This window comes from Nesoenas mayeri, assembly GCF_963082525.1.
Source record: "Nesoenas mayeri genome assembly, chromosome: 14".
Taxonomy (NCBI): Eukaryota; Metazoa; Chordata; class Aves; order Columbiformes; family Columbidae; genus Nesoenas; species Nesoenas mayeri.
This window is the reverse complement of record NC_137556.1, coordinates 17886348-18002208: the sequence shown is the minus strand read 5'-3', so window position 1 is coordinate 18002208 and position 115861 is coordinate 17886348. Positions and strand designations below refer to the sequence as shown.

Genomic DNA, 115861 nt, shown 5'->3' with positions numbered 1-115861 from the left:
CCAACATCTGCTCCCATCCTGCATCCAGGATCGTCCCCTCCATTTCAAGGTCAAGTTGCCCTTCCCAAGTGCGATCCCTCAAATTCCTCAATGGCCACTCAACCCAAGCAGCTGCGGGGGGCTCTGTCTTGTCACCCTCTTTGTGTCCCTTTTGTGACTCGGGCTCAGTTTCTATTGATCTCCCTTTTCTCATCACCCGGGCTCAGGAAACCCTCCATCAGCCAGCCTTGCTGCAATGAACATGTTTGCAATCCCACGTGTCCATGGTAATTAGCACAGCTGACCGAGTTCCCTTCATCAGCGCTAATTGGCCAGGTTTGTGTCTCTGTGCATCTCCCTTCCTGGTTTTTTGTGGTGCCCTTGGGTGATTTTAGTGCTACTGAGAGGAGAAGTAAAATGAAACTAAGTGTGCATCCTCACACAGCACACATCCTGACACTGACACCAGCAGCTGGGGACACAGGGACACAGCGGGGTGGCTGTGGGCTCCTGAAGCCAGACCCACACCCGCAGCTCTGCAAAGCCTCTTTGCTCCCCACCAGTGGTGGCTGTCACCCCACCACAGACCCACTGGTCTGACCAGCCCCTCTGCCTCCACCACTGGTGGCACCAGCAGTGCCCAGCACTCCGGGACGATGTCACCCTGGCCAGGACGGGTGCTGGGGACAGCCTGAGGGTGGCAGCTGGGTGTGCTCAGCCCTGGTCCCCATTGGCAGTGAGTTGATCCCCATCATCGTCCCACCAGAGCTGTCCCCCCAGGTGCTCCAATATGCAACGGATGATGGCACCAGGGCTCTGGGCAGAGGGTCCCTGCCCTGTCACCCCCCTGTGCCTTCCCATGTGGTCTGGGTCCACCTGCCCCCAAGGAGGGTGCTCTGGTTGGGACTCCTGTCCTCCTGTGGGTGCATGTGGGTGCACAGATGAGCAGGGCTGGCCCTCATGTGCCAAGGGAGGGGGTGGCTCTGTGGAGTGCATGGGAATCTGGGGTGGAGGGGTGTCCCTATGAGGGGTGCATGGAGATTTCCAGGGGTCTCTGTGGGATGCAGGAGAGTCTGGGGAGTGTCTGCTGGTCTGCAAGGGGGCTTTGGGGTGGTCTCTGTGTGCAAGGGCAATCGCGGGGGGTACAAGGGGGCCTGACAGAGGCACTGGGGGGGTGGGATGGAACTGGGGGAGAGGGGCCTGTGCCCTGTGCTCCTGGAGCCTCCTGTGTGCTGCTAATAGGGGGGACCAGCCACAACCCCCTCCCCCTGAGCTGTCTGTCTGTCTCCCAGGGCTGTCCTGCCCCACCCTCTCCACTCTTCCCCCCACATCTGCGCAACAGCAGCTTATTTTTTTCTCCACGGTCACAACACCTCAAGTCGCGTCCTGTGTCAGACCCCCCCCATGGGGAAAGAACGGGGGGGAGCTGGTCCTGGCCAGGGGGGACCTGGGTACAGGCCCTGACCCCCCTCCCATTCACCCACAAATGCAAAGAGGGGAGTCTGGGCACCGTAAAAAGCGAATTGCCCTGGGGTTGGATAAGGGAGAGTGGATCCCTGCAGTGATGGGGAAGGGTGACCGGATCCCTCTGGGGCTGGGGAAGGGGCTGTAGCAGCATACACCACAATCTCCTCCCTTCCTTGCCCTTCCCCCAAAACACCAGCCAGGAACACGCCAGTGTCCCCCACAGCTGTGTCACCCTCCACCCAAAGGCCTGGGCGACCCAAGGCTGGGGGAACCTCAAGAGCATCCCGGCTATGAGGGCCAGGTTGGGACTGAACCATCCCCTCCGCCAGCAGCCTCTGCACAGGCCCCATCTGTGTCCCCTCTTCCCACTGGAATAAATACTATTTATTCAGAAGAAACCATTTTATTATTTTTTTTTTCCCAAAGAAAAAAAGCAATATAAATATTAGAGTATAAAACTTGCGTGTAACACATCGACGTTGGTCTATATGGGTATAAGAAGGATATAAGCATATATATAATATATAAGTATAATTCAATATTAGACACATTGAAAGGGCAAACGTGTTTCATTTCACGTACACTCGGAGCACAGACCACATGGAAAGAAGATACAGAGAAAATTGAAAATACTGGTGTCCACAAGTTAGTTACCAAGATTAAAAATAACACGCCACTAAATACACGACACTCACTACGCTACCGCAAAATGCAGATTAAAAAGAAATATAAAGACTACGATTCAGCTACAGCATCTCTAGGGAGGGCAAGGGAGGGGGTGGGAACCGGAGCTGGATGGAACGCAGCGGATGCTCCTGCTGCCTTGGGTTTGGGGAGGGGCGGTGGGGGGGTGACCGCTGGAAAAGAGGGTTGGATGTGCTCGGGTGAGTCATGTGTTAGTGATTAAAAAGGGGGAAAAAAAAACCACCACGCACCCCTTGGGACACCCAGTGCAGCCCCTTCCTGGCCACCCCGCAGCCCCTCTGCTCCCTCCAACTGCACAGATTTCCCCTTGGGTTCCCTGGGGTGGTCAGAGCTGCTTTGATATGCGCAGCTGGCCCGGTGCAAGGGTGATGGGCACATGGAGAAACTCTATTCCTCATCCTTCGATTCCCTCCTTGGGGTGGAAAACCCAAAGCTGGTGGGAGCGTCACCTCCTCTGGGCTGGTGCGATGTGGTCCTATGCAACCCCACCCTTGCCACCCCCCTCGCTGGCTTTGCAGCATCACCCTACAATCATCCCCAGCTCCCGGGTTCCTCCACCGGGTCTGGTCCCCAAGTGCCACCAAACCAACTGTCACTTACTCGGTCACCAACTCTGCACTGAAGCCACACGCTGGCAGCTCCACAGATCCCACCCCTTCAGCTGAGACCCCGAACAACCCCTTTATTTGAGGTCCACATCCCAAATAAGAAGCCATGAGTCTCCCCAACCCACTTGACTGATCCCACCCTCCCTCCCAAGGCAGCCCCAGCTTGGGCGGCTGCCGGTGTGTTCGCACCGCGCTGTGCGGGCATGCGGGGACGTTTGGGGACCGTGGAGCTGCCTGCGCGGGTGCAGGCAGGAGGTGAAGGATGTGCATGCAGACACAGTGTGCAGGAACGTGAAGCATCGTCCCCTGGTCCCCTTGGTGGGGACTTGGCCAGGTGGCCACCTGGCCTCAGGGGAGTGAGACTCTCTTAGCTTTAATTCCAGAAGAACATTGACTGTACATATAAATATTTACTGCAAAGAAGGGATGAGATGTGTCTGCTCTTCGGAGACCCCTAGAACCACCGGGGCAGCTGCCGCACACCTCGGCACGCTCCTCATGGAATTCCCTGCCTCTCAGACATCAAGGAAGGGTTTTTTTGTCTCATGTTTCAGGCCATCGTTGGTTGCACTTTTTAAGAAAAAATAATCAATGTTTAGGATGCAGCTTTGCCATATTCCCTTTGACTCATGCAATAGAAACACTTACTTATTTTTTCCCGGGTAACAGGTAAGCAGGAACTGAAGCACTCCCTACCAACTTCTCAGCAACAAATCCATCACTATCATTAACTGGGGGTGAATTTTACAATGGAAAGTTTAAAAGCAAAGATCTGGAGCATGGGCTCTAAACTAGGAACTTTCTTTCCGTTCCAAACAATGATTGAAGGTTTATAAATTAAAAGATCCACGTTAAAGTTATTTACACTGGACAAAGCTGAGCACAAGCCTTGTGCCTTTCTCGGGCTATCTGGGAGCAAACTGGATCCAAAGATATGGCAGAAAACCTTCCGCCTTTACATATTCGAATACCCAAGGGATCGTATAAAACATTAGCAAGTATTCACAGGGCACTTGTTTGCATTCGGTTTAGCTTCCGGATTGGTTTTCATCATGAGATCTAACAGCAGCGAGCCCCTGCTGCTTAGCTCTGATGATGATGAGATACATTCGCAGCGTTTCCTACTTTTTGCATCACAAAAATTCACATTCGTCCTCTGGCCTGGGCTGTGGTTTGCGGGAGTGCTGGAGCTGGCTGCCCTGTTGCTCTGAGGTCTCCTTCTTCTTCTCTACTTTTTCTCCTTCTTCCCAGATTTCTTCTTGTTGCCTCCCGAGGAGGCAGCGCTCTTGGCGTCGCGCTTGCTGGCGGCGTTGGTGAGGGTGGCGGTGCTGCCGGGGATGTAGACATTCTGCCGGTAATCGGGGACGTGCTGCAGGGTGAACTGGGGGCCGTAGCGGGCGCTCAGCCCCATGGTGCCTGTCCCACCACCCAGGGTAGAGTTGGCATCAGCAGCTTCTGTGGGGTGGGAGGAAAGAGAAGGGCAGGTTGTTAATGCCAGCCAGAGCCCCCCACCAAGTTCCAGCAGCCCTGAAAGGCTCTCAGGGGTGTCAAACGAAGACCTCGATGCCACCAATATTCACCCCCCACCCATCATTGCTCTTCAGCACTATCATAGACTCATAGCATCATTTTGGTTGGAAGAGACCCGCAAGATGAAGTCCAACTGTTAACCCAACCCTGGCACTGCCCCATGTCCCTGAGAACCTCATGTCCATCTCCAGGGATGCCCAGGCCCTGGGCAGCCTGTTCCAATGCCCCACAGCCCTTTGGGGAAGAAATTGTTCCCAGATCCAACCTCAACTTCTCCTGGTGCAACTTGAGGCCGTTTCCTCTGCTCCTGGCACTTGTTCCTGGGGAGCAGAGCCCGACCCCCCTGGCTCCAAGCTCCTTTCAGGCAGTTCAGAGATCAGAAGGTCTCCCCTCAGCTCCTGTTCTCCAGCTGAACCCCCCAGGTCCCTCAGCCGCTTCATCACACTTGTGCTCCAGCCCCTCACCAGCTCCGTTCCCTTCTCTCAACTCACTCCAGCACCTCAAGGCCTTTCTTGGCATGAAGGGCCCTGTTTGCCAGCTGTGCACCGCGATGAGGTGGCGTGAGGAGCACAAAACTGACCCCAGGATTCGAAGTTTGGCCTCACCAGTGCCCAACACAGGGATGGTCACTACCCTGGTCCTGCTGGCCACACCAGTGCTGGTACAAGCCAGGATGCTGGTGGCTTTTTTGGCCACCTGGGCACATGCTGGCTCACATTCAGACCCTGTCAACCCCCAGGTCCTCTTCCTCAAGCCTGTAGCGTTCATGGGATTGTTGCAACCCAAGAGAAGGACCCAGCACTTGACCATCATACACATCACTCCATGGGATGGCTGCAACACACATACTGGGGAGTGTGGCACAGCCAGCACCAAAATCCCTTGTTTTCATCTCACATTGTTGCTAAAGGTTTGGGATTCGGGGCTGCAGCTGACCAGGGTAGGACAACCTGCCCTCGCAGCAATGGGGCTGCTTGTCCCTCCCTGCCTGACGCTGCCTGCTCTGCCCCTCCCCGGTTGCTGCCTCTGCAGAAAACCGCCCCCCCATCCGCCCCCAAAGCAACCCGTTACAAACGCCTTGTACAGCCACAACCATTAATATTGCATTAAGGGAAGTCCAATATTTTTTTTCCGCTGCAGTTAAAACCCTGCCCCCAGCATTTCTCCAGCCAGGTTTATTCAGAGAGCAGAGCACATGAGATAAGAAAGAAAATCCCTCCCCTGCAGTACCACAAAATGGCTCTAGGAAGCCGAGCACAAAGCAAATCGGTGCTGAAGCCATCCAATGGTCCAGATCTGGGAGCAGGGGGAGGGGAAGGCAAATTCATTCCTGTCACTCTGCAAAGCCCCAGCATGGAGAGAGCAAGCGCAGAGAGGGGGGAAGGGCTCCGGGCCCCCCCGGGATGCTGGGAGGTAGAGACCAGATGGAGATGGGGGATGCTGAGAGAAAGGAGGAGAAACAAGCACAGGGGACGGCAAAGCACAAGTGATGCTGTTGCCATGGGCTGCAGTGTGAACTGCTCCGGTGCAAGTGCCAGTGCGTGGCTCGGGGTGGGATCCCTGCTCAGAAATGGTTTGCTAAAACCCTGTCTCTGCGCTGGGTACTGTGGATCTCAGCTCAGCTTTGAACTGCTCCATGGCCGTGGCTGCGGATGAGCCCCCCCTGGGAGACTAGAGAGACCCAGCGAGGGCAGCTGAAGGGCCCAAGGCTGAGTCTGGGGAAGCTGCTCCTTCATTTCACAGGCAGAGAGAGACTGTGGGAATAAAGAAAAAAAAACGAGCAGAGAACGTGGGCTGGTCCCCTCATGTTTTTCCTCGCTCCAGAGCAGATCTGTGCACGCCTCTGTGTTGCTTCTGCTTTCCCCTGAGCAGATGGAGGTGGCTAAGCCAGCCAGAAAGCTGGAAAAAGAGCTGGGCCACATCCTATCAGCCCCCAAAACATCCCCCGGAGAGGTCAGGACTATGAAGCAACCGCAGTTTGAAAAGTTACAGCTGCTCTGCTGAAGCAGGAGGAGGAAAACACACAGCGAGTCTGAAAACAGGGGCGATATTGTGCACCGAGGAGCGGGTACGAACACAGCAAACCAGTGTGGGAAATGCTATTTTGCTTTCTGCTGTGAAAGCATTCACCGGCAGGAGTATTTTCCTCCAGTGCCCATTAAGTGGGTCCCAGATCTGGTGGGGCTTTGAGGACCTTGGTCTGGAAGAGGGCTGGAGGAGATGTGCATATACAGTTAGTGATATTAACCACTAATCTGCACTCACCTCATCAGCAGCTTGTCTCATTAACAACCATCTCAACTCCACACTCATCAGGGTGTTCCAAATGGGGATGGGATGGCTGGAAATGTGCTGTCAGGCCAGGATGTAGCCAGGCACCAGCTCGCTGGTGGACTCTGGTCTCTGGCAGGGGGGAGACTTTTTATTCTCTGGGCTTTTCCAGCTGGGTACAGCCCGTTTGGGGGCTTGGTGGGCTTGGGTACCTTCTCCTGGGCCATCCCCACTGCACCAGGGCAGCGAGGAGGCTGAGGGATGCCAGCAGCATCCAGGACAACTGGTCCCCATGAACTAGTTTGCAGGCACAGCACAGCTTTCACGAGAGAGAAAAAGCTGCCTGTGAGGTTCCCAGACTGCCAGTTGGTCCTAGGTAAGAGCAAAGGGCTGTTTCTAGGTAACATTGACATTAAGGCTGAAAAGAATTGAGAACGGGGACAATAAAGGCTTATAAATGGGCACTGAGTCGCTCATGCCAAGCGGGGCACTTCAGCTCTTGTTGCTGGGAAGGTTACGCTCAGCCTTTACCAGCAGCCAGCCATTATCCCAAACAGTCCTGGGGAGGAAAACAAGAATCTGGGCTTTGGCAAAAATAACCAGCTAGTGGCTCCACAGCCCTCGTAAACAGAGGGGAGGAGAGGCTGGACGGAGGTGGCCCCGGAGCAGATGCTGCTGCAGCTGCTGGTGGGGCTTTCAGGAGAACCCAATATAGCACATCAGGGCCGCGGGGCTGGGGACAAGGACCTCGGGCTGCCTTTCTGTCTGCTCCCCCATCATCTCACGGCACCCCTATAAATCCTCACTGGAAGCCAGAGTATTTTAAGGATGGGATGTCTGCTCTTTCGAGTCTGGTGTCCTGGAGCATCTGTGCTGCTTGGTCTGGCTTAGCAGCTGCCTCTGCCCCATCAGATGGCTCAAAACACTGACTTGTCAGTTATTCCCAGCTCCAAGAGAGGAAGATCCAGAGGAAGGGAGCCCAGGAATGGAGACAGAAGCCCTACAGCAGGGTCACAGCCCTGAGGAGGAAACCAGCTCCCTGGACACTCTGCCTTGGGAGGGTGGTTTAGGCTTTGGGCAAGGGATTTAATCCTCAGATTGCACAGGCTTGGCAGGAGCAGCTCTGCCTCTTGCTGTGAGGAGGGATAACCCCAGCATGGGGTAGGGATGCAGGCAGAGCATCACCAGCCCCTTCCAGATGCTTGTGGAGCAGAGCAGCATCAAAGGAGCTTCTGCCTCCCTGGGCAGTCTCTGCTTGGCACAGACTCAAGTGTGGTGCAAGTCAGCATCGTCCACTCTGTGCAGGACCAGCTCGCACTCGGAACGAATGGCACACAGTGCCATCATCTGTGTCACTGTGTCCCACCTGCCAGCCCACAGCTCAACCAGAGCTCAGCAGGTGACAGGAAGAGATAAGGATCATTTCAACAGCCAGGAACCATTATCCAGTGATAGAATCATAGAATCCTTTGGTTGGAAGAGACCCTCAAGATCATCAAGTCCAACCATAACCTAAACATAGCACTAAGACATGTCCCTATCTATTCAACCCCTCTAGGGATGGTGACTCCACCACTCCCCTGGGCAGCCTGTTCCAATGCCCAACAGCCCTTTCCAGGAAGAAATGTTTCCTAACATCCAATCCAAAGCTCCCCTGTCATAACCTGAGGCCATTTCCTCTTGTCCTAATGGGCAGCACAAAGCTTAACAGACAATTAGCACTGCCTCTAATCAAAGCCTGCTCCAATCAACACTGCTAGCTTAATGAGTGAGAGGAGAAAAGCTGGGGACAAAGAGCAGGGGAGACAAGAAAACACAGTGCTAATGGAAAAAGCTTGTGCTATGTCCTCATCCATCCATCCAGCACAGCAAGGGACCCGCATGGGCGAGAGAAGGATGGGGCACCCAGAGCATCCTCTCCCTGGGGCCCCAGCAGGGAAAGCCCTTATCTAGTGGATGGATCTGATTTAAATTAACTCCCTGAGCCATGGGAGAGGTTAGGACCGTTTGAGACTTGTGAACTGGGGGAGATTTGCTGCAACAGGGCCTGGGGCTCCCTGGAAGGGGGTGTTTAACCTGGAAGGGACCTGCTCAGCTCTCAGATCCCAGGGACCGCTGGAGCCGCAGTCAGGAAAACATCTTTATTTCTGAGCAAGGAAACCGGATCCGGAGCCACTGGGTGACAATAACCACATGCAGCTCCAGAGGCTATTTTTCCATAGTCTTTTTTCAGAGTGGAGACACATTTTCGCATTGTTTCTTTCCCTTGAGTGTAAACAAGTCCTTTGCCCAAGACCTTCGTCCTGCTCCCCGGCCACAGCAGCTGTGTCTCCAGGCTGCCTGGTGTCTGCACAACGGCAAAGTTCAGCCGCAGCAGCTTTCCAAGAAAGCAACACCAAAGCCATCCCTCCTCCCCCAGATTCCTTCTCTCCCAACAGCTCAAAGGAAACATCCAAAGCATTTTGCATGGGGTTTTAATGGCTGTGCTGTTGCTTCTATTTTTAAATCAAGGGGGAAAAGACTTGGAGGTATTTATAAATAAAGGCTGTAGGAAAACCAGCCCTCTTTATCCATAGTGCTACACAGAGTGATAATTGCATGTCTTTTATATGAAGCCATGGAGACGGTGGGTTCATGGGAAGACCCCTCCCAGCCCGGCGCTTCCACATGGCACAGCCATAAACCAGAACAAACCAACACAAAACCAAACCCTTGTGACTACAACTGCAAAAAAGTGGCAGCAGCCAGTGTGGGAAACCTTGGTGAGGCCACGGCTTGACAACAGACTTGGTGCAAGCAGGGAGCACATGCCGGCGTGTCTGGACATGAGGTTTGCAGGGGATACTGAGTCAGGCGGTTACTGGATTCCTGGCCCAGCCTCTAGGCACAAGCAAATATTCCAGGTTTCCAACCTCCTCACCATACAGCAAGTTGTAACACAGTACAGGTTTCATCTACTGAGACCTTCTGGAACCAAGCAGTTTATAAAATCTCAGCTCAAGACTGGCTCTTTCACATAACACAACTGCATCATGAGCCAGATAACATTCGGTACAGTAAATAGATCATCTAGTTTGGGCAGAAGAGGTACCCTGTCTACAGCATGCCTGATGCTGATGACTGCCTGCTGTCTCCTCTGCCTGAATCCTTCCTGACCCCTCTTCTCTGCAGGGTAACACAGAAACCAATGCTTTTCCACGAGTGAAGAAGGACTTTTGAAACCACCCCAGCTAACCCAGATACATCTCACTAGCATCTTATCTACTAGTACGCATCTGAGATGTCCACACAAGAGCAAGCACCATGGTTTTCCAACATGTAATGGAGACCAACCATTTGCTGAGGCCAGGATCATGGCTTGGAGCATCTCCGTATCAAACTGGTTGTTTGGCCAGGCTCCACCTTCCTCTCCATTCTGGGAGCTACGGGAAAAGAAAAGAAACAGCAAGTTACTAGAGCTCAGTCCGGAGGAGCAAGCTTGTCAGAGAAAAGGAAAAGCTGTGGGCTCACCTCCTGGAGGAGAGGTGTTTGCAGGCTTTAAATCCTTTCATTAAATAACACTCAAGAGTCAAGACACTTTCAGTGGTCTACATCCCTCACCAGGCTTTCAAAAAATGACCACAAATACCAAAAGCACTTGGAGGCTAAGTGGTGTTTCCAGCAACACCTGTCTAGCTCCTGCTGACTTCAGAGACAACCAGCACCTCATTGCCTCAAAATCCCACCATACATAGTGCAATACCACAAAAAATTCTGGTCCTAAAGCCTCAGGGGTGAGTGCACCCTTGTACAACCAGGTACTCTGTTCCTTTTGAAGGCCATGTGAGTGGATGCACCTTTCAAGCTATTTCAGGCTACAATTCCATTGTGCATTTATAAGACGGAAGGTGAGAAAACCCTGTGGCATGGTGGGCTTTGAGATCAGCATGGAGCCATCTGCCCGGCACCCTAAAACTTGCTCTGAAGGGAGTCCAAGAGCAGCTGGCAGCTCCACAGAGCTGGCAGCAAACAGTGCTGGGGAGGCTGAAGCAACAGGAGGGGAAAGAAAGGAGATGGGCACCTGGCATGTCTCCTGGGACTGGGGGGGCTGAGCACCACAGATCTGCCTGGGAAACCTCTGAGGATGCTACCAGACCTGGACTAAGGAGGTTTTGTGACCCGAGGGTACAATCGGCAGTCTGTGCGCACTCTAACAAGCCCCGCTTTCATGTTTTCCAGGTGCCAGCTGTGCTCGGCCACTGCTCACTAGTGGTGACACTTCCCCTGCCGGAGATGTCAGGGCTCTGCTCTCAGAGCCCCTCCGGAGTCTCCCCGCTTCCAGCAGAGACCTGAACATCTTGCCAGCTTCCTGGGTCCTCCCCTACTCTGACCCTAAGTGGCCAAAGCACCCAGAGCATCTGTCTCCCCTCTCCCAGATGGGTGCTCTGAGCTCCTGCAGCTCTTGCCGCCCGCTGGGCACCAGCATCTCCCCTGGGCTGTGCACTGGCTCGCCTGGAACGAGGTCTGCCCCACTCTTGCAGCAGGGAGCTCTACAAAAGTGAGATGGGGGAGTTTGAAAGCCCTAGGAGAGAGATGAGCCCATTTCCCAGGCAAGTGTTCAAACCACCAGACTGCAAGGCACGGAGGTGGCCTCCTCCTCTTCCTTCACCGCTGCAGTCTCAGCCCTTACACTCAGGAGCTGCCAGACCCCAAAGCCTTGCTCAGACCCTGAAGCCCCACTCAGATCTCAAAGCCCCACTCAGAGCCCAAAGGTCCACTCTGATCCCAAAGCCCCACTTAGACCCCAAAACCCCACTCAGACCCCAAAGCCCTCCTCAGATGCCAGAGCCCCACTCAGACTCCAAAGCCTCGCTCTGATCCCAAAGCCCCGCTCAGACCCCAAAGCCTTGCTTGGACATCAAAGCCCTACTCAGATCCCAAAGCCCCACTCAGATCTCAATCACAGAATCCCAGAATATCAGGGGTTGGAAGGGACCTGGAAAGCTCATCCAGTGCAATCCGCCCATGGAGCAGGAACACCCAGATGAGGTTACACAGGAAGGTGTCCAGGTGGGTTTGAATGTCTGCAGAGAAGGAGACTCCACAACATCCCTGGGCAGCCTAGTCCAGTGTTGTGTAACCGGTTTTCTGTTGCTCATATCCGAAAGCCCCGCTTAGACCCCAAAGCCCCAATCAGAGCCTGAACCCCCTCTCAGACCCCAAAGCCCTGCTCAGAACCTGAAGCCCCACTCAGACAAGCTCAAGCAGCCGAGATTGCCCCCAGTTCTGGGGTCCCCCACTAGTAGCTCCACGCTTGAGCACTCAGCACCCCACACGTTGCAAATGCCAGCGCAGGCACTGCCGGCACCAACACAGCACTGCATGCTGGGCAGCAGATGGGCTCTTCAGCACCGTGCTGAGCATCCTGCTGCCCGAGTGCCCCCGCCAGCTGCACCCACTGCAGCCCCCGCACATAGGACAGGCTCTATATGGCCATTTCAGAAATGGAACAGACCACAGGCACGTCCTTGAAAGTTTTATCTGCCATGGTGACCTTCTAGCATGGGCAGCTACTGTCCCAGCTGCACCAGAGCTCTGCAAGGAAGAAGCCCTGAGCACACAAGAGCTTTCCCCATCCTACTGGTGCAAATGTTCTCACACAAGAACTGCAGGTGCACAGGGTGGATAAGAGTGCCCATGAGCTCTGATCGGGCCCCACATGGCCCTACTTGATCACACCACTTGGTATGGACCCGGTGAGGGGTACATATGGGCAAACGCCCTTGTCACCTCTCCCTTTTGTACCTGTGGAACACAAGGGAGAGCTGAGAATCACTTATTCCTTTCAAATTGTACAATTAATTAGCTGAACAAAGTTGCATGTAGCATGTTTTCAGATAGTCTTGGAGCCTGACTTCTCTTTCAGATCCGCAGATGAGGTTCGCTGTTCAACAGCTTGTTTCCCTTTGCTCCATAAGCTATTATCAGTCGTCTGAGCTTCATTTAGAGGTTAGCAGTGCTGAGAAGGTGGCCCCATTCCCTTGGCTCAGAGCCATACAGTGCTGTATGCTTCTTTTTATGCATTGGTATTCAGTGTCTTCTCGATGAGCTGACTCAACTCTAACCCTGGCTTAGTTAGCTCTTGGTTGGTTTGGCACCAAAGTTGTTTCAAGGGAAATGGCAAGTGCACATGCTTGAGAGGTAGCACTATTGCACCATTGCATCAGTTCAAGCCTCTTGTGAAATGTTTTTGTGATTGTGCCAGTTGACCTAAGAAAAGTCATGACCTCCTGTTAGAAGCTTACTCTGACAGCACCTTGCTTATATCTTTAGGCTACCATGGCTGTTACTGAAACACAAGCGCGAGCCCTCAGGAGACACGAGTTTGTCAAATGTCTACACACATGTAAATGTAACAAACTTAATACTACTCCTCTTGAAGTCACATCTCTGTGCTGCATTGAAGCTGTATAAAGCCACTCCTGTTAAGCCTTTCTTTAGGGACAAAGATATGACATTTAATGTGTAAAGTACTTCGGCTAAACTAGATTTCCCAAAATTTGCAGGATCATTTGTGCCCATAATCACCTAAAATAAAAGCTATTAGTGCTTTTACTTAAGTGCTTCTTAATCCTTGTTTCTGTTTTGCACTACTAGCAAAGGAGAAATTTTTATTTTCCATAGTTTGAAAGGAACCTTCTTTTTACATTTTTTTTCCATGCCTTCATCATTTTTTGCGTTTTGGTACTGGAGGTATTGCTGTTTGTACATGCTTTTTGAATTGGCTACAGACAGGCGGTGTGTGTGATAATCCATAAAGATGTAGCCTCTGTTATATAAATGCTTGAGAACTTAGAATCATAGAATAGTTTGTGTTGGAAGGGACCTTCAAACTCATCTGGTCCAACCAGGGACATCTTCAGCCAGATCAGGTTGGTCAGAGCCCCATCCAACTTCTAAGAAAGCATTTCTTAATTGTATTTGTATTATTTGTCCTATTATTTACATACTTGTGTTGCTATACATCAGGGTGGAAGTACCAAATACAATGACTACATAGGAGCTGTTAATAAAACTTCTAAAGCCTGAAATTTAAGAAGCAAATGGTTTTGAACCTTGAGATTCTGAGTGTAAGGGTGTGTGTACGGACAGTCACAGGGACTCTATGGAAAATCTGGTCTTAAGTAACTTTGCCAAAGACACACAGGACCTGTGCCAGGACCACACGACCCCCCGTCCCTTCCCCTCCTGTGCCACCTGCCTGATCCATCCGCACCAGGCACAGGGCATTGCTCTCACAATCGTGTATCTGCAGAGGATGCAAACAATCCCTAAAGTGGCAGAGGCTGCCCCGGCACGACCCTGCCAACAGCACCGCTTCCAAAATACCTGCCGTCTGCTGCAACCCAGGGCGTCCCAAAATCTATTTATATCCATCCTCCGCAACATGTGCGGTGGCACAATTTCAAGAAAGCCAGAAGCAAGATTTGCTCTTCTTGCAAATTGATTTCAGTGCTTGTATGATGGTTGTGATGAGACTCCTCAGACGTGGGTACAACTGTCCAGGCAGTGGGGACAAGGCGGGGACAGCCCTGGGGCTGTAGAGACCTGTTAATGTCACAAGCAGGGCTGGGAATAGAGCCCCAGGCTAGATCCAATAAAGGACTTAGGAACCTAAACCCCATTGCAAATCACAACCCATCCAGCACTGGTTAACCCCAGCAGCTCCTGCCCCATCAACTGCCCATCCTGAGGTTCCCAGGTTCTCCAGCACTGCAGGAAAAGTGCCCAGAAACACCCCAACGCCTCCCAGCTGCTGCTCCTGGCTCTGGACACTGCCCCACCACACTGGTGGGATCTGGGGATGGGGAAAGAGAAAGCACAAGGAAGTGACAAATCCTTTTTTTTTTTTTTTTTAATTGTAATATTCTGGTGGTTTGAACTCTGTTTTGAAATTGGAGGCCCAGGTTCAACTCCCTGTTTGACATGGCAATGTCAGCGTCACATTTTCCACCTCCCAAAACACTCTTTCCTCCCCTCCTACCACTCCAAGCAATGGGCTGCACTGGACAGCAGCTCCTCCTGTCCGAGCCGTGTCTCCGTGCCTCAGATGGCAGGAACACGTGTAAGGAACAGCTCACCCTGACAATCATCCCCAGAGGATGGGGAGATAGTTTCAGAGCCTCTTCCTTTCTTCTGGTGTTAGAGAGGGAGTGAACAGACATGAACTCACGTGGTGGACTTCACTGGCCCCTGTGTTACAGCTACACCTCGGTGACAGGGGGAAAACCAAAGCCCTACATCCCCTTAATGCCCTGTGGGATCACAAAATCACAGAGTGTTTCAGATGGAGAGGGACACAAAGTACTCAGCCTGACAAAGGTGGGAAGGTCCAACACGCCTCTCAAACAGGGCCAAGCTTCCAGCTGGCTCCAGCTTTGTATTAGATCCTCAGGGCTCTGAGCAGCCACAGTTTGGGTAGGAGATTTCTCCATCTCTCTGGCCTCCTGTCCCAGTGTTTCACAACCATCGGGTGAAAAATGTTTCCTAATATCTACTTTGAATTTTTCTTGTTGCAACACATGCCCGTTGACCCTCATCCTTTCACTGTGCAGCTCTGAAGACAGCAATGAGACCCTTCTAACTCTCACACCTCCAAGCAGAAGGAGCTCTCAGCCCCTTGTCCCCTGCCACAGGCTCCAGACCTCTGATCATTTTGGTGGCTCCCATTTGGCCGTGTCTTTGTTGCAGTGGGGAGCCCAAAAACTGGGCACAGTGCTCCAGATATGGTCCAATAAATGCCAAATTGAGGGCAACCATCTCTTCTCCTGACCTGCTGGCTACAATCTTACCAGTAAAACCCAGTATGCACTGAGTTTCCATCACTGCAGGGGCACACTGGTGACTCGGTTCAACCTGCTGGCACCCAGGTCCTTTTCTGCAAATCTACAGCCCCCAGCGTTCCTGAATTTTACACAAACAGCCCCAAAGCCGTGTGCCTGCTCCCCATGATGCCATGCAGAAAAGCTATTTTAGAAATGCCTTAGCATTGCAAAAAATGGTATTGAGCTCACTTCTCTAAGCAGGAAATTCAAGTGCCTCAATTACTTGCAGTGCAATCATCCAGAATTCAAAGGCATGGGAAAAAAACACCCAAAAATAACTTATTGCATTGGAAAAAGCACACAGCTGATGAGCAGATCTGGCTGTCTTCCACAGCTATAGAACAGAGTTGTGAATCAGAGCTGTGAATCACCGGTTCAATAGCGAGCAGCCTGTCCTGCCCTGCTCCCCCTGCCCGGGGTGGGCAGACCAGGACCCCCCCTTTCAGCCCTGCTCCCTGTTCAGCGCAGCCTTAACCACTGCCCGGAATGGGAGGGCTGGTTCCTATGGAAATGACTGCAAGGACTCACTGTTTTTAATACAAATGCCATTGACTGAATAATTTGCTTTTTTTTTTTTCCTAAAAACCCATCCCCCACACAATGGATTTTTTCTTCCCCTGTTCAAATCTACTCCACACTTCAAAGCTCAGCAAAGAGCTGGCTTGCATTTTCGGGAACGCTTCCAGCTAGGAACAGAGGGAAGGAAGCAAACCCACGCTTGAGATAAACCTGGGGATACAGCAGCTTAGGGGGCTTAGGACATGGTGGGGAGAACAGTGCAGGGGCTGTAAGGGCTTCCTGAGCAGCACAGGGTGGACCCAGGTGCTCTGCTGACTGACTATTTTATGACATCCCCAGCCACCACATCCCTTTTAACCTCCATTTCGAGCACAGAATTATTCATTTCCTTGCGGGGTTGCTATGGAGCTCGTCACTATGGCAGCCGAAGACCTTGCAAACATTTATTTGCACAACTGCCCGGTGGATTCCTGAAAAATTGTTTTCCTTGCTCTGCAGCTGGAAACATGAGCCATAGCAGCACCACAACAAATTGAAGAAATGTATTGGTGCCAGAGTGGTGCTGGCAGAGCCCCAGGGGCTGAAGGGGACAGCCCAGCACCCCATGGGCAAGACCCGGGCACCTCGTGGGTGCCTGGCAGGGCTGCGGGCAGCACTTGGCCTGAGGATGTTCCCTCATCATCCTCCCTCCGCTCTCATTTGGGGCTTTCTGGCTCCTCCAACAGCAGCCCTCCAGCCAGCACCGCTGCCACCCCACAGTCCTGGCTGCTCTCAGGCTTTGAGGACGTGGCTGGGATTTGTTTCTCCTCCCAGCATCTTCTCCTTTCTCTCCCATTGTCTCCCCAGCTCCGGCTGCTGCTCCCACTCTCCCATCACCTCCCCCAGAAGCTCCTTACCCTGCCCTCCCCTTCCCACCAAGCTCCCAGGGCTGGGATGTATCTTACAGCCCATTCCTCCAGCCCCATTCCTGGGCATCCTCCAGTCCCCTCAGGCTGCCCCCAAAGCCTGACCCCCACTGAACTGCTATTTCTTCTGCCAGCTTCCTCCAAGCCCTCCCTGCCACCTCCTACACACAGCCCCAGCCAGCGGCAGCAGCAGACATAAAATCTCAGCCTGCGCCCTTCCAGGCTGGCAAAGTGACAGGCAATAGGGGATGGATCCATCCCTGCTGATGCTGAGCCTCCTCCACGCTTGGGGTGGGCTGGGGACACAGCACCACGTCTGGGGGGACAGCTCCAGGGCCAGCATCTCTCTGTCCTGCCACCCGCGCCAGCCTCCCACAGCCACAGCCCATCACCCTCCCGCCTCCTCCAGCCTCAAAAAAAAAAAAGAACCAGCTCCAAAACTGCCACAATTTCCTGCTTTCTTTCTCCCTTCCTTCACAGAGGATGCTGCCGGCCCTTCCCCCACACTCCTCGCATTCTCTGCCGCTTCTGTAATGCAATTACAGGGGCTGGAGAGGGGCTGGACGAGGCTCAGCTTTCAGATCATGACTTTGCAAAGATGGGATTGAAAAATGTTAGCAGGCAAGCGGGGGGGAAGATTTGAAGGCTCCCAAAGCACCAGCGAGTCATTACTCCCAGCCAGTGGAGTCGCTGGGATGCTGCTTGGCCAGGCAGAGGCAGAACAAAAGGCCACCGTGTCTCTAAAAGTGGGACCAGTGGTAGTGTCCCCCTCCTCGAGGACTTTTCTAGTCGTCCTGGATGAGTCAGAGCTGAGACTAGTGATTATTTCACCCAGCCCATCCTGCCGCCACCCAGGCCCCAAATACGCCGGGAAGGGTATTTTGAGAAATTCTTTGGAAAGTTGTTGTGTATTTGTCAGACCCTGCACCCCCACAGCCGGCCATGGCATGTGCTCAGCTGCACAGGAAGCAGGTGGAGAGAGAAACGTAAACTAATACACATAGCACCTGCTAAATTACCTAAAATAGCATTTCTATACATAATGCTGTGATGACGAAGCTCCTGGTATTCTGGGGGCTTTCCAGAATGAGAAACATGTTGCATCACAGGGATATTTCCCTTTCTCCACAAAAGACTCTCCAGCTTTTGTCCCACCTGGCAGGATCCGGATGGCTCAGACTTCAAGGGCCGTGACAAATGCAGATAAAAGGATTATTGGCCCAAGATGGTCAATAAGGGAAGAAAACATTCAGTTGAAGAAGGCCACGTGATCTAAAAAGATGCTAAAATGCTGGGTTTGCTGAAATGTGGGCTGTCAATAGACAAAAGGGGGAACTCTGCAAGCAGGAGTGCTCGCAGGCACCGTGCACAGCACAGGTGACCAACTTTGTGGTCTCCAGGCTATGAAAGGGCAAGTGGGGTGGGACCAGGATGTACCGTGACAAAACCTTCAGCTTCCAGCCCCAGTATCAGCTCCACAGGATGAGGGGAAAGGAGAGCAGTTATCCAGAGACAGCTCCTGCTCCCAGTGTCAAAACAGCTCCTGCCTGTCTTGGCACCCCAAATCCTCTCCAAAATTGCACCATGGGGCCACAGCGCATGCTCAGAGCAAAGTCAGGCTCTGAGCAGCCTCATAATGCTTTAAAGAAGCATTTTCTCTGCAGCATTTAATAGGAAAACACAATCATAGAATCATTTAGCTTGAAAAAGACCATAAGATCGAGTCCAGCTGTAAACCCAACGCTGCCAAGACTATCTCTAAATCACGTCCTTAAGAACCTCATCTGCACATCTTTTAAACCCCTCCAGGGATGGTGACTCCACCACTGCCCTGAGCAGCCTGTTCCAATGCCCCACAGCCCTTTCCATTAAGAAATTTTTACTAATATCCAATTGGAACCTCCCCTGGTGCAACTTGAGGCCGTTTCCTCTGCTCCTGGTGCTTGTTCCTGGGGAGAAGAGCCCGACCCCCCTGGCTCCAAGCTCCTTTCAGGCAGTTCAGAGAAGGTCTCCCCTCAGCTCCTGTTCTCCAGCTGAACCCCCTAGCTCTCTCAACCGCTCCCATCACACTTGTGCTCCAGCCCCTCACCAGCTTTGCTGCTCTTCTTTCGACATGCTCTGCAGCCGAGAAAGTCAATAGTGTCCTGGGCTGCATCACCAGCAGCATGGCCAGCAGGTTGAGGGAGGTGATTCTGTCCCTCTACTCAGCTCTCATGACACAGCCCAGGGCACAGCATCCAGCTCTGGGTCCTCAGCACAGGACACACATGGCCCTGCTGGAGAGGGGCCAGAGGAGCCACAGAAATGATCTGAGGCTGGAACTGCTCTGCTGGGAGGACAGGCTGAGAGAGCTGGGGTGTTCAGCTGGAGAAGAGAAGCTCCGGGGAGACCTTATTGCACCTTTTAGTAAATAAAGAGGCTTATAAGAAAGAGAAAGACTTTCTACCAGGGCCTGTCATGACAGGACAAGGGGCAACAGTCTTAAACTGAAAGACGGGAGGGTAACATTGGACATAAGGAAGAAACGTTTTACAATGAGGATGGTGAAGCACTGGGACAGGCTGCCCAGATTAGCTACGGAAGCCCCATCGCCAGAAATGTCCAAGGCCAGGCTGGACGGGGCTCTGAGCAACCTGATCTGGGTGAATAAGTCCCTGCCCATGGTAGGGCATTAGACTGGATGAGCTTTGAAGGTCCTTGCCAACCCAAACAGTTCTGTGAATCTGTGATGCTATGAAAAGAGGCCAGAAGAGCCACGGTGGAGCTTGAGAGGGATGGAAGTATCACAGCCCCAGGGACCTGGCTCTGCAACCCAGCCCTGAAGGGCAGGGACAGGACTGCTGCAGCTTGATCAGCATCTCTGTGTGCCCCTTTTCACATGTTTTCTATGAAAGAGTGAACAGAAGCTAAATCTGTCAGTGTTTACCTTTACATCCCCACTGGTGCATCTGTGCTTGTGCCTTGTGGCACTTGCTACTATGTCCACTATAACATTACACAAACCTGCAATGTAAATTCCTACGGGGTTACAACACCCGCAGACACCCCTGTGTCTGCTGGGTTAGCAAGTATTTTTTTTTTTTTTAGGAAGGACATGCTCAAGCCTGTGTCTGTGGCCAGTTGTCTTCTTGCCGTGTATACACCCCCGTGCCGTGTAAGCCCATGAATGTCTGCGTCTCCCTCTGCCTTTGTCCTCTGGTTCCAGCTGCTGCGTCCTCCAGGATGGCCGCCCAGATACACACATATGGTGTCCCCTTGGCAAAGACATGTCCTGGTACGCCAAGGTGCTGCTGTCACGCTGGCCAGAGGAGGGTCAGATTGGACATTAGGAAACATTTCTTCCCCAAAGGGCTGTTGGGCATTGGAACAAGCTGCCCAGGGCAGTGGTGGAGTCACCATCCCTGAAGGGGTTGAACAGACACAGAGATGAAGTCCTCAGGGACATGGGTTAGTGCCAGTGTTGGCTTAACAGTTGGACTCGATGATCTCGAGGGTCTCTTCCAACCTAAATGATTTTATGATTCTACAACCACCCGAAACACACAGCAGAAGCCCCTCAAGCTGCAGTCACCCTTCAGCAGTGTGTCTGCACACTCTGAACCCCAAGAACACACCTGAGAGCATTTAAGGACTACTCTTGGGACCACTCCTCATCCCACACCACACACAGGCAGGCTGCTACTAGCCCTGTGTGTCCAATTCTTAGAGCTCAGGTGTGAAAATGAAACAAAGAATGAAAAAAAACCCCACTCCTTTCCTTCATAGGTCTCCTATGGGCACTGCTGCAAACCCTTTCTACTGCACTCCCCTTCCTCCCTTTGCACAGCTGGGGTAGTACAGTCAGATGGGGCAGCTGGGATGCTGTTTAATGGGCGAGTGAAGCGAACATCATTACTGGCTGTGTTCGCCCTGGGAGAGGGAGTCTGGCTGGCAACAGCGCTAGAAAGTATTAACACAGGGAGATACAGGATTGGAGAAAATAAATGGAGGGGGGATGCGAAATGGCAATCTATATCTTCTTCGCATGTTTTGCTCCTCCCTCCACTCCCAACTGGGGATTTCCACATTGCTTCCCACTTCATTGTGAGTCCCCTGACACCGTCTCTTGGCTGACTTCTGCCTGCGATCCTCTTCCAGCCTATCCTCATGGCTGAGATTGTCCCCACTCCTCCCACGAGCTGCCCAGGACATACCAGCTCTTCCCATCCCAGGTTGTCTCACCCTCCCGTGCCCACCTGTGAGCAACACAGAGCCCTCCCCACCCCTCCAGGAAGGAAATCCTGACTTGAGCCCAGTGTTTTCCTGAATAAACCATCCCACAGAGATCAGAACAAAGGGCTACCAGGATCAGGCAAGTACCAGGAGTGTGCAGGGTACAGGCCCAGGCTCTGTTCCTTTGGCAATTAGTTAAACAGCAACAAGATGGGTCCCTCGTACGAGCCCCGGTCCCTGTATTGTCCTCCATACACACCCCCCAGGGAAACCCCACGCTGATCCCACAGGGATGTCCTGCAGCGCTGCTGGACTTTGTGTCTGGGACAATTCATCACTGTAATCTCCAAAACAGCCACTGATCTGATTAGTCTGGGAATGACATCTGCTGCTCCGTATCATTCTGTAGTAATTTACATTTGCCCAGAGACAGCGAGGATGCTTTATTTTTTTTAGAAAACACAAACATCATTTAATTCATTAATCTATCCTCCTGTTTCTACCAAACAAGACTGAGAATCGTTCTACTCAGGTCTGACTCCCCACCACATTTTCAGAGGATATTGTCTGAGCTCTTATTTCCTGAGCATGTGCACCAGAGCTCTTCTGTGTTTCAGAACAAAGAAAAATTCTCTTTGTTGTCCTGTAACTGTGCTGTGAATGCAGCGACGTGCAAGACTGAGAGGCAGTCCCAGGTTATTGAGCTCACCCTGGGTTTGCCTGGTTCCAGGTGCTCAGAAACGTGTGGGATTTGTTTCAGTGGGCAGGGCTACACTAAGAAAAGACAAGATTGTTCCCTTCTCCAGCTCCCATGAAGACAGCAAAGGAGGAATCACAATGTGGTTTAAGCATGCTTCCTGGCTCAGGATCCATGCCGAACTCCCTCCGGGATCAATTCAAACCACCAGTCAAAGCTGCCTTGTCTTTATTGCTATTTAATTTGCGTCAGGCAAATGCAGTTAAGAGCACATCCCTTCTTTTCTTCTCAGTTAAGAGGCAGCCTGTGCTCCCCAAGCAGAGCCCTGCAGTTCAGGGAGCTCATGGTGCTGGAGAGTTTCTGCCCTTGCACCCTCCGGTATCACCAACCAGTGCCCGGGGAATTCACACACCAGACACTGAAACGCGGGGAAGAGCACAACAGAGAGCAGCTTGCTTTCCAGGATTTGCCTGTTTGATCAGCAGTGACATGGCAGGGCTGGGCACTGAACATATGATAGTACTTTCTATTTCTACCCTTTGGCATCATAACACATGTTTAGAATAAAGACATTTAATTTAAAACAGGATAAAAGAAACCAAAAAATGAAAATAAAGAAGAGCTGTTTCATTGCAAATGTGGAATTTGCACACAGGTAGGTGGGGAAAACCAGCACGAATGAAAATCCATTGAGTTAGTTCAGTACCAGCCTGTGCTTGGGCAAAACCCCTCTCCAAACCAGGGGGCCAGCCCATCCTGTGGGAACCCCTGCCACGAGAGGCACTGACATGAACTGCTGGTGGCTGTTTCAGGGACAACCATGGGCACCAAGGTCACACATGTACCTCATGTACCAGAACCAACATGTCACGCCAGTTCAGCTCCCCATGGACAGTCTGAGGTTGCCTTTCCCCTTGCCCTCTTCCCACCCCACACACTGCTGCTCCCACTCAGGCACTGGGAAGGGGCTGGAGCTTGTAAAAAGCATCAGACAGGAGCTGGAGTGGTCCCTGTCACTGAGTTAAGTTGCTCTGCAGTGCATCAGCTCTGTGCCTTGAAGAGCTCTGGCACAATGCGAGAAGAGGGAGCAATAGCGCTTGCTCCATTTACTCACTTCTCGTAATAAAACTGTTATAGCAGCTTTGGTGCACTTCTGTATTAACAGGGCTTTGTTAATCGTCATTTGAACTAGAGCATAAATGGTTAGAAAGATTTTTCTTGATTAAAACATTGTCAGTGACAGAGAATTCAACAGAGTTCTGAGAAAACTTCCAGCAATGGTCTTGTTGTTAAAGTCCATGGCTGGTGTCTAGTGGGAACACTTTATATGCTTTAAATCTAACCCTCACTTCATTTTGCCTTTGTCAGCCAGAAGAGCCTAGTAACAAAGTTAAATTGCTGCAACAAATTAACTATAGGAGATGCTTAATTTTCTGTTAAGCTATTGAGTCAGTCCTAAGGAAAGACTGAGACACAACCAGATGGTGCAGACATTTAACTGCAACCTCCAACACCAAAATCCAGGACCCGATGAGCCCTGTGGCATCATATAAACCTCCACCGAAGCCTCCTGAGTGGCCACCAGCAATGACAAAGCACAGAAGAGTGAGCTCCTCTCTTTTACACGGAGACGTAGCACCTTATCCCACCAGCCAAGGAAGCACAGCATCCAAATTTACTCCCGATTGCTTCAAGAACACAATCCTTGGGTATGCCCCCCAAAATACACGTATAAATTATCCTGGAGCCAGTCTCCTCATATACAATAATCTCTGGTTGAAGTATCTAAAGAGGAAGGTGGACTCCCAGTTTAAGTCCTTTCTTAACCTGATGGTACTCAAGGGAGTTCACCCCCTGAAGAGGATCCTTGTGCCTGTATGAACCAGGTGAAGGGTGCCTGCTCAACATCTTCTTGTCAATGCTTCCTCACTGTGTACCAAGAAAACCAAATTTCATTGGGCCAGAGGCAAGAGAGTGCAGAGTCTCCCTCGGGAGGCAGGTCTCTGCTCTGCTGCCAGGGCTTCTCATCTTTTTGGCATCACATGAAAACTGGAAAAAATTCAGCCATGGTTTTGAGAGCAAGAGCAGACCTTAGGAGACCTCCTTCCTATGAGTCTCCTCACTCATTAGGTTTAATTTCTTCTGTAGCCTCAAGTGGAAGCACACAGGGCACTCCTCACCTGGACAATCTAATGAATCACCCTGTGCTGGAGATGGCACTTCCCAAGGAATTCAAGAAAGGTTCCGAACTCCCCAACAAATGAAGTTAGATCCAGGGTTCCTAACCCTGATTCAGCCAGATTAGTCCATAGGGGAAAGCACATAGAGTGGCATTTCACAGAATCATAGAATCATTTAGGTTGGAAAACACCCTCAAGATCACCAAGTCCAACCATAACCTAACTCTAGCACTAAACCATGTTCCTAAGAACCCCATCTCCATGTCTTTTAAACACCTCCAGGGATGGTGACTCAACCACTTCCCTGGTCACACTGTTTCAATGCTTCACAACTCTTTCCATAAAGAAATTTTTCCTAATATCCAATCTGAACCTTCCCTGGTGCAACTTGAAGCCATTTCCTCTTATCCTAAAGGGACCTTGTCCCATGGGTGACCTGCTCCTGCTGAGTTAGATGTGGCTGGGACATGTTTCTTCAAACGGGCCTTTGGGGACCTGAGGCTCATCTACCCAGCTTCTGGCTGCCATGGGGGCTTATGTAGTGGTTTGGTACTAGGTGCTCCTGCCAAGGCAAGAAATGCACTTCAACAGCGCAGAGCTCGAGGCTCCACGACTGGTGAAGGGGCTCACACAGTGATTCCCAGTGGCCACCACACAAGGGGAAGAATCAAGTTTTTGGACTCAGAATCTAGTCTAAATGCTCAAAATATGCTTTAAAGAAGCAGCCTTTCTCTATGAAGCATATTTTACAGTCCTTTAACGATCTCACAACTTCACTTGGAGCTCCCCCCAGTTCCTGGCTGTCCCCCTGGAGCTGTAGACACCAAAGGCAGACACACTATTGCAAACAACAGCTGTCACACCAGCATCAAACAGAGCTGACACAGCAGCAGCCCTATTTCTGACTCTTTGGTTGGACAATTCTACGAATGACAGGGAACACCCATCCTCAGAGCTGCCAGCCAAGGACTTTCCAGCTCTGAAAGTGGCACACAAAGGAGAGACACCTTCACCAGACACATATATGGAGAAAGAGGCACTTACCCACTTGTTCCAGGTCTCTGAGTCTGAGAGAAGCGCCAGTCTGTGTTAGGCTGAGCTTGCTGCAGAGAAAACAGAAGAGTTTTAATACCTCCATTCTTGCCTTTGAAAATGAAAGTGAACTGATCCTGGATTATTTCAGTCTGGAATATCAGTGTGTTCTTTCCAAGTAAAGAAAATCAATTAGAACAAAAAAAAGCTTCCCCTCACCACCCCCCCCCCCCCCCCCCCCGCCCCTTTCCTGCATATTTCTGAACCAGCATGAATACTAAAAAGCATGACAAAAACCATTCAGTGAATAATCTTCCAAAGCAGCTCAGGAAACCAGGCTGTGAAAGAAATGAAGCATGAAATAAATTGATAAGGGCATCAATTCAGCAGGAGCACTGGTAGCAAAGGAAGGAGTGTGGAGGAGGGAGAGGGTGGGGGTGGCAGATTTAATTGATACTAAGAAAGATGCTTTTAATGCCAGAAGGTAAAACGATAACAGATCTTCCTAATCTGTCCTTCTTCTGTCCTGAAAAAGCCCTGCCTGAGATCACACATCGTATTTGAATGACTTTTCCTAGATGTTGAGGCCTCAGAGCATTACAATATTTTTCTGTCGACAGAGGAAAGAACAAACTTCCGACAGCAAAAGAAAAATGCATTATTTGTCTAGGATACACAATAAACTTCAGACACAGCAGCACACTTTGTAACTTCATTAGTAAGCCCCCATATCGCTTTCTGCCCGTGTTATTTTACCATCAGACAATGGACATTTTGTAAATAAGGAAGGACATGAAGCAGGCTTGTATATTCCTGTTTGAATCACGCTTTTGTGAAGAGCACTAACTAGCAGAACTGTTTGCTGCCTGGAAGACACATACTTCCGAAAATCTTAATCTTCTTAATTAACTCCAGAATAATAACATACTACCTGGAAAGGACAACATTTCTCTCTGCTACCTTAGGAATGAGCAGTTCACAGTCCATACAGTGGAACAGCAATTTTATAGGATTATTCTGCTTGTACATGCAATTACTAAGGAAAAGTGAAGACGGGTAAAGCTGACCTAGATTTTTATTTAGTAGATGTGATTTCACTAATTTATCCACAGCTTTGATGATTCTCATGAAAGAATATATTAGAATAAATTAATCCCCTAAAACAGAGGCCCCACTGGTACCCATGCTGCACACAAATTAAGCTGTTTAAATACTTGCCCTCCAGATTTCAGATACACATTTTTGCACACGCTGACACACAATCCGGCACTAGATAAGCCCTTCCCAATCTATTTTTTGAATTCCTGTTGTAATTATCACTTTCCAATTTAGGGCAGGCATTTATGACACAAAATTACTTGACTTTTTATATCCCAGTTACAAAAGCTACAGCTAAATACAGTCACCTACATCCGTATTTAGATGTCTGAATACAAGTGGCTAAAGTTTTCAAAGCACGCCGCTGCCTACGTCTCTGCAAGCCCAAGGGCACGTAAGGTCACCAGATCTTTCTGAAAAATGTCACAATGTTCAGTGCTGAATGGTGCGTTCGGTCCCTTGCTCGAAAGGGCTAAGCTGGAAAATTATCCCTTTTAACACTTAGAGAGTCGAGAAATGAGGAATTTCTACCACACACCTCTAAAACAGAGCAAAAGAAATACCGAAAATTTTGATTTCAGATAACCTCCTACTGCCTCCCGGTTTGTATGCCACGCAGAATAAAGGGGTTAAACAGAATCAAGAAGTTAAACACCCAAGACCCATGTTCATGACCGTGCTAAGAATTACTTTAAAAATAAAAGAGTACAAACGGGGCCAAGGGAAAACTTTCCACTTCTATGAACACTTTGATTTCATATCGCCGCCTTCCCCCACCTCCAGCAAGCCGAGCCAAAACTTTCACCTGCCACCTTCCAGGAGGTGACAGTGACACACATCCCCTGAAGCCACCTTCTTAGGCAGAAGGACAGCCAAAGAACAGCCAGTTGGCCTGGATATTACAGACCATTGCGCTTAAGGGACAGGACAGTAAGAAAGACCCATCTCTTACCCCATCACAGGGACTCGCTAAGGTGCTGGTCACCTGCTCATAGGCAGCCATGGTCTCCGCAGTGCTCGAATGGCTGAAAGGTTTTACAAAGAGGAAATCGCTTTGGTCGGACATGGGCGAGAAACACGAGGTGTAATTCTGTGCCTGGGAGGTCAAGCCCGCTCCTCCCACGTCCAGGTACTTGATGAAGCCATCTGGCTTCATCTGCCCGCGGAAATGGGAGGCCGGCTTGCGGCCAGTCCCTCGGCAGCAATCGGTGAAGGTCCAGCTGGCAGTGCCAGCTTTGAGACATCGGGCAGCCGCCAGAGCAAACATCACACAGGACACGAGGGAAATGGACACCAAGGAGATGATAAGGTAAAGCGTTAGGTTAGTATCCTTGGGAGAAGATTTAGGGAGGTCCAAGGACTTGGCGAAGTCCTGCACACTGTTTTCCTCTGGAGAAATGACTATTACCACTGAGGCCGAGAGAGACGGTGTGCCATTGTCCCTCACTTCGACCACCAGCCTGTGGGGATCTTCTGACTCCTTGAGAGCCTGTGCAACCCTTATCTCTCCAGAGCGGCGTTCCACTTGGAAAGGCAAAGCCTCAGTGGTCTCCTGCAGCTGGTAGGACAGCCAGGCATTATGGCCACTATCAGCATCAACAGCTACAATTTTGGTGACCAGATAGCCAGGTTCTACCAAGGCTGGGATGGTTTGGTGGAAGGCAGAGCCCTTGGGGACAGACGGGTAGACAATGGTGGGGGCATTGTCATTCTCATCCAGGATGAACACATGGACCACAGCAGTGCTACTCAGTGCAGGAGACCCAGCATCCTTCACCTCCACAGGCACCTGGAACACCTTATCCTGCTCATAATCCAAAGCCCGCACAGTGTAGATGGTGCCATTGTCCTGGTCTATCCGGAAGTAGGTTGAGATGGGTACATCCTGCATCCCGTTGTCCAGGATGGAGTAAGACAGCTTGGCGTTGCTACCCTCATCAGGATCAGATGCTGACACTGAAAAGACAGAAGTTCCAGGAAGGGCATTTTCCTGAATGTGAGCTGTATCAAAAGGGCTGGAGAAATTTGGCGCATTGTCATTCACATCAGCAATTCGGAGGTAAAAGGTTTTTTGTGTGGCCCTCTGTGGGGACCCTGAATCCACAGCCCTCACCGTGATATTGTATCCACTGGCCTTCTCTCGATCAAGGGGACCATTTGTAACCAGCGAGAAATGCTCTTTAAAAGATGACACCAGCTTAAATGGGAGCTCTTTTGCTATCTGCAGACGGACCTGCCCATTGTCACCAGAATCGCTGTCCTTCACACCAATGAGGGCAATCACTGTTCCTGGGGTTGCGTCTTCCTGCACCGGGCTGGAGAGAGAGGTCAGCACGATCTCCGGGCTGTTATCATTGATATCGATTAATTCCACCCGCAGGTGACAGTGTCCTTCCATGGCTGGGGATCCCTTGTCCCTGGCTCGAACCGCAATCTCGTAAGCACTGGATTCCTCATAATCCAGTGGAGCTTTGGTTCTGATCTCCCCTGTCCGGGGATCTAAGGAGAACAGCTTGGTGAATTTACCAGGTGAGTTATTGCTAATTTTGAAAGAATATTCCACATCCCCATTGGGACCTTCATCCAGGTCAGTGACATTCAACTTGGTGACCAGAGTGCCCACTGGCACGTTCTCCTCCAGATGTACCTTGGATATGGGTGGGTCGCAGACAGGAGGGTTGTCATTTGCATCCAGGACATGGATGGTAACCTTGGCAGTGCCAGATTTCACTGGATTCCCCCCATCCAGGGCTGTCAGTGTTAGGTGATGAACAGCCACTTTCTCTCTATCCAGTGCTTTTTCAAGTACAATCTCAGGCATTTTAACACCATCTCCTCTCACGTTGATACTCAGGGCAAAATGCTCGCTGAGGCTGAGCTCATAGGTGGAGATGGAGTTGGAGCCCATATCCGGGTCTTCTGCTACCTCCAGAGGTAGCCGAGTCCCAGGGTTGGCTACCTCAGTGATCTCCAAGACCACCTCCGGCTTGGGAAACTGAGGCGCATTGTCGTTGACATCCAGGACATCCACCTCGACGCGGTGGAGCTGGAGGGGATTCTCCATGACGAGTTGGAGGTGCAGGGCGCACGTGGGGTTCTGCCCGCACAGCGCCTCACGGTCCAGCCTGCTGTCGAGGAGCAGCACACCTGCTGCTAGGTTCACCTGGAAGTGCCGCTGCCCACCCTCGCTCACCAGGCGCAGGTTACGGGTGACCAAGCTCCGCACCTCCACCCCCAGGTCCTTGGCCAGGTCGCCCACCGGGGAGCCCGGCTCTCGGTCCTCGGGCACGGAGTAGCGGAGCTGGGCGCTGCTGAGAGCCGGCAGGCAGGAGAGGGCTGCGAGCAGCAGCGGGAGGTGCCATGGCCAACTCCGGCCCCCAAGCATCCCGCGCCGGGTGTGCGAGCGGAGCAGCGCGGAGCGGAGCGGCGGCAGCTCCGCGCAGCCTCCCCCGCCTCCCCTGCCCCGCTGCCGGTCCCGGGAGCCGCCGCCGCGCCGGAGCCCCCGCGCCCCGGGGGGTGGGGGGGCAGGTCCGAAAGGGTTGCGCAGAGAGGAAACCGCCGCCGGAGCCGGACAGAGAGGGATGGAGGGGGCGGGGGAGGGCGATCGCAAACCGGCCGGCTGAGCCGCTCCTCGGCACGCAAAGGCACACAAAGTCGGCGAGCAGAGGGGATGGACCGAGTGACAGTTCTACGTCTCTCCACAGCCCCCTCCTCCTCCTCCTCCTCCTTTTTCTCTCTCTCCCTCCTCCTCCTCCTCTCCCTCCTCCGCCGCCTTCCCCAAAATACGCACGGCGTAGCGCCCCCGCCCCGCCGCCGCCACTCCGCCCCCTCAGCGCCGGGAGGGCGCCAGGGACTCCCGGCAGCGGGAACCCCCGCCCCGCCCGGCTGCTGGGAGCGGGGACCGGCGAGCACCCCCTCCCCAAAGCCGGCTTGGGGGGGCCACAGCCCGAGCCGGTTGGGTGCCGGGGCTGCGGTCAGGCGAGGGGACACGCTCCCGAGCTCACCTCGCTGCACAGGGTGGCATCCGGCGGGTTGGCACCAGCTGGACCCACCGAGGGTTTCACAAACATGAACTCGCTGATGTCCGACACCGGCGAAAAGCAGGAGCGGTAACGCGGGGCAGGGGGTGCCGTGGCTGTCACCTGGACGCCCATCACCATGTCCCCTTGCTTAGGTTCGTAGTGCAAGTGCCCAAAAATGTGACTGGGAGGGGGCTGAAGCGTGTTCACGCTTTCCACGCAGCAGCCCTGGTTGGCAGGCGCAGAGCCCCGCCGGAGGCACCTCACACCCAGTGCTGCCAGTCCCACCAGCGAGACAGTGGAGATGAGCACTAGGGACACAATCAGACAAAGCGTAATTGTGGGCAAGCCCCCACCATCGGTGGCCCGAGTCTCAGAACCCAGTAAGGCCTCTGGGCCCTTCTCCTCCACCAGCACCACCAGCGTGATGGCTGTGGAGAGCGGGGGCTCCCCAGCATCCCGGACCACCACGAGCAGTTCATGCGCAGAAGCATCCGACTCCTGCAGGGCTCGCATGATCCGGATCTCCCCAGAGCGCAGGGCCACACTGAAAAGCCCTGGATCTGTGGCTTCCACAAGGTGGTAGGAAAGCCAAGCATTACGCCCCGAGTCCGCGTCTATCGCCACCACCTTAGTGATGAGAGCAAGAGGGGTGGTAGAGGGAGAGATTCGGAACTGGGCAGCAGAGTCCTCCCCGGCCCTGGGGAAATGCACCCGTGGGGCATTGTCATTCTGGTCCACTATAAAAATATGAACCAGGGTCCTGTTCCTCAGGGCCGGGGAGCCACCATCAGAGACCTCCACGTGGAACTGGAGATAGGTGGTTTGCTCATAGTCAAAGGGGAGTTTGGCAGAGACCTGCCCACTTGTGGGATGTATGGAGAGGTAGCGCGTTGGATCCAGGCCGGGATCTGTCCCACCAGCTCGCAGGATAGAATAAGAGAGGCGGGAGTTCTGCTCCGAGTCAGGGTCAGCAGCAGAGACTGTAACCAGCACGCTGCCCACCGGGTTGTTTTCTGCCACCAGCACTTCATAGGACGCCTGCTCAAATTGGGGTGCGTTGTCATTGACATCTGCCACGGTGATTGGCAAGATGGTGTGGCGGGAGAGCGGAGGACTGCCCAGGTCCGAAGCAGAGATGGTGACGTTGTAGTAGGCAACATGCTCCCGGTCCAAATGGGTGCTGGTTAGCAGTGAGTACTGGTGTTCATAGTCCTTACGCAGCTGGAAGGGAAGATCTGGAGACACGTGACACTGGACCTTGCCCTGGTCACCGGAGTCCCTGTCTCTGACGTGTACCACAGCCACCACTGTGCCTGGGGGTGCATCCTCGCTCAGGGAGCTGGAGAAGGAGGTGAGAATGACCTCAGGGGCATTGTCGTTCACATCAGTGATTTCCACCACCACACTGCAGTGTTCCTCCATTGTGGGTGACCCCATATCCTTGGCCTCCACTTCGATCTCGTACACTGTTGCCTCCTCGAAGTCAAGGTTGCCCTGGACACGGATCTCTCCACTTTGCTCATCGATGGCAAAGATCTGGCGTAAGGCAGCTGAGTTGTGGCTGCTGAGGGAGTAGCGGATGTCTCCGTTGGGCCCTTCATCCACATCGGTGGCATTTAACTTCACCACGAGGGTGCCCAGCGGCGAGTTCTCCACCAAGCGGGCTCCATACGATGGTCTGTCAAAGACCGGGTGGTTGTCGTTGGCATCCAGGACCTGAATAGTGATATGTGTCTTGCTGGACTGGGGAGGAGAGCCACCATCTTCAGCAGTCAGGACCAGGTGGTGGAAAGCTCTGAGTTCCCGGTCCAGGGCCCTCTCCAGCACCAGTTCAGGGAACTTCCCTCCATCTGTACGTGCCTTCACGTTGAGGTTGAAGTTGTCATTGGCGCTCAGGTGATAGGTCTGCAGGGTGTTGGTGCCCACGTCAGGGTCCTGAGCAGGCTGGATGGGGAAGCGGGCACCCAGTGATGCCAGCTCGTAGATGCGCAAGGATACCTCATCACTGGGGAACTCCGGAGGGTTGTCATTGATATCCAGGATCTCCACCTCGATACGGTAAAACTCTACTGGGTTCTCAATTGCAAGCTTCAGGTGGAGGAAGCAGCGGGGGTTCTGCCCACAGAGCTGCTCCCTGTCTATCCGCTCACTGACCATTATAATGCCGGTGTTCACATTGACTGAGAAGTACTGGGAATCCGAATCCGATAGTACCTGTAGATTAGCTGCCGCCAGTTTCGTCACATCAGTGCCCAGGTCCTTCGCGATATTGCCCACGAAGGCGCCCCGGGTGAGCTCCTCTGGGATGCTGTACCGGATCTGAGCAGAGGAGCTGTGCAAGAACAAACAGAAAGAGAAGACACGCGGCAGTCCCAGGGACCGGCCCGCCGTCCCTGCCCTCGGCATCCTTGCCGGGTGGGCGGCCGGGGAGCGATGCCCTCCGCGCTCCGGGGCCGCGCTCAGCGCTCGCCGCTCCCATTCATTGTTTGGGGCGGACGCGGTTCGACAGGGGCGGGGGACGCCGGGGCTCCGCGCAGCCGCCTCACTATTGGCTCCGAGCCCCGCCCCGTTCCTCCAATCGCCGCGCTCCTTTCCCAGGACAGCAACACCGGCGCCAATGGCAACCCGTCGGCGGTTGCCGCGCGGCGCGAACCTGCGGCGCTTTCCCGAGCGACGGCGGCGGCTCCGCGCCCCCCGCGCCCCCCGCGCCGCGGCGGGAGAGCAGGAGCGGCCTCGGGGGGAAGGCGCGGTCCGGCCGCCCAGCCAGCCCCCGCAACGGCACCGCCTTCCCTGCCCTTAGGCGCTCACCTGGCCGGGGTGCCGCAGCGTACCGGTAGCAGGGAGGAAAGCCCCAGTTTCCCTCGGGAGGGTGGCGGGGCGCGGGCAGGGCCGGAGGAAGGTGAAGTCGCTCGGGTCGGAACCGGGGGAGAAACAAGTGCTGTAGCACTGGGACTGGGAGTCGGTGGGTCGCAAGGTGACCTCCATGTACTTAAGGGTGCCGTCGGAGCTGAGCTGGAGCTTAGGGCTGGAGTGCTTGAAGAAGTCCCGGGAGGGCGACTCACTGAGCCAGCAACAGCAGCAGGGTGAGGTGGCAGCACGGCCTCTGCGCCGGAGGCACCGGGCGGCCAGGAGGGTGACGGTGGCAAGTGCCACGGTGCTGACAGCTGCCAGCGCGATGATCAGGTAGAGGGTCAGGTCTGGCTTCTCCTTGGCACCAGCCAAGAAATCCCGAGGCTTGTAGCTCTCCTCCAGGGCTGCCTCTTCCAGGGCCACAGTGATGGTGACAGTGGTGGAGAGCGGTGGGTCGCCATTGTCCGTCACCTGGACAATGAGCTGCTGCGTTCCCATGTCAGTGTCCTGGAGGGCACGAGCCGTCCGCACCTCCCCAGTGTACAGTGACATGTGGAACAAGGAGGGGTCAGTGGACTGTGGCAGCAGCTGGTACGAGAGCCAGGCGTTGTACCCAGCATCCTCATCCACTGCTGTCACCTTGGTAACCAGGTAGCCCGGTGGGGCAGACAGTGGGACCCTCTGGGGTGCCAGGTTGTCACTGTCACTAGCAGGGTGCAGGATAGTGGGGGGGTGGTCATTCTGGTCCAGCACGAAGATGTAGACAGTAACATTGGCATGGAGTGGGGGGGACCCCGAGTCCCGCACAGCTACAGAGACTGGTAGAACCTGCAGCAGCTCAAAGTCAAAGGTGCGCTGAGCATAAAGGTTGCCATTTTCAGGGTTGATGTGGACAAAGGAAGAGGTGGGGGCACTCTGCACTTGGCCACTTTCTATGGAGTAAACAAGTCGGGAATTATCCCCATCATCTGGGTCTAAGGCAGAGACAGTGCACAGCAGGGTGCCAGGTGGGCTGTTCTCTGGGAGGAAGGCATCATAGGAGGGCTGCAAGAAGCACGGGGGATTGTCGTTCACATCAGATACATTGAGGAGCAGTGTGAGTGTCGTGGTGAGGGTGGGAGACCCACCATCCTGGGCAATCAGCTCCACTACATACTGTGAGGTGGTCTCTCGGTCCAGGCTCTTCTGGGTGACCAGGGAGAAGTGGTTCTGAAGGGACCTGACAGTGAAAGGCACATCAGGGGAGATTTTCAAGCTCACATCCCCGTTGACCCCTGAGTCTCGGTCCCGTACATTCAAGAGCCCCACGACAGTCTCTGGTGGGGTGTCTTCCGGCACTGGGTTCAGCAGGGAGGTGAGAAGCACCTCTGGGGGGTTGTCATTGGCATCCTGTACTTCCACTTGTAGCACGCAGTGGCCCTCCATCTCTGGGACCCCACCATCGTGGGCTCGCACGTAGATCTCATAGAAAGGAGACTCCTCAAAGTCCAGGACCCCACTCACCCGGACCTCACCATTGTGGGGATCCAGGGTAAAGAGCTTTCGGACCGAGTCAGAAGTGTGAACCCCGAAGGAGTACTGTGTCTCCCCATTTGGGCCCTCATCAGGGTCAGACGCGTTAAGCCGGAGAAGCAGGGCCCCCACAGGTGTGTTTTCTGGGATCTGCACCTTGTACGTGGCACGGCCAAAAGTGGGTGCATTGTCATTGACATCCAGGACCAGGACTGTTATCTGTCCTGTGCCCGAGCGGGCTGGGCTTCCCCCATCCATGGCTGTCAGCACCAGCTGCATTTCTGGCTGCTCTTCCCGGTCCAGGGAACGCTCTAGCACCAGCTCCGGGAAGAGTTTGCCATCCTGCTGCTGCTTGACATCCAGGGAGAAATGGGAGTTGGGGCTTAGTCGGTAGGAGCCCACAGCATTGGTGCCCACATCAGGGTCCTGGGCACTCTCCAGGGGAAAGCGCGCAGCCACTGTGGCAGACTCAGCGATGCGCAGGGTGCGGTGAGCAGTGGGGAAGCTCGGGGGGTTGTCGTTCAGGTCCAGGATCTCAACTTCCAGGCGGAAGAGCTGCAGGGGGTTCTCTGTCACCACCTGCACCGACAGCACGCAGCTGGCAGCCGCTCCGCACAGACGCTCCCGGTCCAGCTGCTGGCTCACCACCAGTGTGCCGCTGTCCAGGTGCACAGCAAAGTAGCGCAGGCTCTCCTCCGAGCCCAGGCGCAGCCTGCGACCCGGCAGCTCCTCCACCTTCAAGCCCAGGTCCCGGGCCACGTTCCCCACCACAGTTCCCACCTCCGACTCCTCAACCACTGAGTAGCGGATCTGCCCGGCGACCCAGCCCCAGCCACAGAGCGAAAACAAACTCAGTACTTGCCATTTCCAGGCAGGTCGCTGGAGGCTGACACTCTCCATGTCCACGCGCGTCTGGCCTGGGACACGGCAGGAGCTGGGAAGCCGCGAAAAAATCCCTGTGTCTCTCTTGCACGGCTTGGAAAACAGCTCTGGGGCTCCGGCAGGCTGCAGCTCCGGCTGTCAGCCTCTGAGCAGAGGGGGTGGGTTGGGGGAGGGGAACTGAATCACAGCCCCAGCGCGGAGGTGGAAGTGGAGGGGAGAAGCAGATTTCCCCCTCCCCGTGCTTCAGATCAGCATGCAATTGGCCGAGAGCTCCAGCCCCTCTCGGCCAGCAGTGGCTCCCAGGCGGTGGGGGAAGCGGGGCCTGAGCCGGCATCAGCGGGGCTGCCACCCCCGGCCTCCCCTCCGCCAGCCTGAATCACTTGCTCTGACAGCTCGCTTCCCGTTCGCAGGGAAACTGCACGTCCTGGCAGCCTGGAAGTTAGGTACAAACCCTCCCTGTGCGCTCCCCCTTCCACAATGGTGGCTTCACATCGTGCCCATAGACAAAGGGCAGCTGTCATGAATGCAGGCCAAAGGACTTTTCATGCCTGATGAAAAGGTGCTTGTTAGAGCCCTGAGGTGCCAGGGGCTCTTCTCCCACCCCTTTCTCCTCCCCAGCTAATGCTTTGGCCACTGCCTGCACTCCATAAGTGCCTCTCTAAGTGAGGCATCACTACCACCAGTGCTGCCATCAGCCAAGAGAGCTCGCACTAAGACGGGGATGCCCACCCCTGCCGGCCCCCCACGGCTGTTAAACCAGAAGGTGTGAAGGCAGAGATGAGTGAGCCATTCAAAGCTGGAATGCAATTGCTGTCCATGCACACCCCTTTTCGACCCCAGGACAACCTTCATGGTACACAAGTCACTGCAGATGCACGGAGCCAAAGAACAAGCCCACTATACCACCACCAGAATGCAACATCAGGTCAGGACATCAGACTAAGAAGGAGGTCCAAGCCTTCCACCTGGCAGACACACATACTGAATTTCTATAGCAGACACAGCTTTGCAGTGGAGCGATCTCCTGGAGGACAAAAGCAGGGATCTCAGTCTCCCCAGGGAGAAGCAGAACCATAATTTACCCCTCTCCCTGCCCCAGAGGGTGCAGGCAAGCTGTAAGGTGTTAGCTCAGTTCACATCCCTGCACAAGCTTCACACAATCATGTCCTGGAGTCCTGTCCTAAGCACACTCAAGGCCACCCTGACCTCCCTTGGGTACATACAGACACTGTGGGGCTAATGTGGTGTGGCAGGCAGGGGAGCCAGCTCCTATTGGGGACCCTGCCTGTCCCCACCACTCAGACACCAAGGGGACCTGACGGAACAGCCGGGAAAAGCTGGGGGCACCCATGGCTGGCAGGGTGGACAGCGACAGGGACACAGTCCTTCTGGGCGAGAACAGAATCGGTGCAGTTGCTGCAATCAAGATGCCATCCTCCCCTCTGCAGCCCCCCCCCCCCCCCCCCCCCCCCCCCCATTCCACAAGCCATCGGTCGGGTCCATGGTGTTACCAGTCAGGGTGAGACAGAGCAAGGAACCTCACGATTGGCACAGAACACCCCCTGGGTCCCACCTACTCCCTGCTCCAGAGGAGGGGAGAACACATTCTTAAAGGGCCAACCCAGAAAAATGCTGAACAAGTGGATTCCCCAGCATCCAGACACGGACACCTGTTTGTACATACTCATTCCCTGAGGGTATCTGACGGTGCCACCAGCAGGAAACTGTTACAGTAACCCTGACTCTGGGATGTGCCCTGTCCTCGTCTCAGGCAGGGCCCCGGACAGCACAGCTGGGTGACAGACATTGTCACTGGGAACGTGGGGTGCTGCACCCCTGGGAACAGGTTTGGTGCTGCTGCAGTGCCTCAGCAGAAGCTTCCTGTGAAGCCCACCTGACCTAGAGAACCTGCTGAGTATCCCAAGGTAGCTCAGTCACCAAGGGGCTGGAGCAAGGAACAGGCTTCACACGGGGGATCCTGCTGTTGCTTGGATCTGCCAGAGCCTGGGATGGAGACAGTGGCAAGGCAGGAAGGGTATGGGGTGTCTAGAATGGAGAAGGAGACGTCCCTGTTCCAGAGGGCCAGAGCACACTCTGAGGACAAGCTCCAACCCAAACAACCCAGGGAGCTGAGGGATCACTGGAGATCCTGTCCTCATGGCAGGACACACCACCTGCCATATATTGGGCCAGCACCACCCCCACTGCACTGGTTTACGGGTCTGGCTGTTGCCCTGCAGAGCAAAGAAGTGTCAATCCTTTGCAGGTCTGACATGGTCTGTGGCACTGGGCTGGATCTTCTTTCATCACAAAGACTGAAAATCCTGGGCTCAGTGCCTGTTTTTTCACTGCCAGTACCTTTCCAGCATAGTGCTGGGGAGCAGGAGAGAGCCATGGCTAGAGCTGGGGCTTACCCATTATCATCTCCTTCCATCCTCACACTCAAACCATTCACAACCCCCACCCCCAGAGGCATCTTGCCAAGATCATTTGGTGGGGGGGACATCATTGTCCCCAGCTGTAGCACAACCAGCATAATGCAGAGGAACACTTGCTCCTGCAGCTGCTGCAGCCATTCCCACCTGCCACAGATCAGAAGTGCTGAGTCTGAGCAGCGACGCAAGAGAGAGAAGAGAAAAAAAAAAAAAAAAAGGCATAAAATAATTCTGGGCGGTTTCTGCCTCCGCTTGTGATTTGGTCAGAGCAAGCAGGCGGCACACGCAGCCCCACACCCATCCACAGCTTCCGCTGCACCTCACTTCCTCCTGCTCTGAGAAACCGGTCACTCCTATCTATGCCCACCCGGGAAGGGACACTTTACCAGCACCAACTGCCTTGGAAACCGATCAGATCCTCCCCCCCACCTACTCTGCTGGATCTGCTACACAGTGTCACCTCTGAGGATCGACGCGTTCCTGTAATTGAAAGCTCTAAAATTAAGCTGCACGATTCTCACCGGGGAAGACGCAGAGGAGCTGCCTGCCATGCGCAAACGCTTTCCTCACTGCAGTTTGCTCAGTCAGGACATTAGACATCACCCAGAGATGGCATATTACAGATCATGCAGGGCTTGTAATAGGATTGTTAAAACAACACCTGGGTGGAGGACTTACCATCCTGCTCAGAGCCACAGACCAGCTCGGTGGATGCTGCAAGCAGCTGGGGTAGCCTGCAACCTTACCCCCCACACACCCTGAAGTGAACATCACTGCAAAACTTCCACAGAAACAAACCAGGAACCATCAGGAATCAAACATGAAATAAGACATGGACAGGAGTGACTGCTCTCTGTCAAACGGAGGAACCAGCATCATCCTGCAGCTTTGCATATTACACCATGGGAAGCAATGCCCTCGTCCCTCATTGGCAGCTGGTGGCTCCCAGCCCCATGTGCACCACCACCTCCTCAGCCCACACTGGGGCACGATGCAGAGGGACTGTGATCCCCTCACATCACTTGACCCCATGTACGCTCCTCTCAACACTCATTTTGCGAAGGTAAGGAAATACAATAAGTAGCAAACTTTCTGCCAAGGATTTGCAAGTGGCTGCAAGGTGACCTCAGCCTCTGCTGGTTACTCACACAAGGCATACCCAAAACTGCATCCAAAAGACATATGTTTGTTAACCTGAGCAAACTGGCTCACTTCATCCTGCTCATCACAGTGGAAATACCATCAACACTCAGGACGGCACAATTGACTCCAAAAAAGACCTGTTCAGCTATTAGCCAACCACTCTTTCGAAGCATGGTGGGACTGGATATTCCCCCCAACCCAAATGCACTACCATCTGCTTATGGCACAAATGAACCGTGGCTCTGCCTGGCACTGGGACATGCCAAGGAAGGAGCTACATTACCTCGGCAGGTGTGGGGAGCCGGGTGGTGGTGCCCACGATCTGGTGGTACAGCCCTGGCTCACCATTCCTCATGGTGCTCTGGCGGCTCCCCAAGGGGCTGGAAGTGAAGGGCTTTTTACACAGATCACTCTGGTGAGAATCCGTAGTGAGATAGACCTGGTGGTAGAAGTTGGGTGGCGTGAAGCCACCCCGCACGGCGTCAATGTGGTGGAAGGGCCCTGGTGTCCTGTACAAGGTGCTCCTGGAGCTGTTGAACAGCTCCTTCGACTGCCTCCACTTGTAGCACTTGAAGATGCCCACTGACAACATGGTGATGAAGAAAGCTGCAGACACCAAAATCACAGCCAGGATGAGATAGAAGGTCACATGCTTCCTTGGATCGTTGGTGGGTGCCATGTCAGTGAGGTCAGTGAGCACCTCCTTGGCCAGCTCAGCCACAGAGATGGAGACAGTGGCACTGGTGGACAGCACAGGCTCCCCATGGTCTTTCAGCAGGATGACTAGAGTGTGCTGGGGAACATCATCCTCCTGGAGCTGGCGGGCTGTGAAGATCTCCCCACTGTGCAGCCCAACTGAGAAGAGGCTGGGGTCAGTGGCCTGCAATAAGGTATAGGAGATCCAGGCATTGTACCCTGCATCCGCGTCCACCGCCACCACCTTGGTGACCATGTGCCCAGCAGGAGTGCCTGGTGCCACCACATCGGTATAGGTGGCGGTGGTGTTGGGTTGAGGGTACAGCACAGTTGGGGCATTGTCATTGAGGTCAGTGACAAACACACTGACTGAGACATTAGTGGCCAGAGGCGGAGAGCCGCCATCCTGGACCTGCACCATCATGCTGAACTCCACCTGGTCCTCATGGTCCAGGGAGGTGAGCAGGTAGAGGGTGCCATTCTCCCGGTTAATGGAGAAGATGTGACCAGCCTGCAAGAGGCTATAGGAAAGATGGGCATTGCGCCCAAGGTCTGGGTCTGTGGCACTGATGTTAAGAATGGAGATCCCAGGCACGTTGTTCTCCAGCACATAGACATCATAGGAGTCCTGGGAAGTCTTGGGCGCATTGTCATTGACATCTGAGACCTGCACCAGGATCTGTTTTACCGCAGACAACGGTGGTGAGCCTGAGTCCCTGGCTGTGATAGTGATGTTATACTCTGATGCCTTTTCCCGGTCTAAGGCTGCTTTTGTTTTCAATGTGTAGTAATTTTTGAGGGAGGAGCTGAGCATGAATGGGATCCCAGGAGAAATGAAGCAGTTCACCACACCATTATCATGGGAGTCCAAGTCTGTTACACTCAGCAGAGCTACAACAGTCCCTGGGGCTGCATCTTCAGGCACAGGGCTGTACACAGAAGTCACTGTCACCTCTGGACTGTTGTCATTCACATCCACAACTTCCACCAGCACTTTGCAATGAGCCACACCAGGAACAGCACCCTTGTCTTTAGCCTGTAAGTAAATCTCGTACAGCTTTGTTTCTTCATAGTCCAGCTGCCCCTTGACCCTCAACTCCCCCGTGGCTGAGTCCAGAGCAAAGAGCTCTCGTACCTTGGCGGGAGTGTGGCTACTGAAGGAATAGATGATATCTCCATTGGGCCCATCATCCAGATCGTATGCACTGATCCTGGCAACTAGGGTACCACTGGGTGTATTCTCCCTCATGCTCGCTTTATAGGTGGACTGGTTGAAGACCGGGGCATTATCATTGGCATCCACAACTTCAATGTGGATCTGCACGTGGGCCGACCGTGGTGGGCTGCCTCCATCCAGTGCGGTCAAGACCAAGTGCAACTCCCGTTGCTCCTCCCTGTCCAGCTCCTTCTCTAGCACCAGTTCCGCATACTTGCTGCCATCCACCCTCGTCTGCACGTCGAGTGCAAAGTGCGGGTTGGCGCTCAGCTGGTAGGTCTGCAAAGAGTTAATCCCCACATCGGGATCTTGGGCGCTCTCTAGCGGGAAGCGCGCTCCGGCCGCCACCGACTCACTGATTTCCAGCCTCGCCTGGCTGCTGGGAAAAACCGGGTCGTTGTCATTGATGTCCTGGATCTCCACGGCGCCGCTGAACAGCTCTAGCGGGTTTTCCACCACGATCTCAAAGCTGAGAGAGCAGGGAGAGAGCGCACCGCAGAGCTCCTCCCGGTCTATCCGCTCGCTCACCAGCAGCGCGCCGCTCGTCAGATCCACCCCGAAGTACTTTTTGTTGCCGCCGGACACCACCCGCAACCGGCGTCCCGGCAGCCGCCCGAGGTCCAGCGCCAAGTCGGCTACAACGTTCCCCACCGCGGAGCCTCTCCGCGCCTCCTCGGGAATCGCATAGCGAATAGCGGCGGAAACCCAGTCGGAAACGCCGAACAAAAGCAAGAGGCTCAGTACCTGCCCCGTCGTCACCCCGCGGCTCCTTACAGCAACGCCGTTCATCGCACAGGACGGCCGCGCTCCCCGCTTCGCCCCTCCCCGCCCCGGCTAGAAATCCTCAGCTCGCCCCGTCATGCCGCCCCGGGAAGTGGCGTCCGGCGGGGAGACGGGCATCGCTCTGCGGGCTCCGCCGTGACTCAATCCCAGGCTCTCTCTGAGACCGTTTGCGCCTCATCCCGGCTCCCGAGCGGGGCCGGGCCGCCAGATCCCCCCCGCTCCATCATTGGCCGACAGCGGCACACAGAGTCCCGGCCAATAACTGCACGGAGCGCAGGGTTGGCGGAGTCCCGCGGCGGGGCAGCAGCCCGCCGAGCACCCTCGGAAGGGAGCGCGGCAGTCCCGACCCGAGGGGGCTCAAAACGGCTGACCTCGAAGGGAGAGCAAAACCCTGCGCGGAACCCAGTTAATAAGGATAGCCGGGCTGGGAGAGCGCGGGCAGAGGCAGCGCAGATCGGGCACGGAGACTGCGTGTGAGGGCAGGAAGGTGTAAGAGTTGGCGGAGACGATAACGCCAAAAGGGAACATGAAAACACGGGGGCTGTTCCCCGGGAAAACCTCGTTAGAAAAAGACAGTGGGAGCAAGAAGGGGAGCTGAAGCGGGCGGGATGAGGGGTGGAGAGGGTCGTCAGGAGCAAGCAGACCTCCGCGGGTCGGGGGGCAGTCCCGGCAGGACGGGCAAGCTCCGAGTGTCCCTCAAGACCTTCGGGATGCCGCTCCTCCCACCCAAGCGCTTGGTCAGCCCCTTCCTGACATCCCACGGCGCCGCAAAGTCGCGCCTCGCTATGCCACCAAAGCAACGTTGTCGGCAAAACGACAAGGATTTCGTGCTGCCGAGTTACGAGGAGTTCCTCCGACCGCTTCACAGGCACCCTGCAGGGCAGCTCCTGTCATAGAGCTCCCAGGAGCATCGCCCCCTGTCCCAGCAGGCATCTCCCCTGACAAATCTCGTTTTGAACCTCCTCCTGTTCCTGACACCTCCCAGCTTGTTCCCTAATACCTGTTTCCGCCAGTCAGACGCAGGGAAATCACGGTCTGCGACGTGCTGGTTCACCGGAGGCGGGACTGGTTCCTATTCCTCCTCATCAACAGCCCGACAGGACCACGGCACCGGAGCACCTAGGTGCAAACCAGCCAATTCCGAGCTGCCTGTCTGTGTTTGGGGTTGTTGCTGTTAACAACTCGTGATACATCGGGATTTCTGACGTTTCGAGCGCCCACACGGATAAAACTGCCGCAACTTTGACATTCGTTGTCTGTCGCCTGTTCATATCTCTATGTGAAATGGGAAGGGGCCAAGGAAGATTGATAAGGGAGTGCCAGAAGCCCTGTCAAAACCCGGCTGTGGCCAAGAAACAGCGTCCGAGTCATTCCACAGCCGAGCCTGGTAAGGAAGGGATGGCAATGTTTGGAAAAGAAAAGAAATCAGCGCCCCGGCCTTTCTTTGCTTATAGGGAGAAACGACAAGGCTCTCCATGCCCTGCAGAACAGGCTCGGAAATGTTCGCGGCTGGTTATGTGTTACTCCGCTGCTTGTCATGGCGGAGCGCGTTGTGGAAGGGTTGCAAATCACCTGCACCAACATGGGAGACCAAACACGGGGACCTCGACTTTGGCTACATGTCCTCGTTCCTCACAGTCCTGTCAGCTGCCGTGAGCAAACGGGATCCACCCAGACATACAGTATTTCTGTGCTTATACGAAGAAGCAACAATATAAAACAGTCGGCACTGTCTTTCTTCTCTACACGCTCAGTTATTTCCTTTCCTATCGAATAATCATTGCCGAAACATCAACCGTGTCACTGCTACTTACCATTCTTATCACCAGTCCACAAAATGTCATAAAAGTATAGGCTTCAAACCGGTAAAATCCAACGCTAGTCATCTGTTTGTATTTTCACATAATTAAATTCTGGAGCAAATTAAAGACTGAAGAAAAACGATATGCTTTACCCACAGCAGCTGCATCATGCAGGTAAGTACAGTTATGCCTCTCTGTCCGTATCTGCAAGCTCCCAGTGCTGCGAGCAGATTTCTCGTAGGCCCTTATGCAACCAAATCCCAATTACCTTGCTTTCTTACATATAATTCAAAAAGAAGAAAATCCACAGCTCTCTTGGAGATAAATCTTGAAACAGTCTTCAGCCACTTTTTAAAATCTGAAATAAGCTCTGAATCCTTTTTCTAAACACTGCCAATTTCCTGTCTTTTCTAAACTCTTTTTACTGAGCAATTTCTCTAATGTGCATATCGCAGTTCTTAAGGAGTTTCTCTTCATATAAATGCAAACATGACCCATATTCACAGTACCTTGTCCATTTAATCCCAGCAGTAGACAGACGGGCAAGCAGTGGAGAGGTGAGTACAGCAAAGAGATCTCAGGAAAGGCATGGAAGGCTGAATATTTATACCTTACGTATTTCGACTGATCTGGAGACTTACATCTCCCTCACTTTGATGGGAAACCCGCATATTGATGGTGACACTTCGGAGCTCCTGCACCCACCATTTGGAGGAAAAGGAGTGAAAACAGCTACAGCAAAAGATGCCTTTCCCCTGCACCAGGAATTCCTTTGGGGACAAGTTAAAATCAAAGCCCAGCCAGAGCTGCTCACTCCGGCGTTATTCCTGGATCCGCAGGCGGAGCCGGTGGCAGCAGCGGACCCAAAGCATTTTCTACTCGACTCCGGGCTCAGAGCTACAGTGAAACACCAGTCCTGGCTCCCCAGACGGAGGGAAAAGGTTTAGTCACGGGTTTACACACCACCTGCCTTCTGAGCGGTTCAGAGTAGGAAAAGAACCGAGCTGGAAGGCAAAAAAAAAGAGGAATAACAGAGCCGCTGTCCTGACTGAGAGAACAAGCCAGTATGGATCACACATCGTTACCATAGGAAAGCACTCAAATCTAGCAGAGACAATAAATGAAGCAGTCACTAGACCAAGACGAAAGTTTGTCACAACTTCGGAACCCACAACATTTTTGGCCCCGCTCCAACCCACCACTTTGGCTCGTTGAAACTCGCACCCGGAGTAGGACAGACAGCACTACTGACCACATAGCGTCGCTCATTGGGGCAAAACCAAGAATTCACAGATAAGACTGGGCAGGTAAAAAGGAAGAATTAAGATCACACACCCACACCCACTCCTCCCCGCAGCTGCACATCTGAGCTATTGAGCAGTGGGCCGGGAAGCAACGCTGAGCTCTGTCAGTTGCTCACCGGTCCCAAACAGCAGAACAGAAGAAAAAGATTGACTTAAGTTGGCAGAGAGGGACGTCAAGGCAGAAGCTCACCTGTGCCAAGCTCTCTGGGATGGGAGGGTCCTTCCTGGAGTGAGTACCTGAGCCGTGTTCCACGTCCAGGAGACAGTCAGACAGCGCTGTCGTCCCTGGTTTCAAAAATGTGAAGTCCTTCTGCCCCGAGTCAGAGGCTAAACACACCTCGTAGGAATAGGGCAAGGGCAGCGTGCTGCTGCAGTAATTGTACGGTACTTTTGAGCCCAAGCTGGAATACAATTCCTTATCAGAAGTTATAAAAATGGGAGGGCTCCTTGACCGTCGGCATTTAAAGAATATCAAAATGACTGTCAAAACAAATACCAACGACACAACAGCAAGGGCCACTACAAGAATGAGGTTTAAATCAGACGTCAGCTCAGACACAGTGTCGTTGTCACTCAGCTCCGGCAGCGCCTCCTGCAAGCTCTCGGCCAGCACCACGTGCAGCGTGGCCGTGGCCGACAGCGCCGGCTGCCCGTGGTCCTTCACCACGGCCACCAGCCGCTGCTTGGCCGCGTCCCTCTCCGACACGGCCCGCGCCGTGCGCACCTCGCCGCTGTGCAGCCCCACGCGGAACAGCGCCGGCTCCTCCGCCGGCACCAGCTCGTACGACAGCCACGCGTTCTGCCCCGCGTCCGCGTCCACCGCCACCACCTTGGCCACCAGGTACCCGGCCTCGGCCGAACGCGGCACCACCTCGAACGGCTCCAACGCCGGCGCCGACCCCGGCACTCTGTCTCCCTCTTCCGTCGCCGGCCAGAGCACCCGCGGCGCGTTGTCGTTTCGGTCCAGCACGAAGACGCGCACCGTTGCCGTCGAGCTCCGCGCCGGCTCCCCGCCGTCCTGCGCCCGCACGACCACGGCGAACTCGCGGCACTGCTCGTAGTCGAAGGAGCGCTGCGCGTACAGCGCGCCGCTCCGCGCCTCCACCGACACGTATGCCGCCGCGTCCGCGCATCCGCCCGCCAGCCAGTAGCTCACGCGACCGTTGGCGCCGGCGTCCACGTCCCGCGCGAGCACGCGCAGCACCGGCGCGCCCGCCGCATTGTTCTCCACCACGTAGGCGCTGTAGGCGGCCTCCTCGAACACCGGCGCGTTGTCGTTCACGTCCGACACCTCCAGCACCAGTGTCGTGCCGCTCGACAGCGACGGCCGGCCCCGGTCCCTGGCCACCACCGTCACCCGGTGCTCGGCCGCCTGCTCCCGGTCCAGTGCGCTCGCCGTCACCACCTTGTACAAGCCACCCGACGACGCCACGAGTGACAGCGGCGTCTCGCCCAACAGTTCGCACGACACCTCCCCGTTCTCCCCGGAGTCTCGGTCTCTCATTTTCAGCAGGGCCACAACCGTACCGGCTGGCGCATCCTCGGACACCGGGCTCGACACCGACGTCAGTGTCACCTCGGGCGCGTTGTCGTTCACGTCCAGTACCTCCACCTCCACTTTGCAGTGAGCCACCAGACCGCCCCCGTCCCTCGCCTCCACGGCCAGGCTGAACGACCGTGTGTCTTCGAAGTCCAGCGCCTCCTGCAGCGAGATCATCCCGCTCTCGGGGTCCACCGCGAACTTCTGGAGCACCTTGGAAGGCGTTTCACCGAAGCCGTATGTGATGCAGGCGTTGGTCCCGGCATCCGCATCAGAGGCAGAGACGTTCAATACCGTCGACCCCGGCGGCGCGTCCTCCCGCAGGCTCGCTCGGTACCGGTCCTGCGCGAACACGGGCGCGTTGTCGTTGGCGTCCGTGACGTTGATGCAGAGCTGGGCGGTGCCGCTCCGGGGCGGGTCGCCGCCGTCCAGCGCCGTCAGCACCAGACGCAGGCTCGGCTCGCGCTCCCGATCCAGCGCGCGGCGCAGCACCAGCTCCGCGAACTTGCTGCCGTCCGGACTCTCCTTCACTTCCACCTCGAAGTACCCGTTGGCCTCCAGCTCGTAGCCTTGCAGAGAATTGCTGCCCACGTCTGCGTCTTCCGCCATGCCAAGGTAAAAACGAGCGCCGGGAATGGTAGATTCAATTATTTCGAATTGCATGTTCTTCTTAAGAAAACGCGGCGCGTTGTCGTTGACGTCCTGAATGGCCACCTCGACGTGGAAAACGTTGAGTGGGTTCTGCACCAGCGCCTCGAAGGTGACGGAGCAGGACGCTGCCTCGCCACACATCTCCTCCCGGTCCAGCCTCTCGCTCACGTACAGGTTCCCGTTCTCCCCGCTCACCGTGAAGTATTGCTCTTCCGCGCTGAGCCGCAGCTTGCGTGCCGGCAGGTCCGCCGGGCTCAGCCTCAGGTCCCGCGCCAGCGGCCCCACCAGCGACCCTCTGCCCAGCTCCTCGGGGATGGTGTAGCGGAGCCGCTCCGCCGCCGCCCGCCAGCACAAGCCCAGCAGCAAAGCGGGCAGCAGCACTCGCCCGCCTGCTTGCCTCTGGCTCTGCTCGCCCACCATTCTCGGCAGCGCTCGCCGCTCTCCTCCCTCCTGCTGCTGCTCTGCCTCCTTCCAGCCCCTCTCCGCAAACAGCGCAGGAGCTGCAGATGGGCAGCGAGCGATGTGGGCGCCGGCTCGGACTCTGCTGCTCCCCAATCCGCGCAGCCTCTCGCGGCTACCGCCCGTGCCGCTGCCGCTCTGGCCGGCGCCGGGCAAGCGAGCAGCCTGCGGGGGCAGGACGCTGCGGTGGCTCCGGCTGCGGCTCCGGCTCCAGCGCCGATCCACCTCGGCCAACAGCGGCACCCGGAGGCGCCGCGACGCCACCGCAGCCGCCTGATGCCGCCCGGGCCTTCGGTCCCTGCGCTCCGAGCCGCGCTCTCAGCAGCTGCCGCGAGTCGGTGCCATCGCCTACGGAAGAGCGAGATTCGGCTATCAGTTTGGCCGCTTTGATCATATCCTCTGCAAGGCGAACCAGGCAGCTCTGTTCATCGTGGAAGTGAAGAGTCTGGCTGGGGAACGTGCTCCCGAGCGGTGGAGGAGCGAATAGACTTCGTACAGCATAGAACAGGGGAGTACAGGTAAGTACAAGCCCGTGCACTGTACAGCAAATGTCTGACATGTTCCAACGCCTATTCTTGCTTCGGGTCGTCTTTCCCCAGCTCTTTTATCTTATTTTTATGAGCTCTGTGGAGCAGCAGGTGCGGCGTACTTCGGAGGAGAAGCTCTTGTAGAAAGGAAGCACCTGAGCCATCTCTTAAAGCATTTCTTCAAAAATGCCTCTTTTAGTTAATGCATAAGTATGCACATGTAAGAACATGGACATCGAGCTGAAAGTTTCTCACATGCTCAACACGCTTCAATTACCAGTCAGGAGGGCAGCACTAGAGAAGACAGTTTGCCTACGACACCAAGACAATGATGTGTATTTTGCACCCACAATACAAATATTCCCAGCATGTGATCGACTGAAAATGTCAAGGATAAAACCTCTGAGGGCAATACCTATGAAAATACTTGATCCTTCTCAGTGTCTGTTAGTACAACATCACCTCTCAGCTACAATCAAAGGAAAACACAGAATGCAAGACCTTCTGCAAACGAGCAAATCTTGGTTCATGGCCATGGAGACAGCAGGGCACATTATGACCAGCTGGATAATTTCAAGTGCTACACAGACCACAGATTTGGAAACTACAGGTACAGCAGGCTTCCTTAAACTCTGGTTGCTCCAAACAAGAGATGACTCCATGGATGACTGCTGTGCTTATTCATAGTTCACTGGTGATTAACTCAGTTCCTGGTTATGCCACTCTTGCTGCTCCCTCAAAAGATACAAAGACATTGACTACAGGACTTCCACTGTAGCAGTTATTATCAAAGGGTCACTCAGCCACGTTTCTGTGAACACCGGCTCTGTCTCACCAAGGCCATTCTCACAAAGAAGTAGTCACACTTCACTTCAGATGGAGAGACAAAGACAAGAAGGCCACTTATCAATACTGAGCAGGTATTTATGCAGGACCTTGCCCTTCCTCCTCATTTGTGATTGCATTACTAAGGTACTGGTTATATGCATTTCAATTAATTTACATTAATACAAAACATGTGTTGTAAGACAATAGTGATAAATAAAGCAACAAATGACAGTTTTAGAAAAACATTGAATTAATAAGCCATTCACAAAGAAAATACTACCAAATGCTACCAAGCAAGAAATGAACATCAAATCGGAGTTAGGACATACTGTTGCTACACACTCCGCTACATTGCTCCCTCTAGGTACACCTCTCTGTCAAAGACATGATGACGAATGATAAAGCAGGTGAAAAGTGCCCACAGGACAATAACAATCCCTTGGACATTAAGCCTCCTTTGACAGAAGAGGCCACAAGGTTGCTTTGTGTTTGTCACAAAATCATCCCAAGTACTGTAAGACTCTGAATGTGCTCACCGGCTGGTAAGGAGCACAGAAGGAAAAAAACCCCAACCTTTCTAACCAGTAACACTGTTAAGAATGCTTGCTACTCCCTTCTTGACTTGCCGTTTACATCAATTTTAAACACTTAGCATAAAAATATCAAGCGCTGCTACATGACAGATAACAATACAAAACAAGCTGTAAGCTGACATAAAAAGCACAAATTAATAACCCTTCACAGCAAGAATATCTTGACATTTCTTGAAGTGCCATGTTCCTTGTAAGGCACCCCAGCAGAAACCGTGACAGTACTCCCTTCTTTGTAACACTTCACCCATGTTTTGATGGCGAAAGTAGAGGTTTATAGAGTCTGTAAGCACACGATTCAGTCTGGACACATCCAGTTCTTTAACTCCACACCATATTTAGAAGAGCACAGTGGTGGATCACAACCAAGGTGACCAACTCATGGTGTATGCTCATGGGCATACATATATTTCAGAATGTAACGATTATGAACAAGTAATTTCACTCCTCTTCCACCTTCTTCCTCAGTACAATGCTTGGAGCTCACTTGGATTCAACCAAGGAAATTCCCACAAGCAACAGGGAATTTGCAGCAACACCTGGGAATGGCCTCCCAGTTGAGAAAGAAGTACCTCCAATGTGGAAAACACACACTGCATTCTGGTACACAAAGTTGTCACTGCTGTCACTGCTGGCTGAGGAACAGGCTATGTGAGCAACTCTGACACATTAGACAAGTACAAGACCTGACCCAAAGCAGGCACAGGTGACTCTACCTTCATTTCCAATACTGGCTTAAATTCATCCTAAATAATAAGTGTTTAATGAAAAAAACTGTTTTACAAGGGAAAAGTGATAAATAAGTGAACCAAAGACAGACTTGAGAAAAACATTTCAACTAACAAGCCATTCAACAACAACAACAACAACAAAAAATATGTACTTGTAAAAGTCTCATTCTATAAATATTACTGCTCACTGGCTGGTAAGGAACACAAAAAACCAATAAAAACTTCCTACAGTGTATCCCTATTAAGAATTCTTAGTACTCTGTTTCTCACACAGTACTTTCAAAGATAATAGATAATAAACAATATAAGATCAAGTGCTACTAGGCATGCGAGCAGGTAATGAAATCAAACAAGCAATAAGACCTGATAAAAAGTACAAAATATAAACCCATCACTGCAAGTTGCACATGGGGATATAATTATTCAATTTCAAGAGAATCTCACCCTATTCAAGCACTCGTACCATCAGAAAGACATCTGACCATGCTAAAAGTGCAGCCTTCCATTTGCTAATAATGCAACACGTGTTCAGAAGAGCTAACACTGACAGGAGAAACAGTATTATACATGTCTGAGGACAAATTGAGAAACAACCTGGCATGTGATAAAGAAATAAAGCTCTGCTGCAGTGAAACTCAAGCCAGCAGCAGCCTCTCTTCCCCTGCCTCCCACACTGACTGTGACATTGAGCAATGAGCCCCTGTTCACCTTCATGAAGGAAGAGCCACCAGCACACAGCGCATTGCTGAATGAAGGTTTGCATTCCCTGTAACCAAAACTCCTTACAGACGACACAGAACATGGTACAGGAACTGCACCTGCAATCAGACAACTAGAACAGATGTCACCTTCTCCATCTGATCAGACACCCTGAGAGCAAGCTGTAGCTCATGACAAGAAGCAAGGGAAGAGAAATATATATAAATGAATGGATCAGATGTAGTAACTCAAATTGCATGATACCACAATAGGCACATGCTTGTGTTAACCATGATAAGCAAGCAAATGACCATCTGTTCTTCTATAGCCACCCCCTTGAGCTCCCATCTTCTCTCCAACCCCACACAACTTGCAGGTTTGCTTCTGACCTTCTCAGAACTGGCAAAAACATATCATGAGAGGATAACACACTACAATCACACCAAGAAGGGAGGTGCATTTCTCTGCTCACCACCATTCTAATGAAAAACAGAAGGATTCTAAAGCACAAGGATGATAAATGGCCAAAGTAAAAGAGGAGTGGTCATCCAACAGAGACTAGGTCATCAAACTAATGGTTTAGGGGGAATCTCCTCCTCTCTTTTGTCATACATGTGCAGTTCTACAGAGATGTGACTTCTGCTAAGTCACGTTTACCTGTATTGCCCACACACAATAACAGACAAGAAAGGTACCCTCAAGTCTCCTGCCTTTCACATTCACCATAGCATGAGCAAGAGGCACAAACACACGACACATTGCTAGATGAAGCTATGTTGGTAATTATACGTAAACCTCCATACACAGACCATGTAAAGAAAAACAAAATCATAAATCAGACAAGCGAGGCAACTCAGCATTAGAAGAGAAAGTATTGTCAGATAAACTCACTGAGAGGACACCTAAGACTTCACTACAGCCATTGCAATTGATTCCTGAGAGCACTTGGACATCATTGAGGCCTTGAGCTGCAAATGTAGCACTGAAGTCTTGCTCTGGACTACATTGTAGGGGCTTTCATTTTGAGAAATAGTCATCAGCTCTATCAGTTCATCTAATATGTGGTCTGCTCATCTCCCACAGATAGGACACCATATGTGTAAAGATCTTACAGATGTTGTTCCCAAGCCAAGTCTTCTGAGAAAGTATAAGACATTTTCCTTTAACTTCTACTTTATTTTCCTCACAATTAAAGCTCTGTCTCAGGTGGCTGAAAGAAGAATTTGCTGCAAAATAACACTCACACATTCGAATTTTTTTAAAAAACTGTCCAGAAATGGGGAAAATGAATGACAACTTCCAGGAAATAAATGCCTAAAAGGAAGTCTAATTACAACTATGAACTAACTCTACATCACAATGTTCCAGGGAGACAGAAATGCGTAAAGGAGACTTCACACAGAAATGATAAGCATTTCTACACATGCACTATCATTCTGCATGTACAGTTATTGTGCAAATTTTTTATTATTAGAAAGCTACCATTACCTTTCAGGACAAGGAATCCAGTATCACAGCAAACATGGCACGGGCCTTGGCACCAGCCATGATATCAAAGCATTGCTCAGGTAAGTCACAGTGACCCACCCTCCTTGATCTGCATTTATGGTCTTTAGTTGCACCATGGACAATATCCAGTATTTTGTCCATGTGTCAGCTACAGGCTAAAACCCATGTCATTTAGTCACAGTTTAGGAAAACATAAGTATATAGAAGTCTTTGTCTTTGCAGCTGAACTCCTTCAAGGTATGGATGGAAACTGCTCCCCCAGCTCAACAGTTAAAGAGATCTCATTTTGGGGGGGCTACCAGCCACAATAGGCCCAGCTCTAGACCTGGACAACAAACAAGGCAAGAATGGGAAACTTGCAGAAGTGAAAGAATCATAGCTTAACATTCCAGATTATGTCAGCTGTAGTAGGTGTAGTAGAAAGGCATCTTGTTGGTAGAAAGCCCACAGGAGTCTCACACAGGATCTCACAGCACAGACCATAGCAACAGTTCCTCAAAGTAATTATTCTGCTCATCACACTAATTCAAATAAACATTAAATGATCTCACATGCATAAGTGACATGCAGCTCCAATAAAGACCCAGTCGTCCAAGTATCAGCTCAAAGACACCATCATCCCTATTCACCACATGAGTAACTGGAAAGTTCACGATGTTCAAATTTTTACATACAGTGCAATAACTGCCATTCACAGCAAATGAACCCACAACTTGGCCAGCTGGAATCTGATAAAACGACCAAACTAATACACATTCTTCTCGATACTTATATCATTTATACTTCCGACTTTGGTTAGCACTTCCCCACGTTTCCGCTTTCTTTCCAGCATTGGTTAGAAATTCACAGATGGTTACACAAACATTTTCTTGTACTACGCTGCTCATGGGTTAGGATCTCCTCTTGGGAAGGGGTCTTTGCACCTATGGGCGTGATCTTTAGTACTAGAATGAGCTTATAGTGAGCAAATCTCATCTAAAGGACACGCTACCTGACAGTCCTAAGATATGTTAAAGAAACTCAACTTATTATGAGTGTTTGAGAATGTTCAGACTACAAGGGAATGAACTCCCTCAGATCACTCTCATCTTAGCTTAAGAATCAGATTGACCCGGTACCGGTCCACGGGTTGCATATTCTTAAGCTAGTAACTGCTGACAGGAGACATCTCTTTAACTGGTAACGACTACAATGTATTTTCAAGCGCAGGCACATCCAGCTCCGTTTGAAATAAGCCAACTTTGAAAGACGGGGAATATGTAAAATCATCTCCCATCTCCTCCAATACCCCTTCACACGCAGCCACCCAGAGACTTTCTCAAATAATCACAACGTGTAGGATTCTCTTCTTCATAGCAGGCAGGCAGACATCGATGAGTAACCACTTTTCGCCAGCCTATTCCCGCACCCGCTGAAAAACATGGCGATATGGTTCAATACAGAGACATTTGGTTTCTCATCCACGTTATCAAGGAGTAACAGAAAGGCTGAGAAGAGTAGAAACGATGAGCAGCTCAGTTCTATACGGAAGTCTTGATGTTACCTATTAAGACATTCTGATCCTACTCAAGCACATGTGCTGTCGGGACGACATCTGAACCTGCTAATAACGCAAAATTCCACTTGCTAATAACGCAATACAACAGTTAGGAAAAGCTAATACTAACAGGAAAAACAATATTACACATCTAAGGGGGCAAAATGACAAATGACCTGATGCCTAATACTGGCACAAAACCCCGCTTTAACGAAATTCAAGATAACAGCTGTCCCAATTCTCCTGCCTCAAACAGTAGCTGTAATGCTGATCAACAATTCAACGTTCACATCCCAGGAGTGTGAAAAAGAAACAAGGCCTTGCGCCAGCTGTCCTCCAGGAGAAGATTGGGTCACTCGGCAACATATAATAAAGTAATGACCTAATAAAAACACAGAGACCTGCGCTCAAGAAATTCAAGCTAACAGCAGCCCCAATTCTCCTGCCTCCCACACAAGCAGTAATGTTGAGGGACGATCCCACGCTCATCTCCCCAGAACAAGAGCCACCACCTCATAACGCATTGACGAACGAAGTTTTGCCTTCCATTTAATCAAACATCCCTAGGCGGAACGCAGCAGAACACGGCGGGGAAAGGGCAGAGCAACAGCAGAAGGAAGCGCCACGGAGAAAGGGCGGTCATGGAACTCACCGGGGGAACGGCGGGGTCCTCCCCGAGCAGCGGCGCGGGCTCGTCGGGGGGCGGGCGGGCCGGGAGGGTGTCACAGCAGCTGGCGCCCGAGAAGCGGAGCTGGCTCTTGCGCGAGTCGGCCGTGAGCGACACCTCATGCGAGTAGGAGTGCAGGAAGGCGCGGATGCCGTCGATGCCCACGAAGTGCGAGGCCGGCACGCCGCGCAAGGCGCCGCTGCCCGCCGCCAGCAGCTGCGAGCGGCGCCAGCGCCGCAGGCGCAGCGCCAGCAGCAGCAGCAGGAAGGCGAGGAAGAGGCAGGACACGACCGCCACGGCCAGCACCAGCCAGCGCATCAGGCTGCCGGCCGGCTCGCCCGGCGCCGCCGCCGATGCCGCGCTGCCCAGCTCGGCCAGCAGCTCGGCCACGCTCTCGGCCAGCACCACCGTCAGCGTGGCCGTGGCCGACAGCGCCGGCCGCCCGTGGTCCTTCACCACCACCACCAGGCTGTGCCGCGCCGCGTCGCGGGCCAGCGGGAAGCGCGCCGTGCGCACCTCGCCGCTGTGCAGCCCCACGCGGAACAGCCCCGGCTCCGTCGCCTTGGCCAGCTCGTACGACAGCCACGCGTTCTGCCCCGCGTCCGCGTCCACCGCCACCACCTTGGCCACCAGCGCCCCGGGCTCCGCCGAGCGCGGCGCCAGCTCCACGCCCGCCCAGCCCGCGCCCGCCGCAAGCGCCGCCGCCGGCGGGTACAGCACCTGCGGCGCGTTGTCGTTCTCGTCCACGATCACCAGACGCACCGACACGTTGCTGCTCAGCGACGGCGCGCCGCCGTCCTCCGCCCGCACCCACAGCCCCACCTCGCGCACCTCCTCGTAGTCGAACGACCGCAGTGCGTACAGCGCGCCCGTCTCTGCCTCCACCGACACGTACGACGACAGCGGCGCGCCCCGCACACGCCCCTCGCCCAGCCGGTACCGCACGCGCGCGTTCTGCCCCCAGTCCGCATCCCACGCCCGCACTCTCAGCACCAGCGCGCCCGCCACGTTGTTCTCGGCTACGCGGGCGCTGTAGCGCGCCTCCGCGAACACAGGCGCGTTGTCGTTCACGTCCAGCACCCGCAACCACAGCACCGCGCTGCTCCACAGCGCCGGCGACCCGCCGTCCGCCGCCCGCACCGTCACGTTGTACTCCGACACCTGCTCCCGGTCCAGCTCCCGAGCCGTCACTACGCGATAATAATTATCAAAAGACTTCTCCAGCCGGAATGGGAGGGTCTCGGCGATGCTGCACCGCACCTCGCCGTTCACTCCCGAATCCCTGTCCTGCACGTGCAGCAGGGCCACCACGGTCTCCGATGGAGCATCCTCAGAGATCGTACTCAATACCGATTGTACCGAAATCTCTGGTGCGTTGTCGTTGACGTCTGTTATGGTGATCGTGATCTTCGCCGTGTTAGAAAGGTCTCCTCCGTCTCGTACCTGTACCTCTAGGTCAAGGGAAGAGAATTCTTCGAAGTCCAAATACTCCTTAAGTGATATTTCTCCTGTCTCCGAGTTCAGTTGGAAAATTTCGGATGCTCGGTCTGAAATTTTATGGAAACTGTACTCCACGTGCCCGTTGAGCCCCTCGTCGGCATCGGTGGCCGTGACGGTAACGAGGGTGGAACCCACGGGCACGTCCTCCGGCACACGCACCGTATACTCCGCCTGGCTGAACACGGGCGCGTTGTCGTTGGCGTCCAGCACCGCCACGCGGATCCGCGCCGTGCCCGTCCGCGCCGGCTCGCCGCCGTCGCTCGCCCTCAGCACCAGCTCGTGAAACGACGCCTCCTCCCGGTCCAGCGCCTTCGCCAGCACCAGCTCGGGACGCTGGTCCCCGCCGGGGCCCGTCTGCACGGCCAGCGAGAAGTGCTCGTCGCCGCTTAGCTCGTAGCTCTGCACAGAATTCAGTCCCGAGTCCGGGTCGTGAGCCTCGGCCAGGGGAAACCGCGAGCCCGGGGCTGTCGTCTCGCTCATTCTCAGTTCTTTTTCTGCCTCTCGGAAGCTGGGTGCGTTGTCATTAATGTCCGTAATTTCCACTTCGATTCCGTAAATGTTCATTTCCCCCTCCACTATCACCCCACAGCGTAGCACGCATTTCTCCACCAGTCGGCACAGCTGCTCTCTGTCTATTCTCTCCGCCGTCACCAAATGTCCAGTCTTCCCGTGCAGGGCGAAATACTGCGTCCTACCTTCGGCAACAACGCGGACGCCGTGGTCGCGGAGTGTCGGCAGCTGCAGCCCCAGGTCCTTGGCAACATCGCCCACGAACGAGCCCTTTGGCAGCTCCTCGGGAACCGAGTAGCGCAGCTGCCCCCACGCCATCTCCCACGCCGCCACCAGCACGCCCCACAGGAGGGCTCGCTCCCTCTGGCCCCAGCGCCTCCCCGCCGCCCACATCTCCGCCGCGGCACCGCCAGCACCGCACTAACAACGGAAGCTCCCTGCAGACGGCTGTCGAGACGACTCCTTCTCCGGCCCTTGCTTGCCGCTCCCCTTCGCTGCTGCCGGTCCCTCCCCCTGCTGCAGCACGGCTCCACACCGCGGGGACACTCGCAGGCCGCCCGGCCTCCGAGCCAGCCAGCGAGAGAGCGAGCCAGCCCGGCCACAGCGGGCGGGGCTGCCTGCAGCGCTCCGGCCTTCCTCTCGCTCCTCCTCGGTCAACAGCGGCGCCCGCAGCCTCCTCCCGGCACTGCAGACACCGAGAGCTGCCCAGCTCTGCCCGCCCGGCTTGTCCCACCCACAGCTCGCGGGCACGGGATAGTGGCCACGGAGACATCGCTTCCCTCCAGCGGTGAGTGATCTCCTGCTTCGGGTTTTCTCCAGCCGAGATCGTCTCTTATCATCGAGGCGATTAAGACCAGGGAGAAGAAAGAAGTCTCCCGTGGTAGTATTATTTTTACCGCACGGCAAAATGTATCCCTAATGGCGATATATGTAAAGTAAAAGACGAAGTGTAGAATATTACCCTCTGACGCCACCTATCCAAAAGCAAAACCTGCATTACCTATTTTCACAGCTTTTTCTAGCAGTCGTGCTCGAATTTCTTTTCCCTCACCATTTCTGCACATCATAATTGCGTCATACGGCCCCATCAATTCACCATATCCCGACCTACAGAACAAAGCAGCAAGGAAGATACTCCCACAAATGGATACTCGTGATGTCCTGCACTGGCTTTTCTCTAAGGCGTACTTTCCTTTAACGATGCGTGATACTTCTACTGCACGGGAATAATTACTTGCTAATGCCTACGTATGTGTTAGATATTTTTTCTTATTTTAAAGTGCCGAATATTACGAGTCTTTACCCATTTGTCCAAAACTACAATTCCCACCATTATTTTTTATACCTGCTTGAAAGACTGGTACAAGGATAGCAAAAGAAAACAGGCTCTGAAATTCAAAACGTGATATTCATAAAACTGAGGGACCAGATATATCAGGCTCATTAACCCAAGCAGCAGGAACTCTTCTTTAAATACTGACCCATACTGGAATGCCACCACATAGACGAATTTCCCAAACACCAGCAATAGCACCAGCCGGCAACGAAGATCCTCCCTTAAAAGGCATCCACCTCATAGATGACCCTTCACTCTTGACCTGTCACTTTTCAGCTGCACATCGGGGGCTGCTCTGAATCAACGCGATTTTCTCCCCCCATTCAAGAACACTTTGGAATTTTTGATTATGAGCTATGCTTGCGGTTAAGACTTACTGCTCCATTTTAGAGTAACAAAGTAGCAGACAGCGATGGGCATAAACATAACAAAAACTCAAAGAAATAAAAAAGGAAGTATAAGGCAAACTCTTCACGTTAAACGAAGTACAACAAGAACCACCACCCCCCGTTCTCCCTGCCAAGATTGTGCCGAACAGGCAGGCCAGGAAAAGGCCCTGGTCCCGAAAAGCCGGTTGCAGAGAGACCAAAAACACAAAAGGCCAAAAATGCAAAAGGAAAAAACAAACAACCCAAAACCAACAACACAACAAAACAAACAAAAAACCACACACACACAGCAGACAGAAAAAAACCGAACAAAATAACAAATAGCAGTAACAACAAAAATCCATAAATGAAGGGAAAAATGCACTAGCGAACTAAACAAGCCAGTAAGGCTGGCTTCAGCTATATGCCGAGCACGACGGTAATGTTCGGGAATAACTCTTTGACCAGCCTGGATGTTAATCTAGTTGCTGTCCTGTATTGGTTCCCTCCCAGCTGAAAAAGTCCATGGTCTCCATGACAAAAAACCAAAACATCAGTGAACTCTAATATTCTTTACATACCAGCTCCCAAACACGGTCTAGCTAGTGGCAAGGAAATTTTTCTTCTGTCCAAGGACAGATGACTGTGTGATAAAGTTATTCTCATACTACATCCAAAACAGAAGACCATGCAGACTGGTAAGAAGAAAATATTCTAGCTTCTAGGAAGAAAACTACATGGATCACAACAGAACCAGCAGTGGCAAGAACCTCCCCATTAAGCCTTATAGACGAGCAGTTGATGAGGCAATAAGTGCTAGTTCGCACAACCTGTTCCCAAAAGAGCGGCGGCACAACATTATTCCTCAATGAAAACACAAACCGTCTCAGCAGACAAGCCAAGATCCAACAGCCCACTAACCCCAGCACGAGGTCAGGGAAGGCTCAGAGACAAAGACCATGCTGGCTTACAGACCTGCGGTGCGTCGGGGTCGGCGGGCGGCTCTCCTGCGCCGGCGATGCTGTTCGGGCTTCTCTTCCCGCTGGGCTCCCCACCCAGAAGCTCCTCCGCGGGCAGGCTGGGCAGCGGCGGCGGCAGCCAAGCGACCTCGGCCACGGCGCGGCCCGGCGCCACGCACAGGTTGTAGGAGTAGGGCAATGTGCCCTCGCAGAAGTCGGCGGGGAAGGCGGCGCCGGCCACGGACAAGCGTTGAGCGCCCAGGCAGCGCAGGACGGCGGGCGGCCCGGCCCGGCGCAGCCGCGCCAGCACGGCCAGCGCCACGCTCAGCAGGAACAGCGCGGACAGCAGCGCCAGCGCCAGCACCAGGTAGAACTGCAGCTCCGCCGCCGAGTCGGCGTCCGCCGCCCGCTCGCTCAGCTCCGGCAGCGCCTCCTGCAAGCTCTCGGCCAGCACCACGTGCAGCGTGGCCGTGGCCGACAGCGCCGGCTGCCCGTGGTCCTTCACCACGGCCACCAGCCGCTGCTTGGCCGCGTCCCTCTCCGACACGGCCCGCGCCGTGCGCACCTCGCCGCTGTGCAGCCCCACGCGGAACAGCGCCGGCTCCGCCGCCTGCACCAGCTCGTACGACAGCCACGCGTTGCGTCCGGCGTCCGCGTCCACCGCCACCACCTTGGCCACCAGGTACCCGGCCTCGGCCGAACGCGGCACCACCTCGAACGGCTCCAATGCCGTCACCGCCTCCGGCGTTCTGTCTCCCGCCGCCGGCCAGAGCACCCGCGGCGCGTTGTCGTTTCGGTCCAGCACGAAGACGCGCACCGTCGCCCTCGAGCTCCGCGCCGGCTCCCCGCCGTCCTGCACCCCCACGACCACGGCGAACTCGCGGCACTGCTCGTAGTCGAAGGAGCGCTGCGCGTACAGGGCGCCGCTCCGCGCCTCCACCGACACATACGCCGCTGCGTCCGCGCTGCCGCCCGCCAGCCAGTAGCTCACGCGACCGTTGGCGCCCGCATCCGCGTCCCGCGCGAGCACGCGCAGTATTGGCGCGCCCGCCGCGTTGTTCTCCATTACGTAGGCACTGTAGGCGGCCTCCTCGAACACCGGCGCGTTGTCGTTCACGTCCGACACCTCCAGCACCAGCGCCGTGCTGCTCGACAGCGACGGCCGGCCCCGGTCCCTGGCCACTACCGTCACCCGGTGCTCGGCCGCCTGCTCCCGGTCCAGCGCGCTCGCCGTCACCACCTTGTACGAGCTGCCTGACGACTTCACGAGTGACAGTGCCGCCTCGCCCGACAGCTCGCACGACACCTCCCCGTTCTCCCCGGAGTCCCGGTCATTCACGTTAAGGAGAGCCACTACCGTGCCTGCCGGCACGTCCTCGGGCACCGGGCTCGACACCGACAGCATCGTTATCTCGGGCGCGTTGTCGTTCACGTCCAGTACCTCCACCTCCACTTTGCAGTGAGCTAAAAGACCGCCCCTGTCCCTCGCCTCCACGGTCAGGCTGAAGGATCGCGTATCCTCGAAGTCCAGCGCCTCCTGCAGTGTGATCATCCCACTCTCTGCGTCCATTACGAACTTCTGAAGCAGCTTGGAAGGCGTTTCCCCGAAACCATAAGTGATAAGGGCATTGGTGCCGGCGTCCGCGTCAGAAGCGGAGACGTTCAATACCGTCGACCCCGGCGGCGCGTCCTCCCGCAGGCTCGCCCGGTACCGGTCCTGCGCGAACACGGGTGCGTTGTCGTTGGCGTCCGTGACGTTGATGCAGAGCTGGGCGGTGCCACTCCGGGGCGGGTCACCGCCGTCCAGCGCCGTCAGCACCAGACGCAGGCTCGGCTCGCGCTCCCGGTCCAGCGGGCGGCGCAGCACCAGCTCCGCGAACTTGCTGCCGTCCGGACTCTCCTTCACGTCCACCACGAAGTACCCGTTGGCCTCCAGCTCGTAGCCCTGCAGCGAGTTGCTGCCCACGTCCGCGTCTTCGGCCAGACCCACTGCAAATCGGGCGGCGGGAGAAGTCAGCTCGTTGATCTCTAGGTAGAAATTGTCTCGCATGAAGCGTGGGGAGTTGTCATTGATGTCCTGGATGGCCACCTCGACATGGAAAACGTTGAGTGGGTTCTGCACTAGCACTTCGAAGCTGACGGAGCAGGACGCCGCCTTGCCGCACATCTCCTCCCGGTCCAGCCTCTCGCTCATGTACAGGTTCCCGCTCTCCTCGCTCACCGTGAAGTATTGCAGCTGCCTATTCGCGGCAGACGCCAGCCGCAGCTTCCGTGCCGGTAGGTCCGCCGGGCTCAGCCCCAGGTTCCGCGCCAGCGGCCCCACCAGCGAGCCTCTGCCCAGCTCTTCGGGGATGGTGTAGCGGAGCCGCTCCGCCGCCGCCCGCCAGCACAAGCCCAGCAGCAAAGCGGGCAGCAGCACTAGCCCGCCTGCTCGCCGCCGCCTCTGCCTCTGCTCTTCCGCCATTCTCGGCAGCGCTCGTCGCGCTCCTCCTTCCTGCCGCTGCCCTTCCTCCTGCCAGCCCCTCTCCGCAAATAGCGAGTAATGTGGGCGCCGTCTCGGACACCGCTCCTCGCCAATTCGCGCCGCCTCTCGCCACTGCTGACCGTGCCGCTGCCGCTCTGGCTGGCGCCAGGCGAGCGAGCAGCCTGCGGGGGCAGGACGCTGCGGCGGCTCCGGCTGCGGCTCCGGCTCCAGCGCCGCTCCGTCTCGGCCAACAGCGGCACCCGGAGGCGCCGCGACGCCACCGCAGCCGCCTGATGCCGCCCGGGCCTTCGGTCCCTGCGCTCCGAGCCGCGCTCTCAGCAGCTGCCGCGAGTCGGTGCCATCGGCTACGGAAAAGCCAGATTCGGCTTTCAAGTTTGGCGACTTTGCTCATATCCCTGGCAAGGCGAAGCAGGCAGCTCTGTTCATCGTCGAAGTGAAGAGTCTGGCGGGGAACGTGTTCCCGAGCGGTGGAGGAGTGAGCAGACCTCGTACAGCAGAGCACAGTAAGCTGGTGCGCTGTGCAGCAAATATATGACATCTATCAACAGCTTCTACTCTTGCAGCGACTCATCTTTCTCCAACTCTTTTATTTCAATTGTACGAGCTGTGAGGAGCAGTAGCTGTAGCGTACTTCAGAGTAGAAGCTCTCGTAGAAAGGAAAATCCAGACCTACGTCTTAAAGCATTTATTCAGAATTACCTCCTTTAGGGAACAAGGTAATTATGCACATCTAGTAACATGGAAGTGCAGCAGAAACGTTCCCACGTGCCAAGCATACTACAATTACCAGTCAGACGGGCAGCACTAGAGAAGGCAGTTTGCTTATGACACCAAGACAACGATTTGAACCCATAATACAAAGAACACTCCAGGTGTAGGGCTGTCAGAAAACAGAAAGGGTAAAACCTTTCATCACCTATGGAAAGTACTTGATCGTCCTCAGTACCTCATTGTATGATAACATGATCTCTCATCGATAATCAAAGAAAATCACAGAATAAAAGAGTCTCTGCAAAGCAACAGATCTTGCTTCATGACCATGGAGACAGCAGCGCACATTGTGACCATCTGCATCATTTGAAGCACTACACTGACCACGAATTTGGAAACTACAGGTACAGCAGACTTCCCTAAACTCTGGCTGATCCAAACAAGAGATGACTTCTGTGCTCATTCACAGTTTGCTGGTGACAACTCAGTTCCTGATTATGCTTTTCTCACTGCTCCCTCAAACCATACAGAAGCATGGACTAAGTGACTCTGTATCTCCTTCACAAGCTTCTTCCATTGTTACCGTTATCAGCAAATGGCCATTCAGACATATTTCTGTGAAAATACTCTTCCTCAGCAACTAGGCCATTCTCACAAAGAAGTAGTCGCATTTTACATCAGATGGAGTGACAAAGACAAGAAGGCCACTTATCAATATTGAGCAGGTATTTATGCAGAACTTTGCCCTTTGCCATCATTTGTGATTGCATTTCTAAGGTACTGCTTACATATATTTCAAATAATTACTAGTAAATCAGAATGTCTTGTAAGACAGTGATAAATAAAGCCCTGAACAACAGGGGTTTGGAAAACCTGATATTAATAAACCATTCACATTGAAAATACCTGTGTATATCTAATAGCACAATCCTTTATGGAATGCTACCAAGCAAGACATGAACATTATATCGGCATTAGGACATACTTGCTACACTCAGCTACAGCGCTGCCCGAACATCTCTGCAAAAGACATGATGATGAATGGTAAAGCAGATGAAAGGTGCGCACAGGACAGCAATGATCCATTGGACGTTAACCCTCCTTTGACTGAAGAGCCCACAAGTTTGCCATGTGAACATGCTTCTTCTGGTCAGCAAGTTCGTTCTCATAAGATCATTCAAAATACTGTAAGATTCAGAATGTGCTCACCAGCTGGTAAGAAGCACAGAAGAAAACAACTTCTCTAACCAGTAGCGCTGTTAAGAATGCTTCTACTCTCTTCCTTACACACTGTTTGCATCACTTTTAAGCACTTAGTATCAAAAGATCAAGTGCTGCCATACATCAGATAAAAATATGAATGAAGCTGTAAGGTGGTATAAAAAACATAAATGAATAAGCCTTCAGAGCAAGAATATATTTGGTGAAGTGTCATGCTCTTTTTTAAGGCATCCCAGCAGAAACTGTGACAACATTCTCTTCTTTCTAACACTTTACCCATAATTCGAAGGTCAAAGAAGAGGCTTATACAGTCTATAAGCACAACATTCAGTCTGCAAACATCCCATTCTTTAACTCCACTCCATCTTTGGAAGAGCACAGTGGTAGATCACAACCAAGGTGACCAACCAGTGCTTATGTGCGCACACATATTTTAGAATGTAACTCTTAACAAAAGTACATTCACTTCTCTTCCATCCTCTCCCACAACATGATACTTGGAGCTCATTTGGACTCATCCAAGGAAATTACCGCAAGCAACAGGGAATCTGCTGCCTCCGTTGAGAAGAAGTACCTCCGATGTGGAAAACACACCCTGCATTCTGGTGCACAAAATTACACTGCTGTCACTGCTGGCTGAGGAACGGGCTGTGTGAGCAACACATGAGCCAAGTACAAGACCCACCCTAAAGCAAGCACAGGTGTCTCTACTTTCATTTCCAATACTGGCTTACATTCATCCTAAATAACGATTGTTCAATGAAAGCCCCATTTCTCCTGCCTCCTTCATCAGCTGTAATGCTGAGCAACAATCCCACATTCATTGCCTCAAAGCATGATGCAGCAGCACACAGTGCATTGCAAAACAAAGCTTTGCCTTCCCTGTAACCAAACCTCCCTCTGCAGGATGCAGAATATGGTGGGGGAAGGGCAGAGAAGCAGCAGAGAAAAGGTGTGTACAGGGAAGGCACCTGCACTCAGACAACTAGAACAGAGGTGACCTTCCCAATTTGATCAGAAACCCTGAGGTCAAGTTCATGACAAGAAGCTTATGACAAGAAGCAAGGGAAGAGATAGAAATATACAGAAGTAAACGGATCAGTTGGAATAACATTTCTTAGGCCAAAGTTATTGTACACAATCAACTCAAATTGCATGGTACTCCATTAGCACATGCTTGTTTTAAACATGACAGGTGAGGAAATGACCATCTGTTCTTCTATAGCATCATCACCTCACCCCTCACTCCTTCCTGCTGGCTTCAGTCTTCTCTCCACATGGATCACCATTCTATATGCACAGTTATTGTGCAAACACTTTAGGATTACAGAACTACCATTGCCTTTCGGGACAAGGAATCCAGAATCACAGTAAACATGGCACAGGCCTTGGCACCAGCCATGAAATCAAACCATTACTTAGACAAAGCCACACTGACCCATCTATTTTCCTGGTTGGAATCCATCCTCTCACCCTCCTTACTCTACACTCACAGCCTTTAATTGAATAATAGACAATATCCAGCCCTTCACAATTTGCATGGTGTTCTTTGATCCTCTGAATTTACAAGCACATGCCATCAAAGGTCAGTTGCCCAGAACATTTCTCTTCAATACACACCACTATCATACTGTTGTCCCAAAAGCTGGGTTCTTTACCCGATATGAAGCAGTCGAATATAAACACAAAGTCTTCGCAGGTGTGGGCATGATTCTTAGTATAAGAATGGGCTTATAATGAACAAAGATCATATTTATATATTAAACCCCCTCAACTTATTATGCATGTTCCACGATGTTCAAACACCAAGGTGAGGAAATCCATCAGATCGTTATTATCTTTGTTAAAGGAGAGCACTGAACCGGGAGTGCTCCAGTGCTTGCCTGTACTTAGGTTAGTAATTGCTGATAGAATACATCTCTTTATGTCGGGAAGACACTTGACGGTGCTAATAACGCAAACTTCGATTTGTTACTAAGGCAACACAACCGTTCAGAAGAACCAGCAATGTTTGGGAAAACAGTATCACACATCTGACGGGGAAAATCAAAAAGAATCTAGCATGTCATCTAAAACCAAACTGCTTAAACGAAACCCAGGCCAGCAGCAACACCACTTCTCCTGCCTCCAACAGCAACTGTAACCCTGAGCAACGATCCCACGTCCAGCTCCACCAAAAGCCACCTACTAACAACGAATTGAAGAACGCAGCTTGTATTTCCCTTTAACCAAACAATCCCAGGCAAGACGCAGCAGAACGCAGCAGTGAAAGGGCAGAGCAGCAGCAGAGAGAAGCGTCGCGGAGAAAGGGCAGTCATGGAACTCACCGGGGAGGCGGGGTCCTCCCCGAGCAGCGGCGCGGGCTCGTCGGGCGGCGGGCGGGCCGGGAGGGTGTCGCAGCAGCTGGCGCCCGAGAAGCGGAGCTGGCTCTTGCGCGAGTCGGCCGTGAGCGACACCTCGTGCGAGTAGGAGTGCAGGAAGGCGCGGACGCCGTCGATGCCCACGAAGTGCGAGGCCGGCACGCCGCGCAAGGCGCCGCTGCCCGCCGCCAGCAGCTGCGAGCGGCGCCAGCGCCGCAGGCGCAGCGCCAGCAGCAGCAGCAGGAAGGCGAGGAAGAGGAAGGACACGACCGCCACGGCCAGCACCAGCCAGCGCGTCAGGCTGCCGGCCGGCTCGCCCGGCGCCGCCGCCGATGCCGCGCTGCCCAGCTCGGCCAGCAGCTCGGCCACGCTCTCGGCCAGCACCACCGTCAGCGTGGCCGTGGCCGACAGCGCCGGCCGCCCGTGGTCCTTCACCACCACCACCAGGCTGTGCCGCGCCGCGTCGCGGGCCAGCGGGAAGCGCGCCGTGCGCACCTCACCGCTGTGCAGCCCCACGCGGAACAGCCCCGGCTCCGTCGCCTTGGCCAGCTCGTACGACAGCCACGCGTTCTGCCCCGCGTCCGCGTCCACCGCCACCACCTTGGCCACCAGCGCCCCGGGCTCCGCCGAGCGCGGCGCCAGCTCCACGCCCGCCCAGCCCGCGCCTGCCGCAAGCGGCGCCGCCGGCGGGTACAGCACCTGCGGCGCGTTGTCGTTCTCGTCCACGATCACCAGCCGCACCGACACGTTGCTGCTCAGTGCCGGCGCGCCGCCGTCCTCCGCCCGCACCCACAGCCCCACCTCGCGCACCTCCTCGTAGTCGAACGACCGCAGCGCGTACAGAGCGCCCGTCTCCGCCTCCACCGACACGTACGACGACAGCGGCGCGCCCCGCACACGCCCCTCCCCCAGCCGGTACCGCACGCGCGCGTTCTGCCCCCAGTCCGCGTCCCACGCCCGCACCCTCAGCACCAGAGCGCCCACCGCGTTGTTCTCGGGCACGCGGGCGCTGTAGCGCGCCTCCGCGAACACCGGCGCGTTGTCGTTCACGTCCAGCACCCGCAGACACAGCACCGCGCTGCTCCACAGCGCCGGCGACCCGCCGTCCACCGCCCGCACTGTCACGTTGTACTCCGGCACCTGCTCCCGGTCCAGCTCGCGAGCCGTCACCACGCTGTAGTAGCTGCCTCGCGAGCTGCGCAGTAAGAACGGGACGTCCCCGTCGAGAGAGCACCGAACCTCGCCATTCGCCCCTGAGTCCCGGTCTTGCACGTGCAGTAGGGCCACCACGGTCCCCGACTGGGCGTCCTCAGAGATCTCGCTCAGTGACGACCGCACAGAAATTTTCGGCGCGTTGTCGTTGACGTCTGTCACGGCAATCGTGACCTTTGCCGTGTCGAAAAGGATCCCGCCGTCACGTGCCTGAACGTCCATTTCGTACGAGTCGCCTTCCTCGAAGTCCAGGCTCCTCACCAGCGTGATTGCTCCTGTCTCGACGTCCAGATGGAAAATCTCCGATACCAAGTCCGTCGCCTTCTTCAGTGAATATTTTATGTATCCGTTGAGCCCCTCGTCGGCATCCGTGGCCGTAACAATGACGATGGTGGAACCCACGGGCACGTCCTCCGGCACACGCACCGTGTACTCCGCCTGGCTGAACACGGGAGCGTTGTCGTTGGCGTCCAGCACCGCCACGTGGATCCGCGCCGTGCCCGTCCGCGCTGGCTCGCCGCCGTCGCTCGCCCTCAGCACCAGCTCGTGAAACGCCGCCTCCTCCCGGTCCAGCGCCTTCGCCAGCACCAGCTCGGGACGCTGATCCCCGCCGGGACCCGCCTGCACGGCCAGCGAGAAGTGCTCGTCACCACTTAGCTCGTAGCTCTGCACAGAATTCGTTCCCAAGTCCGGGTCGTGGGCCTCGGGCAGGGGAAACCGCGACCCTGGGGCTGTCGTCTCGCTCATTCTCTCTTCCAGGTCCATTTCCTTGAAACTGGGAGCGTTGTCATTAATGTCCGAGATTTCCACTTCTATTTCGTAAACTTGCATATCTCCCTCTAATACCACCTCACAACGCAGCACGCATTTCTCCAGCTGCCGGCACAGCTGCTCTCTATCCATCCTCTCCGTAGTCACTAAATGTCCCGTCTTCCCGTGCAGGGCGAAATACTGCGTCCTACCTTCGGAGACAACGCGGACGCTGCGGTCGCGAAGTGCCGGCAGCTGTAGCCCCAGGTCCTTGGACACGTCGCCCACGAACGAGCCCTTCGGCAGCTCCTCAGGAAGCGAGTAACGCAGCTGCCCCCATGCCGTCTCCCACGCCGTCACCAGCAAGCCCCACAGCAGGGCTCGCTCCCGCCGGCCCCAGCACCTCCCCGCCGCCCACATCTCGGCCGCGGCACCACCGGCACCGCACCAACAACGGCAGCCCCTCCTTCTCCTTCGGCCCCTGCTCGCCCCTCCCGGCCGCTGCCGCCGGCCCCTCCGCCTCGCTGCAGCACGGCTCCGCACGGCGGGGCACTCGCCGAGCGCTCAGTTGCCGAGTCAGTCAGCGAGCGAGCGAGCCGTGCCGCAGCGGGCGGGGCTGCCTGCAGCGCTCCGGTCTTCCTCTCGCTCCTCCTCGGTCAACAGCGGCGCCCGCAGCCTCCTCCCGGCACTGCAGACACCGAGCGCTGCCCAGCTCTGCCCGCCCGGCTCGTCGCACCCACAGCTCGCGGCCACGGGACAGGGGCCACGGAGATTTCACTTCTCTCCAGATGTGATCTCCTGAGTCATTTGCTTTCTTTCTACTGGACGGGAAAAAAACGTTTTTGTAATGGTGATATATCTAAAGTAAAATATGAAGTTTAGAATATTGCAATCTTACACCATCCGTTCAAAGGTAAAATCTCTATTACATATTGCCCACCCTTTTGTAGAAATTGAGCTTCAATTACTTGTCTCTCTACCTCTCAGGTTAAAGTTGCCCCATTAATGCCCCATATCCCGACCTATAGAAAAAACCAGCAATGAATATACTCACTGAAATGAAGAACAGGCTTTTCAGTAAGTGATACTTTTCTTTAACGATGCGAGTTATTTTTATCGCACGAGAAACATTACTTGATAATGGCCATCTATTTATTATAAAATATCTCCCTATTTTAACGTGCCGAATATTAGCAGTCTTTTCGCATTTGTATAAAACAAGAATCTCCACCCGGATTTTTTTTAGCGGCATTGTTGAATGACTGGTACAAGGACAGCAAAAGAAAACAGGCTGTGTAATTCAAAACGTGATATTCATAACCCCTGGGAAAAAAGGCTCATTAACTCAATCAGCAGGAACTACCGACACATTCTGGAACACCACCAGCCACATGAATTTCCCAAGCACCAACAATATCACAAGCCAGCAACGAAGATTCTCCCTCAAAAGGCGTCCACCTCAGAGACGACCCTTCACTCTTGACCTTGTCACTTTTCAGCAGCACTGTGAATCAACCTGCTGTGAATCACCTAATTTTCTCCTCCAATTAAAGAACACTTCGGAATTTTTGGTTATGAGCTATGCTTGCACTTAGGACTTAGTGCTCCATTCTAGACTAGCTAGGCAGAAGGCAGCGATACGAATGAACATAAGGAAGAAAAAATATTAAAATATTTTAATATTAAAATATTAAAATATTAAAATATTAAAATATTAAAAGGATAAAGCAAACTCTTCATGTTAAACTAGGACCACCACATAGCCGTTCGGTCATCTCCCCGTTCTCCCTGCCTAGATTGTGCCGAACAGGCAGGCCCTGAAATGAGAGTGCCCAGGCCCCGAAAAGCTTTTTGGTCTCCTTCGCAACAACCAAAACATCGGTAAATTCTGACGTTCTTTTCAAACCAATTCCAAAAAACAGTCTAGCTAATAGAGACAAAATATTAACTCTAACAGGAAAAATGAGTGTATGATGACACTTTTCTCATAATACACGCCAAACAAAAGTTTCCGATAGCTACTAAGAAAAAAAAAATAATAATTACTAGGAAAAAAAACCCTGAATCACAGCAGAAGTAGCATAGGCAAGAACATCGTCACGGAGCCTAGAAGAGGACCAGCTGATGAGGCAGGAAGTGACAGCTCGCACAGCCTGGTACCAAAATACCGGTGGTACAGCATTAGTTCATTCCTTTATACAACGATGGATCGGGAATAACAGCCAAAGACAAAAACGAAGAGCCAGCAGCCCACTACAGCCAGCAAGGGGTTAGGGAAGGCTGAAGGAAAAGGACTGCGCGGGCTTACAGACCTGTGGTGCGTCGGGGTCGGCAGGCGGCTCTCCCGCGCCGGCGATGCTGCTCGAGTTCCTTTTCCCGCTGGGCTCCTCGCCCAGAAGCTCCTCCGCGGGCAGGCTGGGCAGCGGCGGCGGCAGCCAAGCGGCCTCGGCCACGGCGCGGCCCGGCGCCACGCACAGGTTGTAGGAGTAGGGCAAGGTGCCCTCGCAGAAGTCGGCCGGGAAGGCGGCGCCGGCCACGGACAAGCGCTGCGCGCCCAGGCAGCGCAGGACGGCGGGCGGCCCGGCCCGGCGCAGCCGCGCCAGCACGGCCAGCGCCACGCTCAGCAGGAACAGCGCGGACAGCAGCGCCAGCGCCAGCACCAGGTAGAACTGCAGCTCCGCCGCCGAGTCGGCGCCCGCCGCCCGCTCGCTCAGCTCCGGCAGCGCCTCCTGCAAGCTCTCGGCCAGCACCACGTGCAGCGTGGCCGTGGCCGACAGCGCCGGCTGCCCGTGGTCTTTCACCACGGCCACCAGCCGCTGCTTGGCCGCGTCCCTCTCCGACACGGCCCGCGCCGTGCGCACCTCGCCGCTGTGCAGCCCCACGCGGAACAGCGCCGGCTCCGCCGCCTGCACCAGCTCGTACGACAGCCACGCGTTGCGTCCGGCGTCCGCGTCCACCGCCACCACCTTGGCCACCAGGTACCCGGCCTCGGCCGAACGCGGCACCACCTCGAACGGCTCCAACGCCGGCGCAGAACCCGGCACTCTGTCTCCCGCTTCCGCCGCCGGCCAGAGCACCCGCGGCGCGTTGTCGTTGCGGTCCAGCACGAAGACGCGCACCGTCGCCCTCGAGCTCCGCGCCGGCTCCCCGCCGTCCTGCGCCCGCACGACCACGGCGAACTCGCGGCACTGCTCGTAGTCGAAGGAGCGCTGTGCGTACAGCGCGCCGCTCCGCGCCTCCACCGACACGTACGCCGATGCGTCCGCGCTGCCGCCCGCCAGCCAGTAGCTCACGCGACCGTTGGGGCCCGCGTCCGCGTCCCGCGCGAGCACGCGCAGTATCGGCGCGCCCGCCGCGTTGTTCTCTGCCACGTAGGCGCTGTAGGCGGCCTCCTCGAACACCGGCGCGTTGTCGTTCACGTCCGACACCTCCAGCACCAGTGTCGTGCTGCTCGACAGCGACGGCCGGCCCCGGTCCTTGGCCACCACCGTCACGCGGTGCTCGGCCGCCTGCTCCCGGTCCAGTGCGCTCGCCGTCACCACCTTGTACGAGCCGCCTGAAGACTCCACAAGGGAAAGCGGCGTGTCGCCCAACAACTCACAAGACACCTCCCCGTTCTCCCCGGAGTCCGGGTCATTCACGTTTAGGAAAGCCAGCACCGTGCCGGTCGGCGCGTCCTCGGGCACCGGGCTGGATACTAACGTCAGTGTTATCTCGGGCGCATTGTCGTTCACGTCCAGGACCTCGATCTCCACTTTAGCGTGAGCCACCAGACCACCTCCGTCCTTCGCCTCCACAGCCAGGCTGAAGGATCGCATGTCCTCGAAGTCCAGCGCCTCCTGAAGCATGATCATCCCACTCTCCGCGTCCACCACGAACTTCTGAAGCACCTTGGCCGGCATTTTCCCGAAGCTGTACGTGATGCGGGCGTTGTTCCCGGCGTCCGCGTCTGAGGCGGAGACGTTTAATACCGTCGACCCCGGCGGCGCGTCCTCCCGCAGGCTCACGCGGTACCGGTCCTGAGAGAACACGGGCGCGTTGTCGTTGGCGTCGGTGACGTTGATGCAGAGCTGGGCGGTGCCGCTCCGGGGCGGGTCGCCGCCGTCCAGCGCCGTCAGCACCAGACGCAGGCTCGGCTCGCGCTCCCGGTCCAACGAGCGGCGCAGAACCAGCTCCGCGAACTTGCTGCCGTCTGGACTCTCCTTCACCTCCACAGCGAAGTACCCGTTGGCCTCCAGCTCGTAGCCTTGCAGAGAATTGCTGCCCACGTCTGCGTCTTCTGCCATGCCTAAATAAAAGCGTGCGCCAGGGGACGTGAATTCGTTGATCTCCAGCTGGAAATTGTCTGGCAGGAAGCGTGGCGCGTTGTCGTTGACGTCCTGGATGGCCACCTCGACGTGGAAAACGTTGAGCGGGTTCTGCACCAGCGCCTCGAAGCTGACGGAGCAGGACGCCACCTCGCCGCACATCTCCTCCCGGTCCAACCTCTCTCTCACGTACAGGTTCCCGTTTTCGCCGCTCACCGTGAAGTATTGAAGCTGCCTTTTCGCGGCAGACGCCAGCCGCAGGTTGCGTGCCGGCAGGTCCGCCGGGCTCAGCCCCAGGTCCCGCGCCAGCGGCCCCACAAGCGAACCTCTGCCCAGCTCCTCGGGGATGGTGTAGCGGAGCCGCTCCGCCGCCGCCCGCCAGCACAAGCCCAGCAGCAAAGCGGGCAGCAGCACTCGCCCGCCTGCTCGCCGCCGCCTCTCTCCGCCTGCCATTCTCGGCAGCTCTCGCCGCGCTGCTCCCTCCTTCTGCTGCCCTCCCTCCTTCCAGCCCCTCTCCGCAGACAGCGCAGGGGCCGCCGGAGCGATGTGGGCACCGGCTCGGTCTCCCTGCTCCCCAGTCGCCGCCGCCTCTCGCCGCTGCTCCCCGTGCCGCTGCCGCTCTGGCCGGCGCCGGGCGAGCGAGCAGCCTGCGGGAGCAGGACGCTGCGGCGGCTCCGGCTCCAGCGCCGCTCCGCCTCGGCCAACAGCGGCACCCGGAGGCGCCGAGAAGACACTGCAGCCGCTTGATGCCGCCCGGGCCGTCGGCCCCTGCGCTCCGAGCCGCGCTCTCAGCAGCTGCCGCGAGTCGGTGCCATCGGCTACGGAAAAGCCATATTCGGCTTTCAGTTTGGTGACTTTTATCACATCCTCTGCAAGGCGAATCAGGCAGCTCTGTTCATCGTCGAAGTGAAGAGTCTGGCGGGGAACGTGTTCCCGAGCGGTGGAGGAGTGAGCAGACTTCGTACAGGAGAGCACAAGTAAGCACAAGGTGGTGTGCTGTGCAGCAAATATATGACATTTATCAACAGCTTACACTCTTACTGCGACTCATCTTTCCCCAACTCTTTTGTTTCAGTTGTACGAGCTGTGAGGAGCAGTAGCTGTAGCGTACTTCTGAGGAGAAGCTCTTGTAGAAAGGAAACTCCAGACCTACGTCTTAAAGCGTTTCTTCAGAATTACCTCCTTTAGTGAACAAGGTAATTATGCACATCTAGTAACATGGACTTGCAGCAGAAAGGTTCCCACGTGCCCAGCATACTACAATTACCTGTCAGATGGGCAACACTAGAGAAGGCAGTTTGCTTATGACACCAAGACAATGATTTGCACCCATAATACAAAGAACACTCCAGGTGTGGGGTTGTCAGAAAATGGCAAGGGTAAAACCTTCAACACCTATGGAAAGTACTTGATCCTCCTCAGTACCTCTTTGTACGATAATACCCCCTCTTCTCAACAACCAAAGGAAATCACAGAATGCAAGAATCTCTTGAAAACCAGCAAATCTTGGTTCATGGCCATGGAGAGAACAGGCCACATTAAGACCAGCTGCATTGCTTCAAATTCTAGAGAGACCACGAATTTGGAAACTACAGGTACAGTAGACTTCCCTAAACTCTGGGTGTTCCAAACAAGAGATGATTCCGTGGATGACTACTGTGCTCATTCAGAGGTTCCTAGTTGTAACTCAGTTCCTCATTATGCCACTCTCCCTGCTCCCTCAAAACATACAGAGACATGGCCTACAGGGCTCAGTTTCTCCTTCACAATCTTCTTCAACTGTGGCAGTTATCAGCAAATGGCCATTCAGACATATTTCTGTGAAAACAGACTCTTCATCAGCAACTAGGCCATTCTCACAAAGAAGTAGTCGCATTTTACTTCAGATAGATAGACAAAGACAAGAAGGTCACTTATCAATACCGAGCAGGTATTTACATAGAACCATGCCCTTCCTCCTCATTTGTGATTGCATTACTAAGGTACTGTTTACATGCATTTCAAATAATTAACAGTAAATCAGAATGTGTTGCAAGACAGTAGGAATAAATATACCACAAACAACAAGGCTTTAGAAATAAAGTGGAGTTAATAAGCCATTCACAATGAAAATACCTGTACACAGGTACATATCTAATAGTGCAATCCTATGTGGAATGGTACCAAGTAAGAAATGAACATTATGTCAGCATTAGGACATACTTGCTACACTCAGCTACAGTGCTCCTGCTAACTACACCTCTCTGTAAAAGACATGATGATGAATGGTAAAGCAGATGAAAGGTGCCCACAGGACAGCAATGATCCATTGGAGATCAACCCTCCTTGGACTGAAGAGGCCACAAGGTTGCTGTGTGAATAGGCCTCTTGTGGTCACCAAGTTCATTCACACAAAATCATTCCAAATACTGAAGACTCTGAATATGATCAACAGATGATAAAGAGCACAGAAGGAGAAAACCACCTTTCTAACCAGTAACACTGTTAAGAATGCTTCTACTCTCTTCCTTTTACACACTCTTTGTGTCACTTTTAAACATTTAGTATCAAAACATCAAGTTCTGCTACACAACAGATAGCAATATGAAAGAAGCTGTAAGGTGGCATAAAAAAAAAAAAAAAGCGTAAATGAATAACCCTTGACAGTAAGAATGTCTTTACATTTGTTGAAGTGTGATGCTCTTTGTAATGCTCCCCAATGGAAACAACTACAGTACTCTCTTCTTTCTAACACTTCACAAAGAGTTTGAAGGCCAAAGAAGAGGTTTATAGAGTCTACAAGAACAAGATCTGGTCTGGAAACACCCAGTTCTCCAACTCCACTCAGTCTTTGCGAGAGCACAGTGGTGGATCACCACTAAGGTGACCAACCAGTGCTTATGTGCACACATGTATTTCAGTATTTAGCTCCTACCAAAAGTACATTCGCTTCTCTTGCACCCTCTTCCTCAATATGATAATTGGAGCCTTACTTGACCTCAACCAAGGAAATTCCCACAAGGAATTTGCAGAAACACCTGGAATTGTCCTCCTGGTTGAGGAAGAAGTACCTCCAACATGGAAAATACACACTGCATTCTGGTACACAAAATTGATAATGCTGTCACTGCTGGCTGAGAAACGAGCTCAGTGAGGAACTCGCACACATGAGACAACGACAAGACCCACCCTAAAGCAGGCACAGATGACTCCACCTTTCATTTCCAATACTGGTTTACATTCATGCTAAATAAAAACTGTTTAATGAAAACCTCATTTCTCCTGCCCCCCACACCAGCTGTAATGCAGAACAACGATCCCACATTCATCGCCCCAGAGTATGAAGCCGCAGCACACAGCGCACTGAAAAATGAAGCTTTGCCTTCCCTATAATTAAACCTCCCTCCGCAAGAGGCCGAGTATCTTGGGGCAGGGGCAGAGAGCGAGTAGAGAGAAGATGTGTACGGGAAAAGCACCTGCACTCAGACAGCTAGAACACATGGGATCTTCCCCATTTGATCAGACACCCTGAAGTCGAGCTCATGACAACAAGCAAGGCAAGAGTAAGAAACATACAGAATTGCATGAATCACATGGAATAACACTTCTTAAGCCAAAGTTATTGTGCAGAATCATCCCAAATTGCACTGTACTCCATTAGGCACATGCTTGTGTTAAACATGACAAGCAAGGAAATTACCATCTGTTCTTCTATAACACCACCACCCCACCCCACCTCCTACCCCCCATATCCCGTCTTCTCTACAACCCTACACAACTTGCATGTTTGCTTCTGATGTTCTCAGAACTGGAAAAAAAAAAAAAATAATGAGAGGATAATGCACTACAATCACATCAGGTAGGGAGGTACTTTTTTCTGGACCCCACCAGTCTGAGGAGATACAGGATTCCATAGCAAATGAATTATAAATGGCCAAACTAAAAAAGAAGCTGTCATCCAACAGAGACCGAGTCATCAAACTAATGACATAGGGTGGGAGTGTCAAGCTCATTATATCAAACTATTTATACAGTCTTCAAATTAGAGTTATGCAGTCCTACAATTACATTTGGGTCTTAGGGGGAATCCCCTCTTCTATCACACACAGGGTTCCATAGAGATGCAAATCCTACTTGAGGTCATGTTTACATCTATTCCCCACCCACAATAACAGAAAAGAAAGGTACTCTCACATCTATCTTCATTCACTGCAGCATGAGCCAGAGGCATGCACACTTGACACATTGCTAGATGAAGCTATGTTGATAATTACAAGTAAAGCTAAATACATAGGAGACCCGGGAAAGAAAACTAAAGCCATACATCAGACAAGCAAGGCAAGGAAGCATTAGAAGAGAAAGTGTTGTCAGAGAAACTTCCTGGAGGACTTTTAAGACATCACTACAAGCATTTAAATCCACTCCTGAGAGCACCTGGAAGTCACTGAGGCCTCAAGTTGGAAGTGTAACCCTAAAGACTCACTCTGGACTATAATATAGGGGGTTTCATTTTAAGAAACAGTCATCAGCTCTCAGCAATTCTTCTAATATGTGGCCTACTCATCTCCCACAGACAGGACATCATATGTATAAACACCTTATCATTGTTCTCTAGCTAAGACTTCTGAGAAAGAAGAACAGATTCTCTTTTAGCTTCTACTTCATTTTCCTTACAACTAAAACTCTGTCTGAGATGGCTGAAGGAAGTATTTGCTGCAAAACAACACTCACACTTTCAAATGCAAAAACACCATCCAGAAATGGGGAAAACAAACCACAACCTCCAGGAAATGAACACCTGAAAGAAAGTCAAAACAGCGCGGGCCTCGGCACCAGCCATGAAATCAAATCATTGCTCAGACAAAGCCACACTGACGCACCTATTTTCCTCGTTAGAATCCATCCTCACACTCTCCTTACTCTACACTCACAGCCTCTAGTTGAATCATAGACAATATCCAGTGTTCTGACTGTGACAGCCTGAGGTGAAAGAGCATTTCATTTAGTGACACTGTAGGGAAACCTAAACATATCGAAGTCTCTGTCCTGGCAGTTGAACTCCTTCAAGGTGTGGGTGGAAACCACTTCCCCAGCTCAACAATTAAAGAGATTGTTTAATCTTTTCAGGGTCACCACACACAATGAGGCCCAGCTCTAGACCTGGACAACAAACAAGGCAAGAATGGGAAACTTAGACAAGGGAAGATACATAGCTTAATATTTCAGATTATGTCAACTGTAGCAGGTGCTCAAGAAAGACATCTAGTTGGTAAAAAGTCCACAGGAGACTCACACAGGATCTTATATCACAGATGGTAGGCACAGTTCCTCAGCTCTTTGAAGAATAAAAAAGGGGAAATATATGAAACCAGTATTGTGGGCCCCATCTAATGACTAGAAAAAACGGAACCTTTAAACCTGTCTTTCAGACACTTTGAACTATACCACAGCAAATGTTTTCACCTGCCCTGTCTCTGGAGAGACAGAATTTTTCTCCCTACCCAAGCATCTTGCAGTAGAAAAGCCACCTTTATACACAGACACCATTGAAAGAAAAGTTGCATGTACGGCTTCTCCCGATCTGAGAATAAGGGTCACAACATTGATGCCTACAAAGAGACATTCAAGGAAACAGATAATGTTCTCACACGTATAAGTGACATGCAGGTCAAATAAAGAGCCTGTCATTCAAATATCAGCTCAAATACACCATCATCCCTATTCAGCACATGAGTAACTTGAAAGGCTCACAATGCTCAAATTTTAACATATAGGATGTGTGCAATAACTGCCATTCACAGGAAACATCATGGAATAAGAAAGCAAACCAGTGAATCCACAACTTGGCCAGATGGAATGTGAGGAGCATGATATCCAAAAGCAAGACACCTTCAGACTCATTCAAAAGGCCAGCAATAAACCCAGGGAATTGAAAAAACATGCCATCCATACATTACCAGGTACAAAGGCCCACCTTCCAATCATTATAATAAGTAAGGCAAGAAGATAGCACCTCCAGAAGGGAAGAGATGACAACAGACTCTTCTATATTATGGCACTTAGAGTAGGTACATAGTTCAGATAGTTAGTAGGTAGTGAATAGACAGTTTGCTCCTCCCATTATGACGTTTGTAATAAGTCTCGAATTAAGCTATTAGTTAAGAAATGATAACGACATGTCAACACACAGGAAGAACATCCCAGGGCTCTCAACAGAGTGGGAGTAAATCCATTCTGTCCTTCAAAAGCCCCTCTCACATAGCTCACACAAGTCTCATCTCCAGCCCTTCACAACTTGTATAGTGTTCTTTGACCCTCTTAATTTACAAGCACATGTCATCAAAAGGCCAGTTGCCCAGACCATTTATCTTCAACACACACCACTATCATACTGTTGCCGCAAATCAGGGTCCTCACCCGGTGTATAGAAGCTCAATATAAACACAAAGTCTTCACAACTGTGGGCGTGATTTTTACTATGAGTATAAGCTAATGATAATTTTTATGTTAAACAAACTCAAATAATTAGACATGTTCCAGGATGTTCAAACTGCAGATCGTTCATATGATGTTTAAGGAGAACACTGAGCCGGGACTGGTCCAATCCTTGAATATTCTTAAGTTAGTAATTGCTGATAGGATACATCTCTTTATGTCGGGAAGACAAACGACGATGCTAATAACGCAAACTTCAATTTGAAAATAACGCAACAGAAGCGACGAACTAATAATGAGAGGAAAACACTATTACATATCGCAGGGGAAAGGATGAGAAACGATCAGGCATGTGATAAAAAACCAAACTACGGCTCAAACGAAACTCCAGCCAATAGCTGCTCCACTTCTCCTGCCTCCAACACAAACTGTGACACTGAGCAACGATCCAACGTTCAACTCCCCGAGGCAAGAACCACCAGCACACAGCGCATTGCCGAACAAAGATTTACCTTCCCTGTAACCAAACTTCCCTAGGCAGGACGCAGCAGAATGCGGCGGGGAAAGGGCAGAGCAGCAGCAGAGAGAAGCGTCGCGGGAAAAGGGTGATCATTAGAACTCACCGAAGGAGCGGCGGAGTCCTCCCCGAGCAGCGGCGCGGGCTCGTCGGGCGGCGGGCGGGCCGGGAGGGTGTCGCAGCAGCTGGCGCCCGAGAAGCGGAGCTGGCTCTTGCGCGAGTCGGCCGTGAGCGACACCTCGTGCGAGTAGGAGTGCAGGAAGGCGCGGACGCCGTCGATGCCCACGAAGTGCGAGGCCGGCACGCCGCGCAAGGCTCCGCTGCCCGCCGCCAGCAGCTGCGAGCGGCGCCAGCGCCGCAGGCGTAGCGCCAGCAGCAGCAGCAGGAAGGCGAGGAAGAGGCAGGACACGGCCGCCACGGCCAGCACCAGCCAGCGCGTCAGGCTGCCGGCCGGCTCGCCCGGCGCCGCCGCCGATGCCGCGCTGCCCAGTTCGGCCAGCAGCTCGGCCACGCTCTCGGCCAGCACCACCGTCAGCGTGGCCGTGGCCGACAGCGCCGGCCGCCCGTGGTCCTTCACCACCACCACCAGGCTGTGCCGCGCCGCGTCGCGGGCCAGCGGGAAGCGCGCCGTGCGCACCTCGCCGCTGTGCAGCCCCACGCGGAACAGCCCCGGCTCCGTCGCCTTGGCCAGCTCGTACGACAGCCAAGCGTTCTGCCCCGCGTCCGCGTCCACCGCCACCACCTTGGCCACCAGCGCCCCGGGCTCCGCCGAGCGCGGCGCCAGCTCCACGCCCGCCCAGCCCGCGCCCGCCGCAAGCGGCGCCGCGGGCGGGTACAGCACCTGCGGTGCGTTGTCGTTCTCGTCCACGATCACCAGACGCACCGACACGTTGCTGCTCAGCGACGGCGCGCCGCCGTCCTCCGCCCGCACCCACAGCCCCACCTCGCGCACCTCCTCGTAGTCGAACGACCGCAGCGCGTACAGAGCGCCCGTCTCCGCCTCCACCGACACGTACGACGACAGCGGCGCGCCCCGCACACGCCCCTCCCCCAGCCAGTACCGCACGCGCGCGTTCTGCCCCCAGTCCGCGTCCCACGCCCGCACCCTCAGCACCAGCGCTCCCGCCGCATTGTTCTCGGCTACGCGGGCGCTGTAGCGCGCCTCCGCGAACACCGGCGCGTTGTCGTTCACGTCCAGCACCCGCAGACACAGCACCGCGCTGTTCCACAGCGCCGGTGACCCGCCGTCCATCGCCCGCACCGTCACATTGTACTCCGACACCTTTTCCCGGTCCAGCTCCTGAGCTGTCACCACGCTGTAGTAGCTGCCCCTCGAGTTGCGCAGCCGGAACGGGACGTCCCCCTCCAGAGAGCACCGCACCTCGCCGTTCGCCCCCGAGTCCCGGTCCTGCACGTGTAGCAGGGCCACCACGGTCCCGGGTGGGGAATCCTCAGAGATCTCGCTCCGTGCCGACCGCACCGAAATATCGGGCACGTTGTCGTTGACGTCTGTCACGACGATGGCGACCCTTGCCGTGTCGAATAGGACCCCACCGTCCCGTGCCTGCACCTCCAGTTCGTACGAGTCGCCTTCCTCGAAGTCCAAGCTCCGCACCAGCGTGATAGCTCCCTTCTCAGCATCCAGCTGGAAAATCTGAGAGGCTTTCTCTGTGATTTTCTTCAGTGAGTATTTCACGTGCCCATTAACGCCGTCGTCCGCGTCCGTGGCCGCGACAGTGACGAGGGTGGAGCCCACGGGCACGTCCTCCGGCACACGCACCGTGTACTCCGCCTGGCTGAACACGGGCGCATTGTCGTTGGCGTCCAGCACCGCCACGCGGATCCGCGCCGTGCCCGTTCGCGCCGGCTCGCCGCCGTCACTCGCCCTCAGCACCAGCTCGTGAAACGACGCCTCCTCCCGGTCCAGCGCCTTCGCCAGCACCAGCTCGGGACGCTGATTCCCGCCGGGACCCGCCTGCACGGCCAGCGAGAAGTGCTCGTCGCCGCTTAGCTCGTAGCTCTGCACAGAATTCTGTCCCGAGTCCGGGTCGTGAGCCTCGGCCAGGGGAAATCGCGAGCCCGGCGCTGTCGTCTCGCTCATTCTCTCTTCCATCTCAATGTTCTTGAAGCTGGGGGCGTTGTCGTTAACGTCCGTAATTTCCACTTCGATTTCGTAAACTTGCATGTCTCCCTCTAATATCACCTCACAGCGCAGCACACATTGCTGCACACTCTCGCAGAGCTGCTCTCTGTCTATCCTCTCCGCCGTCACTAAATGTCCCGTCTTCCCGTGCAGAGCAAAATACTGCGTCCTACCTTCGGAGACAAGGTGGACGCCGCGCTCGGCGAGTTCCGGTAGCTGCAGCCCCAGGTCCTTGGCCATGTCGCCCACGAACGAGCCCTTCGGCAGCTCCTCGGGAACTGAGTAGCGCAGCTGTCCCCCCGCCAACTCCCACGCCGCCACCAGCACGCCCCACAGCAGGGCTCGCTCCCGCCGGCCGCAGCGCCTCCCCGCCGCCCACATCTCCGGCTCTGCCGGCACCGCACCGACAACGGCGGCTCCCCGCCGCCTTCCTCTGCCGGTCTCTTCTCACCGCTCCCGGCCGCTGCCGCCGGCCCCTCCGCCTCGCTGCAGCACGGCTCGGTACCGCGGGGACACTCGCAGATCGCCCGGCCGCCGAGACAGCGAGCAAGCCGGGCCATAGCGGGCGGGGCTGCCTGCAGCGCTCCGGTCTTCCTCTAGCTCCTCCTCGGTCAACAGCGGCGCCCGCAGCCTCCTCCCGGCACTGCAGACACCGAGCGCTGCCCAGCGCTGCCCGCCCGGCCTGTTCCACCCACAACTTGCAGTCACGGAGACATCATAGGTGTCCCATGGTTTTATTATTCCTGCCGCACGGGAACACATATTTTTGTCATATTGGTACAATACAGATATTAAATTATCTTAATATGACCTGCAGAGCATTTGGAGTCTTAGGCAATTAGTCCAAAAGCAATGCCTCCACCACCAATAAAAACAATATCTCCACCATAGCTGCTTTTGCAGCAGCTATATCTCAATTCCTTCTTCCTCAGCCTTTCTGCATACCAACACAGCCTCAAATCGCGACGACATCTGCCGTAATTATTTCCCAAACCGCGACAAACAGCACACAATGCAGTAATGAAGATCCTCCCTCAAAAGAAGTCCTCATTGAAGAGCCCTTTGTTCTTAATTTCGTTACTTTTCACCTGCACATCGGCGGCTGCTCTGAATCACCCTCATTTTCTTCCTCTTATTCAACACCATTTCAGAATTCAGGTTAGAACTTTATACTACAGCCCGTACTTACACTTAGGATCTCCATTAGGAGCTCCACTCTAAAGTAACTCATCAGAGTGCGGTGATGAACATGCACATGACAAAAGATCTTCAGGTTAAATCGAATACAACTCTTGGAGAAAAAGTAGGACCGAAAAAGAAGATGGACCATTAACTTTTCTCCCCCCCCTCCCCCCCCTCCTTTTTTTTTTCCCCAAAGGATTAAGCGCTGTAGAAAAACATGAACTAGAAACACTGAAAAAGAGGGTGGAAGGGGGAAGAATGAGTAATAACTGCAGAAATAAATCAGAGAAATAACGCGTATAAAAAAATTCGTCTGTGTCCTTAGCTCTTCCATTACTGCCCTGGCCTTCCCTCAGATGGGAGGGTACACGGCAGAGACGCAGTAACAGTCATGGAGTCACACGCACTCACCAAAGCATTCACCAAAGAAGTTTTGTTTAGCCGTCAACAGATCCAAGTACATCGCTTCGGGGGGAAAAAAAAAAAAACAACAACAAACCAAACTATCACATATCACAAAGGAAAAATCCCCAACACCAAGCGTCAACCCCATTTTCCCGATCTGTAGTGTAGAATAGGCGGGTCTCATTGTACAGAGCCAGTGTCCACCTTCACCACTACTGGCATTTCAGCAAAGACAAGTTCATACACAAAATCTCTTAGGTGAACCTGAACGTTCAACAGCCAGTGAACAATATATGCCATACTAAATCCAAACCAGAAGACCGTGCTAGAACGTAAGTAAAAAAGGTTATAACTACTAGGAGGACAGAACGAACACCACAGGCAAGAGCGTTCCCACCCAAAGAGCCTACACGATAGGTGAGAAGAGGAAGACCGTGTCGGTTCGCAGCCCTGCTGCCAAAAAAGTGGAGGTACGGGGTTAGTTCATATTCCCATATGGAAACATAGAAGGGCAATAAATGCCAAAGCAAACAAACTAAGAACAAACAGATCACTACAGCAGGACATTAAGGAACTCTCGGACACAAGAACCGCGTGGGCTTACAGACCTGTGGTGCGTCGGGGTCGGCGGGCGGCTCTCCCGCGCCGGCGATGTTGCTCGGGCTCCGTTTCCCGCTGGGCGCCCCGCCCAGAAGCTCCTCCGCGGGCAGGCTGGGCAGCGGCGGCGGCAGCCAAGCGGCCCCGGCCACGGCGCGGCCCGGCGCCACGCACAGATTGTAGGAGTATGGCAAGGTGCCCTCGCAGAAGTCGGCCGGGAAGGCGGCGCCGGCCACGGACAAGCGCTGCGCGCCCAGGCAGCGCAGGACGGCGGGCGGCCCGGCCCGGCGCAGCCGCGCCAGCACGGCCAGCGCCACGCTCAGCAGGAACAGCGCGGACAGCAGCGCCAGCGCCAGCACCAGGTAGAACTGCAGCTCCGCCGCCGAGTCGGCGCCCGCCGCCCGCTCGCTCAGCTCCGGCAGCGCCTCCTGCAAGCTCTCGGCCAGCACCACGTGCAGCGTGGCCGTGGCCGACAGCGCCGGCTGCCCGTGGTCCTTCACCACGGCCACCAGCCGCTGCTTGGCCGCGTCCCTCTCCGACACGGCCCGCGCCGTGCGCACCTCGCCGCTGTGCAGCCCCACGCGGAACAGCGCCGGCTCCGCCGCCTGCACCAGCTCGTACGACAGCCACGCGTTGCGCCCCGCGTCCGCGTCCACCGCCACCACCTTGGCCACCAGGTACCCGGCCTCGGCCGAACGCGGCACCACCTCGAACGGCTCCATCGCCGGCGCCGACCCCGGCACTCTGTCTCCCGCTTCCGCCGCCGGCCAGAGCACCCGCGGCGCGTTGTCGTTGCGGTCCAGCACGAAGACGCGCACCGTCGCCCTCGAGCTCCGCGCCGGCTCCCCGCCGTCCTGCGCCCGCACGACCACGGCGAACTCGCGGCACTGCTCGTAGTCGAAGGAGCGCTGCGTGTACAGCGCGCCGCTCCGCGCCTCCACCGACACGTACGCCGCTGCGTCCGCGCTGCCGCCCGCCAGCCAGTAGCTCACGCGCCCGTTGGGGCCCGCGTCCGGGTCCCGCGCGAGTACGCGCAGCACCGGCGCGTCCGCCGCGTTGTTCTCCGCCACGTAGGCACTGTAGGTGGCCTCCTCGAACACCGGCGCGTTGTCGTTCACGTCCGACACCTCCAGCACCAGCGCCGTGCTGCTCGACAGCGACGGCCGGCCCCGGTCCCTGGCCACCACCGTCACCCGGTGCTCGACCGCCTGCTCGCGGTCCAGCGCGCTCGCGGTCACCACCTTGTACGAGCCGCCCAACGACGCTACGAGCGACAGCGGCGCCTCGCCCGACAGCTCAGACGACACCTCTCCGTTCTCCGCGGAGTCCGAGTCCTTCACGTTCAGCAGGGCCACCACTGTGCCGGTCGGCGCGTCCTCGGGCACCGGGCTAGACACCGACAGTATCGCGATTTCGGGCGCGTTGTCGTTCACGTCCAGCACCTCTATCTCTACTTTGCACTGGGCCACCAGACCGCCCCCATCCCTCACCTCCATCAGTAGCGTGTAGCCTCGCGTGTCCTCGAAGTCCAGCGCCTCCTGCAGCGTGATCCTCCCACTCTCCTCATCGACCGCGAATTTCTGAAGCACCTTAGCCGGCATCATCCCGAAGCCGTATGTGATACGGGCGTAAGTTCCGGCGTCCGCGTCTGATGCAGAGACGTTCAACACCGTCGAGCCTAGCGGCGCGTCCTCCCGCAGGGTCGCGCGGTACCGGTCCTGCGCGAACACGGGCGCGTTGTCGTTGGCGTCGGTGACGTTGATGCAGAACTGGGCGGTGCCGCTCCGGGGCGGGTCGCCGCCGTCCAGCGCCGTCAGCACCAGACGCAGGCTCGGCTCGCGCTCCCGGTCCAGCGCGCGGCGAAGCACCAGCACCGCGAACTTGCTGCCGTCCGGACTCTCCTTCACCTCCACCGCGAAGTACCCGTTGGCCTCCAGTTCGTAGCCCTGCAGCGAGTTACTGCCCACGTCTTCGTCTTCGGCCACGCCCACAGCAAACCGGGCCCCGGGAGAAGTCAGCTCGTTGATCTCCAACTGGAAATTATCTTACAAGAACCGCGGAGCGTTGTCGTTGACGTCCTGAATAGCCACCTCGACGTGGAAAACGTTCAGAGGGTTCTGCACCAGCGCCTCGAAGCTAATGGAGCAGGACGCCGCCTCACCGCACATCTCCTCCCGGTCCAGCCTCTCGCTCACGTACAGGTTCCCGTTCTCCCCGCTCACCGTGAAGTATTGCAGCTGCCTTTTCGCGGCAGACGACAGTCGCAGCTTGCGTGCCAGCAGGTCCGCCGGGCTCAGCCCCAGGTCCCGCGCCAGCGGCCCCACCAGCGAACCTCTGCTCAGCTCCTCGGGGATGGTATAGCGGAGCCGCTCCGCCGCCGCCCGCCAGCACAATCCCAGCAGCAAAGCGGGCAGCAGCACTCGCCTGCCTGCTCGCCGCCGCCTCTGCCTCTGCTCTTCCGCCATTCTCGGCAGCGCTCGCCGCGCTCCTCCCTCCTGCCGCTGCCCTCTCTCCTTCCAGCCCTTCTCTGCAAACAGCGCAGGGGCCACCGGAGCAATGTGGGCACCGGCTCGAACGCCGCTGCTCCCCAATCCGCGCCGCCTCTCGCCACTGCTGCCCGTGTTCTTGCCGCTCTGGCCGGCGCCGGGCGAGCGAGCAGCCTGCGGGGGCAGGACGCTGCGGCGGCTGCGGCTCCGGCTCCAGCGCCGCTCCGTCTCGGCCAACAGCGGCACCCGGAGGCGCCGCGACGCCACCGCAGCCGCCTGATGCCGCCCGGGCCTTCGGTCCCTGCGCTCCGAGCCGCGCTCTCAGCAGCTGTCGCGAGTCGGTGCCATCGGCTACGGAAAAGCCATATTCGGCTTTCAGTTTGGCGACTTTTATCATATCCCTGGCAAGGTGAAGCAGGCAGCTCTGTTCATCGTCGAAGTGAAGAGTCTGGTGGAACGTGCTCCCGAGTGGTGAGAGAGTGAGCAGATTTCGTACAGGAGAGCCCAAGTAGGTGAGCTGTGCAGCAAATATATGACATCTATCAACAGCTTACACTCTTACTGCGACTCATCTTTCCCCAACTCTTTTGTTTCAGTTGTACGAGCTGTGAGGAGCAGTAGCTGTAGCGTACTTCAGAGGAGAAGCTCTTGTAGAAAGGAAACTCCAGACCTACGTCTTAAAGCGTTTCTTCAGAATTACCTCCTTTAGAGAACAAGGTAATTATGCACATCTAGTAACATGGACTTGCAGCAGAAAGGTTCCCACGTGCCCAGCATACTACAATTACCTGTCAGAAGGGCAGCACTAGAGAAGGCAGTTTGCTTATGACACCAAGACAACGATTTGCACCCATAATACAAGGAACACTCCAGGTGTGCAGTTGTCAGAAAAATGGCAAGGGTAAAACCTTCAACATCTATGGAAAGTACTTGATCCTCCTCAGTAGCTCTTTGTACTATAATACCACCTCTTCTCAACCAGCAAAGAAAATCACAGAATGCAAGAATCTCTTGAAAACCAGCAAATCTTGGTTCATGGCCATGGAGAGAACAGCCACATTAAGACCAGCTGCATTGCTTCAAATTCTAGAGAGATCACGAATTTGGAAACTACAGGTACAGTAGACTTCCCTAAACTCTGGTTGATCCAAGCAAGGGATGATTCCGTGGATGACTACTGTGCTCATTCAGAGGTTCCTGGTTGTAACTCAGTTCCTCATTATGCCACTCTCCCTGCTCCCTCAAAACATACAGAGACATGGCCTACAGGGCTCAGTTTCTCCTTCACAATCTTCTTCAACTGTGGCAGTTATCAGCAAATGGCCATTCAGACATATTTCTGTGAAAACAGACTCTTCATCAGCAACTAGGCCATTCTCACAAAGAAGTAGTCGCATTTTACTTCAGATAGATAGACAAAGACAAGAAGGCCACTTATCAATACCGAGCAGGTATTTACATAGAACCATGCCCTTCCTCCTCATTTGTGATTGCATTACTAAGGTACTGCTTACATGCATTTCAAATAATTAACAGTAAATCAGAATGTGGCGTAAAACAGTAGGAATAAATATACCACAAACAACAAGGTTTTAGAAGAAAAATGGAATTAATAAGCCATTCACAATGAAAATACCTGTACACAGGTATATATCTAATAGTGCAATCCTGTGTGGAATGGTACCAAGTAAGAAATGAACATTATGTCAGCATTAGGACATACTTGCTACACTCAGCTACAGTGCTCCTGCTAACTACACCTCTCTGTAAAAGACATGATGATGAATGGTAAAGCAGATGAAAGGTGCCCACAGGACAGCAATGATCCATTGGAGATCAACCCTCCTTGGACTGAAGAGGCCACAAGGTTGCTGTGTGAATAGGCCTCTTGTGGTCACCAAGTTCATTCACACAAAATCATTCCAAATACTGAAGACTCTGAATATGATCAACAGATGATAAAGAGCACAGAAGGAGAAAACCACCTTTCTAACCAGTAACACTGTTAAGAATGTTTCTACTCTTCTTTACACACTCTTTGTATCACTTTTAAACATTTAGTATCAAAACATCAAGTTCTGCTACACAACAGATAGCAATATGAAAGAAGCTGTAAGGTGGCATAAAAAAAAAAAAAAAAAAAGCATAAATGAATAACCCTTCAGAGCAAGAATATCTTTACATTTGTTGAAGTGTGATGCTCTTTGTAATGCTCCCCAATGGAAACAACTACAGTACTCTCTTCTTTCTAACACTTCACAAAGAGTTTGAAGGCCAAAGAAGAGGTTTATAGAGTTTACAAGAACAAGATCTGGTCTGGAAACACCCAGTTCTCCAACTCCACTCAGTCTTTGCGAGAGCACAGTGGTGGATCACCACTAAGGTGACCAACCAGTGCTTATGTGCACACATATATTTCAGTATTTAGCTCCTACCAAAAGTACATTCGCTTCTCTTGCACCCTCTTCCTCAATATGATAATTGGAGCCTTACTTGACCTCAACCAAGGAAATTCCCACAAGGAATTTGCAGAAACACCTGGAATTGTCCTCCTGGTTGAGGAAGAAGTACCTCCAACATGGAAAATACACACTGCATTCTGGTACACAAAATTGATAATGCTGTCACTGCTGGCTGAGGAACGGGCTGTGTGAGGAACTCGCACACATGAGACAACGACAAGACCCACCCTAAAGCAGGCACAGATGACTCCACCTTTCATTTCCAATACTGGTTTACATTCATGCTAAATAAAAACTGTTTAATGAAAACCTCATTTCTCCTGCCCCCCACACCAGCTGTAATGCAGAACAACGATCCCACATTCATCGCCCCAGAGTATGAAGCCGCAGCACACAGCGCACTGAAAAATGAAGCTTTGCCTTCCCTATAATTAAACCTCCCTCCGCAAGAGGCCGAGTATCTTGGGGCAGGGGCAGAGAGCGAGTAGAGAGAAGATGTGTACGGGAAAAGCACCTGCACTCAGACAGCTAGAACACATGGGATCTTCCCCATTTGATCAGACACCCTGAAGTCGAGCTCATGACAACAAGCAAGGCAAGAGTAAGAAACATACAGAATTGCATGAATCACATGGAATAACACTTCTTAAGCCAAAGTTATTGTGCAGAATCATCCCAAATTGCACTGTACTCCATTAGGCACATGCTTGTGTTAAACATGACAAGCAAGGAAATTACCATCTGTTCTTCTATAACACCACCACCCCACCCCACCTCCTACCCCCCATATCCCGTCTTCTCTACAACCCTACACAACTTGCATGTTTGCTTCTGATGTTCTCAGAACTGGAAAAAAAAAAATAATAATGAGAGGATAATGCACTACAATCACATCAGGTAGGGAGGTACTTTTTTCTGGATCCCACCAGTCTGAGGAGATACAGGATTCCATAGCAAATGAATTATAAATGGCCAAACTAAAAAAGAAGCTGTCATCCAACAGAGACCGAGTCATCAAACTAATGACATAGGGTGGGAGTGTCAAGCTCATTATATCAAACTATTTATACAGTCTTCAAATTAGAGTTATGCAGTCCTACAATTACATTTGGGTCTTAGGGGGAATCCCCTCTTCTATCACACACAGGGTTCCATAGAGATGCAAATCCTACTTGAGGTCATGTTTACATCTATTCCCCACCCACAATAACAGAAAAGAAAGGTACTCTCACATCTATCTTCATTCACTGCAGCATGAGCCAGAGGCATGCACACTTGACACATTGCTAGATGAAGCTATGTTGATAATTACAAGTAAAGCTAAATACATAGGAGACCCGGGAAAGAAAACTAAAGCCATACATCAGACAAGCAAGGCAAGGAAGCATTAGAAGAGAAAGTGTTGTCAGAGAAACTTCCTGGAGGACTTTTAAGACATCACTACAAGCATTTAAATCCACTCCTGAGAGCACCTGGAAGTCACTGAGGCCTCAAGTTGGAAGTGTAACCCTAAAGACTCACTCTGGACTATAATATAGGGGGTTTCATTTTAAGAAACAGTCATCAGCTCTCAGCAGTTCTTCTAATATGTGGCCTACTCATCTCCCACAGACAGGACACCATATGTATAAACACCTTATCATTGTTCTCTAGCTAAGACTTCTGAGAAAGAAGAACAGATTCTCTTTTAGCTTCTACTTCATTTTCCTTACAACTAAAACTCTGTCTGAGATGGTTGAAGGAAGTATTTGCTGCAAAACAACACTCACACTTTCAAATGCAAAAACATCATCCAGAAATGGGGAAAACAAACCAGAACCTCCAGGAAATGAAGACCTGAAAGAATGTCTAATTACAACTATGAACTAAGTCTACATTGCAAACTTACAGGGAGATACAGACGGATAAAGATTTCACACAGGAATTATAAGCTATTCTACACATGGATCACCATTCTACATGCAAACAGTTTAGGATTATAGAACTATCATTGCCTTTCAGGACAGGGAATCCAGAATCACAGCAAACACAGCGCGGGCCTCGGCACCAGCCATGAAATCAAATCATTGCTCAGACAAGCCACACTGACGCACCTATTTTCCTGGTTAGAATCCATCCTCACACTCTCCTTGCTCTACACTCACAGCCTCTAGTTGAATCATAGACAATATCCAGTGTTCTGACTGTGTGACAGCCTGAGGTGAAAAAGCATTTCATTTAGTGATACTGTAGGGAAACCTAAACATATCAAAGTCTCCGTCCTGGCAGTTGAACTCCTTCAAGGTGTGGGTGGAAACCGCTTCCCCAGCTCAACAATTAAAGAGACTGTTTAATCTTTTCAGGGTCACCACACACAATGAGGCCCAGCTCTAGACCTGGACAACAAACAAGGCAAGAATGGGAAACTTAGACAAGGGAAGGAATCATAGCTTAATATTTCAGATTATGTCAACTGTAGCAGGTGCTCAAGAAAGACATCTAGTTGGTAAAAAGTCCACAGGAGACTCACACAGGATCTTATATCACAGATGGTAGGCACAGTTCCTCAGCTCTTTGAAGAATAAAAAAGGGGAAATATATGAAACCAGTATTGTGGGCCCCATCTAATGACTAGAAAAAACGGAACCTTTAAACCTGTCTTTCAGACACTTTGAACTATACCACAGCAAATGTTTTCACCTGCCCTGTCTCTGGAGAGACAGAATTTTTCTCCCTACCCAAGCATCTTGCAGTAGAAAAGCCACCTTTATACACAGACACCATTGAAAGAAAAGTTGCATGTACGGCTTCTCCCGATCTGAGAATAAGGGTCACAACATTGATGCCTACAAAGAGACATTCAAGGAAACAGATAATGTTCTCACACGTATAAGTGACATGCAGGTCAAATAAAGAGCCTGTCATTCAAATATCAGCTCAAATACACCATCATCCCTATTCAGCACATGAGTAACTTGAAAGGCTCACAATGCTCAAATTTTAACATATAGGATGTGTGCAATAACTGCCATTCACAGGAAACATCATGGAATAAGAAAGCAAACCAGTGAATCCACAACTTGGCCAGATGGAATGTGAGGAGCATGATATCCAAAAGCAAGACACCTTCAGACTCATTCAAAAGGCCAGCAATAAACCCAGGGAATTGAAAAAACATGCCATCCATACATTACCAGGTACAAAGGCCCACCTTCCAATCATTATAATAAGTAAGGCAAGAAGATAGCACCTCCAGAAGGGAAGAGATGACAACAGACTCTTCTATATTATGGCACTTAGAGTAGGTACATAGTTCAGATAGTTAGTAGGTAGTGAATAGACAGTTTGCTCCTCCCATTATGACGTTTGTAATAAGTCTCGAATTAAGCTATTAGTTAAGAAATGATAACGACATGTCAACACACAGGAAGAACATCCCAGGGCTCTCAACAGAGTGGGAGTAAATCCATTCTGTCCTTCAAAAGCCCCTCTCACATAGCTCACACAAGTCTCATCTCCAGCCCTTCACAACTTGTATAGTGTTCTTTGACCCTCTTAATTTACAAGCACATGTCATCAAAAGGCCAGTTGCCCAGACCATTTATCTTCAACACACACCACTATCATACTGTTGCCGCAAATCAGGGTCCTCACCCGGTGTGTAGAAGCTCAATATAAACACAAAGTCTTCACAACTGTGGGCGTGATTTTTACTATGAGTATAAGCTAATGATAATTTTTATGTTAAACAAACTCAAATAATTAGACATGTTCCAGGATGTTCAAACTGCAGATCGTTCTTATCTTGTTTAAGGAGAACACTGAGGCGGGACTGGTCCAATCCTTGCATATTCTTAAGTTAGTAATTGCTGATAGGATACTTCTCTTTATGTCGGGAAGGCAACCGACGATGCTAATAACGCAAACTTCAATTTGAAAATAACGCAAACTTCAATTTGAAAATAACGCAACAGAAGCGACGAACTAATAATGAGAGGAAAACACTATTACATATCGCAGGGGAAAGGATGAGAAACGATCAGGCATGTGATCAAAAACCAAACCCCTGCTCAAACGAAAGTCCAGCAAATAGCTGCACCACTTCTCCTGCCTCCAACACAAACTGTGACACTGAGCAACGATCCAACGTTCAATTCCCCGAGGCAAGAACCACCAGCACACAGCGCATTGCCGAACAAAGATTTTACCTTCCCTGTAACCAAACTTCCCTAGGCGGGACGCAGCAGAACGCGTAGGGGAAAGGGCAGAGCAACAGCAGAGGGAATCGTCGCGGAAAAAGGACGATCATTGGAACTCACCGGGGGAGCAGCGGGATCCTCCCCGAGCAGCGGGGCGGGCTCGTCGGGCGGCGGGCGGGCCGGGAGGGTGTCGCAGCAGCTGGCGCCCGAGAAGCGGAGCTGGCTCTTGCGCGAGTCGGCCGTGAGCGACACCTCGTGCGAGTAGGAGTGCAGGAAGGCGCGGACGCCGTCGATGCCCACGAAGTGCGAGGCCGGCACGCCGCGCAAGGCGCCGCTGCCCGCCGCCAGCAGCTGCGAGCGGCGCCAGCGCCGCAGGCGCAGCGCCAGCAGCAGCAGCAGGAAGGCGAGGAAGAGGCAGGACACGGCCGCCACGGCCAGCACCAGCCAGCGCGTCAGGCTGCCGGCCGGCTCGCCCGGCGCCGCCGCCGATGCCGCGCTGCCCAGCTCGGCCAGCAGCTCGGCCACGCTCTCGGCCAGCACCACCGTCAGCGTGGCCGTGGCCGACAGCGCCGGCCTCCCGTGGTCCTTCACCACCACCACCAGGCTGTGCCGCGCCGCGTCGCGGGCCAGCGGGAAGCGCGCCGTGCGCACCTCGCCGCTGTGCAGCCCCACGCGGAACAGCCCCGGCTCCGTCGCCTTGGCCAGCTCGTACGACAGCCACGCGTTCTGCCCCGCGTCCGCGTCCACCGCCACCACCTTGGCCACCAGCGCCCCGGGCTCCGCCGAGCGCGGCGCCAGCTCCACGCCCGCCCAGCCCACGCCCGTCACAAGCGGCGCCGGCGGCGGGTACAGCACCTGCGGCGCGTTGTCGTTCTCGTCCACGATCACCAGACGCACCGACACGTTGCTGCTCAGCGCCGGCGTGCCGCCGTCCTCCGCCCGCACCCACAGCCCCACCTCGCGCACCTCCTCGTAGTCGAACGACCGCAGCGCGTACAGCGCGCCCGTCTCCGCCTCCACCGACACGTACGACGACAGCGGCGCGCCCCGCACACGCCCCTCCCCAAGCCGGTACCGCACGCTCGCGTTCTGCCCCCAGTCCGCGTCCCACGCCCGCACCCTCAGCACCAGCGCACCCGCCGCGTTGTTCTCGGGCACGCGGGCACTGTAGCGCGCCTCCGCGAACACTGGCGCGTTGTCATTCACATCCAGCACCCGCAGACACAGCACCGCGCTGTTCCACAGCGCCGGCGACCCGCCGTCTGCCGCCCACACCGTCACGTTGTACTCCGACACATGCTCCCGGTCCAGTTCCCGAACCGTCACCACGCTGTAGTAGCTGCTCCGCGAGCTATGCAGCCGGAATGGGACGTCCCCATCCAGAGAGCACCGAACCTCGCCGTTAGGTCCCGAGTCCCGGTCTTGCACGTGCAGCAGGGCCACAACGGTCCCCGACGGGGAATCCTCAGAGACCTCGCTCAGCTGAGACACCACTGTCAGATCAGGTGGGTTATCGTTAACGTCAGTCACTGTGATCGCAACTTTAGCCGTGTCGAAAAGCTCTCCTCCGTCCCGAGCCTGTACCTCCGCTTCGTAGGTGTCACCTTCCTCGAAGTCCAGGCTCCGTACCAGCGTGATCGCTCCCGTTTCAGAGTCTAACTGGAAAATCTGGGAGGCTATCTCTGTGATTTTCTTCAGTGAGTATTTCACGTCCCCGTTGACCCCCTCGTCGGCGTCGGTGGCGATGACGGTGACGAGGGTGGAACCCACGGGCACGTCCTCCGGCACACGCACCGTGTACTCCGCCTGGCTGAACACGGGCGCATTGTCGTTGGCGTCCAGCACCGCCACGCGGATCCGCGCCGTGCCCGTCCGCGCCGGCTCGCCGCCGTCGCTCGCCCTCAGCACCAGCTCGTGAAACGACGCCTCCTCCCGGTCCAGCGCCTTCGTCAGCACCAGCTCGGGACGCTGATCCCCGCCGGGGCCTGTCTGCACGGCCAGCGAGAAGTGCTCGTCGCCGCTTAGCTCGTAGCTCTGCACAGAATTCGGTCCCGAGTCCGGGTCGTGAGCCCCAGCCAGGGGAAATCTCGATCCTGGGGCTGTCATCTCGCTTATTTTCTCTTCCAGCTCAATGTTCTTGAAGCTGGGGGCGTTGTCGTTAATGTCCGTGATCTCCACTTCGATTTCGTAAACCTGCATTTCTCCTTCCACTATCACCTCACAGCGCAGCACGCATTGCTGCACACTCGCGCAGAGCTGCTCTCTGTCTATCCTCTCCGCCGTCACTAAATGTCCCGTCTTCCTGTTCAGGGCGAAATATTGCGTCCTTCCTCTGTCTATGATGCGGACGCCGCGATCTTGGAGTGTCGGCAGCTGCAGCCCCAGGTCCTTAGCCACATCACCCACGAACGTGCCCTTCGGAACCTCCTCAGGAACCGAGTATCGCAGCTGCCCCCACGCAGCCTCCCACGCCGCCACCAGAACGCCCCACAGCAGGGCTCGCTCCCGCCGGCCCCATCGCCTCCCCGCCGCCCACATCTCCGCCGCGGACCCGCCGGCACGCACCAACAACGGCAGCTCCCCGCCGACGCCTCCTGCTTCCGACCCCTGTTTGGCTGCTCCCGGCCACCGCCGCCGGCTGCAGCACGGCTCCGCACCGCGGGGACGCTCGCAGACCGCCCGGACACCGAGCCAGCCAGAGAGCGAGCGAGCGAGCCGGGCCGCAGCGGGCGGGGCTGCCTGCAGCGCTCCGGTCTTCCTCTCGCTCCTCCTCGGTCAACAGCGGCGCCCGCAGCCTCCTCCCGGCACTGCAGCCACCGAGCGCTGCCCAGCGCTGCCTGCCCGGACTGTCACACCGACAGATCGAGGCCACGGGACAGTGGCCACGGTGACATCGCTTTTCTCCAGCGGTGATCTCCTGCTTCGAGTTTTCTCCAGACGAGCTATTCCTTGATCCTCGATGTGGTTACAAGGAGGAAATAGGAGACGTCCTATAGTTATGTTATTTCCACCGCACGAGAAAAACGCATCTGTGAGGGCCATTTATGTAAAGCAAAATATGACATGTAGAATATTACGAGTCTTATCCCAGTAGCGTGAAAGCATAATATCTTCCACGAGTCGCAGTTTTTTGTAGCAGTCGTGCTTGCATTATGTTTCTCTCACTCATTCTGCAGATCGTGATTCTGTGTGTCATACAGCCCCACTAGTTCCCCCACACCCCGATCAATCGTAGTAATGAAGATACTCCCTTAAATAAACACCTGCGATTTCGGCATTTCTCTAAGCCGTGCTTTTCAACGGTGTCTGTTAGATTACTTTAGTTTGGAAAAGACCTTCAAGATCATTGTGTCCAACCATTAACCTAATACTGCCAGGTCCACCATTAAACCACGTCCCTAATCAGCACATCTACACGTCTTTTTAATATGTCCAGAGATGGTGACTCCAGCACTTCCCTGGGCAGCCTGTTCCAATGCCTGAGCACACTTTTCAGTGAATAATTTTTTCCTAATATCCAGTCTAAACCTCCCCTGGCAAACCGTGGGCTATTTACTCATTTCGTAGCTCTTGTACTTCGGAAAAAAAGACGCTGCAACCTCCTTTCAGGTAGTCGTAGACAACGATATGATCTTCCCTCAGCTTCATTTTCTCTAAGCTAAACAACCCAAGTTTCCTCAGCTGTTCCTCAGCAGACCGGTGCGCCAGACACGTTACCAGCTTCGTTGCTCTTCTTTGGATGTGCTTCAGCACATCAATGTCTTTACTGTAGTGAGAGGCCCAAAACTGAACACAGTATTATTATATGACACAATATTTTTATGTTACAGTACTGAATGAAGTGTTATTTCTTCTACATGGGGAAAGTAACTTGTTAATTACATTAAATATAAAAAGTACAATATTTAATCTTATTTTAAGGTGCCGAATATTACGATCTTTTCATATTTTTACAAAACCATAGTTCCCGCCATGAATACTTCTAGTGGTTATGTTTGAATGGCTGATACAGGGACAGCAAAAGAAAACTGGGTTTGAAATACAAAATGTGAGAGTCACAGCCCCAGAGAAAAAGATATATCAGGCTCATGAGCCCAAGTAGCAGGAACTCTTCTTTAAATTCTTCACTTCGTACGGAAAAGAATCGAAAGTTTCCACCCCATCACTTCGCCACAACCACTGCTCTCCTAAACATGCAGTGGAAATGGCATTGCGAGTACAGCAAGAGGAATAGCACAAACATCTGTCTTGGCTCCTGTACCTATTCTGTATCTCGCATTACCCAATGGGGAGTCATTGCAACCATACGACAAACTGATTGTGTCCAACTTCTTTTTACACGCCTGTTAACTGGACGAGAGCAATTGAATTGTACTGAACTGTTGGTGCAGCTACAGATAAAGCGAACAACAGTGTGGAAGACAAATACAGCTGCATAACATAAACTACTCAGACCATGTTCAAGGTAATGAGGATGGAAACAATTCTCAAAACCAAACCGTCCACCAGTTTTTTCATCATGCAGGATCACTAATTTAACGCGTGACTACCCAATACAAGCGTTGTAATCAACACCTCTCAGCTGAAGCCGAACCTGTAAACACCGAAGAAACAAAAAGTGACGCCACGAGAGGCTTGCTGTGAGTGGGACACGAATACTCCGACCTCTCATTTCTTCACAGAGAGAAGGACTAGTACTCCCCATTCATAGTACTCGGAAAAACCCAGGGGAAACGGGACGAAAATGAAGAAAAGCTCAAGGGAAAACGCGAAAGAGCGCGGGCTTACAGACCTGCGGTGCGTCGGGGTCGGCGGGCGGCTCTCCTGCGCCGGCGATGCTGCTCGGGCTCCGTTTCCCGCTGGGCTCCCCGCCCAGAAGCTCCTCCGCGGGCAGGCTGGGCAGCGGCGGCGGCAGCCAAGCGGCCTCGGCCACGGCGCGGCCCGGCGCCACGCACAGGTTGTAGGAGTAGGGCAAGGTGCCCTCGCAGAAGTCGGCCGGGAAGGCGGCGCCGGCCACGGACAAGCGCTGCGCGCCCAGGCAGCGCAGGACGGCGGGCGGCCCGGCCCGGCGCAGCCGTGCCAGCACGGCCAGCGCCACGCTCAGCAGGAACAGCGCGGACAGCAGCGCCAGCGCCAGCACCAGGTAGAACTGCAGCTCCGCCGCCGAGTCGGCGCCCGCCGCCCGCTCGCTCAGCTCCGGCAGCGCCTCCTGCAAGCTCTCGGCCAGCACCACGTGCAGCGTGGCCGTGGCCGACAGCGCCGGCTGCCCGTGGTCCTTCACCACGGCCACCAGCCGCTGCTTGACCGCGTCCCTCTCCGACACGGCCCGCGCCGTGCGCACCTCGCCGCTGTGCAGCCCCACGCGGAACAGCGCCGGCTCCGCCGCCTGCACCAGCTCGTACGACAGCCACGCGTTGCGTCCGGCGTCCGCGTCCACCGCCACCACCTTGGCCACCAGGTACCCGGCCTCGGCCGAACGCGGCACCACCTCGAACGGCTCCAACGCCGGCGCCGACCCCGGCACTCTGTCTCCCGCTTCCGCCGCCGGCCAGAGCACCCGCGGCGCGTTGTCGTTGCGGTCCAGCACGAAGACGCGCACCGTTGCCGTCGAGCTCCGCGCCGGCTCCCCGCCGTCCTGCGCCCGCACGACCACGGCGAACTCGCGGCACTGCTCGTAGTCGAAGGAGCGCTGCGCGTACAGCGCGCCGCTCCGCGCCTCCACCGACACGTACGCCGCCGCATCCGGGCTACCGCCCGCCAGCCAGTAGCTCACGCTGCCGTTGGCGTCCGCGTCTGCGTCCCGCGCGAGCACGCGCAGTATCGGCGCGCCCGCCGCGTTGTTCTCTTCCACGTAGGCGCTGTAGGCGGCCTCCTCGAACACCGGCGCGTTGTCGTTCACATCCGACACCTCCAGCACCAGCGCCGTGCTGCTCGACAGCGACGGCCGGCCCCGGTCCCTGGCCACCACCGTCATCCGGTGCTCGGCCGCCTGCTCCCGATCCAGTGCGCTCGCCGTCACCACCTTGTACGAGCCGCCCGACGACGAAACGAGTGACAACGGCGCCTCGCCCGACAGCTCGCACGACAGCTCCCCGTTCTCCCCGGAATCTGGGTCCTTCACGTTCAGCAGGGCCACCACCGTGCCGGCCGTGGCGTCCTCCGGCACCGGGCTCGACACCGACAATATCGTGATTTCGGGAGCGTTGTCGTTCTCGTCCGTGATGTTTATCTGCACTTCGCAGTGACCGGTGAGCCCGCCGCCATCCCTCGCCTCCAGACCGAAGCTGTATTTGCTCTTCTCCTCGAAGTCGAGGGGACCCACCGTCCTGACCTCGCCACTCTCGCTGTCGACACTGAACAACACGCGGACGCCGTCTGGGACGTTGCCGAAGGAGTAGGACACCCGCCCGTTGGAGCCCGTGTCCGCATCCGTGGCCCGCACCTGCAGCACCAGCGAACCCGCCGGTACATTCTCCCGCAATCGCGCCTCGTAGACACTTTTAGTGAACACGGGCGCGTTGTCGTTGGCGTCTGTCACGTTGACGCGAACCTGAATAGTCCCGGACCTCACGGGGTTCCCGCTATCCACGGCTGTCAGCACCAACTGAAAGGAGCTCTGCTTCTCCCGGTCCAGCGCGCTCTCCAACACTAATTCCGGATGCTTCTTTCCCCCCGGGTTCTCCTTCACGGCCAGAGTGAAGGCCGGGTTGTCAGTGAGCTGGTAAGTCAGCAGTGAGTTGCTGCCCACATCCGCGTCTCGGGCCATCTCCAGAGGAAAACGTGCCCCGGGAGACGTGAACTCATTGATCTCGAGGTCCAGAGCAGCCTTGCTGAAGGCCGGGGAGTTGTCGTTGACGTCCTGAATGGCTACCTCGACGTGGAAAACGTTGAGTGGGTTCTGCATGAGCGCCTCAAATTTGACGGAGCAGGACGCCGCCTCGCCGCACATCTCCTCCCGGTCCAGCCTTTCGCTCATGTATAGGTTCCCATTCTCCTCGCTCACCGTGAAGTATTGTACCTGCCTTTTCGCGGCAGACGCCAGCCGCAGCTTGCGTGTCGGCAGGTCCGCCGGGCTCAGCCCCAGGTCCCGCGCCAGTGGCCCCACCAGCGAACCTCTGCCCAGCTCCTCGGGGATGGTGTAGTGGAGCCGCTCCGCCGCCGCCCGCCAGCACAAGCCCAGCAGCAAAGCGGGCAGCAGCACTCGCCCGTCTGCTCGCCGCCGCCTCTGTCCGCCCGCCATTCTCGGCAGCGCTCGCCGCGCTCCTCCCTCCTGCCGGTGTCCTCTCTCCTTTCAGCCCCTTTCCCAGTAAGTGCGGGGGCCACCGGAGGTCAGCGAGCGATGTGGGCACCGGCTCGGACGCCGCTGCTCCTCAGTCCGCGCCTCCTCTCGCCGCTGCTGCCCGTGCCGCTGCCGCTCTGGCCGGCGCCGGGCGAGCGAGCAGCCTGCGGGGGCAGGACGCTGCGGCGGCTGCGGCTGCGGCTCCGGCTCCAGCGCCGCTCCGCCTCGGCCAACAGCGGCACCCGGAGGCGCCGCGACGCCACCGCAACCGCCTGATGCCGCCCGGGGCTTCGGTCCCTGCGCTCCGACCAGCGCTCTCAGCAGCTGCCGCGAGTCGGTGCCATTGGCTACGGAAAAGCCAGATTCGGCTTTCAGTTTGGCGACTTTGATCATATCCCTGGCAAGGCGAATCAGGGAGCTCTGTTCATCGTGGAAGTGAAGAGTCTGGCAGGGAACGTGTTCCCGAGCGGTGGAGGAGTGAGCAGATTTCATACAGCAGAGCACAGGTGCACTGTGCAGTAAATGTCCGACATATATCAACAGCTTCTACTCTTGCTGCAACTCATCTTTCCAACTCTTTTATTTCAGTTGTACGAGTTGTGAGGAGCAGTAGCTGTAGCGTACTTCAGAGGAGAAGCTCTTGTAGAAAGGAAAATCCAGTCCTACATCTTAAAGCATTTATTCAGAATTACCTCCGTTAGTGAACAAGGTAACTATGCACGTCTAGTAACACGGACTTGCAGCAGAAAGGTTCCCACGTGCCCAGCATACTACAATTACCAGTCAGAAGGGCAGCACTAGAGAAGGCAGTTTGCTTATGATACCAATACAACGATTTACATCCATAATACAAAGGGGTTGTCAGAAAATGACAAGGGTAAAACCTTTAATCACCTATGAAAAGTACTTGATCCTCCTCAGTACCTCTTTGTACGATAATACCACCTCCTCTCAACAACGAAAGGAAATCACAGAATGCAAGAGTCACTTGAAAACCAGCAAATCTTGGTTCATGGCCATGGAGACAGCAGGGCACATTAAGAGCAGCTGCATTGTTTCAAGTTATAGAGAGACCACAAATTTGGAAACTACAGGTACAGTAGACTTCCCTAAACTCTGCTTGATCCAAACAAGAGATGGCTCCATAGATGACTACTGTGGGTGGTGGTAACTCAGTTCCTCATTATGCCACTCTTGCTTCTCCCTCGAAATATACAAAGACACGGCCTACACGACTCAGTTTCTCCTTTACAAGCTTCTTCCACTGTAGCAGTGTAAACTATTGCACAGCCATAACATTGCTGTGAAAACAGACTTTTCATCAGCAACAAGGCTGTTCTCACAAAGAAGTAGTCACAGTCTACTTCAGATGGAGAGATACAGAAAAGAGGGTCACTTACCCATTGTGTGAGCCAGCACAGGCAGATTGCAAGAACAACCAAAGGCCATGAATGCAACTGCAAAGAGCAAATTTATTCTAGTTAACCCTCTACCAGGGTTCTCCAAAACAGCATCTAAGGTCCTAACATCTAAAGACACAAGCACAGATACAGGAGCTACAGAATTCAGCCCTGGTACATCACTGGGCCTGCTGTGTTCGCCTGTATTTCACAGCTTCAAGCAGGTGCAGTCTTCTGTGCTCTGCTCTTTCTCACAAGAAAGCAGGAATTGCAGGCATAAGAGTAAGGTGCCTTAGAGTTTCTCACATGCCTATGTTGTCTAACAGAGATGGTCTACTTGTCAAGCACATAAGATCCGTAAAACAATGTGTGAATTTATGTGTTTTTTCTCTACTTCAGTCACAGTTGCTTGAGCTTATTTACAATTCTCTTCCTTGCCATTCTTCCACAATTCCCATACACCCATACTGAACAGGTATTTATGAACAATCTCATCCTTCCTCAGAAATTTTGTGGTTGCACTACTAAGGTACTGCTTACATGCATTTCAAATAATTAACAGTAAATCAAAACAAGACAACAGTGTTGTAAGACAATAGTGATAAATAAAGTAACAAACAACAGAATTTTGTTAAAATCTTGAATTAATAAGCCATTCACAATGAAAATACCTGTATATATCTAATAGTGCAATCCTGTGAGTAATTCTACCAGGTAAGAAACAAAAATTTTGTCAGCATTAGGACATACTGTCGCTACATACTTGGCTACAGACCTCCTCTAACTACACCTCTCCGTAAAAGACATTATGATGAACAGTAAAGCAAATGAAAAGTACAGACAGGAGAGTGATGATGCATTGGAGATTAACCCTCCATTGACTGAAGAGGCCACAAGGTGCTCTGTGTGAACAGGCTTCTCGTGGTCAGCAAGTTTGTCCTCACAAAATCCTTCTGTGTGCAGTAAGACTCCAAATGTTCTCACTGGCTGGTAAGGAGCACAAAAGGATAAAACAACCTTTCTAACCAGTAACACTGTTAGGAATGCTTGCTACTCTCTTCCTCACAAATCATTTGCATCAACTTTAAACACTTAGCATTGAAAGATCAAGCACTGCTATACGAGGGACAACACCAAACAAGCTGTAAGCTGACATAAAAAGCACAAATGAATAACCCTTCACAGCACAAATATCTTGACCTTTCATGAAGTGCCATGCTGTTTGTAATGCCCCCCAGCAGAAACTGTGACAACACTCTCTTCTTTATGACACTTCACCCATAGTTTGAAGGCCAAATAAAAGGTTTATAGAGTCTATAAGAAGAATACTTAGTCTGGAAACACCCAGTTCTCCAACTCCACTCTGTCTTTGGAAGACCACAGTGGTGGATCACCACCAAGGTGACCAACCAGTGGTCATGTGCACACATGTATTTCATGATTCAACACTCAGCAACAAGGAATTGCACCCCTCCCACCTTCTTCCTCAACAGAATGCTTGGAGCTCACTTGGCCTCAACCAAGGAAATTCCCACAAGCAACAGGGAATTTGCAGGAACATGTGGGAACGGCCTCCCAGTTGAGGAAGTAGTACCTCCAATGTGGAAAACACACACTTCATTCTGGTACACAACATTGACACTGCTGTCACTCCTGTCTAAGGAACAGACTGTGTGAGGAACTCTGACACATGAGACAAGTACAAGACCCACCCGAAAACAGGCGCAGATGACTCTACCTTGCATTTCCAATAATAGCTTACATTCATCCTAAATAACAACATTTTAATGAAAAAGCTGTCTTATAAGGGAAGAATGAGAAATAAGTGAAGCAAAGGTGGGCTTGAGAAAAACATTTTAACTAGCATGCCATTCAACATATAAATATTTTTGTATTCGTAAAAGGCCCACCTTACAAGTAACACAGCTCACTACCTGGTAAGTAGCACAGAAAAAGAAGAGAACCTCTCTAACTAGTACCTTTATTAAGAATATGTAGTACTCTTTTTCTCATGCACTACTTTCAACTGGAATAGATAATAAACAATATAAGATCAAGTGCTATTATATGGACAGGCAGGTAATGACATGAAACTGACCCTACTCAAGCACATGTGTGGCTGGGAAGACATGTGACCCTGCTAAAAATGTAATCTTCCATTTGCTAATAATGCAAGATGTCAATTCAGAAGGGATAATACTGACAGGAAAAACAGTAACCCACGTCATAGAACAAAATGAAAAACAAAGTGACAAAAGAATAAGTGCAGCAAAACTCAAGTCAGCAGTAGCTCCACTTCTTCTGCCTCCCACACCAGCTGTAATGCTGAGCAGCAGTCCCACAATCACCTCCTTGGACCAAAAGCCACCAGGACACAGTGCGTTGCTGAATGAAGCTTTGCCTTCTCCATAACCAAACCTCCAGGATGCAGAATACGGCAGGGAAAAGGCAGAGAAGCAGCAGAGAGAAGGTGTGTACAGGAATTGCACCTGCACTCAGACATCTAGAACAGATGTGACCTTCCCCATTTGATCAGATACCTTGGGGTCGAGTTGTAGCTCATGACAACAAGTAAGGGAACAGTTAGAAATATACAAAAGTGAATGGAATCAGGTGGAATAACATTTCTTAGGATAAAGTTATTGAGCAGAAGCCACTCAAATTGAATGGTACACCATTAGGCCCAAGTCATGTTAAACATGACAAGCAAGGAAACGACCATCTGTTCTTCTATAACACACTATGATCACACCAAGAAGGCAGGTACATTTCTCTGCTCACTACCATTCTGAGGAGAAACAAAAATGTTCTAAACCACATGGATGATAAATGGCCATAGTAAAAGAGGAGTGGTCATCCAACAGAGGCTGGGTCATCATACTAATGGTGTAGGGAGAATCTCTCCCCTCTTTTATCCCACACACAGTTCCTCAGAGATGTGACTTCTACTAAGTCGTGTTAACAATAACAGAAAATAAAGGTGCTCTCACATCTCCTGCCTTTCACATTCACTGTAGCAAAAGCAAGAGACATGGATGCCTGACACATAGCTAGATGAAGCTATGTTGATAGTCACAAGTAAATCTAAATATATAGGAGAACAGGTACAGAAAACCAAAAACATTAAACAAACAAGCAATGCAAGGAATCATTACACCAGAAAGTGTAGTCAGACAAACTCACCGGGAGGACTTATAAGACTTCACTACAGGAATTTAAATTCATCCTTGAGAGCACCTGGATGTCACTGAGTCCTCCTTTCACCTGCCCTGTCTATGGACAGACAGAATTTTTCTTCCTACCCAAACTTCATGCAATAGAAATGTGTCTTTGCAGACAGATACCATTGAAAGAAAGGTTGTATGCACAACTTCTCCTAATCTGTGAGCAAGCATCACAACATGGATGTGTGCAAAGAGATTTCTCTGCTCATAACCATAATTTGAAGAAAGTAGAATGTTCTCACATGCACAAGTGACATGCAGGTCCAATAAAACCCAGTCATCCATATATCAGCTCGAAGACACCATCACCCCTATTCAGCACATGAGTAACTTCAAAGGCTCATGATGCTCGAATTTTAACATGAAGTGTATGTGTATGCTCAATAACTGTAAAAACAAAACAAAATGATGAAACCACAACTTGTTCAGTTGGAATCTGACCACTGTGATAACCAAAAATAAGACACCTTCAAAAGGCCAGCAATAGACCCGTGGAATGAAAGAGACACATAGCATCGACACATAAGCAGAGACAAAGACCAACCTTCAGATCATTACAACAAGTAAGGTAAGTTAACACTTGCTGAAAGGAAGGGATCACAGCATACTTTCCTACATTATGGCACTTAGAGTAGGTACATAGTTCAGGTATTTAGTAGGTAGTGAATACACAGTTTGCTCTTCCCAAAGCTCCCATTATGACATTTGTCATAAGCCCCGAATTAATAGTTAAGAATTGATGACAATATGACAACACAAAGGAAGAACCTCCCCGGGCTCCTAGTGTAGCTGGAGTAACATGTATTCTAGCCAAGCTTCTTTGTGAAGATGGAACTCACATTGCAGAGTCTAAAATTCCCTTCCACTCTTATAACAAGCAAGCAGATATGAACAAGGGACCACTTGTTGCCAGCCCATTCCTCCACCCACTGAAAAACATGGCAATATGGAACAAAAAAGAGAGGTTTCTCATCCACATTATCACAGAGAAACAAAAAGGCTGAGAAAAACCGAAACGATTAGCAGTTCTACACGGGGGTCTTATGTTCCTTTCAAGACACTTTCATCCTACTCAAGCACGTGTGCTGTTGGGAAGACAGATGACCGTGCTAATAATGCAAACTTCAATTTGCTACTAACGCAATACGATTGTTCAGAAGAGCTAACAATGACAGGAAAAACGGTATGACACGTCAGGGGACAAAACGAGAAATGACCTGATGCCTACTAGAGACAGAAAGCCCAGCTCTAACGAAATTCAAGCCAACAGCAGCTTCACTTCTCCTGCCTCCCACGTTCACCTTCCCGGAACAAGAGCCTCCAGCACACAGCGCGTTGCTGAACGAAGCTTTGCCTTCCCTGTAACCAAACCTCTCTAGCATGTCTTAGGCCAAAATTATTTGGGAAGAAGAAACACACGACAAATCATCATACAGATTGGTACTGAACAGAGCCCCAGCCGAACGAAGCTCAAGCCAGCAACAGTACCGGTTCTTCCCCCTCCCACGCCTATGATAATTCTGAGCAACGATCACACGTTCACCTCCCGGGTGCAAGAGCCACTAGCACACAGCTCGTTGCTGAACGAAGCTTGACCTTCCCTGTAACCAAACCTCCCTACATGGGACAGAGCGGAATGCGGAGGGGAAAGGGCAGAGAAGCATCAGAGGAAACCGTTGCGGAGAAAGGAAGGTCATTGGAACTCACCGGGGGAGCGGCGGGGTCCTCCCCCAGCATCGGCGCGGGCTCGTCGGGCGGCGGTCGGGCCGGGAGAGTGTCGCAGCAGCTGGCACCCGAGAAGCGGAGCTGGCTCTTGCGCGAGTCGGCCGTGAGCGACACCTCGTGCGAGTAGGAGTGCAGGAAGGCGCGGACGCCGTCGATGCCCACGAAGTGCGAGGCCGGCACGCCGCGCAAGGCGCCGCTGCCCGCCGCCAGCAGCTGCGAGCGGCGCCAGCGCCGCAGGCGCAGCGCCAGCAGCAGCAGCAGGAAGGCGAGGAAGAGGCAGGACACGGCTGCCACGGCCAGCACCAGCCAGCGCGTCAGGCTGCCGGCCGGCTCGCCCGGCGCCGCCGCCGATGCCGCGCTGCCCAGCTCGGCCAGCAGCTCGGCCACACTCTCGGCCAGCACCACCGTCAGCGTGGCCGTGGCCGACAGCGCCGGCCGCCCGTGGTCCTTCACCACCACCACCAGGCTGTGCCGCGCCGCGTCGCGGGCCAGCGGGAAGCGCGCCGTGCGCACTTCGCCGCTGTGCAGCCCCACGCGGAACAGCCCCGGCTCCGTCGCCTTGGCCAGCTCGTACGACAGCCACGCGTTCTGCCCCGCGTCCGCGTCCACCGCCACCACCTTGGCCACCAGCGCCCCGGGCTCCGCCGAGCGCGGCGCCAGCTCCACGCCCGCCCAGCCCGCGCCCGCCGCAAGCGCCGCCGCCGGCGGGTACAGCACCTGCGGTGCGTTGTCGTTCTCGTCCACGATCACCAGACGCACCGACACGTTGCTGCTCAGCGACGGCGCGCCGCCGTCCTCCGCCCGCACCCACAGCCCCACCTCGCGCACCTCCTCGTAGTCGAACGACCGCAGCGCGTACAGCGCGCCCGTCTCCGCCTCCACCGACACGTACGACGACAGCGGCGCGCCCCGCACACGCCCCTCCCCAAGCCGGTACCGCACGCGCGCGTTCTGCCCCCAGTCCGCGTCCCACGCCCGCACCCTCAGCACCAGCGCGCCCGCCGCGTTGTTCTCGGCCACGCGGGCGCTGTAGCGCGCCTCTGCGAACACCGGCGCGTTGTCGTTCACGTCCAGCACCCGCAGACACAGCATCGCGCTGCTCCACAACGCCGGCGACCCGCCATCCGTCGCCCGCACCGTCACGTTGTACTCCGACACCTGCTCCCGGTCCAGTTCCCGAGCTGTCACCACGCTGTAGTAGCTGCCCCGCGAGCTGTGCAGCCGAAACGGGACAGCCCCCTCCAGTGAGCATCGGACCTCGCCGTTCGCTCCCGAGTCCCGGTCCTGCACGTACAGCAGGGCCACCACGGTCCCGGTCGGGGCGTCCTCAGAAATCTCGCTCACCGCCGATGAAACCGTGATTTCGGGTTGATTATCGTTGACGTCTGTCACGGTGATCGCCACTTTCGTTTTGTCGAAGAGGCCCCCGCCATCATGTGTCTGCACCTCCATTTCGTAGGAATCGCCCTTCTCGAAGTCCAGGCTCCGTACCAGCGTGATCGCTCCCGTTTCAGCGTCCATCCGGAAAACGTCCAATGCCATGTCCGTCGCCTTCTTCAGTGAATATTTCAGGTGCCCGTTGGGACCCTCGTCGGGGTCGGTGGCCGTGACAGTGACGAGGGTGGAGCCCACGGGCACGTCCTCCGGCACACGCACCGTGTACTCCGCCTGGCTGAACACGGGCGCATTGTCGTTGGCGTCCAGCACCGCCACGTGGATCCGCGCCGTGCCCGTCCGCGCCGGCTCGCCGCCGTCGCTCGCCCTCAGCACCAGCTCGTGAAACGCCGCCTCCTCCCGGTCCAGTGCCTTCGCCAGCACCAGCTCGGGACGCTGATCCCCGCCGGGGCCCGCCTGCACGGCCAGCGAGAAGTGCTCGTCGCCGCTTAGCTCGTAGCTCTGCACAGAATTCTGTCCCGAGTCCGGGTCGTAAGCCTCGTCCAGGGGAAACCGCGATCCTGGTGCTGTCGTCTCGCTCATTCTCAGTTCTGTTTCTCCCTCTCGGAAGCTGGGGACGTTGTCGTTAATATCCGTGATCTCCACTTCGATTTCATAAACCTGCATTTCTCTCTCCACTATCAGCTCACAGCGCAGCACGCATTGCTGCACGAGCCGGCACAGTTGCTCTCTGTCTATCCTCTCTGCCGTCACTAAATGTCCCGTCTTCCCGTGCAGGTTGAAATACTGCGTGCTACCTTTGTCCAAGATGCGCAGTGCGCGGTCACCGAACGCTGGCAGCTGCAGCCCCAGGTCCTTGGCCACATCACCCACGAACGAGCCCTTGGGCATCTCCTCGGGAATCGAGTAGCGCAGCTGCCCCCACGCCGCCTCCCACGCCGTCACCAGCACGCCCCACAGCAGGGCTCGCTCCCGCCGGCCCCAGCGCCTCCCCGCCGCCCACATCTCCGCCGCGGCCCCGTCGACACCCCACCTACAACGGCAGCTCCCCGCCTTCCGACCACGGCTCGCCGCTCCCGGCCGCCGCCGGCCCCGCCGCCTCGCTGCAACACGGCTCCGCACCGCGGGGACGCTCGCAGACCGCCGGGCCGCCGAGGCAGACAGCGAGCGAGCGAGCCGGGCCGCAGCGGGCGGGGCTGCCTGCAGCGCTCCGGCCTTCCTCTCGCTCCTCCTCGGTCAACAGCGGCGCCCGCAGCCTCCTCCCGGCACTGCAGACACCGAGCGCTTCCCCGAGCTGCCCGCCCGGCCTGTCCCACCCACAGCTCGCGGCCACGGGACAGTGGACACAGAGATGTCGCCTCTCTCCAGTGATCTCCTGCGTTGGCTCTTCTCCAGCCGAGCCGTTGTTGTGTGAATTTTATCGCAGGGGAAAAATATTTTAGTTATGGTGACCATGATACATAGATTAAAGCTTTCTTAGTGTAACGTGTAGAATATTGCAGGGCGTATCCCCTTTTTCTGAAAGCACAATTTCCTCCGCGGATTGCACAGCTTTTTGTAGCACTTGTTTGTGGGTGATTTCTCTGTCATCCTTTCTGCAGAGTAATACAGCCTCATACTGGAACACCACCAGCCACATTTTTCAAATCCTGGCCAAGACAAGACAGCATAACGCACCAATCCTCCTTTAGAAGGAGCCCCTTCACTGTTGGTCTGCTCTAAATCAGCCTCAATTTCTCCCCCTTCTCCAACAGGTTTCTGTATAATCTTACACTACAAGCCGTGCTTTCAGTGAGGAATTAATATTCCATTCCACTAATTCTATTCCATTAATATTCCATTCCATTGATACACACAAAAAGAGAACAGAAAATCAACGAACAAACTAGCATAAAGACAGTGCTTCTTATTAAACAAAGGAAAACCTTTTGAGAAAAAAAAAAAAAGTGGATACAACGACCTCTGTAGGAAAAGACAGATCAGAAATAGAAAAAGTAAATTAAAAAAAACCCCACAAACAAACAAAAAACCAACCAAACAAAAAAGAAGGTACTGCACAGACAACTCAGAGAAATCATGCCTGGAAAAAATCAGTCAGAAGTTACACGACAAAGGAATAAACTGTAACTCCTCCATTCACGGAATCCCATACACTTCCCTTGGGAGTCTAAAGCCAAAGCAGCATCGAACAAATGGGTTTGTTCAGATCCAAAAGGTCAAGCAGGCCCAAATATGTAACTTCAGGGAAAAAAGCAATCAGGAAAGAAGAATGTCACACACCAAACATCAACCCCATTTCCCCAACCCCAATTGTGTAGAATTAATGGATCTCATTATAGACTCAGGGTTCACGATTCGCCTTTGTTGACACTTCAGACAACACAAGCTTTGTAATCAGAAACTGAACCTGAATCTGTGACTGACAGTGAACCCAGAAGTGTCAACACCTAGTGCGTACTCTGAAGGGAATGCAGAAACCCAGGAGAAACAGAATGGACGTTCAGAAAGGCCCAGAGACCTCATTCAGCACAGAAAGGACAGTTGTCAACCAACATTAACTCATACTGTTTTATATAGCACAAGTTGTGGAGCCAAAACTTCTCAGATGGACCTGAATGCATGATGAACCAAGAGTGCCACCAATAACTGCCTGCTCTGAACTCTGAGTGGAAAATGAAAAAAGTCTCTTTTTTTTTTTTTCCCTTGTGGACGACCAACATCAGCAGAGCTCATTACACTTAAGAGTTTCACCATGCATCCTCAATTTTGGCCAGCAAATAATAATTAATATACATATCTCAATAATCGGTGCACAAGGTGCTCATGAGCACCACTCCCATGCAACTGATTTCAGAGTAGAGATACGGAATTAACTATTCTGCCACGACTGACTGAGATTAGTTATTTCAAGGTGGAAGAAGGTAGGGTTAATCTGCTGAAACCGAGTATCTCACTCTCAGTCAACAGGGAGGGAGTAGTAAATGTAGACCATGTTCCATATAACAACTCCTGAGGAGGGGAGGTTGCTCAGGCAACATCACTAAAATTCTTGGAATACCTGAAGATGCAACTAATACTAAGAACGGAAAGTTAACTCACAGGATTTCCCTTTTCATTATGATATGGAAAATCAGGGTGTGTATAGTTTATACACAATTACTCGAAAAAATCATGCTTGGATAATATTTATCCGTCCCATTAATGCTGCAATTACTAAAGCAGCCATCTACCAAAAAATAAGAGAGCACAAGGAGGAAGACTAGAACATTAAATAGGAAGGAACTATATTTAATTTCTCCATTCATGGACCTATATGCACCTTTCCTTTAAGAAGCCAATGGTATCTCATGCAGTTTTCAAGCAAGATCAAGTACAATTTGGGAAAAAAGTGATGTTGAAGGAAAATTCTCTAATATAGTGGATCCATCACATTTCTCATGGTGTACAATCATTCAGTTTCCACGTTCCTAACTCAAATGAGATTTCTAGTCAGCACCTCTCAGATGAAATTATATTTTTGATCAATGAAGAAAAATGAATTGAAGCCATTACCTGCCTGATATGAGTCAGAGGAGAACACACCCATATTTTTTTTTTCAGGGAGACGAGGAGAAGCACTCCCTATTCTCACCACTCGAGTAAAAAACAGGGGAAAAAGGAAGAAAGTACAGAAATGCTCATGGAAAAAAAACGAGAGACCGCGGCCTTACGGACCTGTGGTGCGTCGGAGTCGGCGGGCGGCTCTCCCGCGCCGGTAATGCTGCTCGGGCTCCGTTTCCCGCTGGGCTCCCCGCCCAGAAGCTCCCCCGCGGGCAGGCTAGGCAGCGGCGGCGGAAGCCAAGCAGCCTCGGCCACGGCGCGGCCCGGCGCCACGCACAGGTTGTAGGAGTAGGGCAAGGTGCCCTCGCAGAAGTCGGCCGGGAAGGCGGCGCCGGCCACGGACAAGCGCTGCGCGCCCAGGCAGCGCAGGACGGCGGGCGGCCCGGCCCGGCGCAGCCGCGCCAGCACGGCCAGCGCCACGCTCAGCAGGAACAGCGCGGACAGCAGCGCCAGCGCCAGCACCAGGTAGAACTGCAGCTCCGCCGCCGAGTCGGCGCCCGCCGCCCGCTCGCTCAGCTCCGGCAGCGCCTCCTGCAAGCTCTCGGCCAGCACCACGTGCAGCGTGGCCGTGGCCGACAGCGCCGGCTGCCCGTGGTCCTTCACCACGGCCACCAGCCACTGCTTGGCCGCGTCCCTCTCCGACACGGCCCGCGCCGTGCGCACCTCGCCGCTGTGCAGCCGCACGCGGAACAGCGCTGGCTCCGCCGCCTGCACCAGCTCGTACGACAGCCACGCGTTGCGCCCCGCGTCCGCGTCCACCGCCACCACCTTGGCCACCAGGTACCCGGCCTCGGCCGAACGCGGCACCACCTCGAACGGCTCCAGCGCCGGCGCCGACCCCGGCACTCTGTCTCCCGCTTCCGCCGCCGGCCAGAGCACCCGCGGCGCGTTGTCGTTGCGGTCCAGCACGAAGACGCGCACCGTCGCCGTCGAGCTCCGCGCCGGCTCCCCGCCGTCCTGCGCCCGCACGACCACGGCGAACTCGCGGCACTGCTCGTAGTCGAAGGAGCGCTGCGCGTACAGCGCGCCGCTCCGCGCCTCCACCGACACGTACGCCGATGCGTCCACGCTGCCGCCCGCCAGCCAGTAGCTCACGCGCCCGTTGGCGCCCGCATCCGCATCCTGCGCGAGCACGCGCAGTATCGGCGCGCCCGCCGCGTTGTTCTCCTCCACGTAGGCGCTGTAGGCGGCCTCCTCGAACACCGGCGAGTTGTCGTTCACGTCCGACACCTCCAGCACCAGCGCCGTGCTGCTCGACAGCGACGGCCGGCCCCGGTCCCTGGCCACCACCGTCACCTGGTGTTTGGCCGCCTGCTCCCGATCCAGCGCGCTCGCCGTCACCACCTTGTACGAGCCGCCCGACGACTTTACAAGCGACAGCAGCGCCTCATCCAACAGCTCGCACGACACCTCCCCGTTCTCCCCGGAGTCCCGGTCCCGCACTTTCAGAAGCGCCACCACCGTGCCGGCTGGCGCGTCCTCGGACACCGGGCTCGACACCGACAGCATCGTGATTTCGGGAGCGTTGTCATTCGCGTCCGTAATGTTTATCTGCACTTTGCAGTGACCAGTGAGCCCACCGCCGTCCCTCGCCTCCAGGTCGAAGCTGTATTTGCTCTTCTCCTCGAAATCGAGGGATCCCACCGTCTTGACCTCGCCGCTCTCGCTGTCGACACTGAACAACGCGCGGACGCCGTCTGGGACGTTGCCGAAGGAGTAGGACACCCAACCATTGGAGCCCTCGTCCACATCCGTGGCCCGCACCCGCAATACCAGCGATCCTGCAGGCACATTCTCCCGCACTCGCGCCACGTAGACGCTCTTACTGAACACGGGCACGTTGTCGTTGGCGTCTGTCACGTTGATGCGAACCTGCACAGTCCCGGACCTCACTGGTTCACCTCCATCCACCGCCGTCAGCACCAGCTGGAAGGAGCTCTGCTTCTCCCGGTCCAACGCTCTCTCCAACATTAATTCCGGCTGTTTGCTTCCATCTGGATTCTCTTTAATGGCCAGAGTGAAGGCCGGGTTGTCAGTGAGCTTGTAAGTCAGCAGTGAGTTGTTGCCCACGTCCGCGTCTCGGGCCATCTCCAGAGGAAAACGAGCACATGGAACAGTCAGCTCAACAATCTCGAGGTCCAGAGCAGCCTTGCTGAATGTCGGAGAGTTGTCGTTGACGTCCTGGATGACCACCTCGACGTCGAAAACGTTGAGAGGGTTCTGCACCAGCGCCTCGAAGCTTACGGAGCAGGACGCCGCCTCGCCGCACATCTCCTCCCGGTCCAGCCTCTCACTCACGTACAGGTTCCCGTTCTCCCCGCTCACCGTGAAGTATTGCTTGTCCTCGCTGAGCCGCAACTTGCGTGCCGGCAGGTTCGCCGGGCTCAGCCCCAGGTCCCGCGCCAGCGGCCCCACAAGCGAACCTCTGCCCAGCTCCTCGGGGATGGTGTAGCGGAGCCGCTCCGCCGCCGCCCGCCAGCACAATCCCAGCAGCAAAGTGGGCAGCAGCACTCGCCCGGCTGCTCGCCTCTGCCCGCCCGCCATTTTCGGCAGCGCTCCCCGCGCTCCTCCCTCCTGTTGCTGCCTTCCCTCCTTCCAGTTCCTCTCCCAAAAAGCGCAGGTGCTGCCGGAGGGCAGCGAGCGATGTGGGCGCCGGCTCGGTCGCCCCTGCTCCCCAATCCGTGCCGCCTCTCGCAGCTGCTCCCTGTGCCGCTGCCGCTCTGGCCGACGCCGGGCGAGCGAGCAGCCTGCGGGGGCAGGACGCTGCGGCGGCTGCGGCTGCGGCTCCGGCTCCAGCGCCGCTCCGCCTCGGCCAACAGCGGCACCCGGAGGCGCCGCGACGCCACCGCAGCCGCCTGACGGCCGCGCTTCTGGGGACCTGGGCTTCTCAACAAGGATCGGTGCCTACACTCGCCTTCGTGGTCTCACTTTCATTAGAACTAGAAAGCTCAAAAGCTTTCGCTTGCTGCAACTCCAAGGTCGGTTAGGACAGAGTGACGTTGTCGATCGCTGTTAGGCCATCTCCTTGAGTCGCAATGGTCAGCTGTAAATATTTGCAGCAGAGCAAGCAATAAAGGAACTCAGCTATATTTATTAAAAATCAAGATGGAACTGCATAGTATAGCTTGGGAAGAGCTTTTTATCACTCTGTCAGGTATTTTGAATTCTGCTTTCCTTTCCTAGGATAAATACCAAGAACAAACATTCATAATAGACAAATTAATATGCAGTCAGAAACAGTATGAAGCAAAGGGTTGCAAGGCCTGCAAAGGGTTTCCATCTTCTCTGTTTTTTTGTTTGTTTGTTTTTGTTTGTTTTTCCATATGTCAGAGACTTATGTGGTGATTTCTATTTTAGGGAGAAGAAAATCTATTGTGTGTTATCACATGCACTGTTCTACAGAGATGTGACTTCTACTTAGGGTTATGTTTTCATACACTCCCTTCCAAAAAACAGAACACAAAGTTACCCTCAAATGTCCTGCTTTACACACCTGCTGGACTATGAGCAAGAGGCACTAAACCACAATGGATTTATAAATGAGGATACACTGCTACATAAAAATAAACGTACATAGATAGGAGAACAGGAAAAAGACCAAAACCAGACAAGTAACTCAACAAAATCTTAAAAAGAAAGTGTTTAGATTAACTCACTGAGAGGATATCTTGGTCTTCACTGCAGACAAGGAATTGATCTCTGAGAGCACTTGGATGCTGTCTACCTCTAAAGCTGCAAGTGAAACTTTAAGTCTTGCTCTGGACTACATGCTAAGAAGTAGTTATCAGCTCTCACTAATTTTTTAATACCATGTGCCCTCCTCCTCTCCAACAAATACGATGTGTAAATTTAAATGTCTTATCACCGTCCTCTTTCTCAAGCTCATTCTTCTGAGAAAGGGTAACAGAATATCTTTTAGCTTCTGCTTCATTCTCCTTACACCTAAAATTCTGCCTTGGATGGCTGAAGGAAGTATTTGCTGCAAAGCAACACTACACTTTCAAATGCAAAAGCACTGTGAAGAAATGGTGAAAATGAACCACAACCTCCCAGAAAACAGAGGCCCAAAAGAAAGTGTAACTACAAATATGAAGAAATTCTACACCACAAAGCTTTCACACAAGAATCAAAGCTGTCCTACCCATGAATCACAGTTCTATGTACACACTGAAGCTCAAATAGTTTATTATGAGAGGACTACCATTGCCTTTCAGGACAGCAAAAGTAGGACCACAGCATGAATCATAGTATCATAGAATCATTTCATTTGGAAGAGACCCTCAAGATCATCTAGTCCAACTGTAACCTAACTCTAGCCCTATACCATGTGCCTAAGAACTTTGTCTATGCACCTTTTAAACACCTCCAGGGATGGTAACTCCACCACTGCCCAGGGCAGCTGGTTCCAATGCCTGAACCGTAACAAGCAAGGCAAGCCTTCAAATACCATTCACAGGGAACATCATGCCATAAGAAGGAACAGTGATGAATATACAGAAGGTCGATCTGAGCAAGGTGATAAAAAGACACCTTCAGACACATTTTCAGAAGGTCAGAAAGAATCCTTGGGAATCAACAAAACACATGCCAGATCTCCACCAGTAGCTCCGCACACACAGCACCCTCAAAACTCTCCTGAAACACTTCACAGCTCACATGGTTATAAATGGTGTTCATCATTTGCA

The 115861-nt window shown here is 53.9% G+C and overlaps 5 protein-coding genes across 7 annotated transcripts; all 5 read right to left on the bottom strand.

Annotated features, from left to right (window-relative positions):
* Positions 1-3987: 3987 nt before the first annotated feature.
* LOC308045895 (protocadherin gamma-C3-like) lies at positions 3988-68297 on the bottom strand (the record flags this gene model as incomplete). Of its 3 annotated transcripts, XM_080353432.1 has the most annotated exons (5): positions 3988-4214; positions 9894-9982; positions 24982-25040; positions 65868-66095; positions 66510-68282. In XM_080353432.1, the coding sequence occupies 5 exons, from the start codon at positions 68280-68282 to the stop codon at positions 3988-3990; spliced, it is 2376 nt and encodes a 791-aa protein (XP_080209558.1). The 3 variants fall into 3 exon arrangements, with proteins under 3 accessions (XP_080209558.1, XP_080209557.1, XP_080209556.1); XM_080353431.1 differs by having other exon boundaries at positions 65868-68297; XM_080353430.1 differs by lacking the exons at positions 65868-66095; positions 66510-68282 and adding an exon at positions 39195-41612.
* On the bottom strand, positions 44507-47323 carry LOC308045785 (protocadherin gamma-B5-like; the record flags this gene model as incomplete). Its single annotated transcript, XM_080353294.1, has 2 exons — positions 44507-44512; positions 44903-47323. The coding sequence occupies 2 exons, from the start codon at positions 47321-47323 to the stop codon at positions 44507-44509; spliced, it is 2427 nt and encodes an 808-aa protein (XP_080209420.1).
* LOC308045657 (uncharacterized protein) lies at positions 47478-63820 on the bottom strand (the record flags this gene model as incomplete). The annotated part of the gene is given in 7 exon segments (XM_080353069.1): positions 47478-47710; positions 53931-53934; positions 54436-56877; positions 56880-56977; positions 56980-57291; positions 59109-61952; positions 63817-63820. Coding segments are annotated over 7 exon segments (5937 nt in total).
* A 37312-nt stretch (positions 68298-105609) lies between the features above and the next one.
* On the bottom strand, positions 105610-108910 carry LOC308045862 (protocadherin gamma-A12-like; the record flags this gene model as incomplete). Its single annotated transcript, XM_080353370.1, has 2 exons — positions 106164-108910; positions 105610-105618 (listed from the first exon to the last, which is right to left on the bottom strand). The coding sequence occupies exons 1-2, from the start codon at positions 108579-108581 to the stop codon at positions 105610-105612; spliced, it is 2427 nt and encodes an 808-aa protein (XP_080209496.1). The 5' UTR covers positions 108582-108910.
* On the bottom strand, positions 108610-113720 carry LOC308045861 (protocadherin gamma-B5-like; the record flags this gene model as incomplete). Its single annotated transcript, XM_080353369.1, has 3 exons — positions 108610-108844; positions 109984-110035; positions 111287-113720. The coding sequence occupies 3 exons, from the start codon at positions 113718-113720 to the stop codon at positions 108610-108612; spliced, it is 2721 nt and encodes a 906-aa protein (XP_080209495.1).
* Positions 113721-115861: the final 2141 nt, after the last annotated feature.